We start from the raw sequence: 114,347 nt of genomic DNA, 5'->3' as shown, positions 1-114,347 counted from the left end.
GTTCTAGATTAGACATTCTATAAGAACCACAGCATGTGTTTTTAAAAGTTTAACTTTTGATATAAAATAGATGCACAGATCAAGGAAGATTCAACTTCGTTTAGGTTTTTTTTTTTTTTTTACCATCTTCAAAAATATTTAGACTGTAGCTGTTCCAATTTTCTTACCTTATACAGCAGAATTTATTATTAAAACAAGTAAAAATTTATTTCTCAAATACACATAGCTTTGAATTTAGAAAAGAAAAGCTCTAAGTCTAGCTCTGTGAGCCAAATTTCAGCCCATGACCAATTTTGTGGTTGCACTGGAAATTCCTGGGAGATAGGTTAAGGAGACACGATGTCAATTCCTATGCTGCTATAAACTGGGTAACACTTTGGAGGGTGAAGTATGTCAGAGGATGCAATTCTTCTATTGAATATTCCAGCATTATTTATTTGATCAAAGTAAAATACTTTCCATCACTACAAACTGAGCACAACTAGTTGTTTACACATCCGTATTTTTATGATGTGTCAACATTTTGCATCCTAAGTGATAACGTTTGGTTTGAAGATAATTTTACAGTTCTGTGTTTTGTTTCCTATCTTCTCTCCTGTTGTCTCCCATTCTCTGAAGACATTTTATATTAACTGTGTAAGGATCATTTCCCCAGACACCTAAATGGCATGGAGCACAGCAGGGAACAGCATGAGATTTACCATGTGCAGGGAATGGATGGCAAACCCAACTTTGGCTAAGGACATTGAGAACAACTTGGAAAGGTGAGCAGAGAGATTCCAGGAGGTGGCAGTGAACCTACGTTCCCATTTATCAGAAACAAACATGGAAGGTTACACACATAATCAATGGTTGGAGGTTAAAAACTTCAGACACAATCACTAGTAAAACAAAAACAAAACATGCATCATGAATATCAATCTGCTTTGTAGTGTATATGTAAATGTTAACTCAAAGGTCCACCTCTAGTAGCCTGAATCTGTTCTTACTATAGCGCTTATTTGTACAGCCATCGAAAATCAGTAATGCTGATTAGTAAATACTGACAGCACCAGCTTGATACATGCAGGGAGACAGAGAAAAGCCAGTTCTTCCTTCCACCTCCCCCGAAGTCTTAGAAGTGGGGGAGGTAATAAGTGAAGGTTTGAAAAGAAATGGAAATGCAAATTGGAGAAGAACGGTACAAGCCACATTCTTCTCTCATTAGCTGGCCATTCTGCTACCCTCCCAAGGACAGGACTCCTCAAAGGTACGTGGAAGTTTAGCATTATCTCCAGAGACTGTTTTGTTCTATTATCAAGGTGCTCCTGTTCATCCATAAGCACGGAGTCCTATCTTTCTTAGTTCTGCTAGCCAATGACTCTTTTTCATTCTTTAATCTCTCTAGGATTTCCCAAAATTTATACTATCGGATCCAGGCCTTGGTTTATTTGGAAAGTGGTTCAGCACCTTGAAGATGAGCTGGCTCTGGAAAAGCATGTTCCTTGTCCCAGAGAAAAAGTAGGAAGGAGGTAGAAGGTTTGCTTTTGTGGCTCTGGATGGGGGAGAAAGGAGAGGGGGGGGAATGGGGATAGTGGGAGAGAAGCAGCCAGTTGAAATCACTGAGGATAGCTCAGATCAAGATAAAAATAAGGCAGAAAGCAATCCACTGGTACTGCCCTTTCTTTATACACATTTTTTAAAGCAAAGTTAGGGGTCTATATTTTTTCATAGCCTGAGAAAATGGATTGTAGTATTTTACGTCCACATGGGTAAGTTTAAAAAATCTAGCTAGTTTCAACTGACATGGCTGAACACTGAAAGGCTGCCAACAAGTTACTCCAAAAGGATGCAAAGCATGAAGAGACGTGGGCAAGTCAGAGCTCTTTCTGTCTCTCCCTCTCCCTCGACCATGGCAAAGGGCTGAGCGGGGTTCGGGGTTGGTGGTAAAGAATTCTAGTTCTAGCAACTACTGCTCTTTCTTCTATGGCTTTTGCAGAGATGCTTACATTGACTATTATTTGATTAGCACATCTCCAGACAGACTCAGCAAAGGCGGCAGCATGAGACACGTGACACTCGGTTACATCCACTTCATTCACACATCCCCAGTCAGACCAAAACGTAAATCACGAGAAGGTGTCTGTGGTGAAGAACGTTACAAAGGTTATATAAATCTTTATCTTAACAGGCCCCTGAGAGTTTTCCCCTTTATGCGTAGGTGAAAAAGGCAACGAACAAGATCTTCTCGTTCCGTAAGTGCTTTGTGCAACAGCGTCCATGTAGATCCATTTGACAGCATCGTTTAGGGAGGAGTCTCCTGGACCGAGTCGGAAGCCTTCCTCCAGAGTTCTGGTCTTGTCTGGAAGGTGCCGGTTCGGGCCATGACTTTCCAGTTCTAGGGCAGGCTGTGCAAAGGTGGCTCCAGCCCCCACCCCACCCCCCCACCCTCCACCCCTCCCACCCCCCCACCCCCCCCACGATTGTGGGTGGGTCAGTGCTGCAGAAACGCAGTCTGTCTCCGGCTCCCAGGAAGGTCATCTGGGTGAGATGCTGGGGCTGGGGAAGGAACCGGAGTTCCGTGGCGACTGGAAGGGGATGGCAGGTGACGTGGGGGACCTCTTGGGGCTGCACAGGTCCCCGTTGTGCAGCTTCCACAGCAGCTCCTCATTCTCCATGGAGAGGCGCTTGTTGACTTTGGACTCCTTCTCCAGAGACTCCTGCAAGACGGCTTGCTCCGTGGAAAGTTGCCTGAAAGACAAAAAAACCCCCAGAAATCCTGTGACTCTGAATTGCTTTTTTCTTTTTTTAAAGGTTGAAAAAAAAATCTTACTATTTTAAATTTGAGAGCCCCAAATGATCTCTTTGGAATAAAATGAGCTACTGTGCGTGGGTACTGGGCTGGCAGAGAAACCCGGGAAGTGTGACCTAGAGCCAAAGAAAAAGCTGCACTTTGGGGCAATTTCATAGTAGGGTGAGTGACGCTCCCACAGCCATGCTGCATGTCTTAAGACCCTCGTACGTGTGGGGCTGTTTCCTGTTTGGTCTTGTGGTGTTCTTTCTCTGAAAGGGAAGGGAAGGCTTGCCCGCTGAGGACTCCGCCTTTGGTCCAGGCCACTGTGGTAAAGGCACTAAATGCTACAATTGCATTTTTCCAGATAGAAATCAGAACCTCATTAACTACCCGCTTCTGTTGCATTTCCAGGAGGGGCGTGAGTGGAGTGTGGTGAGAAAGTAACACTCGATGTTTGAGGAAGGGAGGAGCTTGGGGAAAATAGGACAGTTTTATTTTTACCTTGAAATTGCCATGTGCTTGTCCATCCGAGCTTTTAATTCTTCATTCTCCTGCTGGAATCGCTTCAGTTTGTCCACCAGTGCTGTGTTGTTGTCCACCTTGGTGTCAACAAGAGTACCAACATTTATACATTAAAAATTACATAAAGCCCCTTATTTCCCTAAGGTACCTTCCTGACACCAGCACACACTGGAGAGATTTAATTCGGGAAAGTTTAACAGTATGTTGACTGTCTCTACACTGACGCACTGCAAAAAGAATCTACTGCAGCAAAACGGAGCACGTGGATATTACTTTTTAAAGGTATGCCAGGTCACTTGAAAATGGACCAACCCAGGGGGTTAGTGATGTGTTCAAGTTCACATTGTTTTAGAATTCCCAAGAATTGGTGCCCTGCCTTTGGCAACCCTTGGGGGCCGTGCTTCTTTCAGTTTCAAGGTGATAAACACTGGCTGCCTAGTGGCTGTTTTCTTTATCAGAGGCACTACAGCTTCTTATGGTAAATTCTGAAAGAAAAAAAAAAATCCCACATTTGATGAAAATTCAGTTCGTGGCAATGTTTAATATGACTCTAATCATGGTCTCCCGGTTACTCTTCAGCATTTACCTCCGTGTGGTCACATAAAGCGATCCACAAAGCTCTATAGAGCCTTAAAATAAACAAGTGACACTACAGAAAGCATTCCTCCTTAGTTGAACTAAAGATACGTTTGTTTGCCTATGGATTGCCCAGACTAAACTTTCAAGGAAAACAAACTGATCAGTTGAGAGACTGAAGGATAAAAGCCCAGAAGACATTGAATCAGTTAACACGATGAATTGCCAGTTACATCCCTGCTTACTTTCTAAAGGTAAGATTTTATTACTTGCTCCGAGGCGACATCACAGCTCTGTCAGAATTCATTCTAAGTCCCTGTCACTGCTGCCCGTGACTAAGCTACTCTCACTCTGGCTCTTAGTTTGCAGTCCTACTGTTCTTAACATCTTATTTTCCAGAAAAAGCTTAGGACAAGCCAACCAAGTGAAATATCCAAAAAAAAAAAAAAAAAAAATGTGACTAGCGTGTAAGAAAAAGGGGGCATTGGAATTTCCAGGCAGTATAAAGGAATTCAAGATAAAAACATGAGGTGGGAAAATCTGGAATTAAAGACTGTGGGTAGGAATTAGCCTTAAAATATTAATCTCATCCAATTCCTCATTTTACTGGAGAGGAAACTAGCCCTGGAATTTTGCTCTTAGAGCTAATTATCAGCAGAGCTAGTTTTTACACTGAGAAAGCCTCCTTGCTTTCTAAGTGTCTTATTTTCAATAAAGGTCTGGAGCTTACAAATAAGGTAACAGTGAGTTTACCTGTCATCGTATTGACCCCTTCTTCTGCATATACACCATGCCATACTGACTAATCTCTTGGGCATGGCAAGGGACAGAAATACTTGTGGATCAACAAAGATCAAGACATATGAGTAACTTGACAGCGGAGTCTGTTCTTACTGCACATGATGGTTTGAAGAGTTTTGATGTATGCATGGCATATGGGGCAAGCAGTTATTAACAGGATTATCTGAGTCATTGTTGATAGCCACAGTGGCAGTCGTGAGACCTGATACAACACAATGACCTTTGGCAGGAACTGGTGTATATACGAGGTTGGGCCCATTGATAGACCGTGAGTTCTTTCCTTCCTTTACAAAAACAAAACTTCCTCGTCATTCCAAGTGCCCATCTATCCACATGGGGGCTTAGCTCTTACCTCCCTTGATAGGCAATTGTCAAAACCAAACACCAAAAACCAAACAAACAGACTAATGATGAGTGACTTCCATGCTCCCTACTGTCCAGGGCTGGTTTGGGTTTGAACTGAGGTATTTACTCAACACTGAGTTGCCCATAATTAGGGGGAGAAGGGACAAAGCAGTGCGAGGGGCCCGGCGCAGTCCAAAGTGGTGTACAAAGTACAGCACTGGCTGAGAACACCTGTGCTGCCGTGGCAAACCCTGCAGGCTTGGCTAGACTCCTGGGTCTTAGCAGTCGTGTTCCAGGGCTGGACCAAGGCTCATGCAGCACGGGGCTTGCTGCTCACACACGCAGTCCTGGATGGACTCATCACAGGCTAGCATCTGCTAACGTCAGTTCTGTCCTAGAGGCTGTGAACTAAACTTTATTCATATTTTGCATAGTGCTGGCTACTTGTACAACCAGATTAATTTTATAAAAGGGCAATTCTTTTATCACAGTCTAATTCACACGAAGCAAGATGAAGAATTTAGATAGCAAGGTTCGACTGCTCTGATGGAATTAATTTATGTACTCAACAGGTTTGAGCAAAAGAAACCCACCCAGAGGTGGTGGTATATTAAAGGACAGCTTTTACATTATTTAAAAATTCTTCTTATGCAGGTGGATATTCCCAGACCACTGAAACGGGAGACACTTGCGTGTTGTCATTTTTCTAAACACTGAATGCTACCTTTTACATGTTCCTTGAAAAAAATGTTCTAGAAGGTAGCAATGAATAAGCCTTAAGCTGACATGGAAAAGAAAATTTAACCTCTTCTACCTCTCCTATGTTTCCTATCTTTAAATAGCAATGAAGACAATTCCACAGGTCTAGTTCAGAGGCCAGTTCCTGTGCCTCAGATATTTTACCCCGTTTAAGGTTCTGAATGAAATGTACCAGTTTCTCCATTTTCATTAACTTGATGTCCTGTTGGTGCAGCTTCTCATTCTTGATCTCTAAAACAGCTTTCAGGCTTTCTAACTCTTGCTCCAGATACATAATCTGAGGGTTTTTCTGGAAAACACACAGCGGGATATGGCTGTGACTGATCATTTAACACAATCTCATGGTTCAAACTCTTAATATAAAGACATTTGATTAGATTTAGAAATTAAACAAGTAGCAAGAGACATCAACCTTCTTACGGCAGTTTCAAAGAAAGGTGAAAAGAAGGGTTAAGACATCTTTAACTTCAAAGTCTTTGGTCTTATAAAACATTTCACATTTGAAAACAAACATTTCACTCACATGTCAGTAACTTAATATGGAAAAAATATTGGTAGCACCAAATATTTTATTGGAAGTAAGATAAAAACCACAGCTTACAATACAAAACAAAACTCTGGCTAGAGAGTACACAATTCCAAGTCCTGGCCAGGTGTTTTGGGGGGAGAAAGGGAACAATAATTCTCTGTATCCAAAGTCAGTAACTCATGAGGAATGAACGGGCAGTGTGTTTATTGGGCTCTCTGGAAAACAAGAGGAATGGCAATCACGTTCTGAGTCTTTTGGACGTTCGCTATGACGGGACTAGGTTGGCCTGGCCATACTTCTAGAGCAGGATTAACACCCCATCATTTTGTGACACCCGAACACCTACATGGCACAGAGCACGTGCACTACGAAAATTCTATGCAAGATAAACACTATGTAAGGGGAGCTCATCCTCTGAGAGCACGAGACCAGGGTGGGTTCCCCAACTCCTTGTTTTAATTATTGAAATTCAAGTGAACCTTCCAAAATGCACGACACAAGTTAAAGGCACACAATCTATTGATCTGGTGTTCAGCGAGGGAATTTCTCAGACAAGACTCAGTGGTGTCGATCATCAAAACTAGCCTCCTGGACAGTGGTTAACGCTCTGGAGCAACCCTTAGGGAGAATCAGGGAAGGTGCCCTTGGGGATCACTTAAACCCCTCACTTCGCAGAAGGAGACAGAATTGCACAGCTCAAGCGACCTACCTGCTCAGGGCCCGAACGTGCTGGGGTGGGGACCAACCCCCGATCCTCAACTCCAGGGCTCTTCCAGAAACTTCCTACATTTCATATACTGTTACATTCTTCCATATGATTTTTTTAAACCATAAAGAGAGCAAATCCCATCTTGCTGATTTTTAAAGTTCCAGAAACTTCCTACATTTCATATACTGTTACATTTTTCCATATGATTTTTTTAAACCATAAAGAGAGCAAATCCCATCTTGCTGATTTTTAAAGTTAGAGTGCATGCAGCCTTGCTCCCGCTGCACCTTTTTCTACTTCTCTGCCCACCTGGCCCTTTCTCCCTCACTCTCATACACGCTCTTTTCCCACAACCTGGGCAGGCTTAGGTGGGGTAAGGCATGAGAGAGTCCTGCTTTCCTCAACCTGTTTCCCTTGTGAACTTTCTCAGGAGCTGCTGCAGGATCAGGAAGCTCTTTAAAAGCGTTCCCTGAACCACTCATAAGATTTACACCCTGCGTGTGAAGTCTACAGATTTCTTTTGCAATCGAATTTTTCTAAGAATCTTCTAGAATAAATAGCTTTGAAATTTCATTGAATAGGACCTCATCCAATTGCATTCAAATGTCTAGAGGGTCTCTCAATGACATATCAGCAGAAGAGCTCACTGAGGAACCCAGGTACTTCGAGAGTTGCGACAGGTCTTAAATGGCACAAAAGCTCTGCTTCTGCAGCCCCAGGCAAAAAATACGTGGAATGAAAAGACAGAAGCAGCAGCCCCCCCAAAAAAAGTTGGGGGATGCAGAGGAGTAAGGATACAAGTTGCAAGAGAAAGTTGAGTTTACCAGAGAAATTTGTAGTTTTCAAAAGTGAGGACTGGACTTCCCTGATGGTGCACTGGTTAAGAATCCGCCTTCCAATGCAGAGGACACGGGTTCAATCCCTGGTCCAGGAAGATCCCACATGCCACGGAGCAACGAAGCCCATGAGCCACAACTACTGAGCCTGCATGCCACAACTATTGAAGCCTGTGCGCCTAGAGCCCGTGCTCCGCAACAAGAGACACTACCGCAATGAGAAGGCCGCGCACAGCAAGGAAGAGTAGCCCCCGCTCGCCACAACTAGAGAAAGCCCCGCACACAGCAACGAAGACCCAACACAGCCATCCATAAATAAACAACTTTTTTAAAAGTGAGGATTATCCATACAATGAAATATTGTTCAGCCATCAAAAGGAATGAAATGTCTGTACCTGCTACAATATGCATGAACCTTGAGAACATAAGCTGAGGGAAAGAAGCTGACGCAAAAAGCTGCATATAGCACAATTTCATGTCAATGAAATCTCTAGAACAGGTACATGGATAGAAACAGAAAGGAGACTGGTGATCCCGTAGGGTTAGGGAGTTTTGGGGGGAAATGGGGAATGACTGCTAAAGGGTGCAGGGTGTCTTTTGGGGGGTGGGTGATAAAAGTGTTCTGTAATTAGATCCTGGTGACCAAGGTATAACTTGTGAACCGCTGAATTGTATATTTTAGAAGGGTGAATATCGTGGTATGTAAATTATATCTCAATATAGCAAGTTAATTAAAAAATGAAGTCTTTACATAAAACCCTGACCCTAATTGATAGTTTTCCTGGCTTCCTATAGGTATTAGCTTAGATCACTTGCAATATATTGGATTTCAGCTGTTATGTCAGTTTTGTGTGTGTGTGTGTGTGTGGTACACGGGCCTCTCACTGTTATGGCCTCTCCCGTTGCGGAGCACAGGTTCCAGACGCACAGGCTCAGTGGCCATGGCTCACAGGCCCAGCCGCTCCGTGACATGTGGGATCCTCCCGGACCGGGGCACGAACCCGCGTCCCCTGCATCAGCAGGCAGACTCTCAACCACTGCGCCACCAGGGAAGCCCCTATGTCAGTTTTTAGAATTAAAAAGAAAGACACCAGTAACCAAAGCAGCCACTTTATACAGTTTAAAAATCATACTGCAAGATTCCAAACCCATACTATTTCTCTAGCTGCTGAACACTTAACTGACTCTGACAGCTAAGCAGAAGAAAAATTCATTAGTGATGGGGGAGCATACACAACTTACTAAATTTGCTTTCTCTCTTGACACTCTTTTTTGTTCTTCTGATTTCAACTTTTCATTTAAAGTGTCATTTTCACTCTTCAAACCACTGATTTGTTTCTAAAACACAAACAGTGAAATGTGGAACATAAGTAAACAAGCAGGCACCAGAAACATTGCAAATGTGCACAGAAAGGTACCCAAACCACACAAGCCTCAAGAATGATGATGGGGAGGTGGGCAGGAGGGGTGGTGGTGATTGAGATTTACCTACCTCTAGTGATTCCTGTTTCTTGTAAAGCAAATCCTCAAGTGATTTCTTTTCCATTTCATGGCTTTTCTTGATCTCTGGAAGTGATTTTTTTTGAGTCAATAACATCCTACGAGATCACTGTATACTACAGTCATTGTAGCACACGGATGCAACAGCAGATTATGAGGCACTGCGCCTATGTTACTTTATATTTCTATGGCACTTTTGTACAAATTAAACTACTTGTTCTCAAATTAGCCCATGAGGTGAGTAGGGCAGATAATTCCCATTTTATGAATGAGAACATAGAGGCCCAGAGAGGCCAAAAGACCTCAGGGAACAAAGAGCACACCTGCGGGGAATGGGGCCGGGGCCGGTCAAACACCGGCCTTCAGACTCCTGGTCAGGAGGCCCCGTGCTCTGTTCCAATTGCCCTTCACGAACCAAACAGAAGTCTCAAACCCATCTCCAGCAGGAAGGAAGACAAACAATGTTTACCCAACATCCACCCTGGGCCAGCCACCTTTACATGTTCTCATCTCTGGCCTCACACAACAAGTCTGTTTTTCTGATGAGAAGGCCCTTGACAAAGTTCACAGGGTCAGTTCTCACCACGTGTCCATATGTTTCTCTGTAGATGCAATGGGTTCGGTGTAACAACTTCAGCTACATGGGCACTTATCTTCTGTAAAAAAATGGCTTCTATTCTTTTCCTTTTATTTCAACCCTTCCAATCATGATGAAATAATAAAACACATCTTTACTGTTGTGGCCTCTGTTGCGGAGCACAGGCTCCGGACGCGCAGGCTCAGTGGCCATGGCTCACGGGCCCAGCCGCTCCACGGCATGTGGGATTCTTCCCGGACAGGGGCACGAACCCATGTCCCCTGCATTGGCAGGCGGATTCTCAACCACTGTGCCACCAGGGAAGCCCCTAAAACACATCCTTTTATTCAACAAATGCCATCTACATTTCACAGCAGTGCTGGTATGCAGAAGTGCCTGGCATGGATCCTTCACCATGGTCAGGATATAAACTGACACTTTCAACTTCCCAGGATCTGAAGTGGTCAAGCACAACTATTACCAAAGGGGCCTTAAAGTTCCTTAAAAGTTCATTCTATTTCCTAAAAGGGGGACTTCCCACAACTACTGGGCCCACGTGGCACAACTACTGAGCCCATGCACCTAGAGCCCGTGCTCTGCAACAAGAGAGGCCACCGCAGTGAAAAGCCTGCACACTGCAACAAAGAGTAGCCCCTGCTCGCCGCAACTAGAGAAAGCCCAGCAGCAGTGAAGACCCAACAAAGCCAAAAAATAAATTTAAAAAACCCCAAAACTATATTTCCTAAAAGCCTGGCATTTAAAGCAAACTATTATTTGCATCCTTAGGGGAAAGGGGATCTCCTCACAATGAACAATGCAAAAAGAAACCAAAAAACACTCCAAACGGAATACCACAGGGTATTCTCTAGAGGGGAAAGTTATGAATCATTTCCGTTTTAAAACATATCACGCTGTTCCACTAGCTCTTATTCTATTTCAATAGAAAAAAGCATTCTTGCCTGAAAGGGAGGTTTCATAGGCCTTCTTTAGCAAGTCTACTTTCTCTGAGTGGCTTGCTTCAATTTCCAACTTTGAGGTTTCATGGGCAGCACTTAAGTTGTCAAACTATAAGAAAAAAAACAAAACAAAACAACAGTTTACCAATAAAAAGTCCTAAGGTGAATAATAAGCAGCAGCATTAGGAAATCTGACACATGAGCTTGCATTCAAGTCTAAGGCCTACCAGACACATGTAAAGAACAACCCAACTGGGGTTTGCCAGTCCCTGTGCTCCAGTCCACCCTGCCTCAGGAACACAACACGCAGCTCTCCAGGGTCCATGGATGGAAAGGGCTGGGTCCACCATACGGAACGAGGATATGTCCCATGGTGAAAGGACCGTATAAGCTCTACACCTGTCATGTTGGCCTCTATATTCTCGGTTCCTGGCACATGCCTGGCATATAGTTGGCACTGTGTAAATATCAGCTAAATGAAAAACTGATTTTAAATGGGAACAAGGAAATTAAAGAGAGGTTTAGGACATACCATTAAGTGAAAAATACAAGTTATTAAACAAGAGCCATTTTAAAAAAGAAGAAGAAATGCAAGCCAATGTTTTAGCAGCACCAGAATGTTTGCAAAGGGATTATTTCTAGGTAGTAGGATAAAGGGATGTTTTACTTTTTAAAATATATCCAAAAAGAAACAAAAACGCTAATTTGAAAAGATACATGCACCCCAATGTTCATAGCATTATTTATAATTATCAACATATGGGAGCAAACTAAATGTCCATCAACAGATGAATGCATAAAGAAAATGTGATACACTATATATATATATATATATATATATATATATATATATATATGGACCACTACTCAGCCATAAAAAAGAATGACATTTTCCATTTGCAGCAAAATGGATAGACTTGGAGAGCCATTATGCTAAGTGAAATAAGACAGAGAAAGACAAATACTGTATGATATCACTTGTACGTGGAATTTAAAAAATACAACAGACTAGTGAACAGAAAAGAAGGAGACTCACAGATATAGAGAACAAACTAGTGGTTACCAGTGTGGAGAGGGAAGGGGGAGGGGCAAGATAGGGGTGGAGGAGTAAGAGGTACAAACTATTAGGTATAAAACAAGCTACAAGGATATTGTACAACATGGGGAGCACAGCCAATATTTTATAATAACTATAAATAGAGTTATAATCTTTAAAAATTGTGAATCACTATATCGTACACCTGTAACATATAATCTTGTACAGCTATACTTCAATTAAAAAAATTTTTCTAAAGGGTTGTTTTAAATTTTATCTTTTCTTTTTTTCTTCTGATCTTTCGCTCAATGTATGTACATTGCTTTGATCATAAAAAATTTAATTTAAAAAACTTTTCATTTATTTAAAATCTAAAGAAGTTCATCAAGGGATGTCCAACAAAGAGAAGGTCATCAAAGGAAGGCCATCATCAGACAACAGTTAGAATTCAAATTAATAGCCATGGCCAAGCACATGCTCAGGTTCTGAAAGCACAGACCTGCTCCTGTAACTGAGTTTTGTACTTCTCTGCTTCTTCGATGTAGATATTCTGAAGCTTTTCACACTCCCCGGTGTAAAATTCTTTAAGCCGATTCTCCAGCTCTGTTAGATCAGTCTGGTGCTGCTGGTTTAGCTTCTGGACAAATCCTTCATAAGCTATTTGCAACTCATTCCTGGCTTTTTCTAACTTCTCACAGGTGGTTGAAGCAGTGACTGAAAAGAGATGGAAAAAGAAAAGGGAAAATTACACTTAACCTGCTAAATGTCCTAAATTCATAACATTCACACACAGATGTGATGACTCTGGAAGCATAAACACAGGGCTCTCAGAGTACTCGATTCTCTCAGGACCAGATTTTCAAACATAATAGTATAGAAGTGAACGATAAAAGGGAATGAGAGGAAGTGGTCTCTGGCAGCAAAACGTCAACTGTCTATCATGCAGTAAGAGAAGTCCTTGAGCACAGCCAGGTTCCCAAGTGAAGTGCACCCTTTCACATGGTGACCAATCAGTGCAGGGGCTGTAACGAGAGGAGACTCTGATTGGCCGAGGCATCTCTAAGGCAGGCCAGGCACTAGAGGAGGCAGCCGAGATGTAGGAGCAGGTAAGACCAGAGAGAAGCAATAAATAGACTTTAAGCTTGTATGCAGTTGGAGCCAATTTAAACTCATTACTTCAAAAATACAGTAATAAAAACAAAATACTAGAATATATTGAACACAAATCACCAGAACATAAAAACTTTAGGAAAAATACATTGAGAAGCTACAATACAATGCAAATATATTGAAAGGTTAACATTTTTAAAAGGCAAAGTAATTTGATAAACATAAAATCAGAGCATCCTAACTCTTCACTACCACTACCAAAAACAGAAGTACTAACAACACCTTGCAGAACTTGCACATAAACACATACCCACACAGACTATAATAAATCCTGAAAGAAATGGGAGAATATATATGCAAATGAAGCAACCAACAGGGGATTAATCTCTAAAATATACAAACAGCTCATGCAGCTCAATATCAAAAGTACCCAAATAACCCAATCAAAAAATGGGCAGAAGGGGACTTCCCTGGTGGCACAGTGGTTAAGAATCTGCCTGCCAATGCAGGGGACACGGGTTTGAGCCCTGGTCCGGGAAGATCCCACATGCCGTGGAACAACTAAGCCCGTGTGCCACAACTACTGAAGCTCGCACGCCTACAGCCTGTGCTCTACAACAAGAAAAGCCACTGCAATGAGAAGCCCATGCACTGCAACGAAGAATGGCCTCCACTTGCTAGATCTAAATAGACATTTCTCCAAAGAAGACATACAGATGGCCAGTAGGCACATGAAGATGCTCAACACCACTAATTATTAGAGAAATGAGAATCAAAACTACAATGAGGTATCACCTCACACTGGTCAGAATGGCCATCATTAAAAAGCCTACAAACAATAAATGCTGGAGAGAGTGTGGAGAAAAGGGAACCCTCCTACACTGTTGGTAGAATGTAAATTGGTACAGCCACTACTGGATAACAGTATGGAGGTGCCTTAAAAAACTAGATATAGGACTTCCCTAGTGTCACAGTGGTTAAGAATCCGCCTGCCAATGCAGGGGACACGGGTTTGAGCCCTGGTCCGGGAAGATCCCACATGCCTTGCAGCAACTAAGCCCGTGAGCCACAACTACTGAGCTTGTGCTCTAGAGCCCGTGAGCCACAACTACTGAGCCTGTGTGCTGCAACTACTGAAGCCCATGTGCCTAGAGCCCAGGCTCTGCAACAAAAGAAGCCACTGCAATGAGAAGCATGCGTAGCGCAACAAAGAGTAGCCCCCGCTCACCGCAACCAGAGAAAGCCCGTGTGCAGCAGCGAAGACCCAAGGCAGCCAAAAATAAAATAAATAAATAAATAAATAAATAAAAACTAAATATAGAACTGCCATATGACCCAGTAATCCCACTCCTGGGCATATACCTGGAGAAAACCACCATTCAAAAAGATACATGCACCCCAATGTTCATTGCAGCACTATTTACAATAGCCAAGACATGGAAGCAACCTAAGTGTCCATCAACAGAGGAATGGATAAAGAAGATGTGGTACATATATACAATGGAATATTACTCAGCAATAAAAAAGAATGACATAATGCCATCTGCAGCAACATGGATGGACCTAGAGATTGTCATACTGAGTGAAGTAGGACACAGAAAGATAAATATCATATGATATCGCTTATATGTGGAATGTAAAAAAAAAGGTACAAATGAACTTACAAAACAGAAGTAGAGTCACAGATATAGAAAACAAATCTATGGTTATCAGGGGATGGTGGGGGAGGGATAAACTGGGAGATTGGGACTGACATATACACACTACTATATATAAAATAGGTAACTAATAAGAACCTGCTGTATAGCAAAGGGGACTCTACTCAATACTCTGGAATGGCCTACATGGGAAAAGAATCTAAAGAAGAGTGGATATATGTATATATATAACTGATTCACTTTGCTGTACACCGGAAACTAACACAACATTGTAAATCAACTATATGCCAATAAAATTTTTTAAAAAATCCTGAAAGGGGCCTCCCTGGTGGCGCAGTGGTTGAGAGTCCACCTGCCGATGCAGGGGATACGGGTTCGTGCCCCGGTCTGGGAGGATCCCATATGCCGCGGAGCGGCTGGGCCTGTGAGCCATGGCCGCTGGGCCTGCGCGTCCAGAGCCTGTGCTCCGCAACGGGAGAGGCCACAACAGTGAGAGGCCCGCATACCGCAAAAAAAAAAAAAAAAAAAAAATCCTGAAAGAGCTCTATCATTTCTTGGGAAGCCCGACTTTGGACTTTTGCAGGCTTCCTGTACTGATGTTAGATACGGGGGAAAGGCGTGCTACTCTGTAAGGAGGATGCATGTTCTCAGCACCCCAGAGCGCCCATGGACTTATGCAAAACGGGTACTGGTAAGTCTGCTTATGATAAAGGAATCCTTATGTCTCTTTTGGTAAGGAATATGTACTTCTGGAGTAGTGGAAGGAAAACGATTGTTTTAGGGACAAGAAGAGGAGAGTTTAGATCAATGAACATTCCGACCTAAGGAGTGGGAAATTGGTTGGCTCCTGGGGTGAATTTCGGGCAATGATGTAACTTGTTTTCTTGGGAATATGCCACATGGCAGTAGAAATACCAGCCCATACTTGTCCCATATCAGTATGCCTTCAGAAGCAAAATAAGTCATATTGAAATAATGACAAGCATAGTGTCTGCTAAAGAGAACCCTTAAAATTCAAATAAACCCACAAATGTTTACTGAACTAACAGTAAAGGCAAAAACAAAGCAAGAAATACTATCCTGATATCGAGGGTAAAAACTGTATTCCACGATGAGCAACGGGGAGCCTGCACAGTGCACCTTGGGAACTAGAACATCCCCAAGGCAGACAAGTTGGAGAGAAGACTCAACAAGGCAGATGCAGACCAGATTATAGAGATCATCAACATCACCGACAACTCAGGCCTTTGGGACTCTGTTTGGGAAGTTATTTTTTTCTTTAAAAGAATTTATTAAAAGATGATGGCCATGCTGATTGCTACAGAATACCCTCCTCAGATCACTACTTATTTATCAAAGGAGGAAAAAGTGATTCATGAAGGCAAATGTTAGCCAAAGAAGGAAACGTATTCGCTTCCACTGCCTTTCCAAAATAATACAAATAAAATGATAGGGCCACAAGCCTCCTTGTGTGAATTCCATGTTACAGCTCTATATGAAAGAAGACAGTAGAAAACTATTTGCGAGCAGTCAATAAAGGCACCAGAATAGCTTTTCTAGTCAGAGAAATCTTGATTTCACACAGCCTTCTGATTTAATTCCCTCAGGATTTCAGATAACAGCAAAGTAAAAAACAAAACAAAAAATTCTATCTCATCTGAATGCTCATATCTGAGATAAAATGTCTAAGTGAACCAAAAACTAGAAGAGCTTCCGTGTAGAAGTTAGCAGTATGCTACACCTGCCGGATTTCAGCACATCTGCTTGTAATCAAAGACTGTCAGTCTGGATGTGTAACTGTATAACTTTAAAATCAAAAAGGATAGATGGAAGTCCTCTCACACTGGCGGCCGGACAGGGTGTTTCCTCTTTTTTTTTTTTTTTTTAAAGAAGCTTAAATAGTGTTTGATTTTCTTGGCCACTGTGCAGAGAGGTAATGGGAGGACAGGACGGAAGGAAGGGTACAGGGAAAAAAAATGGGTCGGATGGGGCAGCGGTGGTCACTGCTGTTAGGACAACAGTCCCAAGGCAGGCCCGGCCCCAGGTGGTGACATCAGCCTGCAGCTGTGCAGGAACAGCTGGGCTGAAGTGATCCCTCACACAAATGGCTCTACTTTGAGCTAACGGGCCTGGGCTCCTGGGGAAGCACTTATCTGGCATAAAGACTCATGAAATACTTTTCTAAAGGACACACATGTCAACGCTGTATCAAGGGTTCTCAGCACCCCTGATGGCTGGACACACTCGTGGGGAGAGTCGGGGACGCCAGCCTGGGGTTTCAGTCCTGGCCTTTTCCCTGTACTTATTTCAATTTAGGAGCGATTTCTATGCCACCTGGGCTCTTACTTCTGTTTTCAGTTTTGTCTCTTCCTTGCTTATTCTCCAGAATTCCATTCACTCTCAGTCAATTAATCAAACACCCAAGACAGCCAAAATCAAATATGAATCTTTCAGAATTCGGACCAAGCAAGGAGTTTTCGCACAGCGTTAGGCGATCCTGTTTTCATGAAGTTAGCGCACGGATGCAAAATCCACAGACTACAAAGTAGTCCTTTTGTCCTTGCTGTTTTAATCATTCTATTAGGCAATTTTTAAAAGCATGTCTGTGACAAAGGACACCAAAGAGACCGCTGCCTGCAGAAAAATTGATGGATTATCATTTTTGTGCCCATATTGGGAAAATGCAGAAGCCCTCTCCAGCAATCTATTAATTAAAATGAGAGACAGAGTTTTCAGAATTAAGAAGCAAAAGAAAGAAACCAACTCATTTACAAGATCAGCCCTGGGCTTCCCTGGCGGCACAGTGGTTGAGAGTCTGCCTGCCGATGCAGGGTACACGGGTTCGTGCCCCGGTCCGGGAAGATCCCACATGCCGCGGAGCGGCTGGGCCCGTGAGCCATGGCCGCTGGGCCTGCGCATCCGGAGCCTGTGCTCCGCAACGGGAGAGGCCACAACAGTGAGAGGCCCGTGTACTGCAAAAAAAAAAAAAAAAAAAAAAAAAAAAAAAAAAAAAGATCAGCCCTAAAACATAAGGCCACGTTACAAGCTGGAAGTTGACATTTCAACCTGAGATGAACCAGGCCTTAGAAGAATTCGAGGCCAAGGACAGAACAGGAAAAACAGAGAGACGCTCTCCTGACAGTTTAAAACATGGATAACTAAGCAAGGAAAGAATATTTCACAAGTGGTGAAATGCTTGAAATTTTTCCTTTTCGATTATTTGGATGACATCTACAGAAGGCCCAATGCCAGAATCAAATATAACCTTGAGAAGAGAACTGGCTTCGTCCTGGGTCCTTTAGCACTTTTCCCCAGGACTGAAGTACAGCCATTACCTCATTGGTCCTGGTGGCCTTTCCTAAGAGGAAGAGGTCAGATTTTTATTATTTCCATCTCATGGAGACCGATTTCCCTTTGGTGACTGATAAATGTACTGTTTACAATGAAAAACATTACACAACCATGGCCCTAAATTGCTAGTATTCTTTTGAAATGATACACGGCTTTCTTAATTTTTATATCTGAGTAGCAGGTTTCGTCATGAGACAACTAGAAATACTTTAATTCTCGGGAACATAAATGTCTTAACAGAACAGAGCTAAACACTTAGGTTCAAATCTCAGCCACACCACTTACCTGCTATGTGATTTGAGCAAATGACTTAAGCTTTCTAAGCCTGAACTTCCTTATTTTTAAAGTGGCGCTAATATTAGTGCCTTCCCTGCAGGATTAAATAAAATATATGTGAAGCGCTTGGCCGGGGCCTGACCAGAGTTAAGTATGCAACAAATGTGACCGTTATTATTGCTAGCTTTGCCAAAATGATTCAAATGTGTCTGAAGAGTCCACAAAGACATGCTTGGTGGGGAGGGGTGTCCATGACACAATGTGACAGTTACAAAGATGCACTGCTCGTCTAGTATTCAAAGAAGGTAAACACACACACACACACACACACACACACACACACACACACACACACACACACACACACACGAGGATAGGGTACACATCCACCCCAAAGCTTCACTTTCTAATACTACTGTTCTTGGCATTATATGCAATAGAATTTCTCCAACTTTTAGGTAATTTTATCTAAATTGGACATAAAATATGGAAGAGAAAAAAGAAAAAGAAAACTAGGGGGGTAAGGTCACTCAGGAGATCATGCAAAGTTTCACGATGCCATACAAGAGTTCATGACAGAAAGAAGAGACAAACAGGAAAGCAAGATGACTTCATTCCCCAGCTGTACACCCACACTCTCCCTAGACGCTTCCAGCAGGCCTGCTGTGAGTGCCAGCCCTTCCTTGAGCAGGGTTCCCTTCTCCGCACCATCCAGGAGGGCAATGAGGTAGGTGTCCGGTCCAGCCTCTCCTGCCTCCTCTGGGTCTCTCTCAGCCTCTCTCTCCGGGCACCTCACCTGCTTTTATTTCTGGGCACCCCTCCATCCCTTTCTTTAACAGCACACACTTCTCAGGGCAGACATGCTTTTTAAAAAAACAACTTATAATTGTGGAATAATTTTATTAGATTGATAGAAAAGGTACAAAGAGACGGTACCAAGAGCTCCCGTATACCCTTCACCTAGGTTCCCCAGATGTTACCATCTTATGTAAAGCCAGGACATTTGTCAATACGAAGGTTTTAACGTTGAAGCAATACTATGAACTCTACTACAGACTTTATTCCAATTTCCCCAGTTTTTCTACTAATGCCCCCCCCTTTTTAAGAATAAACTTTTTTAGAATATTTTTAGATTTTCATAAAACTCGTAAGGATAGAATAGTTCCCAGATACCTCTCTCCCAGTTTCCCCTAATGCTGATATCATATATTATGACAGGACATTTGTCGAAACTAAGAAATAATTTTACTGGCACACTAATATTAACTAAACTCCAAGCTTTGTCCTTTCTTTCTGTTCTAGGCTCCAGCCCAAGATAGCCACCTGCATTTACTCATCACACTTCCCTCATCTGCTCTGATCTGTGAATGTGTCTTTCCTTGCTTTTCATCATCTTGACAATTTTGAAGCCAGGCATTTTACAGAATGTCCCTCAATTTGGGTTTGTCTGATATTTTCTCTGCATACTCCTCTGACCCAGAAATTCCACTATTAAGAATATATGTGTGGGGGCCTCCCTGGTGGCGCAGTGGTTGAGAGTCCGCCTGCCGATGCAGGGGATACGGGTTCGTGCCCCGGTCTGGGAGGATCCCATGTGCCGCGGAGCGGCTGGGCCCGTGAGCCATGGCCGCTGGGCCTGCGCGTCCGGAGCCTGTGCTCCGCAACGGGAGAGGCCACAACAGTGAGAGGCCCACATACCGCAAAAAGAAAAAAATAAAAAAATAAAAAAAAAATAAAAAAAAAAAGAATATATGTGTGGGACATACTCCCACACATATAAAATGAGGGACATACGAAGCTATTCACTAGAGCATTTTTTTGTAAGAACAAAACATTACAAACAACTGAATGTCCACCATGAAGAAACGGGTTAAATTAATTACGGTATATCTATATAATGGAATAGTTTCCAAAAAATAATTTTACAGCTATTTGAAAAAATATTGAGGAAGTTCTCTGTGTATTGATCTTTAAGAAATGCTAAGCAGAAAACAAGGTGCAGAACAGCATGTATAATACTCTACCACCTGTGTATAAAAGGAAGGGGAAACAAATATCTATCTTACGTTACTTCTCCTGTACCCCAACCCCAGAACCATAAATGGCGACATAACCTTCTATCATAGTAGCACGATTATTTCATAGTATTATTCTCTGAAGGGAAATCTGCTCGTGACACACTTCCAGGGCAGGTGACCATGTCGGTAACTCTCTTAAACTGGGGTCTAGTCTGCTTCAAATTGGAGATCATATACCTGAACAAAGTAACCAAGAAGCCCTTTTTAAAAAGTAAAATGCTACTTTGTGGAGAGGCTGGTGCCCAGAGAACAACAGAAGGGCAGGGACCTAGACTATCAACAACAAGCATTTCCAACTTCTGCAGATCCGTTTCCTGATACGCCAGGTAGGACTAAATACCACCTGCTCTGCTAGCCTTACAGTTGGGTGAGGATAAAGTGAAAGAGCGCTCTATTTTGTGCAGTGAATCTTCACAGACTGTCTGTGGGATGGTCATCTCCTCATAAAAGCCCCAGGTTTTGCTCCCCAAAGGTCCTGCTTTTTCACAAGACCACAAAATTTGGCAGACATGTGAGAAAGACAACGGTCTCTTTCTGAATTTTGAAATTAGCTATAAAAAGCTTTCAGATTGCTCTTGGGCATTATATGAATTGACAAGAACTGATTTCAAAAGCCTTCCACTAATCACAACTTACTAGGAATTTACTTTCACAAACCAACTGCAACGTCAAATCCATTCTCCGATAAATAATACCACCTTCCCTTTAAAACTCAGTTCAGACTTTACAAAGTGCTCTCGTATTTATTATTCCATGTAATAGAATACAGTCATGTCTTGAGTTAATAACATAGGTATTATCTTAAATCTCACTTTACTAGACTATAGAGGGGACGGACGTGGCAGAACCGGGTCTAGAACTCAATCCGCTCAGCCCTTCTCAGTGCAGGTTCTATAGTACAGAACACGGAACAACCTGATCCAAGAGGCTGTTTTCTCAACTTGAGATGCATTAAGAGAGAAGTTCATGCAGTCATACAATGGGCACCTCAGAATAATAGGGCTTAATTATCTTGTGCAAGCTAGAGAGACTGCAAAGTGAGGCAGGTAAGAAAATGATCTTTTTTCTCCCTACACTGATTAGTCCTGATGAAATCTTATTCACATGCGGGATGACGGTCTGGCCCAGTCACAGATCTTAGTACATAGGTGCCAGCTGGGCCTCCACGGAGCCCTGGGTTCTCCCTGCCAATAAAAGTCTGCAAAGGTTTTGCTGTTTTTCAGCTTAGTCACTGGCCAACAACATGCTGCACAACAGATGCTCTCATAGTCACAACAGCAAACGTTCCATGGACCAATCAAAACACTTAGGCTGGAAAGTGGATCTGAGTCAAAAGCCTGGCTGAATAACCCGGCATAAATGTTCTAAGCTTCAGGCCTGAGGAAAGTAAGTTAAGACTTTAAGGAAATCACATTTCAATCAAAAGAATAAATTTAACATTAATGAACAGGTGAGTCTGATACTATTCTGTGTCCCCTCCCTGATGATTCATGTTTAGGGGGCAAGGTTCAAAAGGGCAGGTCAAAGTTACCGGTAGGCAGGGACTTCCCTGGTGGTGCAGTGGTTAAGACTCCACACTCCCAATGTAGGGGGCCCCGGTTTGATCCATCCAGGAACTAGATCCCACACGCATGCCGCCAAGAGTTTGCATGCCACAACTAAGGAGCCGGCGAGCTGCAACTAAGGAGCCGGTGAGCCACAACTAAGGAGCCCTAGAGCTGCAGCTAAGACCTGATGCAACCAAATTAATTAAGTAATTTTAAAAAGCCACCTGGAATTTAAAAAAAAACAAAACAAACAACAAAAAGACCCGAAGTTACTGGTATGCATATGATTCGGAAGCCTATGTACAAGAATGGACTCAGTTCAGTTAGAGCTATTTGGTTTTTTTTTTTTTTTTTTGGCTGTATGCAGGCCTCTCACTGTTGTGGCCTCTCCCGTTGCAGAGCACAGGCTCCGGACGCGCAGGCTCAGCGGCCATGGCTCATGGGCCCAGCCGCTCCGCGGCATGTGGGATCTTCCCGGACCGGGGCACGAACCCGCGTCCGCTGCATCGGCAGGCGGACTCTCTACCACTGCGCCACCAGGGAAGCCCAGAGCTATTTGGTTTTATCCTCTTACTCTGCTCACTTAAGTCTTACATACACATATTTTTTACATTAAACGAACAACATTCTGGACAGCTAGTGTGCTGTCAAAGTGTGGCCCAGGGAGCACCTGCATCAGAGTCACCTGGATGATCATTATAAGTGGACGCCTCCATCCCAAGCCACCCGAGTCAGAACCGGGAATCTGCAGTTTTAATCTGGCCTATTTTATTACATAGTGAAGTTTGAGAACCACCATTCTAGACAAATTACATTAAATCAGGAAAAACCGAACATATCAAAACTGGACAAGGACAAGTGAGGGAAAAGACCAGGACAAGGAAGAAGACTCAATAGGCTTTCAGAATAGACACACTTGGTGATATTGTGCATCTGTACAGGTGAAAGAACCAAACCTTTCACTTATAGAGACAGCCAGCCAAAGTCTAAATTTAGGACAGACAGACAAGGATAGAAAAAGAACAAGCCAAGTTTAAGACGGAATCAACTCCATCTTCAATCAACTCAGTGAGATAAAGAATTGTTTTGGCATACGGTTGGTTTTCATTACATATTAATAGATTTTTCATTAAAGCCCACTTCAAAAATCACTTCTGGAATTCTGCAACTCAAAAGTGGCTTAACTGTAAAGAGTTTTAAAATTACTCTAAATATACAACCTTGTTAAACCATAACTGTACACAAACCTAGTGAAAGAATGAACACATTCCATAAAGGCGTGAAGGGAGGTTAGTTCACAGACACAGTCAAGTGTTGATTAGACAACGTGTACACTGCTTTAGGCAGAGCCAAGTCACTTTTTCCTAGTACATAATAACAAGATATTTTAACCTAATAATACTTCTTTAACTCTTGACTTGAATAAGAAGATCCCCAGAGTAGTTATCAATGCAAACTAGTGTTTATATCACATGATTTCCCCATCTTTCCAACAGTTTCACCATGGTTTCTTTTTTTGTAATTAACAGGAGTTTGGTGGTCTAGCCATCTGGATAGGTTTTTATCCAGGTGCTTTGCTTTTCTAGCCTATTGACCTTAAGAAAGTTACATAACTTTTAAGCCTCAATTCATTCTTCCCTCCCTTCCTATACAATGCAAACCTATACAATGCAAACCAGTAGACTTAGAGATGAACACTGATGTCAGCAAAGAGTAGGCACTCAATAAATGTCGCTGCCATACCCATCATCTTTACATACAGAGGGCAAAATCGACTAGTCTTCTGAACCATTACTATGGGAATTCCAGGAATTTTTAGTGAATAAAGGGTTAAAATCTCATTTGTATCATGACATAGGAACAATCAGGACAAATGTATAAAAAGATGTGAGTTAGCTATTAATTCTGATGGCTAGAAAATAATTGTGAAATACAAACTACCTTTTTCTTCATTAACTTAGATGAAAAAATGTGAGTGATTCCAATGATTAAGATCAATAAAAAAATACAGTAGGAACCCTAAAAGATCATAATTATGGCTCTCCATTACACCAACATGACCATAGAAAGAATCAGCATGACACATTTATTCCATATCTCAGAGGTAAAATGTATGCTGTGGATTATGTAGAACATTAAATTGAACTGTAATTTATTTTGAGGGCTGACATTTTAAAAATGACCTAATTAACTGGGATTGTCAGGCATAATGTAAAATGTCTTCAAGAGAATTATAGCTCATCTTACTTTATTACTTATTTTTAACAGTTTATAGGAAAATATCTGTGTACAGAAACCATCAAGTATAAGCATATTATAAGGATAAAACCAACTTCCCTAGCTACCATTCTCAGCAGTAAAATCATTCATTCTCTGAAGTACTAAGCATCAGAAGTACTAACTGCCAGGCCCAAGGTACTAGCTGGTAGAGCTATAAAGATGAAGGACATACTGGCCTTGCCCTTGAAGTGCTCACAGCTCTGCACTGTGAAAAGAGGTCTATAAACAAATACCTATAAGAGCAAGGTACTTGAAGGGTATAGTAGAAGGTGCAGTTCACTTGTTTGAAGGATTTGGGTGAAACTGAATTGAAGACAAGGTATTCTAGCTAAGACTTTAAACATAAGTAATGAGAAGAAGAAGGAGTTTGAGAGGCAAAAATAGAAAGATAGTGGGAAGAGGAGAGAGCCTTTCAAACAGAGAGGAGGCACAAACAAGGCATGAATGAGCCTTTGCCTGCGACCTTGGGAGGGAAAAGGAAGGTGTGCAGAGAGGGGAATGAGGGTCAGACACCATGAAGCTACACCGGAAGGTTACAGACACATCACACACGGTGACTTTAGTATGCTTGGACTTCTTCCCAAAGCCAAAACGGAGTCACTTATGTTTGTTAAAGATGTCCAGTAGAGGACACACATGAGACTTATTACAAGTATAGTCCTGGTAGCACTTGGAGAAGAGAGGAGCAGGCCTGGAGGCAAGGTGACCACTGGGATATACTGCAGGTGAGAAATTACAGGACTTACATTAGTACAGAAGCAGCCAGAATGCTGAAGAGAGATGGATCTGGGCGACACTTAGAACACAGACTGGTATCATGTGGAGGGTGGAGGAAGAGGGTTATGACCTTAATTGGCAGCCTGGGTGGTAAGTGAATAATAATCCAGTGCAGAAGGTGATGAACAGACTTTGAGGAATAGGTCTGAATGAGGAGACACTGCAGAGTATTCCAAAAGCAAGGGGCTGGGGAGTCAGGAAGGTCTGATTACACTGGACTGGCTCATCTACAGGCAGCTCTTCACTGGGAAAAAAGTATTTACAGCTTGGGAAGGAGGGGACTAGAAAAATAAATCTGTGAGTCGACACCCTATGGGTTGTAGTTGAAACCATGGGAATGGGTAAGAAGAACAGCCGACGATGAAAGCCTTACGATGACATTATTTAAGGGGTAAGTGAAATTATGCTACATCCACTCAAAAGGCATTACCATGATCATTAAACACAAGCGTATGAAGACCATGAGGCAAAATGGGAAAGTGCTTGACATAAGTTTAAAAATCAGAGTATCTACAATAACATGGAAGGATCTCAAAAACATTATGTGTGAAAGGAGCCAGACACAAAGAGCATTTATCGTGTGTTTCCATTTACATGAAACTCTATTGCAGAATGGACAAAACTAACCTCGAATGATAAAAATAAGGTCAGTGTTTGCTTCTAGGGGAAGTGGGTCTACTGGAAACGTAACCCAAAGGTGTAGGTTACATGAGTGTGTGTGTTTGTCAAACTGATGGAACAATTAGCATCCTGCTGCATGTAAATTATACCTTAATAATAATAATAATAATAATAATAATAATAATAATAAAAGAGTGCAAAGTGGTATACATTCATATAAACAAAGGAATATGCCAAAATATGGAGCTATGGGCTATTTACCCCTCACTCCACAATTTTCGTTAATTTTCACACATTGTTCTTAAATAAAAAGAAACTTTAGGGAATTCCCTGGCAGTCCAGTGGTTAGGACCCCATGTTTTCACTGCCAGGGGCCCAGGTTCAATTCCTGGTGGGGGAACTAAGATCCCACAAGCCATGTGGTGCAGCCAAAAAAAGAGAGAAAAGAAACTTTAAAACCTAAAATGCCCATAAATATTTATCAATTACCCATGAAAATGGAAAGCATATATATATTTTTCTCATAGGAAGCAGGAATGGATCTCTGCAATTAAGGAGTTTACTGTCTGGGGACTTCTCTGGTGGTGCAGTGGTTAAGAATCCGCCTGCCAATGTAGGGGACACGGGTTCGAGCCCTGGTCCGGGAAGATCCCACATGCCACAGAGCAACTAAGCCCGTGTGCCACAACTACTGAGCCTGCACTCTAGAGCCTGTGAGCCACAACTACTGAGCCCACTTGTCACAGCTACTGAAGCCTGTGTGCCTAGAGCCTGTGCTCCGCAACTAGAGAAGCCGCCGCAATGAGAAGCCCGCACACCACAGCGAAGAGTAGCCCCTGCTCGTCACAATTAGCGAAGGCCCGTGCGCAGCAACAAAGACCCCCTCCCCCCCAAAAAAAAGAGTTTACTGTCTGAAGACAATAGGAAAACACAAGATATAGTATATACACAAATGCAAAATATCAAGGGCTCTCTGGAGCAAAGGGAGCCTCATGCTTTGGTTCTGAGGAGACTGAGAGGGGGTTTTCAAAGAGTTTTTTGCAGAAGCAAATGGTATGTTGTTCCACAAAGCAGGCATGGCTCAGATGCAGATACACACAGGCTGTGCTGGAGGTAATAAGCTGGGTTAACCTGGGAGCAGAGGGCACCTGTCAGGAAACAAGTGAGACCACAGTGGGCAAGTCAGTCAGGGGAGGAGATATCGGAGGCAGTGAGGTCTGAAGATCAAAAGTGCAGACTTGGGCTTCCCTGGTGGTGCAGTGGTTGAGAGTCTGCCTGCTGATGCAGGGGACACGGGTTTGTGTCCCGGTCCGGGAAGATCCCACATGCCGCGGAGCGGCTGGGCCCGTGAGCCATGGCCGCTGAGCCTGCGCGTCCGGAGCCTGTGCTCCGCAACAGGAGAGGCCGCAGTGGTGAGAGGCCCAAGGTAAAAGTGCAGACGTGACTTGGGTTTCAGTGCCCCTGAGCTTACGAGTTGTCCTTTATTCTTTGCAGTTCTTAGCAGTTGGGAACCTTGCCTCGATTTTCATAGAGGAGGTAAAGAAAAACTACTCACTGGGGAAGCGCCACCAACGATGCCCCATTATGTCAGAGGGGAAAGGTGGGTACTTTGATGGCATTGATGGTGGCGGCTCCCTTTTCTTGAGTTGCCTGTGATGGACCAGTCACTTCACATGCACTATCATCTTATTCAAACTCTAAAACAATCCAGCAAAACGCATATTAACTTCCTATCACCAGTGAGCAAACTGTGCGCAAAGAAGTCAGGTAACTTCTAACCAGGAGCGGATGGACAAACACCCAGACAGTGGACTCCGCACCCCAAGCGCTTCTAACATATCAGGAAGGGATCCATCTCATCTCACCTTTCCATGTGTACGTGAAGAGCAAACATAACCTGTCCTAAGGCATTTCTTTTTTTTTTTTTTGCGGTATGCGGGCCTCTCACTGCTGTGGCCTCCCCCGTTGCGGAGCACAGGCTCTGGATGCGCAGGCCCAGCGGCCATGGCTCACGGGCCCAGCCGCTCCGCGGCATATGGGATCCTCCCAGACCGGGGCACGAACCCGTATCCCCTGCATCGGCAGGCGGACTCTCAACCACTTGCGCCACCAGGGAGGCCCAGGCATTTCTAATAATATTTAGTCGAATTACTATTCCCTTCTGCAGCAGAGTCTCTGCCCTCGCAAAATAGCAAATGCAGTTACTACACAGCCGTCACCTGCATGCATCTTAACAAGTACTATTTAATAGCAGTTAATACTTGGTGGTAGACGCTTTGCAACAAGTTACCTCGTGGAATCCTCGTGGCCACCCTTGAGGCAGACACGACTGCCATTTTACAAAGAATGAAGTTGGGACAGGAGGCGTGTGCTCTGTGCCCCCTGCCCGAGGTCACCCAGCGCCACAGAGCTGAACCTGGAGAGCATGACCACACAGTCTAACCGCTTTGAACCACTGCCTCAGAGTCTAAAACTGGGCTGTAAACTCTGCGGTGTGAACGTATTCCTATTGCAGCTCATGCACAATCAACGAAACCGGCAGCTTTGAGAACGTTCTTCCTGGACTGTTCCATCAGAAGAAGGCTTCTCTCCCTTCCCCTCATGGAACCAAAAATCTTCCCCCAAATGCTCTACGCTGTTACGTGAACAATTCGATCTGATTCACCAGCAGTAATGCCACACTTCCTGAGAGTGTGGCCTTGGGTGACCGGATGATATGGACGGGCCAAACGCTGCATCCTGACACTCCCAGAGCAGCAGTAAAGCCACACCGGGGCACCGGCTCCTTATCACAGATGGGAAGGTGAGAGTGCGTGCAAATGGCTACAGCTATTTCCTGTCGGGCTAAGTAACTAACGGGAGGTAATGAGTCCCTGGGTCCCATTGAGGTCACTGAATCGCGCTATCCACTGAAAGGTGGAAAGAGGATTCCCCCATTCAAACGGACTGAATGAGAACAGTGTTCCCTTGGCACGTCTGCCTCGTCTTGGGGGGAGGCTGAAACGTGAACCCCCAGGGAGGCTCCTCTCCACCTCTACCGGGTTAGAGCGAACCCTGAAACACACAAAAAAAGACCTCTCTCCTGATCTGCTAACCCTATATCCATTACATTACTTAAGGCGCAGACAAAAGCAAGTTAAGTTGGTCATCCGGGTAATCAAAAGGACACCAGTCACGTTCAGTAACCTGGCAGAGAGCCTTAAACATCCCCGGGAGCCAGGCTGTTTCTTATCTGTGGTTTCCTTGAACTGTTTTCCTAGAACTCTCAAGTCTTTGGGGTCCTGAAGTTCCATCTGTCCTACAATTACTCTTCCCAAAAAAGTCCTTCCTGAGACCAGGAGAAAATGATGCCCAGGGCGAGGTATCAGGGTGAGTCAGGAGTCTGGCATTGCCCTGCATCGGGGGGTGAACAGAGAAGAGGAATATAGACGGAAGTCTTCACCCCACGTTCACGGCTACTTGATCTTTGCCCAGGCATGGTAGGGGACGGGGACTTAAGAGGGTTCAAGTCCAGCGAATTATACTGACAGTATTTCAACTCTGGTGTTGTCCAAAGAAAAACGAGCAGTTTCTCCTGGAACTAGACAAACATAATTTTCAACTCTGGCTGTTGCCTTTGCATTATTTATACACGTACCTACACAGGCTTTCAGCACACACAGAAAACCGCCAAGGGCAAGGAAGGCAGCCTTTCAATGAACTGCTCCAGACCTGGCTGAAGCTACAGCAGGAAGCTGACTGTCTAGGGCCATGGTGCCTACAGCGCATGGGGCTCCCGAGGCAGTCAGCTCACTCCAACACGCAGGCTGAGGTAGGAAAGGCGGCACTGTCTCTGCTGCACCAACCCAGGGCTCTTCCAGGAAAGACAAGAACTAGAAGAGAGTTCGGCCTGGAAACAGCAGCCCTGGGGGGTGAGTGCCACAGGCAGGGGAGACACCTGGCTTCCTGTGGAGCTGGGTCCTTCTCACTGCCAGTCCAGCTGGAAGCTTAGCACAGAGTGTGCCTTCTAATGCTATACCCACTACACACAGAGCACCCAAGGAAGTGCAATATATTTACTGCTACTGGAGAGGGAATTTCCTCACCACTCTTTCATATGAAAGATGGTTCTGGAAAGAGAAAAACCTGACGGAATTATCTAACAGGAATCCACACAATTACAAAAAGCATTCCGTCCCCCTCTTCAGGAAAAGAAATGTTTTGGTCATCAGAAACTCCGCTGGGCTTAGTCAGATCAGTGCCCAGAATTCTGTGAACTTGAGGTCAAACTGCCAAGATTCAACAGCAACGTCGATGGTCAGTGTTTGCACAGATACTGGAGCGAGTGGCTAACGCTGCCAGCATGCAGGTCCAGACACCACGCAGAGAGGAAAACCAACTGTGACAATTTTCCCCTCCACCCGAAAAACTTGGAAGAAGGAAAAAAAAGAAAGAAAAAAAAGCTCTTACCTAGCTCTCCCCGGAGGTTAACAAGTTCTTGAGATAGGGTTTTGTGTTGTTTCAGGGCTTCCTCCTGCTGTGGAAAACACACATCAAGTTACTCATGTTTTCAAGAGGGTCCCTTTCAGTAAAGCACACATTTGTTATCACCAGGAAAATGAGACTCAGAATTGAGAAGCCAAGATATGCATCATTTAGGCTAACAGTTTGTGTTGTTAAAAAACACAGATGTCCCTTCCTTGTTAAGGAAATTCACATTTCAAAAATCTGTATTTTCTCAGGTCCTTGTGCAATATTCATTTGAGGCACTGAATGGCCCGTTTAAAAATATTTACTTTGAGCCATGCTTCCCTGCTGATCCCAGAACCCTTCAGCTAAGGTGTACTTAAGACATAATGCATTCTCCTCTTCCAAGGGCAATAAAGGCCTAATCAGTCTACGATAAACGTCTAATGTTCTAAACACATGCACTTATATGAACTTTACCCTATATCTGCAAATAGAAAAGTTTCCTTAGGAGGCCAATCCTTTACTTCTAAAAGGAAGACACACAAGTCTCTTACAGAGCCACGGCGAAAAAAATAATCCTTTAAAAACAAAATGAAATTAATTTTACTCAGCTACACGTTATTTTCTAAGGATGATAATATGTTGGAGCAGCGATCATTCTGAGGAGATGTTAGAGAAATGAATCAAAGAAAACCAGGCAGCTGTTTCAGAATCAGAAAAGCAATTATCAATCTCGCCAAGGAGAACCATTTCTAAGTTACCAGCAACTCATCCGCAAGCGCACAGACACACATGCTTGTACAAACACAGCAATTAGATACAGTTTCTTATGAGGCAGTTTCCCTCCCACCAGCGTGTAAGGAAGGAAAAGACAGAATGCAAAGCTCTCTGGAAATGCCCTCCCCGGGAGGGATCGCCCCGGACAGAGCTTCCCACTGCAGCTGGGTCGCAGCGCTGCGGACGGAGATCATGAGACCGGCCTTTGCAGGCGAGAGTGGCTTGTCACTCAAAGCGTTTCCCCCTCCCGCCAGACCACCTCTGCCTTCGCCCCTGGCGTTCTTCCAGAAAAGCACTATAAACAAATACTAATTACCCTTGTTGCTGCACACGGAGAATAGAGGCACACTTTGCTGCCCGAGCAGCCCATTTTCCAGCTTCTGTCTCCAAGCCCCCCCTCCCGTCCCCGCGCAGGTGGCCACGCCACCCACCAGTCCGGTCGGTCTACACTCAAAGCTCCACCAGGAGGAGCGCCATTGGTCTTCCGTTGGCCTCACTTCGCATCCTGCAGGTTAGCGTGTGCCTGGGACGCCTCTCTCCTCACAGGAGCTGAGGCTGCAGCTTCTGCCTTTGGCACAGGCTGCCTGCGACTGCTTAAAGCCACAGCCCTTCATTTATGAAAAACGAGAGCCAGCGCTTAGACTGATCGATCGCCACTTACTTTCAAATATCAGCTGGTACAGGGGAAAGAAAAACCGGCCGCCTCCGCGTAGATAATGGAGTTATTTTTAGACTTGTGAACCTTTTAATTCCCCTCTCTAATTAGGGGTCATTAGATGAGCATACTTGCTACTAGAAAAAGGACATTTATTCTCCAAAACCTGTGTGCTAAGTGAGTTATGGACGAGGTGAGGAACGGTGAAAGTGTGTGTTGTGACGTTGTGACGTAGAAGTTAACATGACATTATAAAATGAATGATGTTTTCCAGAAAAATTCATTTGAATGCTTACAGCATGGTTCCCTGGCATTTTAAGAAGTGTGACCTGCTGAATTGAGAGTTGAGGATCAGATATATGTTATGGTTTTTACCTTTTACTTTGTAATAGTCTCTCACGAAAGAGCTAGGGAAGTTAACAATACACTAGCACTGTCCTGGACATTTAACAGTGACTGGAATTTAAGGAACACTTTCTCAATGAGTACATTTTGGCCCTAATGATATTCTAAATGCTTGATTTTTAAAACGTAGTATTAGGTTGTTCTGAAATCACAAATCAGTCAGTCCATTTTTTTAAAAGTGAACAAGCAATGAGTTTTCTAAAGTATCAGCAAGTTTAGTCACTCGAGTGACAGGAGACCCAGAAGACTTTTGCTAGATACACGCAAGCAGTCCTGTAACACATTCGGTGACCTTGCTTAAAATTCACTCTTTTCTTAGAGCTAAATCCTTAATAGAAGGAAAAGCTGGCAAGAAGTTAAATCACTTTTCAAATTTACGGAAATCCTTAAATATGGAAAATTGAAAAGTTAAGTTGGTGTAAAGTTTCCAGGAGTGATTCTGTGAACTTTTACATCCTATCACAAGTATCTACAAGGCAGTCTTTTTGCTTATTAAAGGGACTTTGTGGACAAGCAATTTCAGTACAGTTGAAATCCAAGGTTGGTTGAATCCCTGATGTGGAACCTGGGATGTGGGCGTGGAGGACCAACTGTACTCCGTCACTTTATATGAGGGCCTTGAGCATCCACGGATTCTGGTACCTGCTGTTGGGGTCGGGGGGCGTCCTGGAATCAGTCCCCACAGGTACCAAGGGCCGACTGTACGCATGGGGACACTGCCCCCAGCTCCACTGCACTCAGCCTTCCTCAGTGCCCAGAAGCCATCGATGTCTTCCAACCTCTGTCCATCCCAGTGGCAGCCACAGGAAAACCATGGGATCGTTTTGGACTCTTCCTTGTCTAATGGGTTGTGCCACAGTCGGTCAGTTCTTCCCTGCTAATGTGTCTTGAATCCACTGCACTTTTTCTGTTAGTGATGCCTCCACCCTAGTCCTCATCCTCGCCAACCCCATTCCTGAACTATGGAAAGCCTCCCTCCACACTATTTTGCAGAGGATTGGTAGGTTTTTATCCCATATTCTGGGTACAAACAAATGCCCTTGCTCAGCAAGAGTCTTCCATTGAGTGCATAAAACGTAAACTTCCATGCACCTCAATCACCCAGCCCCTGTTGAGACTCCCTACTCCTCTTCTGTCCAAGTCATGCTTGTCATGCATGTCCCACCTCCACAAGCTGGAAGGCCTGGTCTTCTGTACCTGACCCATTCTATAAGCCTTCAGGGAATACTAACTGTCAATCATAGATACTACTCCCTTCCCCCACACACCTAGACAGGACATTTATCCTTCTGAATTGGTTGGCAATTTATTACTCAGTACCAACTTACCAAGTACCATTCCAGATGCTGGGGGAAATATGGAAAAAATTTAAGACATGGTTCCTGCTTCAAGAAGCTTGAAACCTAGGTAGAACTAAGACATCCAGGCCCAATAACTCAAGGCAGATGACCTCATCTGAGGGGAAGCACTACAGGACAATGGAAAAACCAAGGGCTTTAAATAGGGCTTTAAAAAACCAAGGGCTTTAAATTTCACATAGGATTTAAAAATCCTATGTGAAATGCCGACCACAGTGCCCATATCCTAATAGGCACATACTCAGTGTTACTTTCTACCTGACTCTCCTGGTAGCTTGCCCTTTAAGATCTTTACCCTTTCTTTGTAGATGACAAAATGCATTTGTCACTTAGATACTGACTGCCTGTTTCTTTTTGTTTAGCTGCTCCTATATCAGTGTTTCTGTCTTAGATGATAAATTCTTTATGGTCCAGATAACAAGTTTATTTAATTTTCTTTGTATTGTAACATGCAGAGTTCCACACAATGCGAAGAAAAGAAAAAAAAAAAAGAGGGAGGTGGGAATCTGGTTGGGAAAAATGCTTTTATACTCATACATTAAATATATAAAGTGCTCCAAGAAAAAAATGGACTCACCATAATTTAATTAGGAGTCCCTGGGACACAGGCACTTAGTCTCCGGCTGTCATCCCATCACTGAGCCTCAATTTGCTAGCTTGGGAGAGTGTCAAAAGCACAGGGGATTTTGCAGGGAAGAGCCACGTCGCATGGGTCAGATGTATGCTCTCTCTGACCTTCTCCATCCCCACTACCACACGATGAATCGTGTCCACTTTTTTTTTGGTCTGAGACATTTTTATTCATAGACTGCTAGTGTCATTCAAAATTCATCTTTGTTCAGGTGCTACTTTAGGTTAGGTTCCACTAGCAAAAACAGAATTGGAGGCACACTGAATAACTGGTCAGAGGTTGGGTTAAGGTACCCAGAAACTCTCATGAAGAAATTGGGATCACTACCATTAACACTGTCTGGCACTTGGTTTGCCTGCACAGAACACTGTAGAACCATGCAAGGATAAACCAAGAATCAGAACTAAAACTAACAACAGTGTGTCCTCTGAGAAATAGGAAGTGTGGTATTGGTTTCCAGATTCATGAGACATGCATTAGAACTTCTGCTCTGTAATGAATGATGTCTACCACTAAAGTGGTAAAGTTGTAGGGTTTTTTATTTTTTGTTTGTTTTTTTTGCGGTATGCGGGCCTCTCACTGTTGTGGCCTCTCCCGTCGCAGAGCACAGGCTCCGGACGCGCAGGCTCAGCGGCCATGGCTCACGGGCCCAGCCGCTCCACGGCATGTGGGATCTTCCCGGACCGGGGCACGAACCCGTGTCCCCTGCATCGGCAGGCAGACTCTCAACCACTGCGCCACCAGGGAAGCCCAAGTTGTAGTTATTAAAGAGACTTGCAACAAAAGGATAAGTGACAGTTCCAGGATTCCCTATCATCAACGATTTTTACCTATAATTTAATGCTCTGAAACGGTTTAGGAAAAATGAGCAATAACGAGATATATATGTATATATAGATCAGTATAGATCTACAATCTATATCTACATATCTATATATCAATCACTTCTATAACGGGTATGAGAGAACCAAAGGGTTAAGTAAAAATTTTGAAAAAATTGCTTAACTTTTCCTTGGTCATATCTTTCCTTTCCAACTGTTTTTTAACAGTTCCCTGTACACATTAGGCCATCAGTAAATATTTGCTGATTGATTATAAAGAGCTAGAAAAGAGCAAAGAACATTTACATAAAGACTTTATATGTTCATCTTACATCTGGGATTCCGTCCTCTTTATTGATCCATTTGTTCATTGAGATACACACTGCGTATCTATTATGTACAAGGCACTGCCATAGCACCTGGGGTGGCTTCCTAAGAAAGCACCAGAAGCAGATCCAGCTCTCAGTGAGCTGTCTTAAAAAGTAAAAACAACTTCGAAATGGTTACCTACTAGGTAGAGAGTGACAGAGAAATATAAGTGCTCCTAGAATACAGAGAGAAGATAAAACATAGAGCTAGAAGGACCAGGAAAGTCTTCATAAAAGAGGGTGTTTTTGAGCTGAATTTTAAGAAATTCAACAGAGTCACAGTTACATGGGCATTAGGATCCAAACTGGGTGTAAGATGAAATTCACATGCGATACAAGAAACCATGAAACTCATTAAGAGTCTGCCCTGCAGTGGACTGAAGCATCTCTCAGTGTGCCCGACCCAGTGAAATATTTTCTCTAGTGTTGGACCAAATCTTTCTCCAATTGATCACCTGATAAAATGTTTGGTTTGTGTTTAGGGGCCAAGTCGTATGGAAGGAAAGTATCTTTAAACACTAGGACCACATGCAGCGTGGAAGGGTCATGCCACATGGGGTACCAAGGGACTGAGAATACAGCTGAAGCAAGACTCCTGTTGTCCACCTCACATCCACTCCTGGGCCTTTGCTCACTGACAGGCATGGAAGGCAGGACGGTCTCATCTATTTAATTTGCATTTTTAACTTGGGCGGTTTGTATAATGAATCCAAGTCAATTAAATCCAGGTAGTAATGCGATGCTAATATAAGAAAGATCTGAACACGTAGGTACTAGGGAGAAGGGTGGTAGCCCAATAATGGTATTTGGGCAAAAGATGAAAAAGTACAGGAAGTTTACAGGGGATTCTGAGTTCATAGTGTCCTAGACCTGGGTTCAAGTCCTGGTCCTCCTCTTATCAGCCATCTGATGATAGATAGTCAAGTACTTAACAGCTCTATGCCTCAATTTTCTTATTTTGTAAACTCCAACTTGCGTTTTGGAGAGGATTTTATTAAGTAAGAATGTCTGGTACTTGGTAAATATTCAACAAATGTTAAACCCCTCTTGCTTCTCCTTTACCTTCCTGATTATACAGCTGGAGCATACCGGCAGTGAGGGGAAGATTAAAGGGGCAGTTGGTGCCAGATTACAGAGAGTCTTATATTCCAAGTTACACACCAGAGTCATCCAAGAGAAATATAATGTGAGCCATGTATGTAATTTTAATTTCCAAGTAGCCACATTTTTTAAAGATTAAATTAATTTGACTCTCTCTCTCTCTCTCTCTCTCTCTCTATATATATATATATTTTTTTTTTTTTTTGCGGTACGTGGGCCTCTCACTGTCGTGGCCTCTCCTGTTGCGGAGCACAGGCTCTGGATGCGCAGGCTCAGCGGTCATGGCTCACGGGCCCAGCCGCTCCACGGCATGTGGGATCTTCCCGGACCAGGGCACGAACCCATGTCCCCTGTATCGGCAGGCAGACTCTCAACCACTGCGCCACCAGGGAAACCCCAACAATATATTTTATTTAACCCAGTATGTCCAAATTATCATTTCAACATACAGTCAATAGAAAAGTTATTAATGAGGTATTTCACATCCTTTTTTCATATCGTCTTCAAAATCTGTGTGTATTCTACACTTACCACATATCTCAGTTCAGCCTAGCTACACTTCAAATGCTCAATAGCTTCCTAAGGCTAGTGGCTACCATACTGGGCAAATCGGCTGTGGACAATGGAGAACCACTGAAGGTAATCAGTAGAGTGAAATGTTTTGGGATGCAGTGATTGGGATGGATTACAGAGGAGAAAAGTGCAAGCCTCAAGACTGGTTAAGAAGTTATTAACAAAACCCAGGAGACAGTTATCCAGGGCTTGAACAAGGCTGGCATCAGTAGAGATAGAAAAGAGGAGATGAGGAAGGGGAAAAACACTGTGGGATGAGAACTCACCAAACTTGACTGCTTTCATGTGGGAGATAAAGGAGAGAAAAGAGTTGAACATGGGGTTGTTAGGCTAGAGATAGTAAAATAAATAATTGGTTTATCACTAAATAGACAAACTAATTGTTCCCTACATTTGACGTTATGTAGTTTCCAATTTAGCTTACTTGGTTAGATAAACCAACTCTCAAAATTCCTTTCTTATATAATAAAGAAAAGCAAAAATACTGTATGCTACTGTAATTTAAAAACTAGGTAGGGACTTCCCTGGTGGCGCAGTGGTTGAGAGTCCGCCTGCCGATGCAGGGGACACAGGTTCGTGCCCCGGTCCGGGAAGATCCCACATGCCGTGGAGCGGCTGGGCCCGTGAGCCATGGCCGCTGAGCCTGCGTGTCCGGAGCCTGTGCTCCGCGACGGGAGAGGCCACAACAGTGAGAGGCCCGCATACCGCAAAAACAAAAACAAAACAAAACAAAAAACTAGGTAAATGTCTGCATCTCCCCCTCAAAAAAGTTCATTCGAACAAAGCTGTAAAATGTTCACCAAATACTGATTTAAACTGTCTGCTAGCTTAGCAGCTCGTCAAAGGCACAGACCAAGTCTCATTCACCTGCATCTCCCTTTGCCCCAGACGGCAACCACATCAGAGTAGCCTCTGTAAGAACTGAGTATAGGTTTGTTGGATTGAACTGAACTACAGCAAGCAGATTGAACAGTATTCTTCTTGAGATGTCAGGTATCCTCATCGTTAAAACAGTGATTTAAAAATATCTAGAGGGCTTCCCTGGTGGCGCAGTGGTTGAGAGTCTGCCTGCCGATGCAGGGGACACTGGTTCATGCCCCAGTCTGGGAAGATCCCACATGCCGCGGAGCGGCTGGGCCCGTGAGCCATGGCCGCTGAGCCTGAGCGTCCGGAGCCTGTGCTCCGCAACGGGAGAGGCCACAACAGTGAGAGGCCCATGTACCGCAAAAAAAAAAAAAAAAAAAAAAAAAAAAAAATCTAGAGAGCTCAAGCTACATTCTCAACCCAGTATTTCCCCTTGAATAATTATACTTTTTGTTGCTATGCCAGTAGCATACGTTCATGGAAACTTGGTTTTCTCAATGAATTTTAACTAATTCCTGAATGAACATCCTTGTAGAGTATCAGGGAAGAGTAAGTAAGCAAAGAAAATCTGTTTCATGTTTGTTGTACCACAAACTACTATAGGAACAGATGGAAATTCTGAAGACTCCCTAGACCACTACTGGGAGTTATCTCAGAAGTGTTCTTTGGGCTTCCCTGGTGGCGCAGTGGTTGGGAGTCTGCCTGCCGACGCAGGGGACACGGGTTCGTGCCCCGGTCCCGGAAGATCCCACATGCCGCGGAGCGGCTGGGCCCGTGAGCCATGGCCGCTGAGCCTGCGCGTCCGGAGCCTGTGCTCCGCAACGGGAGAGGCCACAACAGTGAGAGGCCCGTGTACCGCAAAAAAAAAAAAAAGTGTTCTTTGACCCATAAATATAATCAACCTCATTTTTCAAAGCATTAAGTTCAGTGTGATATGGAAAACTACATATAGTTAGATAAAAAATTAAGTGAAAAAAAAGTTAATGCTGTGAAATAAAATTCATATTTTATGGCAAGAAAACTTTAAACATAAAAAAATTTTCTCTGCCCTTTGGCCTCCTCTCTCCCTTCTACTGTGCATTGTGTATCTGCATTATACATGGACCAGACCTCCCCCATCAGGAGAAATACCTGCTCAACCATAAAGAGCAACACTCCCCCAGCACCAAGCCAACTCCTTAAAGATAACATTCCCTCTAGACCTTGTAAGGGGTCACATGACCAACCACTTTGTACTTGCAGATCTGGATTGTGTAAACTGTCAATAATGTGTCGCCCTCTGTCTCAAAAAACGTATACATAACTGTGCCTTGACTTCTAAGGGGTGGAGCAATTCTCAGAGCTTTCTGAGATGCTGTTCCCACGTTAAAATCCTCAATTTGGCTCAAATAAAATTTTGCATTTCTTTCTTAGATTGACTGATTAATTTTTTTTAATTGGCAATGCTAATATAGTCTAGAGGTATACAGAAGTTTAAGAGGCAATTACGTTTTCACTGTTTTTGGTCTAACAGACCCCAGAGGAGAAAGAGAAGTACTAAGAAACGTTTCAATCCCAGATTTCTAGAGAGTGACTCAGGTATCCAGTGAGTTGACAAAAGCATAATTGGGTGAATTACATATGATCTTACCAATCATTAACTTAAAGATATTCACAAGACAGGAGCATGAGCATTGCCCATCCCCCCGCCTGCCCCTACCTTAGTGAGAAGGCTGTTTAGAGGGTACACATCCTTACCTCAGACAGTAGGTGCTGAATCACAACTGTTAATGCTTCGAACTTGGTATTACCATGGGAAAGAAGCTCCTTGAGCTGCAGGATAAATCCACTTTGGTTTTCACATTTTGTTTTATACTGAGCCAACTCAAGTGTTTTTTCTGAGGAGAGCACATCTGGAGATGTCTGTGTCTGGATACATAAACTTCTGGGACTCTTCTGTCTGCACTTTTCAACTGCAAAAGGAATGAATATAGGTAGGAAAATATGTGACTTTAATTTTTTATAACTACCACCATCTGGCTTCACAAACAACTAGAGAAGCCACAGAAATGCACTTAAGTTATGTTTACATAAGGAAAGCATATGGATGAGAACAGGGATTAATCAAGTATCAAGATTCCTGGAACTCAGAAACACAGACGATGGCTTTAATTCTGACATAAGTTATATATGGGGCAGAGAATTAGGGGCCTGAAACAAACAGATTTACCAATCCAGAAGCATGAAAATTGCGTGCAAAATAACGTTGATTTCATAGTTTCTAATTTTCCAGGTAAATTGGTACAGAAATCTGTCTGTGACAAAAACCCTGACTGTCCATTCTGATCACACAGGCTGAAAAACAACACACGAATGATTGGACTTTAAATGCCTTTCCCTCTTCTTATACGTTTCTTACTAACTTCCTGTCCTCTCCCTGCTGATGGCCTGGTCCTTACAAAGATTTATACTCTAAATGAATCACTTCCTAATTCCTGATAAATCACCACATATACATTGAAAATCTACTCATATTTAACACCTGATCTTTAAATTCATTGCTAAGAGTATTATACTCTTTAAAAAATTTTTTAATTTTATATGAGAGTTAATTTACAATGTTGTGTCAGTTTCAGGGGCACAGCAAAGTGATTCAGTAAGAGTATTATACTCTTGACTACACTCTTCCGTTTTCTATCAAATACAAGCTTTGTTGTTTCTTTTCCCCCTTCAAGTGGTAATATGGCTTAAAAAAAATTTATTTTAAAGCACACGCTAGTGCTCCAAATCCATTTAAGATGCCATGCTAAGTGATTTCTCACTTTCTGTCATGGTGCCCTGGGAATTACTCTATTTCACATGAAAAAAACGGTTCCATTTTGGAACCATTCCAAATGTCTCAGTCACTTTAAATGTCAAACAGAATTGGAAAAACAGGAAACAAGCTGCTTAGCTTCTTAAAATAAATAGGCTGAATAACCAAAACAAATCTAAATCTAGGGGGAAAAAAGACAAGAAACTAAAAAGATAAATGTTTCCTTATTCTCAAAGTCATTCCCTGTGGCATCCACATTCTATGGTGACAAACAAACCTAAGACAATTTTATAAACAGTAATTATTTTCTCTAATTTTTTAGATGGAAGAAAACAGCGATTTCTTGAAGGAAAACGAAACCTCAGGATTCATGTTCCAAGAAGCAATGGCAAAATACACTCAGTATATTCTTTAAGTTAAAAAAACAAACAAACAAAACAGGAAAAGGGCTCTCATTTTCTATGGTAGCTTCCCATGGTTAAACAACTCAATATTTGTATTAATACTTGATAATTCTCAGTTCTAAAATGACTAAAATATTTATTGTGTTTTTAAAATACTTAAAGAGAAGGGAAAGCAGGCATTAGTCTTTGTTAGGAATCATCATTCACTGCTTAGCAATAATTGCCACTTCCAAAGCAGACAGAGACATAACCAATTTCACAGTCGTAACATTAAAGTCCTGAAAGGAGAACTTTATAGAGTCACGTACGGATGAAAAATAATCTAAATATTTTACAATTTATCCAAATATCTGAGATTAGTATTCCTCTATGTCATTTTCTAAAATTTAAAATGTTCCCAAGGACTTTCCCTGGTGGTCCAGTGGTCAAGACTCTGCGCTTCCACTGCAGAGGGCGCGGGTTCGATCTCTGATCAGGGAATTAAGATCCCACATGCCGCACAGCGCGGCCAAAAAATAAAATAAACAAATAAATAACAAATAAACAAATAAAATGTTCCCAGGGATTATATTTGTCCTACAACATATAATAATTCTACTGTTTTACTGTTTATAGTGTTTTCTCACTTCCCCTCTCTGTGGTCCTCCCAGTAACCCTCCATAAGGAAGGTGAAGTTCCAGGATGTGACGGGCCTAGCCTGGGCACAGACAGCTTCTACAGGACAGACCCCAAGTCAGAACCTAGGCTTCTGTTCCCACCCATTCTGGGAAGTGAAGATGGGGTGGGGATGTAATATATTACATAATTAAAAATAAACATTTATGCAATAATCTTAACAAAATGTTACTTTAATTCATCCAAGCACATTATCTGCTAACCATTCATTTCAATAATGAATATTATTGGATATTTACAGATAAATTTTTACGGGTAAATACCTACCAATATTTACGGATAAATACCTACCTTTTATATAGTGTTTTATATGATTTTATACAAACAGAAGAGCAAAAAACATCTCTTAACTCTTTGACCATCTAGAATTTCCTGCAACATATGTAGATAAGGTTCACTTTCCTGACCGATATCGCTGCTATATGTCCTACCAATACTGACTGAAATATGTATTCATTTATTATTCATTGCTCTGAAGTTACCATTTCTTTTTTTTTTTCCTTTTTTTTTTTTTTTTTTTTTTTGCGGTATGTGGGCCTCTCACTGTTGTGGCCTCTCCCGCTGCGGAGCACAGGCTCCGGACGCGCAGGCCCAGTGGCCATGGCTCACGGGCCCAGCCGCTCCGCGGCATATGGGATCCTCCCAGACCGGGGCACGAACCCGTATCCCCTGCATCGGCAGGCGGACTTTCAACCACTGCGCCACCAGGGAGGCCCGAGTTACCATTTCTTGAATCCTTAAAAACCTTTCCATTCTCTTCCTAGAATTTCTATGTTAATCAATTTTATTATTTACCACAATATCAGTTTTTAAACTGTTAGGTTATAATTATTTACAAAATCTGAGAAATGAATCTTTTGTTTTGTTTTGTTTTTTGTTTTTTTGCGGTATGCGGGCCTCCCACCGCTGTGGCCTCTCCCGCCGCGGAGCACAGGCTCCAGACGCACAGGCCCAGCGGCCATGGCTCACGGGCCCAGCCGCTCCGCGGCATGGGGGATCCTCCCAGACCGGGGCACGAACCCGTGTCCCCTGCATTGGCAGGCAGACTCTCAACCACTGTGCCACCAGGGAAGCCCGAAATGAATATTTTATATTAACATTTCTGGAGAAAACATTAAGTTTCTTGCCTACTTAGTGTCTCAGATGAATTTTAGTATTAACTAGTCATGTTCTAATAAGTTATTTCTAAGGAAATATATTAAATTAAATGTAAGTTAACTCATTAAGCATTGTATTTTACACTCACATTCAGAATACAGGTATTCTTTCTGTAACACCAAAATTTTTTTCCTTCAAATTATCTCTTATGCCAAAGTCGGGCAGCAGCTAAGTATTTATGTTTGGTTCCTTTATAAACTAAAAATTTTTCACTGGATTATCCAGACTTTTTTTTTTTTTTTTTGCGGTACGCAGGCCTCTCACTGTTGTGGCCTCTCCCGTTGTGGAGCACAGGCTCCGGACGCGCAGGCTCAGCGGCCATGGCTCACGGGCCCAGCCGCTCCGCGGCATGTGGGATCTTCCCGGACCGGGGCACGAACCCGTGTCCCCTGCATCGGCAGGCGGACTCTCAACCACTGCACCACCAGGGAAGCCCTATCCAGACTTTTTGAATTTACAAGTCTACGGAAATTATTTGCTTAGTAATATTGTTTGGCTAAACTCCTTGATTATATGTATATAATATACCTTCTTTTATCTGTTTTTCTTATTGAATGGTTAATTCCACCTCTAGCGTTATTTTAAAGATACGTCTCTCTATCTTTTCTTGGTTTAAAGATATTAACTCTAGTGTTTCTCCATGGACATAAAGTCGATTTTAAAATAATATATTTACATAATGTTAAGAATCTGTCAATACTTTTTGAAAAAGTGTATAAAAAATTGTAAAAAATAAGTGTTGAATTAGTCCTCTGAAACCATTATGAAGCTTTTTATTTTACTTCAATAAATTTAGTAAAGGCTCTTCTTATGCAATTGTGGCTTCAAATTCCTGAGACAAACTTTTTTTTTTTACCATCTGAAATGTAATTTGACATGTTTTTATTGTGGTATAACTGACATATAACATTATTAGTTTCAGGTGTGCAACATGATTCACTATTTGTATATACTGCGAAATGAGCACAATAAGTCTAGTTAACATCTGTCACCATACATAGTTACAAAATTTCATTCTTGTGATGAGAACAAGATATACTCTCTTAGCTACTTTGAAATATGCAATACAGAATTATCAGCTTTAGTCACCATGCTGTACATTACATCCCCATGACTTATTTATTTTATAACTAGAAGTTTGTATCTTTTGACCCCCTCCCATTTCATGCCTTGTCCCCCAGTCCCAACCAACACTTAGTTTTTTCAAATCTGTCAGTGCAACAGTGTAAGCTACTCCCCAGTTAGCTGCTGAGAATTCAGATGGCTTAGATCCACAAGTGAGTTAGTACCTATACATTTCCTTTATTACATTTTGGTTGCTTTAGCTTTTGGTAACAAAATGGCATTTGTCCTTATAAAAGTCCTATTCTCCACATTTTGTAACTGTTAACTGTGTCAAGGCATATCTATTTTTTGAAAGTTTAGAAAATTCTCTAGGACCTAATACTATATTAGGAACGCTGCTAAGATCACCCGAGAATGAACTTAAGCAGTTTTTTGCTAAGGTACACCCTGGAAAACATCAACCGTCCAAGTTTGATTGCATGCCAATCATGCATGTCTCCTGGTTCTTAGCTGCTTTCTCATTTGTGCTTTGACTGGTTACTGTTTCACCATCATTTGCGGTTAAGTGTTAGGGTGTGAACTCCATCTAACTAGAGAAGTAGGGGAGACAAAGCTATTGCTTCAGGAAAACTCAAGCTGTCAAGAAGACTCAAGATGGTACCAACTTCTTTTTCTCTCAGGCTTTCTTAATAGCTGGAGAATTAGAATTTCAAGAGTGGGAAATCTCACACATCAATATCAGTTCCTAAGTGTCCAGCCATGGAAACCCCAAACACCACACCTAGAACTCAAACACCACTCTGCCTCAGGAAGTAATAGAAATCAGCAGAAATCATCACGTACATCGCGATGCAGTTTTCAATGCTACCCACGGAGAATCTCATTCAAACATTTAAAACAATTCTGATGATGTCTGTCTGCATAGTGTCATATACCCAAATTGATGTTTAAGAACATAAAATTTGGTGATAAGCCTTCTCTAACACACCCTCACACAAACTGTTGGACTCACAGCTGGTAAGCAAGAATTTATTCTATCATGAATCCTACACAAGAGTAAAATAACACCTATAGAAGGGGTTTCATTGCAAACTTGTTTGCAAAGAAAAGATTAAAAAAAACCCAAATGTCCATAAGTAGAGGTCTGGTTAAATAAATGTATGGTACATTTATATAGTGAAATGTCACAGCTGTAACAGAACTAGGAAGCTCTCTGTGGTAAATAAAAAACATGGTGAAGAACAATGTAGATGATGTGCTCCATTGTGTCAAGATGATGGGAATATAAATGCATTTTTTTTGCTTATAAATTCATAACAAAACTATTGTATAATACATATGAAAGTACTAACAATGTTTACCTTTTCAGAGAAGGAAATAAGAACCAGATAGATATAGGTGTTCTAATGCATTTTAAAATATTTTTTAACCACAGGGTAAATACATTACCTATTCAAAATTAAAACGTAACATTTTTTAAAGATGGTTACAATGAATTCTGAGATTCAATCTTTAACACTTAACCATCAAGCAAACATACGTCAATCCATGTTTCTTCCATGGGGAATCTGGACAGAAGTCTAAATAACACAGCTTCTGTTGAATGTGAATTCTTAAAATAGATTTAGATGTCTTCAAATTTCAACCTAAGAGCAAATAAGCAAACAGACTGCACTCTACCTAGAGCTGGAAAAGCACACTGTGACCTCAATCTTCCGCTCCACATACTGTGCTCCCTGAGGACAAAATTGTACCACATGGTAGCTGACGACCACATGGTAGCTGATGACCACATGGTAGCTGATGACCCCGTTTGAGCATCTTTCCCTTCCTCCTCACTCCTGGCCCAACGGAAGAACAGAGATAATGCAAAAATCTCCAGTGATGTTCAAAGCCCTAATGCTCATACATAGAGGACCTCATAATGCCAAAAAAGCAAGTTTCCCTTAAATTCTACAAAATTCATTATTTATAGGAAATTAGCTTAATATGAACCAAACTTTGCCCTTGTGTTCCATTTATTAACATGTTACTGTTTTGATAATGCAGCTGTATTTAAAACTATAAAATATTTTGCTTATTATACCTATTAACAGCCTGTCTAATTTCAAAGAATCAACTTACTCAGAAACCTTAAAATTAAATGTTAACTTCTGCATAGATTCGGATGCGCGTTGACTGGATAATTACCACTGCCATGTCTGGTCTGACCTTCCTGAGGTTCACCCCAATGAAACTGAAACCTCCATCAAGAAAATAGAAGTCCTGAATCCAAGACATTTGTTCACTTGAAAAATAGCTGGATAACACTGTTTACTGTCTTTGTTCTTTCTACTCAGAAACCTCAATTTAATAAAATTTAAAACTCGCCTAATGAAGTTATTTATCATCCTCTTAAAGAAAATAGTTGGGGAAAGAAGAATAAGTCCATGTTTCAGGCTCAAGTCACTCAGGCATACAGATCCCCACCTCAAGGCTAAACACAATTTTTGTGGGAGAGACTTAACAATTCAGACAGGGACTAACCTATTAGCTGCTGAGGACACATCCATCCTAAGGCAAAACCAGCCACTTTAATATTCGGAAATCCGATGGCTTTCCGAATATTAAAATCAAGTAAGAGACAAGACTTACTAGGAGAGCTTGCCTTAACTTGAATGAAACACAAAACTATACGTAGCATTCAGTAACCAATGTTTGCCTAGTGTGTTATGTGCCTATTGACTTATTATTCATTCACTCACCAAATATTTATCAAAATCTACCATGTGGCTTTGCTGTGGGGCAGGTGGACCAGGCTCATGTCTTGGGGGTGGTGGAAGCACGTAGAAGAAGGTGGTGGGGCTTCCCTGGTGGCGAAGTGGTTGAGGGTCCACCTGCCAATGCAGGGGACATGGGTTCGTGCCCCGGTCCAGAAGGATCCCACCTGCCGCGGAGTGGCTGGGCCCGTGAGCCATGGCCACTGAGCCTGCGCGTCCAGAGCCTGTGCTCCACGACGGGAGAGGCTACAACAGTGAGGGGCCCGCGTACCGCAAAAAAAAAAAGAAGGTGGTATTTTACAAGGATGCATGAAGACACCTTGTTTCTATGGTATTAATCTCTTCCTGTTCGACTCGCACATATTCACCTATCTGTGAAGGGGACAGTCATTGGCTGTTATATGCTTTCTAGTACATACTGCCTTGAAAACTAATGCTTGTGGGTTAATAAAATGTAAGTAATGAGCTAATGGGCTCTACCACCAGCCTGGACAGACAACCGATTCCCGTCTTTCTGCCTTAATCTGCACCTACACACCTAAAACCCTTCCTAGGGACACATCTTTACACAAGTTCTTCCCATCCGTGTTTCCTCAGGATTTGATGGGTATTTATGGGTGTTTATCCCAGGATATTCCATGACAAGAAAGCCTTAAACGTGAACTACCAGGAAATATGTGTTCTGATAAGTGGGAGTATCCAGTTATGAAACGATCACCCACATGACCACTGTACACTCAGTAAACGTCTGTTGGATGTGCTTCTAACACATTGGTTCTTGTTCTCAAGGAACTTTTTTCATGCAGCAGAGACAGAAACTTGCCATCACCAATGGCCATATGATGTGATAATTAGGTAACAGAATTATGTACACAGTGGGGTGAGAGTACAGGTGGAGAAACACCTAGATCTGGGGCTGTCAAGAAAGGGTTCTAGGGCTTCCCTGGTGGCGCAGTGGTTGAGAGTCCGCCTGCCGATGCAGGGGACACGGGTTTGTGCCCCGGTCCCGGAAGATCCCACGTGCCGCGGAGCGGCTGGGCCCGTGAGCCATGGCCACTGAGCCTGCGCGTCCGGAGCCTGTGCTCCGCAACGGGAGAGGCCACAACAGTGAGAGGCCCACGTACCACAAAATAAATAAATAAATTTAAAAAATATAACTAAATAAATAAATAAAAAAAAAAGAAAGGGTTCTAGAGACAGAGTTTGGATGGACATTTGCGTGTTTGGCAGACAGATAAACAGAAGAGGCCAGAAAACACCAAGGCATAGAGGTATGGGAGGCCCTGGAGGTCCTGGTATTCAGTGCTGACAGCAAAGCTCTCCTGAAATTAAAGTAAGATGACGTGGCTGGAAGCATAAACAGAGGCAAGACATGTGTGCTGTACAAGGTTTTCTCTCTCTCGTAGGAGACACAGAATGGTGCCAAGCAGGGGTCTGGAGACACAGTGAAAGAAGATCTGAGCTGGTGAGGAGAGTGGTCAGGAGGGAGGCCCAGGGAGGGGAACTGGTGGTCAGGGCAGTGAGAGCAGGCAGGAAATGATGAATGTGTTTATGAGGCAGAACAGGAAGACTTCTGGAGCAGTTGGATCAAGAGGAATCCAGGATACGTCACAGTTTCCAGCTTAGAGACAGCACACAGAGGAGGAGATGCGCACGTGGGAATTCAGAGAGGGCAGAGGTAGGGGGCGTGGGCCGTGGGACCCGGTGCGGAAGTGCACCGACATTCTTTAACACTCTGCGCCTTATTCTCCAAAGAGGCTCTATTCCAGCCTCACCTGCTCCATCACGCTTTCCAAATTGAATCGTCTGCAGGGGCATTTTCCTGGGGAGCAAATCAGCTCTTTATTTCCCATTGTCCTGAATGCAGCCCCTAGCACAAGCCTATTAACACACTTTCCCAGCTTGATCAATTGAACTACGCACCCACGGAAATCTAGACAATCTTACCAAGATCTTTTTCTGAATTATTATTCAGTGTTGTATGAAAGGAGAAAGCACTCCCCCTGACAAGGATGGAAGAGGCCCTCAGGCCTGACAACAGGCACACAGTTAAGGCACTGAGAACTACTTCACGGCATCCAACCATCATTTTAAACAAACAAACGAACATGTTCGTGTTATCAATTATTAGCTTAAATTTATATAAACCTTTCCAGGGTTCCTTTCATTATGTGTTTGCTCTAGAAAAGTTAATAGTCATAATTAGGAGCCACATATAATATTTTTCTTTTTCTGGGTAGGTATGGCATTTGCTGACTACAGAACATTTCAAGCTCAGCAAAGCACAGTGTTTAGACTGTTAACATTACCCAAGCTAATTCTTTTGGCTGGGGAGGGGTGCTGTAGGACACCTATTAAAATTTTACAGTATTGTATTTTTGGAAGTGCTGCAATGATTTGTATTATATATAAAGTGGTTTTACTTTCTTAATTCCAAAAGCAGATTACAGAAGAGAAGGCATATTCATATTAAATACACCTATTTCAGGATAACTATTGCTTAGACAATTTTTCCTGCAAAACAATCCAAAATTGACCATAGACATTTTCCATGTGGCTGGCAGGGAATAAAGCAGATCTCTCATGTTCTTAAAATGGACTACTAACTGTAAAGAAAAGTTAATAGAAATTCATTACATTCAGAAATACTTTTAAGAAGGTATCACATCCGCCAATTTGTTGGCTTTCTAAATAATCTAAAAGTCCACCTTAATGTGCTATAAGTTTATGGATTTGTGGGACTTCCCTAGTGGCACAATGGTTAAGAATCCGCCTGCCAATGCAGGGGACATGGGTTTGAGCCCTGGTCCAGGAAGATGCCACATGCTACGGTCCACAACTAAGCCCATGCGCCACAACTACTGAGCCTGCACTCTAGAGACCAAGAGCCACAACTACTGAGTCTGTGCACCCCAACTACTGAAGCCCTCACGCCTAGAGCCCATGCTCCGCAACAAGAGAAGCCACCACAATGAGAAGCCCGCGTACTGCAATGAAGAGTAGCCCCTGCTCACCACAACTAGAGAAAGCCCACGTGCAGCAATGAAGACCCAATGCAGCCAAAGATAAATAAATTAATTAAAAGAAAAAGATTAGAGTAAAAAAGATAGTTTATGGATTTGTTTCAGGACTAAAAGAGCATACTATAAAAATTTGCAAGTAATGCAATTTCATGCCTGTATCATTAAAAATTCTGCAGATGTCAAATGAGAATATTTTTACTTTAATCATCTAACAAGCAAAACTTTCATTATTTTAGTAGAGAAAAAATCTGAATTTTTATTTCAACTTAACATAGGAAAAAGTAGCTTTTGTTATACTTGTTCACACTGTATATGAACAAATTGGGTAGGTCTTTTCTCAGAGCATAAGGAAAGGGATAAAATATATACCCGCCGGGGTTTCCCCGGTGGCGCAGTGGTTAAGAATCTGCCTGCCAATGCAGGAGACACAGGTTCGAGCCCTGGTCCGGGAAGATCCCACATGCTTCGGAGCAAATAAGCCCGTGTGCCACAACTACCGAGCCTGCACTCTCTAGCCCACGAGCCACAACTACTGAGCCCACGAGCCACAACTACTGAAGCCCGCGCGCCTAGAGCTCATGCTCCGCAACAAGAGAAGCCACCGCAATGAGAAGCCCGCGTACTGCAACGAAGAGTAGCCTCCTCTCGCCACAACTAGAGAAAGCCCACGCACAGCAACAAAGACCCAATGCAGCCAAAAATTAAAAAAAAAAAAAAAATATATATATATATATATTCCCACCCAGTTCACTGATGTGACTGAGGTGCTGTTTCACAAGACAGCAGCCCCGGAACTGGCTTTTTCCCCTTTGTTATTAAGCAAGTTACCTAAAATATTAAATGCTGGCCTTCATGTGGACTTTCATATTTTTGTTTTTGTCTTAATGATCATTTTGTATAAGTACCGCGCGCTAACCGATTGCGCCACTGGAGCTCCTTAATGATCATTTTGAATTAACCAATTTAATAGGTACCTAAAAAGATGCCTGGCATCACAAAGCCAAGCAGTGGTTTTGATTTCAGTGATGATGACATACACCAAGACGTCCCTTTTAATTTACCACATGGAAGAACACAGTGCCAAGAATAACATTCTGTCACCACTAGGAACCAACTCCAAAACAAAAACAAAAAGTCTAGAAGGCCCTTCTTGCAGTATCTACTTCAAACACATGTACCATTTTAGAATTTTAAAAGTTATTTCTTCTGGACTTTTCCACCATGAGCTAGCCAGCTCAGGGGATGTCACCATTGTGCCAGCGAGGCCAGGCCCAGTGGGTCAGTGCTCCACAGCCACAGGTGGTGTCCCTAACCATCACAGCCGTGTGCAATCACATGCTCTTTGTCAAGCAGGGCCCCCAGCAAAGCAGCATGGCTGAAATAAGGCATGTGAAGACAAAAGACCTGGGGGAGGGGGGAGTCCCCAAAATGCACCAAAGCGGGTCAAAAATGTCCTTATTGCAAATTTAAGACAATAGACTGTCCTTAATAGACAGTAGAAACAAAAATTAGAATAGCTGGGCTTCCCTGGTGGCGCAGTGGTTGAGAGGGACACGGGTTCGTGCCCCGGTCTGGGAAGATCCCACATGCCGCAGAGCGGCTGGGCCAGTGAGCCATGGCCGCTGAGCCTGCGCGTCCGGAGCCTGTGCTCCGCAACAGGAGAGGCCACAACAGTGAGAGGCACGCGTACCGCAAAGAAAAAAAATTAGAATAGCCAATTAAAACATTCAACATTAGGAATTTCCATAACACAAAAAATAAATAAAAAGAGAATGCCATTCTCAAAACATTAACCAGTTAAGGAAAAGCAATTTGAATGAGAGATGCCTAAAACTCAGGCCACCAGGGAACAATAGGTAAAAGCCTAGTCTCTCACCCCAAAGAAGGCTCTATTAGTCTTAATTTCCCCCAGAGCTATATAATTGATGCCTTTTATAAAGGACCCTCATGTACTAAAATAATCCAAAGTATTATTGTATCACCTAAGCCAAAAACAGAAAAGTGATGTTCAATTTTTTTTTTTTTTTTTTTGTGGTACACAGGCCTCTCACTGTTGTGGTCTCTCCCGTTGCGGAGCACAGGCTCCGGACGCGCAGGCCCATTGGCCATGGCTCACGGGCCTAGCCGCTCCACGGCATGTGGGATCCTCCCGGACCAGGGCACGAACCCGTGTCCCCTGCATTGGCAGGCGGACTCTCAACCACTGCGCCACCAGGGAAGCCCTATGTTCAATTTTATACACATTTAAAACCACACCTGTTGTCTTTTTACCTAAGATAACAGTAATATGCATATACTATTAATAAAATACTATTTTTAGCTCTAGAACACGCTTTAGAGCTAATAAAAAGTATTGTAATCTATATTATTTCATGTATAGGGTGATTCTCTACTATCCAAAGCTCAGTTAACCCGAATATTTCAGTGGTTCTAATTAAATAAGCATTTACTATATATGTTTTACTCGCCTTATTCCTCCATTTTCTCCTCATGAAAAACACTGCTATACTTCCCATCCTGAATGCAACTCCAGGCTATAATGTATGGTTTATTTTCCATGTTTGTATGAAAATAGACACTACATTAAAACACAATTTAGCCCAGTAAGACTAGCTATCTGAAACTTGTGAGATTAAGATACACTTTCTCTTTCAACATCTAACTTTTAAAGACTTATCAAAAATATTATCCATTGTGAGTGAAAATTCATTTAACACATAACTGTTCTCTTAAATAGACTGCTACAACTAGGAAAGGGCACATTTTAATGTCATAGCAAAGCTGAAGCTGTAAGACTGCCATAGCTACATGAGCTCAGTATCAACATTTTTAGCATAATGCCATTCACAACACCAGTTCTTAGTAAACGTTTATCAATGTGGCAAGAGCCCAGAGAAACTTTCAAGACTGCTTTCAAGGAAGCTAAAAAGAAGAATGTGGATTCACAGTGAGATAACAAAGGGGTGGTGGAAGGCCACATCTCTCATCTGTTGTTCTTGAATTTGGTCCTTTTGATGTCTTTTGCATTCTACAAATGAGTGAATATTTTTAAACTTTTTACCAAAAAATTCTAATATATATAGTTTTTTATGAAAGCTTTCTAAAATGCTTTCATTGGCTTCTATATTTTGCAATGTGAGAGGCACAAGAGAAATTAAGGTTTATTTAGCATCACCTTCATGCATGACTAGGATCCCCACCATAAATGCACTGCTAATATTTATCTTTTGTTAACACATTTTAAATATATAAAAACCACATAAGGTTGAGAACATTCTTTCTCAGTATAAGCATTATTTTGTAACTAAAAATTAATTCAAGAGATCAAAATCAAATATTAACCTCTAGGTCCAAACAACAAAAATGACTTGAAAGTGTTTAATTGACACATTTACAAAATAGGTAATCATTACCAAAAAACATTCATATCATAAAAGAGAAGAAACAATGAGGTCAGTTGCAAGATTCAACTTGTTAACTGATATACTTCCCTTATTTATAAGCTGCCTGTATTAGCTTTTGAGAAATAACCGTTTTGCCTTCTCTGTGGCAGTCTCTATACTAGGGCTCTAATCCCTCTTACACCTGCATGTACTACAGCCATTGGAGAAATCAAACACTCAATTTCCCAGCTTCCCTTGAAGGTAGAAACAGCCATGTGACTGAGATTTAGCCAATGAGATGTAAGCACCACCCCTTCCCTGGGTCTTGTTTTTCCTGCCTGCAGCAGGCATTGTGAGATCATGAGGCAACAATCATGAGGAAAGCCTCTGAACATCAGAGCTGCTGCTTTCTAAGAGACAAGCTCCTCCTTGGTTAAACTATCTTAAACTGCAGCTAAAAGCAGTTCTACTTGACAGTCTGAAAAATGAATACCAAACATAAGCACGTAACTTGATGACTTTCATTCTAATTAAACAAACTTATTTGCATTCTGCCTCACTCTTACCAAATATCTAGGCAAAATGGTTCTCTTTAGCGCAGCTTCAAGTAAATGAAAATATTTTGTTCTGTTAATAATACTTCTCCTGCCTTTCCTCAAAATATATGTACATACACCCCTCTCCTTTGCTAGAGTAATTGCTTTTAATCTTACTAGCTCAGCAAAAAGAATTCTCTCTTAGTGCAGTGAATTGCCTTCACTTGAATCAATGAGAATATTAACTCAGGCTCAAAATGGCACTTTTCATAATAATTAATACAAGTATCTCATCTCCAGCTTCATAGAAAACCTGAATTCCAATAAACCTGGAGGCAAGGAATAGTTCTACGTGGAAGATTCTTTTCCCTCCACTGACTCACAACATTGAAACTAATAGGTTTCAAAATATGAGGCAGAATTCTGAACTAGACCGAACTGAAAGCTTTGGTAAGTCAGTGAGATCACTTCTGGACTTCTTAGAAGATGTAACACTCTTCTGATGCTGAGATCTTCATTCATGCCTGACATCCTGCTACGTTACCCAAAACCCTGAGAAATTCACTCTCTTTCCTTGCCCTTATTTACAGAGGAAATCACATCCTGGACGGGACAACACACTTTGTCAATATACTACAGCGCACAGTGTCCTGTGCAAGGGCCGGTCAAAGGGCCTGTTCTGTCTGGCTCCATATAACCACCATCCTATTGCTGGCACCTCTCTCTCCACATTCTATGCTCGGACATATTAAAATTCTTTCATTTCCTTAAAGGAGCCAAACTCTCCCTCACCTCCGGGCTTTCACATGCTGTCTTCTCTGCCTGGAACACTTTTTGTTTCTTGGCTAGTTCCTCCTATCCCGGGGTCCCAGCTTAAATGGCGCTTCTGGAGGACCTGGATTAAAGTCAGCTTCACCTGCTGGGCGCTGCCTGTGCACCTAGTCCATGCCCTACCACGACGGCCTCGTGTTCTCTGCCTGTCTCCCTGGTAAACTGTGGGCTGCGTAGGGGAGCTCCCTGGTGGCCTTGGGTTAGGATTAGGCACTATCACTGTTGTGGCCCAGGTTCAATCCCTGGTTGGGGAACTAAGACCCCACCAGCCATGTGGTACGGCCAAAATTTAAAAATTGTGGGCTGTGTGAAGGCAGGAGGCCACGTGTGACTCAGTCCTGGCTACATTTTCAGCATCTAGCACTGCACCTGCCACACAGTACATGTCTAATACATATTTGTTTATGAAACAAATGACTTAATCCTGCAATGTGAAAGACAGTTTGGAAGCAAGGGAAAGACTGGTTGGTGGCAAAGACCAAAAATATAAAATCCTCCAAAAAGTCCTGAAGTATTAGATTGGGTGATATGCAACTGTCAATATTTGACCATTTTCTACCTCTAAGAAGAGCATTTTCAAATTCTTCAATCTAAAAATAAAGCCTGAACTACAGTAGGCAGAGGGTAAAAACAACAGTGATTTCAAAGGATAGAGTCTTAGATTCTTGCAACCAATTAATTGTGGATCAATGAGGAAGAACAATGATTCAAAGGGTACTGAGGTGTGAGAACAGAATAGGGGGCAAACAGTGGTGTCGTGAAGAGAAAGAAATCAGGAGTATTCACTGAGTTTGGGAAATAAGGAGAGAATTAGTTTAGATAAGAATTTTCAGTAACACATCCAGGGTTTTTTCACCTGTAGCCAGAAAATTCACAGAACTTGAGGTTGAAGAGACCTCGGAAATCATCTCATCTGATTCCTTCATTCTGTAGCCTTGTTTGGTAATGTGATCAAGGTCAATGACTTGGTTACTACTAGCAGAACCAAGGCTACAGCCCCGGTGCAGCCACCAACACCACTTCTTTTATTAAGAACACAAACACAAGCTACAGCTCACAGCCCATGTGGATAAGAAGAAATGCGATGACTTCAATATCTATTTTGTGTGTGTGTGTGTGTGGTACACGGACCTCTCACTGTTGTGGACTCTCCCATTGAGGAGCACAGGCTCCGGACGCGCAGGCCCAGCGGCCATGGCTCACGGGCCCAGCCGTTCCGCGGCATGTGGGATCCTCCCAGACCGGGGCACGAACCCGTGTCCCCTGCATCGGCAGGCGGACTCTCAACCACTGCGCCACCAGGGAAGCCCTTCAATATCTATTTTATTGGAAGATTTCTCAAACCCTCAAGTTATGTAATATGGATAAGCTCACAAAAGATTCTTTTTTTTTTTTTTTTTTTTTTTGCGGTATGCGGGCCTCTCACTGTTGTGGCCTCCCCCGTTGCGGAGCACAGGCTCCGGACGCGCAGGCTCCGGACGCGCAGGCTCAGCGGCCATGGCTCACGGGCCCAGCCGCTCCGCGGCATATGGGATCCTCCCAGACCGGGGCACGAACCCGTATCCCCTGCATCGGCAGGCGGACTCTCAACCACTTGCGCCACCAGGGAGGCCCTCACAAAAGATTCTTACTGGGCTAAGTAGAATTATATTCTTCACATAATTTTAAAATGCTTCCCCCCCACACAAAACTCTTTTTTCCATCACTGCTATTCACTAGATGTAACAGAATTACAGCAAAATTCACAGCTGGAAAAACCAAAAAAACCCCCAAAATTCTTAACAGAGGTCCCAGGTTTTAGTCCCATCCCTGCCACTGACTGTGTGCCCTTGGGCAAGTTAATTCACTTCTCTGGGCCTCCGACTTCCTGGTGTAAAATCAAGTGAACTAGAGCACCACTAAGTACACTCTAGCTCTAAAAATTACAACTGCAATCAAATGAATGTTTCAAAATATTTTAATGTAAATTTAAAAAGTAAAGAGTACCCAAAATATCACTATTAGTTAGTCAAACTCTGGTAATAAAAGCCTTGTGCCTTTTGCTTCAGTTGCCTTGGAAAGCTATCTGCTCCACAAAAAATGGTACAAACAACCTAAAATGTTCACTGATGGAAGACTGGTTAAATAAACCATGGCCCATCCAACAACGGGATGTTACAAGACTACTAAAAAGAATGTGGTAGATAAGTGTGTTAACCTGAAAATCGAAGATATATTAATGTCTAAAAGTAAGCTATAGAAGAGTATACATGGTAAGCTTCCATTTCTGTAAAACAAAAAGGCATATTTAAAAACCTGCATAGGCTTATATATGACTAGAAAATTACTGGAAGGATAAACAAGCACCCATGAGAGTGGAAGGGTGCAGGGCCTGGGTAAGACAGAGGCTCACTTCGAATTATACAACCTTCTGTACTGTTTGATTCTCTTTTTAATTTGGAGTATGGATTGATTGTTTTTCTTAAGTTAAAATTAAAAGCCATGACAAAATGCTGGATAACTTTGTATGAATATTTTAAAGTGCTGTGGGTCAAGAACCACCAGAGGCTTCTCCATTATTCCACTTAAACAAAACTTACGTGTCTTGCAAGATTTTTGAAATGCTTGTTAATGGAAAACAAATATATGAATATAAAATCTAACTGAATGTGTTACGGGTTTTGATTAAAACATAGAAATATAATTTTTAAAGTCAAAAAAGTTAAAAGCCATTTGGAGCTATTTTAGATTACACAAATTATTGCAAATATAGGGCACCCTTTTATTTTTATTTTTCACCTTTTTATTCTTTCAGGTTGAAAAAGCGACAGTGGCATTTAGGCTGGGAGAGACAGCCACTTTTTCCCTCCTGACTTACCCCATTTACCTTCAGCTGTCAGCTCAGATCGAGAGGGAAAGGCTGGCAGACTCCAGTGACAGGTCAAGGGGAGTTATGAAACATGAGGAAGAGTCATCCCACAGAGCAGGGAGATACCCCTGGGCAAACTAAAAGCAGTCAGCTGAAAAAAATCACTGGGGACAGAGATGGAAAACAAGACCCAGAAGGGCTGGCATTCACAGGAAACAATAAATCATCTATTTACATACTCATGATTCCAGCACAGATACCACGAACCAGCCCGAATTCAATATAATAGCACTCCAGTTTTTATAGCATAAAATCAACTTAATTTACCACAGTTGCAATTATATCTAAACAAGAGGTAGCCACAGTAGGCAAATGAATCCTCTAAAAGTGGACACACAGGTTTACATGTGCCTAAAATATACCTTACATTTAGTTCCATCGCAGGCACAGAAAATAAAAAGCAGATACAAGCATTAAAGATCAGAGGCAGTCTTTTGTGACTGCAAACGTTTCCACCATGAAGCTTGGAAAACTTAATTTGTGGTTCATTTCCTACCTCCCCATGGCCATTACGATGTTTTATTTCAGAAATGTTTAGAACGTGGAAATCTTTTAGCATACCAAACCAGCCTAGTCCAATCTCAGTGAGGAACTACGTAACGAAAACCTACAGAAACCTTCTCATTTCATCCCCTTCTTTAAAGGAAAGAGAACTGTTTGTCTTAATTTACCTGTGTCCTATTTCCAAAATCATGTGAAGTAAAATGTAATTGAACAGGTGTTGATTTTTCCAGATTCGGCTGGTGTCAGAGCAAAGAGCTAGGAGCACCCAGGCAACAGTTCTGCTTTCAACAAACAAACCGAGCACACATCAGCTTGCAGACAGTAAAAGTACCCTACACATGTGTTGAAACGTAAGAGAAAACCGCTTATTTTTACAAATTACGCCTCGTTCTCTCATTAGAGCTTTCTTTCGCTAGTTATCTATCCCCTTAGAAAATTTCTGATAAACACCTGCAAGTTAATCAAGATGCCCCCCGTGTAACGGTAAAGAGAGATCTGCGCAAGACCAACCTGTGTGGAAAATGACAGTGCTTTTCCTAAACCCTGAAGGGAGGCGAAGATTTCGAAGCAGTCCTTTGGCAGTGAGTCGAACGTGAATGGTGGACAAGGAGAACTTGGGAGACAACAACATGTCTTCAGAGCAGGTGGAAAGATTTCACAGAAGACCCAGCTCCGTGGATTCTCACATACTGTCTTTTTAAACTCAGCACGCTTCTTCGAGGCCAAGAAATACAGCGAGAGAAAACATGCCTACATGCCAGACGTCACTCCACCGTACGTGCACAAAAGAAAAACCCCAGAGCTATCCAAGTGCTTCTGGCTTCCGTTTATGCTCCCAGATGTTGCCCAAACAACGCTCTGCCTCTGAATAAAATCTCCTCCTAGCAGACCCAGCAGTCAGCAGCCTCTGAATGACATCACACCAAACATGCTTATGGGGTTGTTATGGTTTTCATCAGAGATGGTGAAGGGGAGGAGGAAGTGGGTGGTCTTAGGCGCTTTATATAACAACCAATAATGTCACAGGTTCTGTAATGAGTTGGAGGATCCTTAAGGGGAAATAACTACTTCGAGGAGTGCCTAATATTTATTTAGTAATTATAAAAAATGAAGACTTCATTAAAGTAATCTGTGTTCTGATTTTTAAAGTTGTAATTATATTCACACTACTAGTGTGAATATGCCCAGTAGCACTAGGCATTTTTTTCAGATATTTTACATGTAAACCTATATATAAACCTGATACCCTGGACAAAAAAATTTTTAATGGCTTCAAGCAATAAATGTTCTCAATTACAATTTTAAATAAAATTCCTACTACAACACCTGGAACTAACATAGTGTTGTAGGTCAATTATACTTCAAAAAATGTTTTTACTATAATATACTAATGACGGATTGATAAAAGGTTAAAATTCAACTCTAACACTCATATTCTGAGGATTTCACTAATAGCCAGCAATAAAGGGTTAATGCAATTTCTCTACCAGATGTAACATAATAGTTCCAGAGGAATAAAAATTAGTGAGTATTCTAAGGACTCCACTTATTGCTTGACTAATTGCATTTATAGAAAATCAGGTGACCTCTCAAGATAGTACTGTTTTGAGACTAGGAACATCAGGAAGGTGTGATTATTGTTTATCAGTAAGAACTGAGATCTGGTAAATGTTTGAGTAGAGTCCTTTGTTAAAGCACATTAAAATATGGTGGCAAAAAAACCAAAAGAGGTTGAAAAGATAAAGGCATGGACATAAGAAAACTGCACCTGCAAAATGCTCACTTAAGTAAAGCTAATATTATTAAACCAGGAAGAGTCCAACTCTTTTAATTTTAAAAAGCACAAGAAAACAATGTGTGAAAAATGATCGATGTGTGTTTCCAAGATTTCCAAGACTCAGTAACAGAAATGAATGTAGTTAACTGTTAACCATAAATGACTATTAAATGCTATGAGAGTGTGCAGGAAGCAGTTACTCTTCAAGAAATTCTGTAGAGCATTTAGGGTGTGAAGAGGGAAGGAGACAGGCAGGAAAGGAAATTTTGAGTAATTCCTTCTCCCTTTTCACTCTCCCCACAGCCTGCCACTTCAGAGGTTGTCGAGAGACCAACCCAACAACCTGCCAGGGGTTAGCTGTGGGAAAATGACAGCCTGTTCCTGCACAGACAAGGCGTCTTGTAAACACTGCACCCACGGCCATGCAAGCACAAATAATCAAGGAATTGAAGTCTAGAAAAGCTACATTTAGGTGTGCCTTTTCACTCTATCACAATTTGTTATTATTAAACCGCAACCTTTTTTCTGGATTCCGCAAATTAATTTGCCATAAAGCACCTCTCCTCCCCGCCCGCACCAAGAAAAGAAAAAAAGCTTGTAAAAACTAAGATAAACACAACACTGTAAAACAACTATACCCCCATAAAAAGTTTTAAAAAAACTAAGATAAAAATCAGCATTAAAGGGCTTCCCTGGTGGCGCAGTGGTTGAGAGTACGCCTGCCGATGCAGGGGACACGGGTTTGTGCCCTGGTCCGGGAAGATCCCACGTGCCACGGAGCGGCTGGGCCCATGAGCCATGGCCGCTGAGCCTGCGCGTCCGGAGCCTGTGCTCCGCAACGGGAGAGGCCACAACAGTGAGAGGCCCGCGCACCGCCAAAAAACCCCCAAAATCAGCATTAAAATTATAAACAGAAGACTGAACACTGATATTATTAAAGATAGGACAACACCCCCTATAGGATGTTTTCTGTTTTGTTAAGTTTTTTTGTTTGTTTAGTTTTGTTACTTAAGTAACAGTAAACTCTAACGTATCCTGGTTAAAGGGGAAATCCTTTAGCCTAGACTACCCAAAAGAAGAAATTAGCAACATGCCGCCAATTCTTCATACTCATTAGAAAGTTTACTTGAACTACCCTAAGCTACACCACACAGAGTTAACAGTAATGTTGCTAACGATCTTTGTAAACAGCACAGCAAGGCTCCCTGCTTCTCCCTGTGAGTGACCCTGCGTGGCCCTGTGTGGCTGTGGCTTGCAGTGTCTCCCATCCTCTGGGGAACTCTTCCTTCAAAGGCAAAAAACAAAGAAAAAACCCCCAAAAAACAGCACAGCAAGGAACTACAAGAATAAAGAGAAGCAGTGCCAGTCAGAAGGAAAAGTCAAAAGTCAGAGGAGTAGTTCTTGTTTGTACAGCAAAGTGTACACACACACACACACACACACACGCACACACACACGGAAAAAGATGTTTGAGATGAAAGACTAAGAACAGCTCAAGCTGGGTTTCCATTCTTTCCCAAACACAGTCTGCCCCCTGGTGGCAGTTGAGCACAAGTGCACCAAAGCAAAAGGGGCCTTGACAGCCAACTCATACAATATACTACATACCAAGCACACTCCTAAACACTTTATATGTATGCACTCTTTTAAATAATCGAATAAGCAATTATTGTATAGTTCCAATTACTTTTATAATATATATACTTCAGGGGCTTGGGGAGGCACAGATTTTAAAACTGGCTCAAAACGTTTCCTTGATTACTTATTTGATCAGCCGTTACCACTTGTGCGCACACTGTAGTTTCTTTAGTTATACTAAATATAGAAGTACCCAAATTTAAGAAAGTGTCATCTTTGTTATTATACAAAGTCTTAATTTGAATTAAGAGAACATAAGGATCACCAAGGACAGTAAGGAAAAATTTAAGGAACTTTTGGTACCTAAGATAGAAAAATGTAATTACAGTTATTAAAAATTAGGAATAAGATGAATTTTTATGAAGTACAGCAAAGCCTGTGTTAGGATGTCAAGTGGGAAAACAAAACCATGATTTAAATTTGTATGTGTATTAGGATGTCAACTTTAAACAAAAAGAATAACAAATACTGGAGCAAGTATACCAAAATATCAGCAATACTGTGGGAGTTGGGGTAGGCATGATATTTAATTCCCTTGCTTTATGTTTCTGTATTTTCCCAATTTTTTTTAAACAGAGATCACAGAGTCATAAAAATAAAGTTTTTAAAAAGTTTAAGTGACAGAATACCTTTCTTAAAAGCACATGATATGGACTGAGTTTCTATTAATGACACAAACAAAAACAATGAATAAATAATTGTATAAGGTCTTTGGTAAGGCTTAAAAAACTAAAGGTATCTTATGGATGATAGAAGTGTTTAGCAGGTCAATGTGCTATAATATCACGGTAGGTTCAAACAAGAATCACAGATCCCATTGCAGTCTGTGTAGGAATATGTGCATTTCATTAGTGACTGGACTTCAGAAAACAGTGATGTTATGATTCTAGCATATGCTGTGCAGGGTTGCTTAGATGCTAGGAAATACATCCAACTAGGACAGATTTATTTGTTGTTGTTAATGATCATCAAGAATCTGGAGATTAATACTTAAACCAGGGATTCAAGCATCTCTATCCAACCAATCTTCCCCAGAACTCCAACATGGAGTATCAGTCTTAACGTTTACCTCCTTCCTCTGCCTAACACAACACTAATTGCCACATTTTCTTCATTTTTATGCATCATAATTTTTAAGTTCAAATCTCTATTCCAATGGTAGAAACTTCAACTCAAGAGTCCAATTTTTCCGGGCTTCCCTGGTGGCGCAGTGGTTGAGAGTCCGCCTGCCGATGCAGGGGACACGGGTTCGTGCCCCGGTCCCGGAAGATCCCACATTCTGCGGAGCGGCTGGGCCCATGAGCCATGGCCGCTGAGCCTGTGCGTCCGGAGCCTGTGCTCCGCAACGGGAGAGGCAACAGTGAGAGGCCCGCGTACCGCAAAAAAAAAAAAAAAAAAAAGAGTCCAATTTTTCCATAATGTCCTCTTCCTTAGTAGGGAAAAGAATGTCTAAGATATATTGTGAATAACTGTCCAAAAATTCGCATAAAACAATTAGAAAAAATTTCAACCTCCACCCACCCTTAAGATTATAAGTTTTTCAAGATCAGTGGCACTGCCTTTTATTTCTTTGGTCTCCCCAAATAAGAGCAGTAATGTTTTATCCATGTACAATGTTTGTTTTTAAAAACTAAGAAAAAAAACATGTTCAATGTATAATTTTTTGAAAAATAAAAGTTAAATCAGGGGTTTCCTTGGTGGCACAGTGGTTAAGAATCCGCCTGCCAATGCAGGGGACACAGGTTCGATCCCTGGCCTGGAAGATCCCACATGTCGCAGAGCAACTAAGCCCGTGCGCCACAACTATTGAGCCTGTACTCTAGAGCCCGCAAGCCACAACTACTGAGCCCGTGTGCCACAACTACTGAAACCCACATGCCTAGAGCCCGTGCTCTGCTACAAGAGAAGCCACCGCAATGAGAAGCCTGTGTAGCACAACAAAGAGTAGCCCCCGCTCGCCGCAACTAGAGAAAGCCCATACACAGCAACGAGGACCCAACACAGCCAAAAATAAAAACAAATTAAAAATTATTTTTAAAAAAGTTAAATTACCTGTACATCACCGTGCTCTGTAACCAGTTTTCTTAAACTTAAAAATTTCACATTTATCTTTCCATGGCATTAAATAATCCTCTATGTTGTTATTTTAATGGCTTCAAAAATATCCTTAAAATGTCAGTGAACATAAACAACACCTGTTGTTTAAGCCATTCATACTGTTTCCAATTTTCCCCCTTCTAAACATTTCTGAAAAGCAATAAATAAGTCAATCAACTATTTTCCTAGAATCAATTCTGATAAGTGGAATTCCAGGGTAGAAGCCTTTTGCTCTATGTCACCAACGTGCCTCTGTCCAGAAAGGCTGTAGTAATTTATTCCCCTTCAGTAGCACGTATGAGGCACCTGGTCCTCACGCATTCACCAATAGTGGGTATTACTCTTAAAAATAGACAAGAACTGACAGCACATTATTTTAAGTGACGTTCGTAAACTTTTTTCATGTTTCTTAGTCCCTCATATTTCTTTTCTTGTGTCTGATTTTTTCTTTTCCCACCTTTTAATGAAGTGTAGTTGATTTGCAATGTTATGTTAGTTTCAAGTGTACAAAACATGATTTCGTATTTTATAAACTCCATTTTAAATTATTATAAAATATTGGCTATACTCCCTGTGCTGTACGTTAATTACATCCGTGTATCTTATTTTATACCTAAGAGTTTGTACCTCTTACTGACTCCCCTTCTACGATATTGTCCCTCTTCCCTGTCCTCTCCCCACTGGTAACCACTAGTTTGTTATCTGTGAGTCTGTTTCTGTTTTGTTATATTCATTCATTCTACCTTTTAGATTCCACAGTATTTGTCTTGTTTTGATTCGATACAAGCATAACCTCATTTTACTGCACTTCATAGATATTGTATTTTTACAAACTGAAGGTTGTGGCAACCTTGTGTTGAGCAAGACTATTGGCACCCTTTTTCCAACAGCATTTGGTCACTTCATGCGTCTCTGTCACATTTTGGTAATTCTTGCAATATTTCAAACGTTTTCATTATTATTATATTTGTTATGGTGATTGGTGATCTTTGATGTTACTACTGTAATTAATTTTGTTTTGTATTTTTAAATTAAGGTATGTACCTTTTTTAGACATAATGCTACTATTGCACAGTTAATAGACTACACTATAGTGTAAACATAACTTTTTTTTTTTTTTTTTGCGGTACGCGGGCCTCTCACTGTTGTGGCCTCTCCCGTTGTGGAGCACAGGCTCCGGACACGCAGGCTCAGCGGCCACGGCTCACGGGCCCAGCTGCTCCGCGGCATGTGGGATCTTCCCGGACCGGGGCACGAACCCGTGTCCCCTGCATTGGCAGGCAGACTCTCAACCACTGCACCACCAGGGAAGCCCAAAATAGCCTATTTCTTGTAACAACAAGAAAAAGTACATTCTCTACATCTCCACGTTTTAAATATTAAATATGCTCCACATTTGAAAAAAAATCATTATTTAAAAAACAAATTATCTGTGATTAATAAAATGTCCTTCTGCATCAGATGGCTTGGCAATTGTGCTCACCAAGTTTTAACCCCATGCTGATCAAGGTCATAAGCAGTTATGTTTATGCCACAAACCTGAAATTATATTTATAAGCATACTAGTGAAAAAAATCACTGCAAATACACTTGAATACTTGTAATGATAATATAACTTTACAAAAAGATTCTTTTTCTCCATCCATATTTAAGGTGTCACTTACCCACATTGAAAGCTGTATATAGACCTTTTCTTGAAGGACCTAAAATAGAAATATTTATGTTTTATAGAAAATATCATACAAAAATAAACCATTTAAAAACTAAGTTTTTTTTTCCAAAAACAATCCATTAACACCGAAATTTTAGGTTCCAGATGGGAAATTCCACTGAGATCTAATCAACTTTATTGAGTTTATACTTAGAATATCTAAGGATAAAATATTCCAAATAACATCAAAATACTAGTTTAAGGGTGATATTATTCATTGTCAAAATTAAACATGCTAGGACAAACTACAGTATTTTTTCAGTTCAAGAGCTGCTGAAATTCAAATTTTAACAGTACTAAATTTATACATGTATTACACACTTTATGCTATTCCACTGCTGATAGAGCAAAAAGGCCCAGACTACAAAACACAGCTACTAGGGTGTGATTTCTAAAATTGCCAAGTATTAAATCCAGTTCTCTTGCTATTCAGCTATGAAGGAAAACATACTTAAGCTTTTCCTCCAAACTGATACAATATAAAATACAACCCGGGGAATTCTTTCACAATATATATGTGTATTAAATCAAATATAATTTTAATTGTCAATTATACATCAATACAGCTGAAAAATAAATTCAACCAGGAGTGGTAACAGGTACAGAGCTACAAAGGTAAGTCACTAGAAGACTATGAACACATCTTCCTGATGTGACAGTCATTTCTAGGGCAAGTCACCTGCAGATTATTTGGTTAGAACAGCTGCCACATTCTGTGGAATTTTACAGAGATGACTATCTCTTAAAATATGTGGCTGTTATAAATGGACAGCATTGATTCCCAGTCAAGTAAAACCTCTGTGATACAAAAGCTTACAAATTCAATGGCAAGACATTTTAGAATACTGAGGTTCTCTGTTGTGCAAACGTATCAGAGAAATCATGCCGTTCTAACTCTCTGAAAGTTATCTTAGAATTAAAGTTCGACATTTCTTTCCAGTTACAGGTGTATGTGTAGATTACAGGGCTTTATCATCATCAATAAAAACCATAGATTCATATACTGATGTCATCCCACCGAGGGGTAATTTGATGCATCAGAAATTTGTTTAAAACCCTGGAAGATGAGAACCTGCTGGTACCCAGAAGAATCTTTTTGCCAATATCTATGCCTATTCTCTCTTGAATTCAGTAGAAAAGAAAGTGTTGATAAACATTCACTAGGTAATTAACCTCAAGTTACCACGTGATCCTTTACATACATATGTAGCACACACACACATGTTGAGAAGGACACAGAGCAACAGACACACACTGCTTTGAGAGACTAACACATTTCTGGAAAGTTATTTAGTAATATGATAACAATTTCACAAAGATTCACACAGTTTAACCCAGTGGTTCCTCTTTTAGGAATACCCCATGGAAGTAACTAGAACCTGAAGCAATGAACAGTATTCACATTCAGAGATGTTCATCTCAGCATCACGTGCCATAGTGAAAAGACAGAAATTGTCCAGGAACCAGGGAATTGGAAAACAGGAGACTATTTCATAGCCATTTAAAATGAAGACACTCTCATGATATACTATTAAATTAATAAAAAGCAAGACACAAGAGAATGTACATAGTATGCCCTGAGTTTTCTTGAAACAAAAACAAAGCTATTATATATGCAGAGGGAAAGAAAAGGAGGAAAGGCAACAGTATTCATGGTTGACGGGATGAAGGAGGATGCTGTACGTTTCTGTGCTTTTTAAACCCTCTAATATAAATATGCATCACATATTACAGCTCAAGCTTCTCATTCACAATTATTCTTTCAGTTAAGCAATCTTTCAATTCACTAAGCAACAACTGCTAATGTGCTTCAGCTCCACTGTGATAAAGCTGCATGAAAACATTCCATATGAAGTATATACCACATATGTTGTAAACTTGAAAGTTAACCTTCATAGCTGTAGCAGTCACGAAGTGAGCGATACAGAGAAGAAAACATAAAGAACACGGGGGTGGGGTGCGGGGGGACGTGGTTGGACCAAAAGTGTGAAGTAAACCATGCATTTCTATCTCATTATTCTAGATCACCACCTTCGCATAATTTAACTCTAGAAGTTTCATTTATTTTCACCTTATACCTTTGCTCTATCTGCTGATTTACATGTATCAAGTTTTAGCTATAGAACCTACAGACTCTCAGAACAAGAATAGCTCCATCAGTGTAAAAATGTATTATGTCTTTATTCACCAGACTTTTTGTAAATAAATATTCAATATACCATGAAACTAAATGCCAAAATTTAACCTCCTATAAGCCAAGGACTTAAAAAGCCTTGCCTTCCTCTTCTCTCCACAGTGAGGTCCATACCTTTTGGAGGAGTTTTTAGTAAGTGCGCGTGAGCTTGGGGTACCGAATGCTTCAAATATAAGGATCCTGAGGAACCATTTTGAAATGCTGGTTTTGGAGGTTTTTCCTCATATTTGATGGCAACCTTATTACCAGCTGGAATAAAACAGAAAAGACATTTTATTTTACAGATAAACACAGTATGAGTCTTCCATGACCCATCTTTCCTCTTTAAATCAACAAGTGCTCACTAAGCACCTACCACGTGCCAGTCGTTACTGTATGTTGGGAATACAAAGATGGATCATAGGTAGTTCCTGTCCTCAAGGATGCAGGGTGAACGGTAACCAGGGTGACCTTACATCTTGGCACAGCCCAAGTTTATGCCTCTTTTCCAGGGCAGCTGTCATCCCAGATAAAAGTTGGGAGATACTTTGGTATCCTTGGGGGTCCTGGAACCAATCCCCTGTGGATACCAAGGGACGACTATAATGTACAAGCTCCTTGGTAGCTGCAAAGATGAGATCTGGTTCTGATCCTTCTCTGCCACTGCAAGAAGCTGCAACTCCAACATCTGCCCTAGAACAAAGGCACCTAAGCCTTAAAGCTAAAATATAAAAGGGAATTCCACCTAAATAATAAAAAGCATCTTTTATATTACACGTAAACCTTTCCTCTCTCACTCACACAGGAATCAGCTCTGGGGTGCGGGGGGGAAAGGTTTCCAGGCACTAAAAGAATTGAAGAAAGGACTTCTGGAGAAAGTTTGAGGCACTAGCTAATTAGGTTGTGCTTAGGTTGTGGTATATCTGAGTCCACGACAGTTAACTAGGCAAAGGGGGCTCCCACAGAAGCAGACCTATATTATTTCCTGGGAAAAGGTCAGAGTGAAGGTGAGCAAATACTATATTTTAGGTATAATATGTCAACGGGTCCTGGAAAGGGCATCTGCTATTTTGCTAGTCTCTGATTTTGCTTCTCTTTCTTCACTGGGACTCTAAAGTCAATCCTAGCATATCAAAAGACAGTGACACTTTGAAATAAAGAACACAGCTTTAAAAAAATAGTGATAATTTGTAACTTGTTGATTTTCTACCAGAATGACAATTTGAAACCACGGAGAAACATTTAGACAAAGCCTCCAGTAGATGTCTTGCTTTTGTTTCTTCTTTTGTCCAATAATGACTGAAGCCCTAGGCATCAAAAAACTCAATATCTTTCAGTTGCATAAGACAAGTATGTAGACTATATAAACCTATATATGTTTTTTTTTTTTATCTTGGTGTAGGACATTTATTTATTTATTCCATGAAACACTTAAAGTTTAGGTCAGTGGGAAATAATTTTAATCAAAGAATTGTACATTTTCTTCCCACATATCTTGGTTTGTATTAGGAAATGACATTGTGATCCATTTCACTACAATATTACAAAATATTTACAAGAAAATATTTAAAATAACTCAAACATGAAAGGCAAGATGGGGTGAAACTGGTTTTTTAGAAATCTCTGCTCCAGTGCCCAGAGCACACAAGAAGAGAATCAAAACAAATAAGTAACAAAGATCCCCTTGATGACAAGTTTCCAAGGAACTGGAGTAGGGCAAGAAGTGGGATGAAAATGGTGGTATGAAAGGGGATGGATGTTAGCAGCACTGCTTCAATAACCAATCTATTTTGAATGAAATACCCTCTTTTATATGCAGTAAATTCTGAACAAAGCTAAACTTTAGGATATTCCTTGAACTGAAATTAAAAATACCCTGACAGTGAAAGTGGCTCTTTCACCTAAGCTGAATAAGGGCCTCTCTCTCCATGAACCACTGATGTGAAAAGAAGCCTGTTCTAGCATCAAAAGCTGTCACAGAAGCCCTTCCATCTCTTTCATGAACGCTTCATAAACATCATCCTTAGTTTGTACTGAGACGGGAACAGATGGACCGGATTTGGGGGCTGCTTTGGCAAGAGGCACAGCAGAATCATCCTCTGACTTTCTCTGGGGAGTGGCAGTAGCCCCTTTATTCTCCCGACGTACCCTCAGTGCGGTGGGCACAAATCGAGTAATCTCTGCCTTGGGATTAGTGATCTGTGGCTTGGCACTGATGGTTGCTGTGGCTTTCTTCTCAATGGTGGCTGCGCTTGTATCATCTGCCTTGGGTCGCTGAATCAAGTTGGGTGGAGCACTTAAAACCCCCGGGTTCGGCAAAGGAGCTGGTGGGAAAAGCCCAGGTGGGGCAGGTCCAAGTGGAGGCACCAAAGGTGGGCGCATCATGCCAGGACGAGGTGGAGGGATACCTGGAGGTGCAGGGGGAGGTAGCCTGGTCCACCTCCAGGTCTGCCTCCTGGCCCTCCTCCTCGGGGACCCCCACCCAGGCTACCTCCCCCTGCACCTATATATGTTTATATAGGTTCTTTGTAAACTGTGAGTTTCCTCTTCACATTTATGGCTTCTCATTGGATTAAAAAAAAATAACCCAATTCTTCTACTGTATCCTTAAGATTTGTATGGGACAGGGAAAAGGCAGAGGGAAAAGAAAGAGCAGGGCCTGTGTCCTGCGCTCTGAATTCAAAATGAGAATGCATTTTCACATTATATTTTTGCTAAAGGTGTATCGGGTCCATAACAAGGTCCTATGAAATAGGACTGGTACAGTTGAGAGGATTCCATATTAGGAATTTAACCAGCATCACCATCACTTATTGTACTGTTTTCGGCTGAGGGTATCTACACTTTAAAATCTCCTAAGGGTCAAAAACCTTAAACGAAAGGCTTGAAAAGACAAAAATAGTACCCGCATGTAAAGATAACAACATACAAAGCTGTTTCAAATTTTATTAAGTGGTAACAAAAAAGGAGGGTGAGAAGAGCAGCGGCAGTGATCTAATTAAAGATTTTAAAAATCGGTATTTCCTTATCATTCTCAACTTCTCCTTTTAGTTCTCCATAATTGAGGAATCTTTGAAAAAGTACAGTGTCCAGAAGCTTAGCTCCTACAAGGAATTTTAACAGCACTGCTTGGCTCTTCCTAAGAGATTACCATGTTATACACAACACTCAAGAGTGTAAACACAGCACTTTGCCCTTTTCTCTCCATAACTCAGGAGGAAAAAATCCTAACAAAAATACTTTGGAAGTTTTATGGTTCTCTATTCCCAGAAAAGGTAACCTTTTTATCTATCTCCCCTTGCTAACCACACAAACCACTAGTATGTTTATGTCACCATATACTTACTGGGCCAGAGGGAAATCTGGAGGTTCATTCATTCACTACCTGGTTTCCAGGCTTAATTTCCCCTCCACCAACCCAGATTGGATTTTTTAATAATTTTTTTCTAAATAATCTTCAACACCCAATTCTAACCATCCAATTCCATTCTAATAATCAACACTTATAATCACAAATTTCTTTATTACCAACCTCGATCCCTTTCTTCACCTCACATTTCTAGAAAGGGGTGAGTTGTCAACATTATTTACAAATATTTATAAATCTGAAGACAGCTAGAAATTTTTCTCTAGGCTAAACTGTCCCAACTCCTACAACGGTGCTTACAGATGTCACATTTAAACCTTGTAAAGACATGCTGTCATTCTCCCCTGACCTACGTCAAGTCCCCCTAACAGGGAGCCACCTCTTTGTTCTTCCTGTGCACAGATAACACTTCCAATGTTAGGCCAAATCAACACAGAGCCTTCCCTCCTCCTGACAAGTTTCTGTCAATTTCCTATCCTTCTTTCCAATTCCCTCTTTCCCCAGAACCTGGAAACTTGGTTTCTCCCAAGTTGACAGGGAGCTAATGTAAATGATAAATACTTAAGATACTACTACTATAAAATTCAACATGACTTTTCAAAGGATGGATGGGAAATGATTTCAGAGTCTTAAAGAAAGGGAACCAAAATGTCATAGAGCAGGTTTTTTAGATTTTCATGTAAAATGGTAGTGGGTTTCGATCAACATTTCAACTTATGCTAAATCAAAATCCAAGAAAGGAAGTAAATGATGTTATTAGTCTCAACCATGTATTATAACAATCTGGGAACTTCACTGGTGGCGCAGAGGTTAAGAATCTGCCTGCCAAGGCAGGGGACACAGGTTCAAGCCCTGGTCTGGGAAGATCCCACATGCCACGGAGCAACTAAGCCCGTGCGCCCCAACTACTGAGCCTGCGCTCTAGGGCCCGCAAGTCACAACTACTGAGCCCGTGTGCCTAGAGCCTGGGCTCCACAACAAGAGAAGCCACTGCAATGAGAAGCCCACACACCGCAACAAAGAGTAGCCCCTGCTCGCCGCAACTAGAGAAAAGTCCGTGCGCAGCAACTAAGACACAACATAGCCAAATAACAATCTTGATTTGAGTCTTACTTTTTTTTAACATATTTTAAAAATTATACTCAGCAGCAAATAAGTCACCTACATAGATTTTGAAAAACTGAATTGAGTTTAATTTACAGACCTATTATGAATCTGTATGATCCTAAATCCACGCTTTTCATTTCTAAGCTTTAAACACAAAGACCTTCAGTTTCCAAAGGACTCCGTGAAAGGATTTCTCGCTAAGGCAAAAGCCACATTTCTCACGAGGCACAGTATTCCTGTCTTGTTGGCTCTGTCACACTCAGAACAGAGGTGCTGTCCTGGACACAAATTGTCTCGCTGCCACCCTTCTAGCATCAATTTGTTACACGTGAGGGTCAAAATCCGTATTTCAAGGATAAAATAAGTTTGACCCAGGGTACAAACACACACACACATTTACATTTATATGTGACATATGTATACATATATATACACACATATGCACACACTCATATAAACACACACACACACACTCTCTCTCTGATCATCTACTATACACATTCCCCCCTTCATTTCTTCCCCACTTTACTAATTGTGGAGACACAGTGTGCTGAGCAGCACACAGTTTTATGACCAACACTTCCACATCCTTCGGTTTTCTAAAGGCTCTCCTCTAGGCTGACCCTAACTTGAAGGATGTACTTTACTACGAGGCGTGATGCCCTTAAAGTATTTCTCCTGCCCTCTATTTCAGTTCCTAATGGGGCAGCCGGTTGGGTATCCTGACGATATCTAAATGCTCTCTCTTCTAGAGTTATTATATGCAAATGATAAACTGTGGCACAAGCTCCAATATAATAAGAGAAGCACATTAGTTTCAAGGAATGGAATGGAATGGAACCTATAATATGTGAGTTCTGGTCCTGACTGGGCCACTGCCTAGCTGTGCTGAATCACTTCACCTCTCTATGTATGAGAGGGTTTGAACACCAAGTGTGGAAACAGACAATGCATACGGTGTCACGGGGTCCCCACTCACTGATTATGGTGCTCGGTTCCACTGAGGCCAAACACACACTCGGAATTCTCCTAAACCCCGTGGTTCAGGAGGTACAACCACTCCATGATGGCTGGTGTGTACAATCAAAATGTGAAATCCCACAAGTGGTTGCCCATGTCTCAGCCAATTCTAACATACAGTTTTTTTTTGTTTTTTTCTGAGGTACTCGGGCCTCTCACTGTTGTGGCCTCTCCCGTTGTGGAGCACAGGCTCCGGATACGCAGACTCAGCGGCCATGGCTCACGGGCCCAGCCGCTCCGCGGCATGTGGGATCTTCCTGGACCGGGGCACGAACCCGCGTCCCCTGCATCGGCAGGCGGACTCTCAACCACTGCGCCACCAGGGAAGCCCCTAACATACAGTTTTAAAACTGCCCCCATGCTGACCACACCCTTGGTCCTAGCTGCCTCGATTAAGCCAGAATAATAGGTGCTCTGGAATCCTTCTTTTTCATTTCCCCGTGGTCAAAATGTGGTTCAAGTGAAATGATAGATGACTGAGTCTACAGAGAAAATGAAGAGAGATGCTCAGAGCAGCCCAAGCAGGAGAAAAGATTTTCCTGTTAGAGAAAGGTTTCTCATTGTTCCAGACTTTTATTTGCAAACTAACATTTCACACTACACTCTAGCACTTAGTTAGCACTGGTTTTTGTTTTGTTTAACAAATATGTATATACACACACAGAGCCAACATTCTGCTCATTTCCTGAACTTTCCGTGAATCAGCTTAACACTCCCCACTGTGCCAGATCATCTGCCACCTGGCTTAAAATCAAATCACTACTTAAGTCTAAGCTTTCAAATTCCAAAAGCAAAATTACCCAACCTTGTAATAATAAGAGTGTCTCAAATATATCCTAGAAAAACATTAAAAGAATGAAAACGAAATTAATACCAGTCTGGATAATAGTATTTTCTCATTAAATAGTCCATTCAGACGTGCGTAAGTATTGAGCATGTTTTGCAACATGGGGTCAGAGTATGTCCCGCCTTTCACCCCTTCCTCACCCCCCGCAGGCCTCACTAGTCAAGCACCCATTTTTGCTCTAAACCTGGAAGCAGCCAGAAAACCTTTCAACACTGCTCTCCAGGTGATTCTCACCAACGGACCAGTGTTGACAGGCGACACAATACCTACTTGCCATCCTGCAATGAGGATAGGACTGAAGGTGAATAAGACTAATCCTTCTATCACCTGGATCCCTTTGACTCAAAACACCCTCCTTCCAAACCGTTAGCCACCAACTTATTGTTGTGAAGAAAATGAAGGTGGTCAGAAACCTCTGCTGCTGCAAGGATTTTGAAGATGATCTAAGCCTCCCTGCCTGTTCATCAGGTGAGAACACTGAGGCTAAGAGAGTGTAAGATTGTCCAACTTCAGTGACTCAGTAAGACTGACTAGCACTGAGTCCGAGTTGAACACCCTTTTCTATTGTATCACGCGGCTGATGCCAGGGCACGCTGCTGATGCCAGGGCTGGTCGTGAAGGTGAGGGAAGAGAAAGCTCCGTTTCTTCAGTTAACCTCCGCCTGTTCTATCTCTCAGACAGTGCAAGGAGCTCTGGTGTGCATCCTTTTGTCTCCCCTCACCAGCTGTCTCTCAAAAATAAATGTGCTTAGGTTTTTGTGGCCAAACTGGTAGAAGTAGGAAGCGCTTGGACTTCATATTCGCTAATACGGCAAAATTACCAGCTCTCCTGAGACCTGCATCTACACTCACACAAAGGTCCTCAAACCTTCAACTCTTTTCAAGACATACACACACACACACACACACACACACATAAAACATTTTTATCCAATGATCTTAAAAACTGGAACTTAGCTATCTGAGTCTGGAAGAGCTTACAACAATTAACCTCTAAAAATGAGCATATTTGATATAGAAACAACTGTGCAATGTTTCATGTTAATATTAAAAAAATCAATACTGTAACTTCAAAATTTTCTATGCTGAAAAGAACACACACAAAGAACCTGCTGAAACCCCCAAATAAGAAAGATTTGTTGTCTTATATATCTTGATTCAGTCACTTTAAAACTTGGCCATGTTATTTCTATAGCATCCCTAAGCACGGAGAACCAGATGCTAATTTTACAACAGCACTCTGCAGTCTCAAAAGCGATTGCACCGACAGCAGCGCATCACAAAGAAAGAAATGGACAAAGCCAGAAAACATGCTTTAAAATCGTTCAAAGGCTTAACCCAATATGAATTTAAAACACTGATCAAAAGATTAAGTTATTTCCTAACATGACCCATCATTATCAGAAATAGGAAAACTGCAGCTCAAAATGATTTTTTTCATGTTTTAAGGTAATCTTGAAAAAGTGCACATTTTAAATATTTTTAGTTATAATATGAGTAAAATAAAATGTGATGTTTTCATTTTAATTCTGGGAAAGCATTCTTCTATCCTCGTACAACGATTAGGTACACACACAAAAACAACCAGTTATTTAATCAAAAATGAGACCATTAACTAGTCTTATAAAATAATTTCATGTGCAACGAACTTTGACAACGCTGCTGAATTATATTTAGTCCGAGTCTCAAAACACATAAAATACACAATAAACTGGTAGACAGAATCATTCACAACTTAAATATAAACATGCCCAAGAAATACAATTAACAAATTACAAGTTATAAAGATAGCAATCAAGAGATGCTAAATCAATTTATTGAATAAAATTTAAACATGCTTACAAAGAAAGAATCAAACCAGAAATCGTCGACCTACTTCTTTTCCCAGTAAACGTGGCTAACAAAGGAACTATACAAAGGCTGTAGGATCCCAGAACCAGCAGTGTCAATAAGGTAGCATCATAGTGCCTCTCTGAGCCAGTCGGTGGGGTGAGTGTAGAATTGATAAATATTTTCGAAGAAGTATCCGTTTCTGTACAACTGCGAAATCCTCCTGGTATAGTCATTTAAAAGGATCAAAGCAAGCTTAGGCAGGAAAAACTGCAGCCATGTTCACTCTCCTATCCCTCATGCTTGCTCTTAGTGAATTAGAATGGAGAAGGAAAAAAATCTGTAAGCTCCAAGGCACTACTCGGAACAGATTTAAACCAGCTAGCAAATCCAACTAAGAAAGAGACATGGATTTGAATGCTTCATCTGCAACAGAGACACACAGCCCCTAGACAGGCTCTGTGGGTCCACGGGAAGCCCCTTTGTTAAAAGACAAAAAGGAATGGACAAAAGCATTTGACACCCTCCTTAGGAGTGTCAGACACGGTCCTGAATGGGGCCACCGCAACATGGCCGTCGGCAGGGACGCTGGGCAGTGGCTCCACGGGACGTGCCCCCTGCCAGGGCCACGAGCGCCAGCGCTACACAACCCTCCAGCCCCTGAGAGCACCTTGGTGCTTCCCTCTTGGCAGAATGTTTTCAAAACTTCCCATTACAAACAGGGAACACTGCAAGTGAAATGACCTTAAAAGAATACACATGTGAATTACCTTTTCAAATCATCAGGAATCAATGGATACATGCAAACCCTTCTGATCTTATGCCACAACTTCAAAATTCAAATCATAAGCAGATAACAGTCCCGTTTAATTTCAAGTAACAAATTTCAGTGCTCCTAAGGGTCCAGTATACAACTACTGACTCTCATAGGAGACCAGCTCCTGCTAAGTGCCCCCTCGGAAACATGCCCATTAATTTGGTCATTAATTCAGTGCCTTACCCTCCACAAACACATTCTCAATTCTGTCACATACTGGCTGAGTGCGCTTGGACCAGCAACAACCTCTCTGGGCCTCAATGACCTTGCATATAGAATGAGGGTAACAGAAGTTATTGGAGAGGAAACGAAAGAAAGAATGTATGGTAACCCTACACAGTGCTCCACATCCAGAAGTTTCATAACCATGACTCCACTTTGTCCCTGTCCCCTCACCGGAAAGAAGAAACCGATCCTCCCCTTCAAGCAGAGAGAACTCCCCTCCTCCCACCACTCCCTTATATCTTGTTTTATCTGATATTCTAGTTATCCACGTAAATATCTTCTTTCTCAACTACCCTTGAGGGACCATTTCTTTGATATCTCATATCCTTCACAGCATCTACAGTGGTGCCTGTACACAGCAGGCACTCCAAAATTGTTCAAATTAGTTAACCCATAAATTTTGTGAAAGAAATTAAAAAGGAAATGAGCAAATAAACACTAAGGCCAAATACATCTTTTGAACAAAAGGGATAACTCAATTCACTCATTTTATACACAGCAAACTGAATTCACACGAACTGAAAACCCCCAAAATATACTCCGTTTAAATTACTTAAAACTAGGCTTGAAGTTATAATATACTACTCTTAATACACTGAATCTAGCATCCAAAGTTTGATTAGAAAAAACACATCTACAAAATATAGCTGCTTACAAAATAAATGAAACTGAAGTTATCTTTTTTTCTGATTTCCAGTTGGATTCCAATAGCCCCTAGATTGCTTTCTTTCCTTAAACAAGCCAAAAAACCCCACCATCTTCAAATTATACACTTTAGAATCCTTCATGCAAAAAAATACCAGGTGCCTTCAACAGATAAATATTTCTGTGTTTCATAGCACATTCATCAAAAAAGAATGTCGTTGAAAGAATTTGTTTTTCCTGCTAATCTTTTAGAGCAATTCCAAGGGAGAAGCAAGGTGCATATTTTCCCCTAAATCACAGAACCAAAAATTCTGATAATTTGTAGCGCATAAGATTTCTCTTACAACTACAGTTTCAACAAGTCCCAAAGTCTGACATAAGACTGACTTACAGTTATTGTTGTAAGTGCTCAGATCAGTGTGGGTGCTGGCAACAGAGGAGGTGCTTCCTGTCCTCTGCAGCGCAGAACTTTTCAGAGGTGCTTTGGATTTAGGAAGTGGTCTACACAAATTCACCCAAGACGGCTGTGCAGTTTTCAAGGATGCAGGGTTTCCTTGGGGGTTAAAAAAAAAAAAAAAGTTTCCACTGCTATTCATTCCAAAAGCTTTAAGCTTGTAAACCTGAACTCCTATATGAACAAGTGAGTCAAAACGTAAAATGAATATTCAGAATCCTGCAGGAGGGGTTCCTGTAATCCTGAAGTAATTAACTCACGTCTTCTGTGACACAGAGGCCAGAAGAGCCATTTGAGACAGAAGCTTTTAGCAAAGTTGAAATCAAGGAATAAACAAACTGACATGACTTCCCCCCCATATCATTGATTAAAAAGGAAACACATTAGTGCATTCACACACTAAGCTACCATATAAAACATAGGTGAAAATTAAAAAACAACCAAAACAGGAAGGAAGAAAAAGTCAATTTGAGAAAAACAATTTTAAAATGCCTGATGCCTAACAGCAGGTGGTGCTATATTATTAGCATCTTTTTCATCTTACCTTTTCACCTTTACTCTTTATCTGCCAAACTTAAATGGTCCTCACTCAAACTCCTAACTCTTGCTTGCAGCAAAAGTGTTTCCACTTATCAGCAAAATATGTATGGACGCGTCCCCTTCCCTGGCATCTTTGAAACCGCACCATTCTGATGCTCACGCCTGAACGTGGGCATTTCGCAAGTCCATGCCTTTGCTCCAACTTTCTTCATATCCATCTCTCCAGGAGAGTCTATTTTATCTACTTTACTCTAACCATTGCCTTATATGGATGAATCCCAAATTCTCACCTGCAGCTCTGTCTTCCTGCATCCCAATGCCACTCACATTTTCAATTTCTTGTTGAACATTTCCAACTCGGACAATTAGACAACCTCCTACCTACTTATGCTAACCATAATTAAATTTTCCTTTTTCCCAGCCCCAAAACATTGGAGTCATCTTTCTTCCCCCATCAGTCTCATTTAATCTAACGTTAAGTTTCTCAATGCTACCTGCATCGTATAACTGAAGAATACCAAGAGTTGAAAAGGACCTTACCTGCAAATGACAGTGTCACATATTACTAATGGCACCATAAGGGAGTAAATTAGGTTTTCCAAAAAGTAATGCTCACTGCTTTGTCCCAGTTATTTCACTTGTAAAAATCTCATCTTAATAGAGAAAAAGAGCTGAAGTGCCTTCGGCCTGGCATCTCAAGTTCTCCTCTCTGCAGCCTCACCCTGTACTGAATCTTGTACTTCAGTGTGAGCCCTGCTCCAATCACCCGTTTTCTCTTTTTCTCCTTGACACCAGGATGTGTTATTCCAATTCACAAGGCACATCCTTTTTCTTTTCTTTTTTTAAAAAAAATTTATTTATTTAATTGATTTATTTTTGGCTGCGTTGGGTCTTGGTTGCTGTGTGCAGGCTTTCTCTAGTTGCGGTGAGGGAGGGCTACGCTTCGTTGCGGTGCGCGGGCTTCTCATTGCGGTGGCATCTCTTGTTGCAGAGCATGGGCTCTAGGCTCCCGGGCTCAGTAGTTGTGGCACGTGGGCTCAGTCGTTGTGGCGCACGGGCTCTAGAACACAGGCTCAGTCGTTGTGGCGCACGGGCTCTAGAACACAGGCTCAGTCGTTGTGGCGCACGGGCTCTAGAACACAGGCTCAGTCGTTGTGGCGCACGGGCTTAGTTGCTCCGCGGCATGTGGGATCTTCCCGGACCAGGGCTGTCACCCCCATCCCCTGCATTGGCAGGCGGATTCCTAACCACTGCGTCACCAGGGAAGCCCACATCATTTCTTTTCAAAGAGGTGTTCCTCCCCTCAATTCAAGTGCTACAAATCCTTATTCACTCTCTTACACGTGGACTGAATAACTGTATTAGACCCCAAAGTTCTTTCCTTCCATCCTTTCCAGCTCCATCGTGTTGATCTCCTGAATGTGAAAACTAAGGTCATGACCCAGTCTATAATCTGTGATTCCCCATTATCTGCAGGATGACATTATTTTTAAGCCTCTTAATTAATATTTAATTTTAAAGACATAAAAGGCACTCCTAGGGTTGGTTGATTCCTACCCAATTCTTCCCCCTTATGCTTCGCCATGCCCCTACCTCTCTGTGCGTGTACACACACACACACACCTTCTTTTTATTTTTCCAGGATGTTTCACTCTATTCTTCTGCTCTGCCCAACCCTGTGAATGCAATGGCCTTCTTTCCCTCCTGTCCTCAAACTCTGCCCAGTGAATACAAAGTGAGTTGATGATTGTCTTTTAAATCCTTGCTGGTCACCCCAGGTTTACTGAATCACAGTCTCCCTTTTAACAAGATCCCCTGGTAATCTAAATACACATTAAGTCTGAGAATTACCGTTGAGAATCCCAACCTCTTTGTAAAGCCTTTCCTTCCAGGACATTCCCTGCTGAGTGCCATGGACCACACCTTCTTTTATGCTCAGACCCATACTTCCTTCTGTCACAATACGCCTCTCAGACTAGTCTCTACAGCCCCTGAGAACAGGAAAAGAACCTGATTCAATTCCGTTCCTGAGGACCTAGCAAAGTGTCTAGCCTGGTGTAAGATTTAATGTTTGCTGAATGAATTAATTTTTCTTTTGAGGCCAAAAGTAGGATGGGGGAAATAAGGAGAGGTTGGAAAAGGGTATAGACTGTCAGCTCTCAGATGCATAAGGTCTGAGGATAATGTAAGACATGGTAACTAGAGGTGATACACAGCGTTATCACTGTATTGAAATTTGCTATAAGAGTAGAACTTAAATGTTCTTACATACACGTGATAAATATGTGAGGTGATAATGTGTTTATTAACTAGATGGTGTAAATCCTTTCACAATGTATATGTAAATAAATCAAATATCTTACAATTGTCAATTATACCTCAATGAAACCAAAAAATATACACAGAATTATAATAACAATAATAGAGCTATTTAAAAAATTTTAAAGGCCAAGAGTGAAGGACAAATTCTGATAATGTTTTGTCTCATCATCTACACTGAAGCATTCAACACTTAACCAATTTTTACAAGCTTATTTGTCCTTTGTTAATAGACTCTTCTCTATCAATTAAAGGGAGCCATTTTTCTTTACATTCCTTATAATAATTAGCAAATAACCAATAAATAACCAATATTCAAGTAACCATTTTATTTTTTAATTTATATTTGGCCACTGGTTTTACCTGCTCTTGGAGGGATAAACAGAGTTTTAGAATTTAAATTTACCAAATTGCTGCTCCTTTGGCAAAAACATTCTGATGAGTCATCATCATTGGAAACGATGAGCAAGGCTGGGCAAGGGACGGATGAAAATTTCTGTGTCAGAGACACAAGGCAGCCAAGGCTCAGTACGTTTGGAAACTTAACTTGTTTTCAGAAAGGGATATCTCACGGCTTTGTTTCTGAAAGCATCGTAGGTTTACAGACATTTCTCAGTGTGCCTAGAATTACTACACACCTGTACCCTCTCTGATTCCAACACACAGCCTGGCACCGGAAGCAAGCTCACCCCAAGCCCAATTACCATTCCCCTGAACTGGCCCCTCCCATTTTCACAAGTCTCACTGTCACCCACATCCAGCCCCACCCCTTCCATCTAATGGCAATTTGTGTCCCAGCCAAAGTCTTCCCTGTTCTACCGTCCCTCTTGACGAGCGGTCACTGAGGGCACAGAATGATGCCTACTTCACCAAAGGATTAGTCCTGTGAAACGGAGAAGAATCCTAACAGGGTATTACTATTACCATCCCCCGTTTACAGATGAGCAACCTACTTAAGTGGTTAAACGGCTTATTTAGGTCGCACACCTATAACCAGTGACAGGAGGGCCTAGAATGCAGGCAACTTGCCACCTGCCCACTGTTCCCTCTGTTGTGCCGTGGACAGACACGCCAGGCTTGGGGGCCAGCCTGAACCCCTCTTGCTAGGAAGGTGTTCCTGTAGTGAATGCTAAAACTGTGGGACCACAACAAAGGTACTTAGCTGCTTCACCAACGGTCCTAATGTTTAACTTCGTAGCAGAGTTGACCTAAAGTACCTGTGACTGGACTTTATATAAAGAAGCAGTAAAACATACACATCATAGGCAGTATTAAAAGTAAGACATTGCAACCCTGGGCTGAGCATCTCTGAGAAACCTAAACACAAAATTCTTCAACAGTGAAATCAATACAGGACTGCTCTTACAAGTTCTGAAGAGATGACATTTACCAGTTTACTTCACACCATGTAACTTATCCCAGATGTGAATCATAATCGTTTAAGATCTACCTGCAGAGACAGTATGGACCATAGTGGTTTATTTTAAGCTCATGCTGTTAGCATCACCCTACGTAGAGACAACACATTTGTTCTGATTCTATAATTATAACCATCTTTTGTCCAGGGAAAAATCGGGCAAGAATAACATCTTCACTTTGCCTTATATAGTAACACAGAGATTCTACTGGATTTGAAGCATAGCTTCACGCAACAATTTACTCGGAAAACCACCTTGGAAAATCCGATTAAATGCACTGTTATTCAACAACCAAAAATCATTAAGGAACACCTTATAAAACTGAAACTCCATAAGAAAGATTCAGTGAAAAAAAAGGACAATGTTAATATTACCCTATCTCTTTAAATTTATACTTATCTATATACTGAAAAATTCCAGAAGGATATAGCAAATTTTGTATGGGCCCCTTATAGGATAGAGCACAGTGGGACATGGGGGAAAAGAGGAGGAAAGGGACAGAAAGGGGGAATTTTCCCTTCTTACTTTATATACTTACATATCACTCCATGTGAATTTTTTTTTTAACGATAAGCCTATTTTTATAATAAAAACTAAAAAAATATTATTAGTCAATGTGGTCAAACATTTAATCTGATAAAAGATACTCAAGACAAAACAGATTAAAAAACTAAAAGCAGGGCCTCCCTGGTGGCGCAGTGGTTAAGAGTCCGCCTGCCGATGCAGGGGATACGGGTTCGTGCCCCGGTCTGGGAGGATCCCATATGCCGCGGAGCGGCTGGGCCCGTGAGCCACGGCCGCTGGGCCTGCGCATCCGGAGCCTGTGCTCCGCAACGGGAGAGGCCACAACAGTGAGAGGCCCACATACCGCAAAAAGAAAAAAAAAAAAAAAAAAAACTAAAAGCAGATAAATTGGATCAATAATTAAAGTAAGTAGATTCTAATATTCTTATTCCTCTGCATCTGTAAACATTAGGTATTCTTTAATTATTTTAATTTTACTAAGAAAGAGAAAAAAGAAGTCAATGCCTTCAATTGATACTTTTATATGGCCATGATGAAAAGTCACTTGACTGCTGGAAAATTCTTCATGATACCATAATGGTATGTTTCCTTGGACTGGAAATTAAAGCCAAAGAATGAACTCCTGAACGGCACCTCCTTTGTTCTGACACTTACAGTAAATGATGCATTCTCCAGGAGAAAGCTCCCAGAGCCTTCCTAGGAAGGGAGTGTAAGAACTTTAGACCCTAACTGTTGGGGGAGGGGTGTGGTGGGAGGATGGAGAGGGAGGGGCACTGCAGCTTCCTGAGCACCTGTATCAGAACGTGATCATGTGGCAGCAGTATGAACAGCTGACCAAAGGGAAGAGTTTAAAATCAGGGGAACAGGACTTCCTTGGTAGTGCAGTGGTTAAAAATCCACCTGCCAATGCAGGGGACATGGGTTCAGTCCCTGGTCTGGGAAGATCCCATGTGCCGCCGAGCAACTAAGCCCGTGCGCCACAACTACTGAGCCTGAGCTCCAGAGTCTGTGAGCCTCAACCACTAAGCCCACGTGCCACAACTACTACAAGCCCGCGAACCTAGAGCCCGTGCTCTGCAACAAGAGAACACACAGCAATGAGAAGCCCGCGCACCACAATGAAGAGGAGCCCCGGGGCTTCCCTGGTGGCGCAGTGGTTGAGAATCTGCCTGCTAAAGGGGCACAGGTTCGAGCCCTGGTCTGGGAAGATCCCACATGCCGCGGAGCAACTAGGCCCGTGAGCCACAACTACTGAGCCTGCGCGTCTGGAGCCTTTGCTCCGCAACAAGAGAGGCCGCGATAGTGAGAGGCCCACGCACCGCGATGAAGAGTGGCCCCCCGCTTGCCACAACTAGAGAAAGCCCTCACACAGAAACGAAGACCCAACACAGCAAAAAATAATTAATTAATTAACTCCTACCCCCAACATCTTAAAAAAAAAAAAAAAAAAGAGTAGCTCCGCTCGCCACAACTAAAGAAGGCCCACACGCAGCAATGAGGACCCAACGCAGCCAAAGATACGTAAATAAAATAAATAAACTTATTAAAAACAAAATCAGGGGAACACTTAGGAGGCTACTGCACCTGTGGCGATGGGGCTTTTAACTAGACAATGAAAAGGAGGTTACTGAGGTCAGTCTGAATAAATAAGCTACATATTAATATATGCAATTTAAAATATAAATTATTATATAAAATGTAACAAATATTCTTAAGAAGGCAAGTGCCATTAACTACTAGAGCCAGGAAGAGAAAATGCCAAATAAACAACATAGATAGTTAAAATACAAAAAATAAGAATATGTTTAAAGCTATTGGGTTGGCCAAAAGGTTTCATTCAGTTTTTTCCATAAGATGGCTCTAGTATCACTTAGTTGTCTTTAACTTCATTCAAGACTATTTCATTAGATTGTATGTGACAACTGTCATATCAGCATGCATTTAAAAAAAATCAAAATTGGTAAATTTTTGTGTAGCCATTTTAATACTGAAGATGGAAGAAAAAAAGCAACATTTTCAGCATATTATGCTTTATTATTTCAACAAAAGTAAAAATGCAACCAAAACGCAAAAAAAAAGATTTGTGCAGTGTATGGAGAAGGCGCTGTGACTGACTGAATGTGTCAAAAGTGGTTTGCAAAGTTTCGTGCTAGAGATTTCTCGCTGGACAATGCTCCATGGTCAGGTAGGCCAGTTGAAGTTCATAGTGATCAAATCAAGACATTCATTGAGAACAATCAACGTTATAACACATGGGAGATTGCCAACATACTCAAAATATCCAAATCAAGTGCTGAAAATCATTTGCACCAGCTTGGTTATATTAATTGCTTTGATGTTTGGGTTCCACATAAGTAAGCGAAAAATACCTTCTTGACCATATTTCCGCAGGTGAGTCTCTACTTAAACGTAACAAAAATGTTCCGTTTTTAAAACAAATTGTGGGGCCTCCCTGGTGGCACAGTGGTTAAGAATCCACCTGCCAATGCAGGGGACACGGGTTCAATCCCTGGTCTGGGAAGATCCCACATGCTGCGGAGCAACTAAGCCCGTGAGCCACAACTACTGAGCCCGTGAGCCACAACTACTGAAACCCGTGCGCCTAGAGTCCAGGCTCCGCAACAAGAGAAGCCACCGCGATGAGAAGCCCGCGCACCGCATCGAAGAGTAGCCCGCGCTCGCTGCAACTAGAGAAAGCCGGCGCACAGCAACGAAGACCCAACACAGCCAAAAATCAATAAATAAATTTTAAAAATAAATTAATTTATTTATTTTAAAAATAAATAAAACAAATTGTGACAAGTGATGAAAAGTGGATACTGTGCAATAATGTGGAATGGAAGAGATCGTGGAGCAAGTGAAATAAACCACCACCAACCACACCAAAGGCCAGTCTTCATCCAAAGAAGGTGATATTGTGTATACGGTGGGATTGGAAGGGAGTCCTCTATTATGAGCTCCTTCTGAAAACCAAATGATTAATTCCAACAAGTACGGCTCCCAGTTAGACCAACTGAAAGCAGCACTCGATGAAAAGCATCCCGAATTAGTCAACAGAAAATGCATAATCTTCCATGAGGATAATGCAAGACTGCATGTTTCTTTTATGACCAGGCAAAAACTGTTACAACTTGGAAAGTTCCGATTCATTTGCTGTATTCATCAGACATTGCATCTTCGGATTTCCATCTATTTAGGTCTTTACAAAATTCTCTTAATGGAAAAATTTTCAATTCCCTGGAAGACCATGAAAGGCACCTAGGACAGTTCTTTGCTCAAAAAGATAAAAAGTTTGGGGAAGATGGAATTATGAAGTTGCCTGAAAAATGGCAGAAGGTAGTGGAACAAAAGGGTTAATACATCGTTCAATAAAGTCCTTGGTGAAAACGAAAGATGTCTTTTATTTTTACTTAAAAACCGAAAAGGCACTTTTTGGCTAACCCAATATAACTCTTTAAATACAGCTATATAGAGGAAGTGACCTTTGGAGTAAGTATCTATGGTAACTACGAATTATTATTATGAAACGAAAGTAAAGCTACCCAAAGGGATAAAAAAAATCAATAATAAGTTATGGGAGAAATAAATCACACACATGTGAAACTGTGGCTGCAGATTCACTCTCAACATGGAAGGACCAAATTCTCTCGTTAACGCTAATGTAGATGTTTAAAATTTTTGCTTCAATGGTAGAGTACTGTTGTCTAAAAATTATTTAAACAGACCTGATAAGCTGCTTACAAAATAAATACTGTGCAACAATCGACAGCTTTCTGATGGACCAGGAAAAAAAAGGAAAAAGATCCTTTGCTTTAGCAACAAAAAGTAGTTGCACACACAGACATGCACACACACTACTTCTATGAATAAATGTATCAAATAGTGCTAGTATAATGATAAATTACAAAAGTGGGGGCATAAAAGATTGAATAAGTGGGACATACATGTTTATTCTTCCCTGAATTAACATATTAATTGATTACTATTCTTATCTAAATCGTATGTGATTATTTTTAAAGGGGAAATTGGGAGAGTTTTTTAAAAAAACAATTTAAACTAGTCTAGAATAAGTAAGAAGAGTCAAAAAATTTTAGTACATAAAAATGAGGATTATAACTCAACACCAAGAGCAACAACAAAAAATGATTTAAAAATGGGCAAAGGGGCTTCCCTGGCAGTCTAGTGGTTAAGACTTCGCCTTCCAATGCAGGGGGTGTGGGTTCGATCCCTGGTCAGGGAGTTAAGATCCCACATGCCTCAGGGCCAAAAAGCCAAAACATAAAACAGAAGCAATATTGTAACAAATTCAATAAAGACTTAAAAAAAATGGGCACAGGACCTGAATAGAACTTTCTCCAAAGAAGATATACAATGGCCAAGAAGCACATGGACAATTGCTCAACATCATTAGTCATTAGGGAAATGCAAATCAAAATCACAATAAGATACCACTTCACATCTATTAGGATGGCTATTATAAAAACAAGACAGAAAATAATTAAGTGCCAGCAAGAACGTGAAGAAATTAGAACACTGTGCATTGGTGCGAGAATAGTAAAATGGTGTAGCTGCTGTGGACAATGGTATGTTGGGCTCCTCAAAAAATTAAAAATAGAACTACCTTATGATCCAGCAATTCAACTTCTGGGTATTCACCCAAAAAAACTGAAAGCAGGATCTTCAAGAGATACCTGAATACCAGGTTCACAGCAACATTATTCATAATAGCCAAAGGGTAGAAGCAATTGAAGTGCCCATCAGTAGATGCCTGGATAAACAAAACGTGGCATATACATACCATGAAATATTTATTCAGCCTTTAAAAAAGAAGGAAATTCTGACACAGGCTACAACATAGATGGACCTAAAGACATTATGCTAAGTGAAATAAGCCGGTCACAAAAGGACAAATATTGTATGATTCCTCTTATATAGGTTACCTACAGTGGTCAGTTTCATAGAAGCAGAAGAATAGAATGGTGGTTCCCAGGACTTGAGGGAAGGGGGCAGTAAGGAGTCAGTGTTCAGTGGACAGTTGCAGGTGGAGAAGATGAAAAGTTCTGGATACGGGATGCTGGTATGGGCTGTACAACAATGGGAATGGACTTCTTACCACTGAACTGTACACTTAAGTTGTGAAAAGGGTACATTTTATGTAATATATATTTTACTACAATTTTTTAAAGTTTAAGAAGTTAGAAGGAGTTGTGCTACTAGTTATAGTATATTATAAAATAGTAAAACAGTCTATTAATGGTAAAAAATTATACTGACAGATTAATAAACTGGTATATCAATCTCAGAAATACAAAAATTCAGAATAAGATAGTGGAGATATTTCAAATCAGTGAAGACATTTATTTGTGATAAGATATTTGGATTTCGAAAAAATTAAAACGTGAGAAGCAGCACGGTGTAGCGGTTAAAAGTCAACAATCCAGAGCCAGACTGCCTAGGTTTAAACCCAGCCCTGCCAACACACAGGCTGGGGGCAGCCTTCTTTTTTTTTTTTTTAAAGGATTCTATTTATTCTTTTTTTTTTTTAAACATCTTTATTGGAGTATAATTGCTTTACAATGGTGTGTTAGTTTCTGCTTTATAACAAAGTGAATCAGCTATATATATACATATATCCCCATATCCCCTCCCTCTTGCATCTCCCTCCCTCCCACCCTCCCTATCCCTAGGTGGTCACAAAGCACTGAGCTGATCTCCCTGTGCTATGTGGCTGCTTCCCACTAGCTATCTATTGTACATTTGGTAGTGTATATATGTCCATGCCACTCTCTCACTTCATCCCAGCTTACCCTTCCCCCTCCCCACGTCCTCAAGTCCATTCTCTAGTAGGTCTGTGTCTTTATTCCTGTCTTGCCCCTAGGTTCTTCATGCCCATTTTTTTTTTGTCCTCATATGTAAGAATGGGGGTGATTTTAGTGGTACTTACATCATAGGTGCATGTGAGAGTTAAATGAGTGTATTTTTAAATGCTTAGAACAGCACCTGGCACATAGTAAGTGACATATAAATATTAGGTACTTGGGGGCTTCCCTGGTGGTGCAGTGGTTGAGAGTCCGCCTGCCGATGCAGGGGACCTGGGTTCGTGCCCCGGTCCGGGAAGATCCCACATGCCGCAGAGCGGCTGGGCCCATGAGCCATGGCCGCTGAGCCTGCGCATCCGGAGCCTGTGCTCCGCAATAGGAGGGGCCACAGCAGTGAGAGGCCCGCGTACCGCAAAAAAAAAAAAAAAAAAAAAAAAAAAAAATTAGCTACTAGTTCTCATCATACACCAAGAAGATATTAAAATTGGATTAAAAAGGAAACTAAAAGCATACAAATTAAGCATAATTAAATACAGATCAATCTTCTCTTTTAGTAGAGGTTTTGTGAAGCATAAAAATATAGGAAAACTTAAAAGATGTATATGACTATAAAAATGGAAAAAATTTTAAATCACTGTATACAAAATAAAAAGTCATACAGTAAAACACAGGACAAAGGACAACAGATATCAAATCAATAATGAAGAATCATATACCCCAACAGTATAAGTAAGCAAAAGCTCTAAACAAGAATAAATTAAAACGGTCAATACAATTTCTTTTCCGTTTAACCTTATCGTGGCTCACATCTTTCCTGGCTCCCCAACTGTCACTCCTAATCCCCATTTCCTTTGCTCACATCCTATAGAAGGGTTTAAAAAGCCAAATACTTGTGGTCCTAACCTTTCTTCAGATTAGGGGTGTGATCCGGTTTGTGCCAATAAGACTTAAAGATAAGGGTGCCAGAGGGTAAGGTGCTGGGTAAGACTTGCCCTCCCCGATAAAGGTAGGCAAGCATGTCAGGAGAAAGGTCCTTTGCTCCCAGCCTCTGCGCACAGCAGCAGGGGGACTTAGCACTTGGAACTCTTGGTGACCATACTTTAACTGAAAAGTCACAGACAAAAGCAGGACGAGTGCTGAGGCAGGACGAGTGGAAGGACAGAAAGATGACATTATTGAACCACCAACCCAGGAACTGCCCACCTCTAGTTTCCTGCTAAGTAAACGCACAGCCTTCTGGTTTAAAACAATCTGTGTTGTACACATGCTCCTGTCCACAGCATTTGGTGCAGTTGACTCCTCCTCTCTCCTTAAAAGGCTTTCTTTACTTGGCCTCCAGGACACCACTCTCCACTGACTTCCCTCCTACCTTCCTGGCTGTTCCTTCTTGGTCTCCTTTGTGATTCCTCCTCCACTCTCTAGCCCTTCAAAGCTGAAGAGGACCCCAGAGGTACTTCAGAGACTCCATGCAATTCCCCAAAGGTGCCCTTGACCTGTTCTCCTTCTCTACTTCCTCTCTGGGCAATCTCATCCAGTCTAGTGGCTTTACATACCAGCTAACTATTGCTGAATCCCCACCTGATCTCCCTCGAGCAGACTTCTCCTGGGCGCTCTAGACTTGTAAATCCGACTTTCTACTCTATATCTTCATGTACGTACCCATTATTTTTCTCAACGTGATGTCAGTACAACTGAGATCCCGATACCCACCTCCCAACATCCGTGTCTCCATCATCCTTCCCCATCTCAGTTCACGGCAGCAGCATCCTGCCACGGCTCACACCGAAATGTTGAGGGTTATCTCTGATTCCTTTCTTTTACTCTCAATCCTCATGCCACCAGCAAATCCTGCTGTCTTTATTTTCAACACGTTTCAATCTAAACCTGGCCCCTCTCATCGCCCCACCCAACCCTTCCACAACCCTATGGAACCACAGCCTCCTGCCATGATGAGAGCCATGCTTCCTCAGGGATGTTTCTGCTGAGCCTCTCACTCCCACTCAGTGTATTCTCTACACAGCTGTAACAGTGCTTCTGTTAAAATTAAAGTCACTGTGGTTAAGAGCCGAAGTCCTTATGATTTTCAAGGCTATACGTAATCTGGCTCTCCAGTACCTGTCACACCTCATCTCCTATTTCACTTTTCCTTACTTCATTCCTTGCTACTCCTAAGAGCTGTCAGTCAAGCTCCACCTCAGGGTCTTTCCACTTGCTCCTCCCTCTGACTGGTGTGATTTTCTTCCAGATGTTCACACAGCTGGCTCCCCGCAGGCCTTTACTCAAAAGCTACCGCTCGGGGCTTCCCTGGTGGCACAGTGGTTGGGAGCCCACCTGCCGATGCAGGGGACACGGGTTCGTGCCCTGGTCTGGGAGGATCCCACATGCCGCGGAGCGGCTGGGCCCGTGAGCCATGGCCGCTGAGCCTGCGTGTCAGAGCCTGTGCTCCATAACGGGAGGGGCCGCAACAGTGAGAGGCCCGCGTACTGCAAAAAATATATATATATATATAAAAAAAGAAATAAGAACTCTTAGGAATTAAAAAATACGATAGCAGGAATTAAAAAAAAAAATCTACCTCTCTCTCTCTTTCCCATGCCCATACACCCCAACATGTCACATCCCCCATTCTGCGTTAGTATTTTTTCTCTCTTTAGTACTGTATGCTGTCAAACATCCTTTGTACTTTATTTACTTATGAATAGCCTGTCTCTCCCAGCAGAACGTAACTTCACAGAGGGCACGTTTTGATCTTGTGTTCACTTCTGTACCTCAGCACGGTGACCCTTATATCTACATTTATCCAACAAATATTTGAGTGCCAAGCATATTCCAATTAAAATAAGATACCATTTTGCACTTTCCTAAACAGTGAATATTTGGCAAGGGTGTTAGAAATGTCAACGCGGGGAATATAGCCAATATTTTATAAAAACTATAAATGGAGTATAACCTTTAAAAATGGTGAATCATTATATTATATACCTGTAACTTATATAATATTGTACAGCAACTATACTTCAATAAAAAAAGAAATTAAAAAAATACACGTTGGCTAGGGTGTTGGGAAACATGCTAATATACTCGGAGTGGGAGCATAGACTTGCACGCTATTTTTGAAGAGCAACTTGGCAACGTGTATCAAAAGTCTTAAAAATGCTCACACCCTCTGATTCCACCTAAAGGAATGTATCTCAGTAACTTACCTGACCAGAGTAAGTACTGATATACAAAGTTCTTCAGTGTAGAGTTAACATACTGAAAAACACTGGAAACAACCTAATGTTCAAACAAGTCTGAAGAAATAAATCACAGCACATTGAGAAGATGACTACAGTCCTTTTAAACCATATTTTTAAAGAATGTTTAAAAATTTAAGAATCTAGGAAAATAGGCACCACACCTTTTAAAATGAAAAAGAAAATTCAATCAACTAAGGAAGTGCCTATTGACTGTTAGGCATGGGGTTTTTAAAACAGTAGGAACTCTGTCCCCATTAGAAATACATAAGCATAGGGCTTCCCTGGTGGCACAGTTGTTGAGAGTCCGCCTGCCAATGCAGGGGACATGGGTTCGTGCCCTGGTCCGGGAAGATCCCACATGCCACGGAGCGGCTGGGCCCGTGAGCCATGGCCGCTGAGCCTGCACGTCCGGAGCCTGTGCTCCGCAATGGGAGAGGCCACAACAGTGAGAGGCCTGCGTACCGCAAAAAAAAAAAAAAAAAAAAAAAAAAAAGAAATACGTAAGCATATGTGCATGAGAATATGTAAAAAGAAAAGGCACTGAATAGCTATAAATTGTGAAGTTAGAGACTACTGGGCATTGATGAGATTAAGGATGTTCTCTCCCCCCCACCTTCCCACTTCTAAAGTGCTATACTTTTTTTTTTGTTTTTCTTTTCGCGGTACGCGGGCCTCTCACTGCTGTGGCCTCTCCCGTTGCGGAGCACAGGCTCCGGACGCGCAGGCTCAGCGGCCATGGCTCACGGGCCCAGCCGCTCCGCGGCATGTGGGATCTTCCCGGACCGGGGCACGAACCTGTGTCCCCTGCATTGGCAGGAGGACTCTCAACCACTGCGCCACCAGGGAAGCCCAGTGTTATACTTTTTAAATAGCCTGCTGGGAAGGGGACATTGGAAACCTGATGTGACATTCAAATTAACTGGTTAAATTCAAGGTAAGAGAGGGGCTGAGTAAGGTTCACCTTGCTTGGGACAATGCCTCCCACATCCCTTTCTTGACACGGACAGACCAGGCTCTGTCAGAGCCTCTTCACTTTGCCGACTACCTGCATACCCATGCATCACGTCCTAAGTGCCCACCTGCCCTCCTCCGTATGTCCATACATTCTGTACTGACTGTCCTCAATCTTTATATTCCATACTCTGAACCCCAACTGTGCCTTCATTTCTACTTCCTAGTGTACCAGCCAAGTGCTGAAAAACACCTCAATCCATATGTATTCTTCTTATTTCTAATTCTGGGGTTTCAGTGTCAAAAATTAAACAGCAGAGAGCATCAATACTCAACCAAGACTGGCCCTTCTGTAATATAAAGGTATACCTCTATTATATTACAGAATTACCTATATTATTATCCCAAGGAAGAATTTCAACAAAATTTGATATTTGTAATCGTACGCTCTTCTGAAATCCTACAGCTCTTTTTTTATAGTACTATAAGGACAGATGTAATGAGGGAGGAACTTGCCTTTGCCCCATCTTGGCTGGTACCTTGAGGCCACGAATCATGTCTTACTTATCCCACGATTCCTCAGGCTCTGGAGTATGGCTTGCACAGTTTACACTTTCAGTCTGCTAAGGGAACAAATTACCTTCCAAAATGCAGAATTTCAGTAGTATATATTCACATTTATATATTGCAAAATGTGTCTTTAGTCACATTCGTGAGTTAGCTAAGGCAATATTATATCAGTAGGGTACAAGAAACTGTACTCTGCATAACCGTCACCATTTGCTTAGATTTGAGAGTAAACTCAAAAGATAAAGTCACAGCAGTACAGGTGAGTCATAAGAGAAACACAGCAAGTCTCTCTTAAGAGGGCAGTAATTTGGCAGAGAAAGAAGAACATCCCACAAAACAAGGTTCTCATGATGACTCGAATTACACAGAAGCACAGTGTTCATGGTGATACTGTCAGTACCTGTTTCTGCAAGTATGTTCACAAGGTGTCTGCTGCTTCAGGTAGAGATTAAACAAAAATAACTTCCTGAGTCACGGGCCTGGGAACATGTGTCCCGCAACTAAGGGTGTAGTAAGTCAAAGGCTTAGACAGGTTGCATCCTTTCCCAGGTACCACGAAGATGAGCAAGGTTCTTCACATGTTCATCGGCAAATGTACTGACCTGGTCGTGAGTGAGCTCACCTGGCACTCACCCTGAAAACTCCTAATATGAACCGAGGTGGGCACCTGGGGAGCCTCCTGTCTCATTAGAAGCCAAGGTTCATGAGCAGAGCTACTTTGAACAACGAGGTCATTGAGACTCAAAACTGAATCCTGTCTTCAGTTTATTTCCCTTTCTAAGGCTACAAAAATAAATCAATAAAATCTGCACAAACTCCCCTGAAAGAAATCACCTAACCCCATAAAAAAAGAGGAAGCTGTCTATTCTCCACAGGTGCTAGTCTGAACCTGCACTCTTACCTCCCACTATTTAATCTCCAGATGGATTTGTATCCACATCCTCTGCACCCCCGTCTCTATTTCAAAGACTACCTTGCCTGTGCCCTGGACACACTTGGATGCTCCCATCGCCTGGCTGTCCCTCATCCCCGTCCTTGATCTCTTTACCAGCTCTTTTCCCACAGGCTTCCTCACCCTCCACATGTTTTTACAGTCTTAAGCCTCAAACATGCACACACGCCTTTGAGGTGCTTTCTCAAGTCTTTAGTCTCTTCAAGTTCAACATGCCCCAAACTAACCCATCATTCTCTTTCTGACAATTTCTTCTTGCTGCTCTAGTCCCTGTTTCATCCCATGGCCACCCAGACAAGAAAGCTGAGGAGACACTTGGGACTGTTCACCACCAGTGAAGCTGACCGGAGCCCTGTCCTCCAAAACATTTTTAATATTTTCACTCTGATTTCTTTTTTTCTTTTTTAAAAATATTTATTTATTTATTTGCGTGCGTCGGGTCTTAGTTGCAGCAGGGGGGCTCCATAGTTGCGGCTCACCAGCTCTTTAGTCGTGGCATGCTAACTCTTAGTGGCGGCATGTATGTGGGATCTAGTTCCCAGACCAGGGATCGAACCTGGGCCCCCTGAACTGGGAGCGCAGAGTCTTAACCACTGTGCCACCAGGGAAGTCCCTCACTCTGCTTTCTATTACCAAATGCTGGTGTAACTCTTACAAGTTTGTGCCTAAACTATTAGAACTAATCTGCCGTGACCTTCCTTGGGGTTCACCCATCACTTACCCCAACACACAGCCTACTCAAGGCATGTTGACCCTGCCTTCCACCATGTTCCCCAAACACTCCAGGTCTTTCATAAGGCTACATTTGCACCCCAGGGAAAGCCAGCAACCTTCCATGCCTGGCAAACCCCTATGGGCACATTCCAAGGCCAGTTCAATGTCACCACCCTTCTCCAGCCTTCCCTTGGGCTGAGTTAGTGGTGTTCCCTTTACTGTGGACACATAGTACTTCATACAAGTTTCCATTCAAATCAAGCCAGACAACATTTTACACCTGTTGTGTAAGAGGTACACTGTGCTGAGAGCTGGAAAATATAAAAATAACTAAGACCTGGGCTCTGTCCTTATGGATATCTTCCAGATATGGAAGGAAATAATTATGGCACAGTGTAATAAATGCAAAGTATCACAGAGAACAGGACAGTTCAGCTGGGGTTTGAAGAATGAAGAGGTTGCCCTCAAATGGTTTTCTGAAACCACCCGCCTTTCACCTCACCCTCCAACTAGCGCGTGCGTTAAAAGGACCTATAAATCACATTTATGTTCTCAGGATCTAGTAAGCTGCCCAGCACACAGCAGGCGCTCAAAGCGCTTCTTGAATGGACAAATAAGACAGACTGCTCCGTTTATGAGTCATTCCATATCTGGAACAGTCTTCTCAGAATTACTTGCCAAGTGAGCAGAATTGTGTGGAATGCCTGCAAAATGATCAAGAATTCACAGTGACGATGTAAATGAGGAAGAAGAGAGAAGATGCTTGTCTCCCAGGTGCCTCTAAGACCCTCCCTGGTTGGCCTCATGCCCAGTCCCTGGCCGCCCCACCCCACCCCTCCACACACACACACAGGGCAGCTCACTGGTCCTCAGGCTCCACCCCCCACTTCCTCACCTTGACCTTCGCACTTGCTCTTCCCTCCACCTGATAGTCAAATACTGCCCTCCTTCACCTCCTCCATGGGTTGGCTCAAATGTCACCCTATTTAAAGATCTAACTCCCTTCCCTGCTTTGTTTTTCTCCTTAGCGCTCATCTTACACACTAAACATTTCGTCCACGTGTTTGATATTCCGACCAGAATTTAAGCTCCACAAGGGCGAGAATTTGTCTCTTTTGTGCACCTCTTCATGCCCAGCACTTAGAACAGTTCCCAGCACAAGCAGGCACTCAACAGATCCTTGTTAAGTGACGAAGTGAGTGTGTCAGAACTACTGCGTGTACGCAACGGACAGAGGTCAGAAGCATAGACCCTGGGACCAGGCTGTCGGGTCTGTTCCCTGTCTCCACCAATTATTAACTTTGTAACTTTGGGCAAGTTGCTTAAACTTTCAAAACCTCAAAATCCTCATCTGTAGAATGGGAATAATCACAGTACGTATACTTCATGAGTTGTGAGAATTATACATTCAGAAACCTTAGAACAGCTTTCATTAGCATTCAAAACACCTTACTAGTATTACTTTTCTTATGGCAAGAAACATTGAGATACATTCTTTAAAACGTGGTTTAACTACATACAAATACAGAAACATCTATAATCAACACACTAAAGTTGGCTTTTAGAAATAGTTATTAGATGATCATTTCTGGGTTTTAATAATTAACTTCTGCAAGCGTGAATACATTTCTCATAATTTCGCTTGCTATCTCTCAAACTCTTGCCTAGAAAGGCCAAAATGATACAAAAGTAAATTGAAATGATTTTAAAATCAATCTAACACTAAAGGAACAAGAAATCAGTTTACAAAAACAGCTGAGCAGGAAAGAAGAGAAACCTATAAGGGTAGGCAAGTCATTACAGGTTTGGGATGCTTATTTTACTAACCCACAATAAAATGAATTAACACGAAGGTTTACCCTTTTGAAATGGTCTTCAGTTTTCTTCTAGAGAAACATCTCTTTCATGAGGCCTCTCTTCAGGCTCTGCTATGATCAGACGGGCCCCTGAACATTCTTTTCCTCCCAATCCTAAAGCGCTTAAGGGCCTTTTCCACACCCCTTACAGATCCCTTTGTGCTGCTCTTTGGTTGCTGCAGGAACATGCATTCACCCTCCCCAGGCAGTTTAAAGGAGCCCCAGGGCGGGGGTGGGGTGGGGTGGGGTGGGGTGTATATTTTGTTCTATTTCCGTAATCCTACCTGGCTCAGGCTGGTCACTGGTAGGTCAATTCCATGTGTGTATGAAGGAACACACATATTTATAATCTAAAACCTGGTAAGAACTGGTATTACCTCTGAAAGAGGGTGGCAGGCGCTCTCTGAAGGTGCCTGACTGGATCTCAAAGTATTTCCTAAGCAGTTATTTACTCAGCAGCATTAATCTGCAATGACCATGTAAAATCATTTACATCGTGGTAAACTGATATCTAATGTTAAGTCAAGAGCTCAGGAGACGCAAGAGGGAGGGGATATGGGAACATATGTATATGTATAACTGATTCACTTTGTTATAAAGCAGAAACTAACACACCATTGTTAAGCAATTATACTCCAATAAAGATGTATTAAAAAAAAAAGAGCTCGACAAGAGAAATGCCACAGTTTCTGAAGTATCCAGCTGAGCATAAGAATTTGAATTTTTCCAAAACTCATGGTCAGACTGAAAGTGTTTCTTTAGACTAATAACGTGAAGGTTACGAGCATGGACTCCAGAGGCCTGTTACCTGGTCTGAATGTACTACCTCTGCCACTTCCCAGCTGCATAACCTTGACAAATTATTTAACCTCACTGTGATGGCTTCCTCTCCTACAAAATGCAGATAAGCCTCACAGAACTCTTATGAGGATTAAATGAATTTATAGGTGAAATGGTAAAAACAAAGCCTGGTAAGCATTTAATAAGTGTGAGCTTCTGTCACTGGCATTATAATTATTCTTAGAAATAGTTTTCCTTGCTTATCTCATCTTATTTAATTAAGTGGTTGAAACACATACATATTCCAAAGAAACAAAGTTAGTTTAGATCTGGTTTGTTATAATCACTTACAATCTGGTTTCAGATAAACTTCCAGATTTTTTTTTTTTTTTTTTTGCGGTACGAGGACCTCTCACTGTTGTGGCCTCTCCCCTGGCGGAGCACAGGCTCTGGACGCGCAGGCTCAGCGGCCATGGCTCACGGGCCCAGCCGCTCCACGGCATGTGGGATCCTCCCGGACCGGGGCACAAACCCGTGTCCCCTGCATCGGCAGACGGACTCTCAACCACTGCGCCACCAGGGAAGCCCCAAACTTCCAGATTTTTTTAAGTTACTTTTTTATTTCCAGTTTTAATGAGATGACTGACATACATCACTGTGTGAGTTTAAGGTGTACAGCATAATGATTTGACTTAACGTGTACTGTGAAGTGGATTACCGCAGTAAGTTTAGCTAACATCCATCACCTCATTTAGATGCAGTTAGAAAACTTTTTTTCCCCTCATAATGAGATTTGCTCTTAGGACCTACTCTCTTAACAACTTTTCTATATATTACACAGCAGAGGTAACTACAGTCGTCATGTTGTACACTAGAACTGCCAGACTTTGACAAGTGAAATGGAAAAGTGCCCTTGGGTTTAATTACAATTCTTTCTCATATTCATTTCAAAGCTTCAAGAAAATGGCAATGTCAACTCCAGGTCTGGTTTTCTACTTAGTTCTCTGAAAGGATTTATTGAAAACCCCAAGTTGGCTGGAACATTTCTGCTGGTTACCTTTCAGGAGACGAACTCTGTGTGAGCACAGAGGATATCCATTTGGTTTCAATTTTCTAAGACACAAACACTTCATTGTACAGTAAATGGCAATATGCGCTCAATGATCCAAGAGCACATTGTTTTTGCTTCTTGATTTTCTGCTCTACTTTTAACTCTGTGACGATTAAGTTTCCTGTTCTCCACGACAGAACACCTCTCAATCTATTGTGAGCGTCCAAACAAGTTAGTTGCTATTAATATTTTAAAAACATAACACAGCATAATCAAGTTAGGCTTCCAACCATTAAAATAAAAAAACTCAAATGCAAATCTACAAAATTTCTGGTTACACTGATTTTTTTCCCCATTTATACATGGAAAATAACCAGGTAAGCGATAATTTAGTTTTTAACTTGGATTGAAAACTCTGAATGCATAGCTTAGTTATTAAGCTTATTTACACAGGTTAATAAAAGCTCAATAAATTTCCTGTCTTCTCATTAAGATGAAGCAGACCCAGTTTTCCCTCTTTAAGGCATGGCATTATGTAGCATACAGTAAAGGGACTTCAAAACTGTGTCACGGGCCTCCCTGGTGGCGCAGTGGTTGAGAGTCCGCCTGCCGATGCAGGGGACACGGGTTCGTGCCCCGATCCCGGAGGATCCCACATGCCGCGGAGCGGCTGGGCCCGCGAGCCATGGCCGCGGAGCCTGTGTGTCCGGAGCCTGTGCTCCGCAACGGGAGAGGCCACAGCAGTGAGAGGCCCGCGTACAGCAAAAAACAAAAACAAAAAAAAAAAAAAAAAAAAAAAAAAACTGTGTCACTCCTTGGTGGCATCATCTACATAAAAGAATCCCATCATTTACAATACATCCTGGGTACTGGCCTAATTTCTTAAAAGTGTGCGCTTCAGGTTTTCCGGGATTCGAGCACCATGTGGTCCAGAGAATCACACTAGTAGCAGCCACTACTCAGAAAATTAGGTGAGCTCCAAATTGCCCCTAGAAAGATAAGGACTGCAAAAGCTGATGGAGCCTGACATTCTCCAACCCTCCTACTTCACAGAAGCCCAGGGAGCGGAAACGACTAGCTCATGCAGCTCCCTGGGGCCATGGCAGTGCTAGAACGCAGCGCTTCTAACAACAGGCCAGGATGCCAGCGGCCAGGGCCCTCTGGGCCGCCAAGCCACGGGTGCTGCTGACACCCGAGTAGGAAGGGGCTCCCTGTCATCTGGAAAATCCATAAGCCTTGTATGGCAGCGACAGCAAGAACCAAAGCTTTGATCTCACTTATGCCCCAACTCCCCAAACTGTGGCAACATCCAAAATAAGGACTGTTGCTTCTCCCGATGTCTTTAGTGCCTCTTCTGTTCTCCTCCCAAAGGATGAACACTCCGAGCTGACAAATTCCTCCTTCCCACTCAGTTCCTCTGGGGATGGAAATGGAAATGCGTACAAACCCCTCTTCCGCCAGCCATACCTCTTCCTGGGCTTGCTCCCCAGGACCCTCAAGACCTTGGTGCACAAGGCCTGATTTATTTAGGCCTGAACCTAAGTAAATCACCCTTAAAACACGTCTGCATGTTATAAGCTTCTCACACGACAGCTTCATAACAGGATTGGACAATAAAACCTAAAAATACTAAGGTGTAGACAGGTAAAGAGATCCCCTGAGGATTTAGTTGGTTTTGTTAGTTTCTGCAAAATGTTCTCACATGTGTGAACACATAAGTCTTGAGGCACTTTTTTTTCCCCAGACCATTCAACAGCAGTCACTATTTTTATAAGGGAACTTACTTCTAAATCTATCTGACATGCCTTTCATTTGCTCAATGTTGTACCTGCTCACATGAGGGGTATTCCCTGCAGAGTGTTCTTGGTCAACTGGAGCGGCCAGCAGGCTTTCTGTCTTAGTCCCTATGAAAAGGGCTGCCTTTCCCATTTCCTGTTCTTATTTTAACACAGAGAAATGCAAACCTTTGCCAATTTAGGAAGACACTTAACAGCTACTTTGGAAGCTCTCAAATTTTATAAATGGAACATGACTTTACTACTTCTAATATACAAACCAACATAAATCAAAGTTCGTATTAGAAAAGTTTAACTTCTTAGTCACCCTCACATCCCTGAAGATTTTATAATACATGTTTCCGTAAAATTCAAGAAAAAAACTAGTCTCTTCATACATGATGAGGGCACATTATGAAACTAGTATATCACACCAGTATTATTAAGCAGTTAACCAATTGTAAAACATTTAAAAGTGAAATGACAGACATTACATGAAATTTCTAAAAATCTTATATGTTCTGGTATAATGTTATAAGTCATAATTCTAGTTATTACTTTAAAATGTATATCTCAGAACTAAAAAAAAAAAGAAAGAAAAAAGTGAAATGACCCGTATATAACCAGTGCCCAATTGTGTGTGTGTGTGTGTGTGTGTGTGTGTATGCATGCTTCTGAATAGCTTTTACGTTGCTTTATGCACATCTCTCTCTCCCCAACTAGCCTTTACGTTACTCAAGGAGCAGGGCTGTGTCTTAGACTTCTTTTTAGTCTTCCCTGTGCAAGATGCTGGTCCACAAAAGGCTACATGCTTTAGTGACACAATGCATTAGAGCTCTATAACCAAAACCTGTCTCTCTGCTGCCTGATAGGACTAATTTTACATTCAAATAATTCATAAGCTGCTATAAAACACAACTGAATGATTTTATGCTTACCAGAACTGGACACACGCCTTATCCTCTGGGGAGATATGGCTTGATCAGAGTTGAGATTTCTACTGTCACTCCGCCTCAAACAGGAAACAGAAGGTCCCATTTTGGCTTTCGGACCAGGTGTTTTCCTCAAAACGGAGCAGTTGGGCTTCGCTAGACTCCTACATGAGATGGTTGCAGTTTTTGAGGCATGAGAATGACCCTGTGGAAAAAATCATGAAGGTTTCAGTCCAGATCATACCTTCCCCACACCACCTCCTGGTGGGGTTAGGTATGCAGAAAAACACAATTTCTGTCTAAGCAGATATGCCAGATGGACATTTAGTTTTCATTTTTACTATAAAGACATTTAAACTCTTCATAATTTACTCTTTGATTCGTCATGATCTGCCTTTTGTCCCCATCAGGGAAACTGTTCCCAAGGTGACTGATGCCACAAGTTAAATTCAAGCTACAGCTTTCAGTCCTTTTCCTAGAGGCCCTCTACATGGTCTGCGACGCCGATGACTCCATCGTCTTTCTCTGGTTTCTCCCATAGAGCTCTCTGCTGGTTTCCCTTCTATCTGTCTGGTTATTCCATTTCTGGGTCCTGCTCTTCCATACCTTCAAAGGCTGGTCATCACAAGGGTCCTCACCATAAGCTTTCTCACCATATACTCTCCCCACGTGATCCTGTCCGCTCTTCCCACTGCCACCTAAACACCGCTGTATCCCAAGTCCTCACGCCCAAGCCAACACTCTCTCCCGAGTTCCCCATGTATTCAGTTTCTTTCTTCCTCTGCTTCACTTAGCATCCGTCAGGCACCTCGACCTAACAACGTTGACAATAATATTATTGTTTTTATATTATTATTATATTATAATAATATAATTATAAATATTTATTATTATTATATATTATTTTTACTGATCAACCTACAGACCTTACAGAATGAAAAATAAGTTTGAAATGTACGTATCAATTCATTTAATCCTAATAACCCTACAAGGTTGATACTTTCATCATACTGCATTTCACAACAGAAGAACAGGAAGCAGTTTCTAAAAATCAGATTAATTTTACCCGTTCATCTCAAAACTTAGCTCTTCCAATATTCACCACCATGTGCCCAGGCACCCCACTTACACAATGAAAGCTATTTCTAGGGGCTTCCTTTCTTACCTCCTAAGCCCCTCTGGATGTCATTCTCACCCTTCTCCCTCAGCCTTAGTACAGGCTGCGTCATTTCTGGGACGCCTGGAACCATATCCAATTCACCTCCCGGTCCCCTGCTAAGGAGATCTCTCTCAAGTCCAAACTGGGCTAGGAGGCTTCCCTCCGCCTCCCAGATAAAGTCGACTCTTCCAAATAAGGCCTTTTGGATGCGGCCGCCCTGCCACCCTCTTCAGCTTGGTCCTTACTGTTCATGGTTCTGCACCCCCAGCTCCCATGATACTCACTACCCTGCGTCCCCTAAATGAGAATGTTTCTTCATCTTCGTACATGTTATTCCTTCCACCCAAAACACCCTTCCATTCATCCTTGATCTTTAAGCTTCAGCTGGTGACTAACATGCTCTCTCCCCTAGAAGCCTTCCTTTCCTTGACAACTCTCCCCATCGCCACCACCCTACTCTGCCGTGAGCAGGACAGGGAGTCTCCACACACTCCCAACTGAGGACCTAACAGTCCCTTTTTGTTTACCTTCTAATACTACCCACTGTACTAGGCACTAGGTTTGGCCAGGGGCTGTGTCTTTCCTTCTCTAAATCCCAGCCATCACCGTCATATAGAGCACAAAGTAGGCACCCAATAAAGACTCTCATTCTACATGTAGGAAATGAGAGCCTGAGATTTGCTCAAAGAACAAAGTTCAACACCATAAGCTATCATTTGTATTCTCCCATTAAAGAAAAATTGAGCCTCACAGAGACTAAGTAACTTGCCTGAGGGCATTTTGCCAATGAATGGATGGAGCTACAATGTGAAACCACATCAAACTCCAAAATCGATGCTCTTAACCTATACGTTGACTATTCCCCACCAGGACCATTCTTTCTTTGCTTAATAAGTCATAAGTGCAGGACTTCCCTGGTGGCGCAGTGGTTAAGAATCCGCCTGCCAATGCAGGGGACACGGGTTTGAGCCCTGGTCCGGGAAGATCCCATGTGCCGCAGAGAGACTAAGCCCGTGCACCACAACTACTGAGCCTGTGCTCTAGAGCCCACAAGCCACAACTACTGAGCCCACATGCCACAACTACTGAGGACCGTGTGCCTAGAGCCCGTGCTCTACAACAAGAGAAGCCACCGCAAGGAGAAGCCCGTGCAGCGCAACGAAGAGTAGCCCCGGCTCTCTGCAACTAGAGAAAAGCCCACGTGCAGCAACGAAGACCCAATGTAGCCATAAATAAATAAATAAATATATTAAAAAGTCATAAGTGGATAATTTCCCTTAGAGATACGTAAAGCCCCATGTTGATGACATACACTAGGTGGATTAAAAACTAAATTAAATAGGGCAATATCCTAAGGGAACACTGGAAAGCAACATAAAATTGGCCAAAAAAAGCAGGCAATGGACACAAAGATCTTCTCCCTCTACCATAAAACTGGCTAAGGTAATTCCCCAGAAAAACCTTTAAAAAAGTAAACCAAACTTTTAACCAACTTACAAAGTGAATCTTTAACAAATTAGATTTGTTCTGCCTTTAAGAACCGACATTCCGTAGAATTTTGAAAGCCTGCAGTGTGTGGAACAGAAAGGGCCAGGATTCAAGTCAGGGGACCTGAGTTTGAATCTCAATTTTACAACTTACCAGCTATGTGTGTGTGTTAAGTAACCACTTATGAAGCTTTAAACTGTAGCTAACAAATTTCCTGTTGTTACTGGCAAGAGTAAATGACAGTGTATAAAGCACCTGAACATTTCTGAGAAAATTAAATGACATCATATACATAAAGCACCTGAGCAAAGGGTTTGGCCCAGAGCAGTCATCAAAAAAAATATCAATTTCTTTCCATTTAGATAATTCACCATCCCTTTTATCTAACATACTATCACCAATATATAACCTCTATAATGGGGAGCTATATTCAACCTGCATCAAATTAAAGTCAAATTCCTTTTCCAACAGAAGCTTTCTGAAGTTTCAGGTAAACCCCGACCAAACAGCTGGAAGGTTGCAGGCAACCTAAGGATTCAGTGAACTCAAGGCCTAATTTGTCTCAAGACCAACAGAGCACATTGAAAATGCACATTTCTCCAGCACTGTCTCATCACAGAACCGGGGCAGATTCAGAGCCTTTGGGTGCTGCTGAAATGACAAAGAAACATAGGGGTTTGCCTACAACACGACGCAAAGGCTCACTCATTCAACTCTCTACAATAAATACAATGCCTGTGGCCAGGGACGGTTTGCTGGGCCCCTTCCCCATGATACACGGAAATGTGTTAAGAGGTGAATAGCGATATTAGAGGGAATTGCACATGAAACATTATCATGGGGAAAAATGAGTTTTTAATACTCATCAACAAGTAAAAGTGTCAGTACTGAAAATATGGAAATCCTAACTGCAAGATTCCTAAGGTGAAAAGTGCTTCTTCTCCAGTACTGGGATCCACTTCAATGGGATGATTCTATCACCTTACTTCAGCATCACACCATAAGCCTGAAAGACAGGCTTTCATTCCGCACATGGGAAATAGAAAGCTAAGCCTTACTCCCAATGCATATATCAGAAAAACTTTTAATTTCAAAATTACACAAGCAATTTACATGCAAGGCAAATGTTATTTAAAGAAACTTTATGCTAGGTTTTCTGGCAGTTGGAGATCAGTGCACAATAAAAAGTCTCCCATAAATCAAGGAGGAATAAATGTATTATTTTCATGTATATGTATCTATAAACACCAAACTAAGAATGTTGCTTAGGGCCTCCCTGGTGGCGCAGTGGTTGAGAGTCCGCCTGCCGATGCAGGGGATACGGGTTCGTGCCCCGGTCTGGGAGGATCCCATATGCCGCGGAGCGGCTGGGCCCGTGAGCCATGGCCGCTGGGCCTGCGCATCCGGAGCCTGTGCTCCGCAACGGGAGAGGCCACAACAGTGAGAGGCCCGCATACCGCAAAAAAAAAAGAAAAGAAAAAAAAGAATGTTGCTTAGAATTACCAGAGGTTGTCATTTAATTTAACAACGTATCTAATTAAAAACTGTATAAAATGAGTTTCCTAAGTCTGACTTCAAAAGGACTTAAAAATAAAAATCTGAGTTTTGAAATAATGGACAGTCTCAGTAGCTTAGACATCACTGCGGTGGGCCATTCTTCCTAAAAGGAAGATTTACTATAAACGCCAAAGCAAGAATAACTTCCTAAAAGGACCTAACAATTCCCTATGCACCCTCAAAACACTTAAAACAGCCCTTTAACACTTCACCGAACTACACGTGTCACTCCTCTCAGACATGAGACCTCCACACAGATGACTCCCGTCTGCCTTCCTACCCTGGCACCGACCTCCACTCCTGGCCCAGAGGACAGACGCCCAGGAAAAGCCTATGTGGGGCTAGAGATGCATGCAAGTCCCCACTGCCGAAACAGCACTGAGAATGAACACACAAAGCCCAGAGCAGCCTCCCAAATGCTTCCAGCACTCAGAAAGCTAGTTTCTTCATTGCTAGAGTCAAAACTATATCCATGCTGAAAAAAAAAAATCTTTGAACTGCATGTGAATTCTTGTTTAAATGGAACCCCCAAACATCTGCCAGGTACTGTATGAAACATACTACCTTTTCACTATACATGAATAAAATGGGTTTTATTTTAGTACCAGGAATCAATACATTAGGACTGCAAGAGACCTCAGACATCTAGCCCAATCCTTTCACCTCTGCGTCTCAAAAGGTTACTTGCCCAGAGTCACCTTAGCTAATCAGAGGCAGAATTCAGAATCCTCCTGTTCACAGGACAGGGCTCCACCACCTGGGGCAGCTTCCTCAACAGGAGACCAGGAATTATTTTTACGTTGATACTGTTTACCAGCACTGCCTAGCCATTTCTCAAATGTGGCCCAATACATTTGTAAGTTCATAAACAAAACGTTTATTTTTTCATAGATATAAAATATAATCAGATACTTAACTTTAAATAACTAATTACGCTAAAATATTAAAGTAACCTGTTCTTTCAGCTTACTAGTAAAAGGAGTGTTGATACTCAATACAAAATACTGGACTTGAGGTTTTTTTTTTTTCAATATGCAGGTAACCAATTAACATTCTAAAATGTACTGACAGCCAAGACAAAGAATTACTGAATAACACAGCAATACCTGAAAGCAAATCTGCACACCTAGTTCAGCAATATTATTGACTATTAGTGGATAAGCAATTGCTAATACATCTCTCCGTTTCCACCACCATTTCCTGAAGCAGGCAAAAATTTCACTTACCAAAAACAGAGAACCATAGTCAAAGGTCTCATTCATAATTTCCTTTTTTAGCTCTTGTTTTGCCGTCGGTGTCCCATTTTCTTTTTCACCTTTTTTTTCAGGGCTAATCCTATCGATGTTGGAAGTATAGGACATTTGCAAACATTCTGTGCTTTCCATTTTAATAGGGAGTTCACCTTTGATCTCCTGAAAAACTGCAGCCACGGACGCAGTTTCACATGCTGAATTGGAAGAACTTGCTTTGTCAACATCTTCCTGATTCGATTTCATGGCAGATGTTGTTCTTAGAACTTTGTGTGAAGCATTTTTAGAATGAGTTGTAACATGCACAGCCTGGCTCGTAATGAGTTTATTAAATTGCTGCTTATGTGTCTTGTTATTTAGGATTTCTGCTTTTGTGTCTGCATTTAAGTCAGATGTTGGTGTTTTTCTCAAAGCTGTCGACGGTCTTGAGGAAGACACTGATGAAGGTGATGAGGCCCCAGTTAACTGAGGTCGGGGTGCAGCCTTTGATAGAGCAGGGTCCTTGGACTGTAGCACTGGTCTGGATACAACTTTTGCTTTGACATTCTTGAAGTTTGGTCTCGGGTAACTTATAATTTCAGTTTTTCTAACTTTGCTGCCTAGGGGGCTATTCGTTTTGGTGGTTGATTTTCCTAGATTAGGTTTAGACATGTTCATCGGTGCCCCCTTCAAATTTGGTAAACGTCTAAGCTCTCGATTACTCTTCTGCACTTTACTCCATTTCTCCGTCCCTTCAATAGGTGAGATAGAAAAGGTTGCGTTGGTGGGTTCTAGGACTGGCGTGGACATGCAAACTATGTTATTTGTACTAATGACCATATCATCTGCATCCCAAGTCAGTTCAAATGATGAAGCCACCTTTTGTCCTGGCGGGCTATTCGGTATCAATTCTATGGTATGATTTCGGGTTCCCAAATCCTTTTCATTAGAGGCAACTGGTGTGTCTTTAGCCACAGTGACTTGATGTTCTGCGTCCAGCACTTGGGTTTTGCTTTTATCAAAAGCTGGCACCAGTAAAGGGCATTCATCATCTATAAGACAATTGGACACTGTTTCTCTTACATTCTGGCCCATTTCCTTTTGCCCATATGAGCTCTGTGAATGTCTCTCACTATTTGGTTCATCTTTAGATGAACAAAAGAACTCTTGTAATACAGACCCACTGGGAACATCCATGCCATCAGAAACTGGTGTTAGAGCTTGTATCTCCTTTTCTCCACCTAGTCTTTGCTGTGCCCCATCTGGGTACTCACTGGTGACCTTTCCCGAAGAACAGTGACAGTGATTTTCAGTATCTGGAAGAACCAAATCAGTTTGCATCACCATGTCAGAAAATGCTGTGTAAGTTGTGTCTTGGGTCTGTGACACTGTAGCTTGAGGGTTTTCGAAGCTGTCTCTATCATAACTCATTTCTCTCACATATATCTTATCAGAATGGGAAGATGGAGGAATGCAACAGGATGAAGATGTATTTCTACTTCTCATGCTGGTTGGCTGCAGGCTTGCAGTGGTAGGCAAAGACTGACTCTTTCCGGTGGTGTCATGTGTTATGAAGGTACAGTTAATAGTATCCACTTTCATGTCAAATGTCTGGTTTAGCGCCAAGGCAGTAGGGTTTTCTGTACAGTTCAAATCATCATCGTTAGGATTCCACACAAAAGGCAGAGATGTCTCAACGCTCTGGTCCTGAAATGATTCTAGGGAATGACAACTGTTATGCAAATCTTTGGGTTCCTCTGTATTTACAACATGTGCAAGAGACAGCAGACATGTGGAATCCTTGTGCATATCTAACATCTCCTTACTAAAAAAATCACTTGAAGACTTTTGGTGTTCAAGTACTTCAACACACTGAGGGTTTAAAGAAATAGTTTCTCCAAAGACCACAGCAGAGTTGGTTTCATAATCAACCACCATGTCATCTGGGTTGGCAGAATTCCAACTCACATTATTGGTTGAAGGGTTTTGGGTACATGGTGATTTTTGGTTGTATACATATGTGTTTCCATTTTTATCACCGATAAATAAGGACTGCAGTTCATCTTCTGTCTTGTCATCTGAATTATCATCATTCATCCTGAAATATTAACTTTAAACCTCTGACATTTTATTTCTTCTTTAAAACCTTTTAAATGAGAGGGAAGGAAAATGTGTCCATCTCCTAAGTTTTTCAGCACAGCTGAAAGTTTCTCAGTCTAAGATGTCTTGAACTTGAAATGATTTGTTGTTCCCTGGAAGAAATAAAATGTTTCACTCAAGTAAATATTAGAAAATTAACAAGTCATCACTTGATTAATTTCAATTGCTTTCTTTTTACATTTAAAGAACCTACAACTGGTGGCGGGAAGAGAGCCTGAAGGGGTTAGTGCACCACGGCTAGCCCGGAGGGAGTCCCGGAAAAAGACTGGAGCTGCCGAAGAGGCAAGAGACTTTTTCTTCCCTCTTTGTTTCCTGGTGCACAAGGAGAGGGGATTAAGAGCGCTGCTTAAAGGCGCTCCAGAGACAGGCGCGAGCCGCGGCTAAAGGCGCGGACCCCGGAGACGGGCGTGGGATGCTGGGGCTGCTGCTGCCGCCGCCACGAGGCCTGTGTGCGAGCGCAAGTCACTGTCCATGCCCCCCTTCCGGGGAGCCTCTGCAGCCCGCCACTGCCGGGGTCCCGGGATCCAGGGACGGCTTCCCCGGGAAAGCGCACGGAGCGCCTCGGGCTGGTGCAACATCACGCCGGCCGCTGCCGCCGCAAGCTCAGCCCGCACTCCGTGCCCCTCCCTCCCCCCCGGCCTGAGTGAGCCAGAGCCCCTGAATCAGCGGCTCCTTTAACCCCGTCCTGTCTGAGCGAAGAACAGACGCCCTCCGGCGACCCACATGCAGAGGCGGGGCCAAAAACAAAGCTGAGATCCAGGAGCTGTGAGAACAAAGAAGAGAAAGCGAAATCTCTCCCAGCAGCCTCAGAAGCAGCGGATTAAAGCTCCACAATCAACTTGATGTACCCTGCATCTGTGGAATACATGAATAGACAACGAATCATCCCAAATTGAGGAGCCAGGAGTCAGTGCTGTGCCTCTGAGGTGGGAGAGCCAACTTCAGGACACTGGTCCACAAGAAACCTCCCAGCTCCACATAATATCAAACGGTGAAAATCTTCCAGAGATCTCCATCTCAACACAAGCACCCAGCTTCACTCAACGACCAGCAAGCTACAGTTCTGGACACCCTATGCCAAACAACTAGCAAGACAGGAACACAACGCCACCCATTAGCAGAGAGGCTGCCTAAAATCATAAAAAGGCCACAGGCACCCCAAAACACACCACCAGACGTGGACCTGTCCACCAGAAAGACAAGATCGAGCCTCAACCACCAGAACACAGGCACTAGTCCCCCCCACCAGGAAGCCTACACAACCTACTGAAACACCCTTAGCCACTGGGGACAGACACCAAAAACAACGGGAACTACGAACCTGCAGCCTGCAAAAAGGAGACCCCAAACACAGTAAGATAAGCAAAATGAGAAGACAGAAAAACACACAGCAGGTGAAGGAGCAAGATAAAAACCTACCAGACCTAACAAATGAAGAGGTAATAGGCAGTCTACCTGAAAAAGAATTCAGAATAATGATAGTAAAGATGATCCAAGATTCTATTTCCAAGATCCAAAATCTTGGACATAGAATAGACAAAATGCAAGAAACAGTTAACAAGGACCTAGAAGAACTAAAGATGAATCAAGCAATGATGAGCAACACAATAAATGAAATGAAAAATACTCTAGATGGGATCAATAGCAGAATAACTGAGGCAGAAGAACGGATAAGTGAGGTGGAAGATAAAATACTGGAAATAACTGCTGCAGAGCAGAATAAAGAAAAAAGAATGAAAAGAACAGAGGACAGTCTCAGAGACCTCTGGGACAACATTAAACACACCAACATTCGAATTATAGGGGTTCCAGAAGAAGAAGAGAAAAAGAAAGGGACTGAGAAAATATTTGAAGAGATTATAGTTGAAAACTTCCCTAATATGGGAAAGGAAATAGTTAATCAAGTCCAGGAGGCACAGAGAGTCCCATGCAGAATAAATCCAAGGAGAAATACGCCAAGACACATATTAATCAAACTGTCAAAAATTAAACACAAATAAATCATATTAAAAGCAGCAAGAGAAAAACAACAAATAACACACAAGGGAATCCCCATCAGGTTAACAGCTGATCTCCCATCAGAAACTCTACAAGCCAGAAGGGAGTGACAGGACATATTTAAAGTGATGAAGGAGAAAAACCTGCAACCAAGATTACTCTACCCAACAAGGATCTCATTCAGATTTGATGGAGAAATTAAAACCTTTACAGACAAGCAAAAGCTGAGAGAGTTCAGCACCGCCAAACCAGCTTTACAACAAATGCTAAAGGAACTTCTCTAGGCAGTAAACACAACAGAAGGAAAAGACCTACAATAATAAACCCAAAACAATTAAGGAAATGGGAATAGGAACATACATATCAATAATTACCTTAAATGTAAATGGACTAAATGCTCCCACCAAAAGACACAGACTGGCTGAATGGATACAAAAACAAGACCCATATATATGCTGTCTACAAGAGACCCACTTCAGACCTAAGGACACATACAGACTGAAAGTGAGGGGATGGAAAAAGATATTCCATGCAAATGGAAACCAAAAGAAAGCTGGAGTAGCAATTCTCATATCAGACAAAATAGACTTTAAAATAAAGACTACTAGAAGAGACAAAGAAGGACACTACATAATGATCAAGGGATCGATCCAAGAAGAAGATATAACAATTGTAAATATTTATGCACCAAACATAGGAGCACCTCAATACATAAGGCAAATACTAACAGCCATAAAAGGAGAAATCGACAGTAACACACTCATAGTAGGGGACTTTAACACCCCACTTTCACCAATGGACAGATCATCCAAAATGAAAATAAATAAGGAAACACAAGCTTTAAATGATACATTAAACAAGATGGACTTAATTGATATTTATAGGACATTCCATCCAAAAACAACAGAATACACATTTTTCTCAAGTGCTCATGGAACATTCTCCAGGATAGATCATATCTTGGGTCACAAATCAAGCCTTGGTAAATTTAAGAAAATTGAAATTGTATCAAGTATCTTTTCTGACCACAATGCTATGAGACTAGATATCAATTACAGGAAAAGATCTGTAAAAAATACAAACACATGGAGGCTAAACAATACACTACTCAATAACGAAGTGATCACTGAAGAAATCAAAGAGGAAATCAAAAAATACCTAGAAACAAATGACAATGGAGACACGACGACCCAAAACCTATGGGACGCAACAAAAGCAGTTCTAAGGGGGAAGCTTATAGCAATACAATCCCACCTTAAGAAACAGGAAACATCTCGAGTAAACAACCTGACCCTGCACCTAAAGCAATTAGAGAAAGAAGAACAAAAAACCCCCAAAGTTAGCAGAAGGAAAGAAATCATAAAGAACAGATCAGAAATAAATGAAAAAGAAATGAAGGAAACGATAGCAAAGATCAATAAAACTAAAAGCTGGTTCTTTGAGAAGATAAACAAAATTGATAAACCATTAGCCAGACTCATCAAGAAAAAAAGGGAGAAGACTCAAATCAATAGAATTAAAAATGAAAAAGGAGAAGTAACAACTGACACTGCAGAAATACAAAAGATCATGAGAGATTACTACAAACAACTCTATGCCAATAAAACGGACAACCTGGAAGAAATGGACAAATTCTTAGAAATGCACAACCTGCCAAGATTGAATCAGGAAGAAACAGAAAATATGAATAGACCAATCACAAGCACTGAAATTGAAACTGTGATTAAAAATCTTCCAACAAACAAAAGCCAAAGACCAGATGGACTCACAGGCGAATTCTATCAAACATTTAGAGAAGAGCTAACACCTATCCTTCTGAAACTCTTCCAAAATATAGCAGAGGGAGGAACACTCCCAAACTCATTCTACGAGGCCACCATCACCTTGATACCAAAACCAGACAAGGTTGTCACAAAGAAAGAAAACTACAGGCCAATATCACTGATGAACATAGATGCAAAAATCCTCAACAAAATACTAGCAAACAGAATCCAACAGCACATTAAAAGGATCATACACCATGATCAAGTGGGGTTTATTCCAGGAATGCAAGGATTCTTCAATATACGCAAATCAATCAATGTGATACACCATATTAACAAACTGAAGGAGAAAAACCATATGATCATCTCAATAGATGCAGAGAAAGCTTTCGACAAAATTCAACACCCATTTATGATAAAAACCCTGCAGAAAGTAGGCATAGAGGGAACTTTCCTCAACATAATAAAGGCCATATATGACAAACCCACAGCCAACATTGTCCTCAATGGTGAAAAACTGAAACCATTTCCACTAAGATCAGGAACAAGACAAGGCTGCCCACTCTCACCACTCTTATTCAACTTAGTTTTGGAAGTTTTAGCCACAGCAATCAGAGAAGAAAAGGAAATAAAAGGAATCCAAAGTGGAAAAGAAGAAGTAAAGCTGTCACTGTTTGCAGATGACATGATACTATACATAGAGAATCCTAAAGATGCTACCAGAAAACTACTAGAGCTAATCAATGAATTTGGTAAAGTAGCAGGATACAAAATTAATGCACAGAAATCTCTTGCATTCCTGTACACTAATGATGAAAAATCTGAAAGTGAAATCAAGAAAACACTCCCATTTACCATTGCAACAAAAAGAATAAAATATCTAGGAATAAACGTACCTAAGGAGACAAAAGACCTGTATGCAGAAAATTATAAGACACTGATGAAAGAAATTAAAGATGATACAAATAGATGGAGAGATATACCATGTTCCTGGATTGGGAGAATCAATATTGTGAAAATGACTCTACTACCCAAAGCAATCTACAGATTCAATGCAATCCCTATCAAACTACCACTGGCATTTTTCACAGAACTAGAACAAAATATTGCACAATTTGTTTGGAAAAACAAAAGACCCTGAATAGTGAAAGCAATCTTGAGAACGAAAAACAGAGCTGGAGGAATCAGGCTCCCTGACTTCAGACTATACTACAAAGCTACAGTAATCAAGACACTGTGGTACTGGCAAAAAAACAGAAAGATAGATCAATGGAACAGGATAGAAAGCCCAGAGATAAACCCACGCACATATGGTCAACTTATCTTTGATAAAGGAGACAGGAATGTTCAGTGGAGAAAGGACAGCCTCTTCAATAAGTGGTGCTGTGAAAACTGGACAGGGACATGTAAAAGTATGAGATTAGATCATTCCCTAACACCATACACAAAAATAAGCTCAAAATGGATTAAAGACCTAAATGTAAGGCCAGAAACTATCAAACTCTTAGAGGAAAACATAGGCAGAACACTCTATGACATAAATCACAGCAAGATCCTTTTGGACGCACCTCCTAGAGAAATGGAAATAAAAACAAAGATAAACAAATGGGACCTAATGAAACTTCAAAGCTTTTGCACAGCAAAGGAAACCATAAACAAGACCAAAAGACAACCCTCAGAATGGAAGAAAATATTTGCAAATGAAGCAACTGACAAAGGATTAATCTCCAAAATTTATAAGCAGCTCATGCAGCTCAATAGCAAAAAAAACAAACAACCCAATCCAAAAATGGGCAGAAGACTTAAATAGGCATTTCTCCGAAGAAGATATACAGACTGCCAACAAACACATGAAAGAATGCTCAACATCATTAATCATTAGAGAAATGCAAATCAAAACTACAATGAGATATCATCTCACACTGGTCAGAATGGCCATCAACAAAAAATCTAGAAACAATAAATGCTGGAGAGGGTGTGGAAAAAAGGGAACACTCTTGCACTGCTGGTGGGAATGTGAATTGGTACAGCCACTATGGAGAACAGTATGGAGGTTCCTTAAAAAACTAAAAATAGAACTACCATATGACCCAGCAATCCCACTACTAGGCATATACCCTGAGAAAACCATAATTCAAAAAGAGACATGTACCAAAATGTTCATTGCAGCTCTATTCACAATAGCC

General features: G+C 41.8%; 2 protein-coding genes and 1 non-coding gene across 5 annotated transcripts; 1 reads left to right on the top strand and 2 right to left on the bottom strand.

Moving 5' to 3' along the window:
- Positions 1–2,500: 2,500 nt before the first annotated feature.
- On the bottom strand, positions 2,501–108,337 carry MTUS1 (microtubule associated scaffold protein 1). Of its 3 annotated transcripts, XM_060085949.1 has the most exons (14): positions 106,238–108,337; positions 100,814–101,012; positions 77,304–77,465; positions 67,191–67,325; positions 64,836–64,874; positions 39,357–39,571; positions 30,067–30,133; positions 12,419–12,633; positions 10,887–10,992; positions 9,343–9,416; positions 9,093–9,188; positions 5,949–6,065; positions 3,275–3,372; positions 2,501–2,730 (listed from the first exon to the last, which is right to left on the bottom strand). In XM_060085949.1, the coding sequence occupies exons 1-14, from the start codon at positions 108,335–108,337 to the stop codon at positions 2,517–2,519; spliced, it is 3,837 nt and encodes a 1,278-aa protein (XP_059941932.1). In that variant the 3' UTR covers positions 2,501–2,516. The 3 variants fall into 3 exon arrangements, with proteins under 3 accessions (XP_059941932.1, XP_059941933.1, XP_059941934.1); XM_060085950.1 differs by lacking the exon at positions 77,304–77,465; XM_060085951.1 differs by lacking the exons at positions 64,836–64,874; positions 67,191–67,325; positions 77,304–77,465; positions 100,814–101,012; positions 106,238–108,337 and adding an exon at positions 58,170–58,480.
- Positions 48,449–48,568, top strand: LOC132481403 (U6atac minor spliceosomal RNA). Its single transcript, XR_009530824.1, has one exon. It is a non-coding gene; the product is annotated as a U6atac minor spliceosomal RNA (small nuclear RNA).
- Positions 68,463–72,909, bottom strand: LOC132481366 (WW domain-binding protein 11-like). Its single transcript, XM_060086213.1, has 2 exons — positions 72,890–72,909; positions 68,463–69,519 (listed from the first exon to the last, which is right to left on the bottom strand). Exons 1-2 carry the CDS (start codon positions 72,907–72,909, stop codon positions 69,030–69,032), a joined length of 510 nt encoding a protein of 169 aa, XP_059942196.1. The 3' UTR covers positions 68,463–69,029.
- Positions 108,338–114,347: the final 6,010 nt, after the last annotated feature.

This window comes from Mesoplodon densirostris, chromosome 20 (genome assembly GCF_025265405.1).
Source record: "Mesoplodon densirostris isolate mMesDen1 chromosome 20, mMesDen1 primary haplotype, whole genome shotgun sequence".
In the NCBI taxonomy this organism is placed as follows: domain Eukaryota; kingdom Metazoa; phylum Chordata; class Mammalia; order Artiodactyla; family Ziphiidae; genus Mesoplodon; species Mesoplodon densirostris.
Note: the sequence above shows the minus strand (reverse complement) of the source record. Positions and strands in the feature narration are given on the sequence as shown.

Bases quoted from the DNA above. Each gene is read 5' to 3' on its own strand.
- LOC132481366 (XM_060086213.1), bottom strand. From the start codon at position 72,909: ATGGGGGCAGTTTTAAAACT. The intron at 69,520-72,889 runs GTATGTTAGGGG...GTCCCCGAGGAG, and splicing joins ATGGGGGCAGTTTTAAAACT to GAGGGCCAGGAGGCAGACCT.
- MTUS1 (XM_060085949.1), bottom strand. From the start codon at position 108,337: ATGAATGATGATAATTCAGATGACAAGACAGAAGATGAACTGCAGTCC. The intron at 77,466-100,813 runs GTAAGCATAAAA...TTAACCCCCAAG, and splicing joins AAGGCGTGTGTCCAGTTCTG to GAAACCCTGCATCCTTGAAA. The intron at 9,417-10,886 runs GCAAGAATGCTT...AATCACTTCCAG, and splicing joins CTATGAAACCTCCCTTTCAG to AGATCAAGAAAAGCCATGAA.